At 45.9% G+C, this 144,179-nt stretch overlaps 3 protein-coding genes across 4 annotated transcripts; 2 read left to right on the top strand and 1 right to left on the bottom strand.

Annotated features, from left to right (window-relative positions):
* Window positions 1-31,579: 31,579 nt before the first annotated feature.
* Window positions 31,580-66,285, top strand: NRDE2 (NRDE-2, necessary for RNA interference, domain containing). The gene is made up of 14 exons (XM_040412122.1): window positions 31,580-31,687; window positions 33,335-33,443; window positions 43,896-44,087; window positions 44,513-44,656; window positions 45,451-45,898; window positions 46,049-46,454; window positions 54,380-54,513; window positions 61,536-61,659; window positions 62,605-62,780; window positions 63,017-63,403; window positions 63,709-64,589; window positions 64,681-64,819; window positions 65,428-65,499; window positions 66,049-66,285. The coding sequence occupies exons 1-14, from the start codon at window positions 31,627-31,629 to the stop codon at window positions 66,172-66,174; spliced, it is 3,399 nt and encodes a 1,132-aa protein (XP_040268056.1). The 5' UTR covers window positions 31,580-31,626; the 3' UTR covers window positions 66,175-66,285.
* A 2,920-nt stretch (window positions 66,286-69,205) lies between these two features.
* On the top strand, window positions 69,206-90,657 carry LOC120982158 (epithelial cell adhesion molecule-like). 2 transcript variants are annotated; one of them, XM_040412134.1, is made up of 9 exons: window positions 69,206-69,355; window positions 73,698-73,868; window positions 74,422-74,668; window positions 76,360-76,431; window positions 78,050-78,110; window positions 79,044-79,145; window positions 80,340-80,522; window positions 81,469-81,522; window positions 90,457-90,657. In XM_040412134.1, exons 1-9 carry the CDS (start codon window positions 69,277-69,279, stop codon window positions 90,517-90,519), a joined length of 1,032 nt encoding a protein of 343 aa, XP_040268068.1. In that variant the 5' UTR covers window positions 69,206-69,276; the 3' UTR covers window positions 90,520-90,657. The 2 variants fall into 2 exon arrangements, with proteins under 2 accessions (XP_040268068.1, XP_040268069.1); XM_040412135.1 differs by having other exon boundaries at window positions 78,050-78,104.
* A 654-nt stretch (window positions 90,658-91,311) lies between these two features.
* On the bottom strand, window positions 91,312-111,943 carry PSMC1 (proteasome 26S subunit, ATPase 1). Its single transcript, XM_040412132.1, has 11 exons — window positions 111,868-111,943; window positions 109,245-109,298; window positions 105,737-105,833; window positions 104,677-104,801; window positions 104,399-104,584; window positions 102,247-102,375; window positions 98,160-98,256; window positions 97,887-98,076; window positions 95,495-95,646; window positions 94,701-94,855; window positions 91,312-91,717 (listed from the first exon to the last, which is right to left on the bottom strand). Exons 1-11 carry the CDS (start codon window positions 111,868-111,870, stop codon window positions 91,583-91,585), a joined length of 1,323 nt encoding a protein of 440 aa, XP_040268066.1. The 5' UTR covers window positions 111,871-111,943; the 3' UTR covers window positions 91,312-91,582.
* Between the last annotated feature and the right edge of the window lie 32,236 nt (window positions 111,944-144,179).

Here is a 144,179-nt window from a genome sequence, read left to right on the forward strand (position 1 = left end):
ACTAGTTACTGATACAACAAAGTGCAGACTAGTTACTGATACAACAAAGTGCAGACTAGTTACTGATACAACAAAGTACAGACTAGTTACTGATACATCAAAGTGCAGACTAGTTACTGATACAACAAAGTACAGACTAGTTACTGATACAACAAAGTGCAGACTAGTTACTGATACAACAAAGTGCAGACTAGTTACTGATACAACAAAGTGCAGACTAGTTACTGATACAGCAAAGTGCAGACTAGTTACTGATACAGCAAAGTACAGACTAGTTACTGATACAGCAAAGTACAGACTAGTTACTGATACAACAAAGTGCAGACTAGTTACTGATACAGAAAAGTGCAGACTAGTTACTGATACAGCAAAGTACAGACTAGTTACTGATACAGCAAAGTACAGACTAGTTACTGATACAGCAAAGTACAGACTAGTTACTGATACAGCAAAGTGCAGACTAGTTACTGATACAGCAAAGTGCAGACTAGTTACTGATACAACAAAGTACAGACTAGTTACTGATACAACAAAGTGCAGACTAGTTACTGATACAACAAAGTGCAGACTAGTTACTGATACAACAAAGTGCAGACTAGTTACTGATACAGCAAAGTGCAGACTAGTTACTGATACAGCAAAGTACAGACTAGTTACTGATACAACAAAGTACAGACTAGTTACTGATACAACAAAGTGCAGACTAGTTACTGATACAACAAAGTGCACACTAGTTACTGATACAACAAAGTGCAGACTAGTTACTGATACAGCAATGTACAGACTAGTTACTGATACAGCAATGTACAGACTAGTTACTGATACAGCAAAGTACAGACTAGTTACTGATACAACAAAGTACAGACTAGTTACTGATACAACAAAGTGCAGACTAGTTACTGATACAACAAAGTGCAGACTAGTTACTGATACAACAGAGGAATTTACAGACTAGTTACTGATACAATAGAGGAAAGTACAGACTAGTTACTGATACAGCAAAGTACAGACTAGTTACTGATACAGCAAAGTACAGACTAGTTACTGATACAATAGAGGAAAGTACAGACTAGTTACGTATACAGCAGAGGAAAGTTCAGACCAGTTACTGATACAACAGAGGAAAGTACAGACTAGTTACTGCTACAGCAGAGTAAAGTACAGACTAGTTATTGATACAACTGAAGAATGTACAGGCTAGTTACTAGTTTTTGATACAATAGAGGAAAGTACAGAATAGTTACTGAAGCAACTGAGGAAGTGAAATCTAGTTATTGATACAACCAAGGAAAGTACTACCTTGTTAGTGATGCAACTGGGGAAAGTGCTAACTAGTTAAGCTACTTTCACACTTGCGTTAGGTGCGGATCCGTCTGGTATCTGCACAGACGGATCCGCACCTATAATGCAAACACTGGTATCCGTTCAGAACGGATCTGTCTGCATAACAGCTTTTTCAGATCTGAGTTTTCACAATTGTGAAAACTCAGATCTGACAGTATATTCTAACACAGGCGTTCCCATGGTGATGGGGACGCTTCAAGTTAGAATATACTAAGAAGTTGAACTGTGTACATAACTGCCCCCTGCTGCCTGGCAGCACCCGATCTCTTACAGGGGGCTGTGATCCGCACAATTAACCCCTCAGGTGCCGCACCTGAGGGGTTAATTGTGCGGATCTCAGCCCCCTGATCGGGTGCTGCCAGGCAGCAGGGCCCAGATCCCCCTCCCTCCCCAGTATTAAAGCATTGGTGGCCAGTGCGGCCCCCCCTCCCTCCCTCCCTCCCCAGTATTAAAAGCATTGGTGGCCAGTGCGGCCCCCCCCCTCCCTCCCTTCCCAGTATTAAAAGCATTGGTGGCCAGTGCGGCCCCCCCCCTCCCTCCCCAGTATTAAAAGCATTGGTGGCCAGTGCGGCCCCCCCCCTCCCTCCCCAGTATTAAAAGCATTGGTGGCAGTGGCCACAGGTTAACAACCCCCCTCCCCCCCATCATTGGTGGCGGCATTTCCGATCGGAGTCCCAGTTTAATCGCTGGGGCTCCGATCGGTTACCATGGCAGCCAGGACGCTACTGCAGTCCTGGCTGCCATGGTTACTTAGCTTATACTTACCTGCGCTGTCTGTGGCCGGCCGGTGCTCCTCCTACTGGTAAGTGACAGGTCTGTGCGGCGCATCGAGGGGTTAATTGTGCGGATCACAGCCCCCTGTAAGAGATCGGGTGCTGCCAGGCAGCAGGGGGCAGTCATGTACACAGTTCTTAGTATATTCTAACTTGAAGCGTCCCCATCACTATGGGAACGCCTCTGTGTTAGAATATACTGTCGGATATGAGTTTTCACGATCTACCTAAAATCCGATGGTATATTCTAACATAGAGGCGTTCCCATGGTGATGGGGGCGCTTCAAGTTAAAATATACCATCGGATTGGAGAAAACTCTGATCCGATGGTATATTAATAGGGACTCCTGACTTTACATTAAAAGTCAATGGGGGACGGATCCGGTGTCAACGTCAAACGGATCCGTCCCCATTGACTTGCATTGTAAGTCAGGACAGATCCGTTTGGCTCCGCATGGCCAGGCGGACACCAAAACGCTGCAAGCAGCGTTTGGTGTCCGCCTCCAGAGCGGAATGGAGGCGGAACGGAGCCAAACTGATGCATTCTGAACGGATCCTTATCTATTCAGAATGCATTGGGGCTAAACTGATCAGTTCGGGGCAGCTTGTGAGAGCCCTCAAACGGATCTCACAAGCGGAACCCCAAATGCAAGTGTGAAAGTAGCTTTACTGATACAACCAAGGAAAGTGTTAGCTAGTTAGTGATGCAACTGAGAAAAGTGTAAGGGTCAGGCCTCATGCAAACGACCGTTATTTTATTCTGTGTCCGTTCTGTTTTTCGTGATTTTCTGCGGACCCATTGACTTTCAATGGGCCCGTTGAAAACTCGGCTAATGCACCGTTTGCCATCCGCGTCCGTAATCCGTGGTTCCAGTCCGTCAAAAAAATATAACCTGTCCTATTTTTTTCACGGAAAACGGTTTGCGGACCCATTCAAGTCAATGGGACCATGAAAAAACGCGGAGGCACACAAGATTGTCGCCCGCGTACGTTTTTTTTCCTATCATTTGCATTTTTTTACTTTCCTTTGTCTGGTGGTCCTCCAAAAATAAAGGAAGACACACGGAAACGGATCACGGAACAACGGAACCCCATTTTGCGGAACAGAACACAACAACGGTCGTGTGCATGAGGCCTCATTCAGACAAACTAAACTTTGTCCGTGTTCTGTCTACTAGAAGTTGGCGATTTTCCTTCCATATTGATTCCATTTTGGCGCAGACTGCGTTTCAGAGTTTCCTAGCAATCATCCATGAAAAACGGACCGCACACGCATGGTGTCCATGTGCTGTTTTTTTTTTTCCACATACCTATTGACCTGAATGGGCGAGCATACCGAGATTAACTTTACTACCACAACTGAAAAGTGCAAACCGGTTACTGTCCTAACTGAGGAAAGTGTAAATTAGTTACCAATGTAACTGAGTAAAGTGCCTTCTACTCACTAATGCAACTGAGGGGGGAGGTGCAAACTTGTTGCTGACATAACTGATCAGTGTAAAGCAGTTATTGCTACAATTAAGGAACATGCAAATTAGTAACTAATATAAACTGAATATAGAGTGTAGTGACTGGCAATCAACCTTTGACACCATGCGTTAGTGTATATAGAGAATTCAATTTATTTGCAGAGTAAGACCTCATGCACACGACCATTTTTTTTGCGGTCCGCAAAACGGATTTCCGTTGTTCCGTGATCTGTGACCGTTTTTTCTTCCGTGGGTCTTCCTTGATTTTTGGAGGATCCACAGACATGAAAAGTGAAAAAAAAAACTAAGTCAAGTTTGCATTGAAAATGATAGGAAAAACGGACACGGACGCGGATGACTATCTTGTGTGCATCCGTGATGTTTCACGGACCCATTGACTTGAATGGGTCCGTGAACCGTTGTCCGTGAAAAAAATAGGACAGGTCATATTTTTTTCACGGACTGGAAAAACGGATCACGGACGCGGAAGCCAAACAGTGCATTTTCAGATTTTTCCACGGACCCATTGAAAGTCAATGGGTCCGCGAAAAAAAACGGAACAACGGCCGCGGATGCACACAACGGTCGTGTGAATGAGGCCTAAATAGGTAAAAAATTGGTATTGCATAAGTGATGGTTCATACAATAATACCATGTACAAAATCGCATTGGTAAAATCGTATGAATATAATCGCAATTAAAAACGCACACCAACATGAATTGTAGTCCCAATTCCTGAGGCCTATGGATGGGAATTGAATGGGCCTCTCACTCGATATTTAGCAGACACATTCACAGTTCATATAGCTATAGTAGACAGTATTGATTCGAATAAGCAGTTGTTCGAGTCAGTTGTTCGAGTCACGGAATATGACCGCTCCGTGGGACGCCACCTAGTAGCGGAGGTATAGACTGACAACCAGTCACTATCGATTTTTATCATCCGAAAAAAAGTGACTTTCTAGCACCTCAGTATCTATTTATCAACTCAAGGAATTCTCTCAAAGTATCTTATACTGACTCGAACAACTGCTTATTCGAATCAATACTGTCTACTATAGCTATATGAACTGTGAATGTGTCCGCTAAATATCGAGTGAGAGGCCCATTCAATTCCCATCCATAGGCCTCAGGAATTGGGACTACAATTCATGTTGGTGTGCGTTTTTAATTGCGATTTTATTCATACGATTTTACCAATGCGATTTTATACATGGTATTATTGTATGAACCATCACTTATGCAATACCAATTTTTTACCTATTTACTCTGCAAATAAATTGATTTCTCTATATACACTAACGCATGGTGTCAAAGGTTGAGTGCCAGTCACTACACTCTACAGGGTGGGCCATTTATATGGATACACCTTAATGAGTTTTTTCATGAGTTATTTACAAGTTTCTGACCACTTATAAAATGTGTTCAATGTGCTGCCCATTGTGTTGGATTGTCAATGCAACCCTCTTCTCCCACTCTTCACACACTGATAGCAACACCGCAGGAGAATTGCTAGCACAGGCTTCCAGTATCCGTAGTTTCAGGTGCTGCACATCTCGTATCTTCACAGCATAGACGATTGCCTTCAGATTATACGAGATGTGCAGCACCTGAAACTACGGATACTGGAAGCCTGTGCTAGCAATTCTCCTGCGGTGTTGCTATCAGTGCGTGAAGAGTGGGAGAAGAGGGTTGCATTGACAATCCAACACAATGGACAGCACATTGAACACATTTTATAAGTGGTCAGAAACTTGTAAATAACTCATGAAAAAATAAAGTTATGTTAAAACCAAGCGCACCATTGTTTTTCTTGTGAAATTCCCAATAAGTTTGATGTGCCACATGACCCTCTTCCTATTGAAAAAACAAAAGTTGGATTCAAAATGGCCGACTTCAAAATGGCCGCCATGGTCACCACCCATCTTGAAAAGTTTCCCCCCTCACATATACTAATGTGCCACAAACAGGAAGTTAAAATCACCAACCATTCCAATTTTATTAAGGTGTATCCATATAAATGGCCCACCCTGTATATTCAGTTTATGCTCTTTCTTTTGACTGGGTGGGTCAATACGTGACTAGAGCACCTATCCATACCTTCAGTTGGGTGTGCCTCTATTCCTTCTTTCTATAGTTACTAATATAACTGAGCAAAGTGCTAACCAGTAACTACCCCACTGAGAAAAGGGCATACTAGTTACTACTGCAACTGATGAAACTGTAAACTAGGTATTTCTACAATTGAGGAAGGTGCAAATAAGTTACTAGTATAATTGAGGAAAATGCTAACTAGTTGCTAGTACAACATAGCAATGTGGAGAATAGTGACTAATATAACTGAGCAACATGCCAGCTAGTTAGTGATATAACTGAGGGAAGTTTTAACTAGTTGCCAATAGAACTGTATAAAGTGTAAACTAGTTTATAATTAAACTAGTTTAAAATATAACTAAGAAAAGTGTAAACTGGTTAGTAATACAACGGAGAAATGTGCATGCTAGTTACTAATGTATCTGAGGAAAGTGTTAACTGGTTGTCTATGAAGGTTCTCGTTCATCCAGGTCATGGTATATCAGTAGTAATAAGTCAGAGCAACTGGATTTTTTTCTCTTCAATACATTTGGCTAGTTATCCCACTGGCTTTCTCATTTAGAATGACTTGTACAAGAAATCTCTGGCATTAAATACTGGAGACTCATACTTAAGTCAGCATAATCTGTTTGTCATAATCAAGACGCGGTCAAAGACCTCATTCAGACTCTGGAGATGTTGATTGCAGTTTGCATGACTGAAGCTGTTCGGTGATCAGCTGAAGCCAGCGATGCCCCTGCGAGCGCCATGGCTTTCTCTCTGCTTTTCATAGGCCAGTGACATCATGTTCATTGTTCACGTGGCCTAGGGGCTGAGCTGCGATACCAAGCACAGCCGATATACTATGTACTTTGCTGATCGGCCCGGGGGGGGGGGGGCGGTACCTGTTGCCGGACCCCTATTGAACAGATACAATAAAATATATTTTTTTTTAACTGCTTTGGGAGAGGTGTTAGAACAGCATTGTAAGTAGCAGACAATAGAAGTCACTCCCCTCCCCTCCTATTCAAGCTCGATTTCTCCAATTTGACATAAAAAGCTTCTTAAAACCTCTTTTGAACCGGTCCTTTTGAAGACTCTTTCTTCCATGATTGTCTGAAGAGCAGGTGGGTGCAGATACAACGAAAAACTGTTTTGGATAAGATTATCCGTTGGGTTTACGTCTATTGTTAGGACCTATAGGGGAAGAGCTGAGACAACCTCTCTCCAGTGATATACCAGATGGCAGCCAAACAGCGTAAGTTATATTTATTATCTTTAATTATTAAGTTGCGTTAGATTATATATTTTTTTCAGCCCATTGACAGATACCGACAACACATTGCGCATATTTGATGATTTACCAGTGCTAGGTAATACATTAAAGGGGTTCTGCACTTTCATTTAACTGATGATCTATCCTTCTGATCGGCGGGGGTCCGACACCTGGGACACCCGCCGATCAGCTGTTTGAGAAGGCAGCGGCGCTCCAGCAGCGCCACGACCTTCTCACTGTTAACCGCCGGGCCGCCGGCCTACTGACGTCACGACTAGTATCAACTAGTGTGGGCGGGGCTAATCTCCATTCAAGTGAACAGAGCTTAGCCGCGCCCACGCTAGTTGATACTAGTCGTGACGTCAGTGGGCAGGCGGCCCGGCGGTAAACAGTGAGAAGGCCGTGGTGCTGCTGGAGCGCTGCTGCCTTCTCAAACAGCTGATCGGCGGGGGTCCCGGATGTCGGACCCCCGCCGATCAGAAGCTGATGATCTATCCAGAGGATAGATCATCAGTTAAATGAAAGTGCAGAACCCCTTTAAAACAAAGGAAACCTGACATCAACAGTTTCATCCTCAAATACATTAACTGTAGACACAAGCAGCACCTCCACCATCGTCACTGCGTTATATTGTAGACACACGTGACCTCTTTCGCTGTCAAAGGTTTTATAAAGAATTTCTTTAAAAATGGAATAAATGTATTTTTCACTTTATAATATGCATCTGATGATAAGACGCACCTAGGTTTTGGAGGAGGAAAGTAAGAATAAAAAATATTTTTCATCAGAACAGACCCCCAATCTTCATCAGAGCTCAGATCAGATCTCATCAGAGATAAAATAAATTAACTTGCCTCTACTGCTCCGTCACCACTCTGCAGATCCGGCAGTCTCTCCTACTCCGTCACCACTCTGCAGATCCGGCAGTCTCTCCTACTCCGTCACCACTCTGCAGATCCGGCAGTCTCTCCTACTCCGTCACCACTCTGCAGATCCGGCAGTCTCTCCTACTCCGTCACCACTCTGCAGATCCGGCAGTCTCTCCTACTCCGTCACCACTCCGCAGATCCGGCAGTCTCTCCTACTCCGTCACCACTCTGCAGATCCGGCAGTCTCTCCTACTCCGTCACCACTCTGCAGATCCGGCAGTCTCTCCTACTCCGTCACCACTCTGCAGATCCGGCAGTCTCTCCTACTCCGTCACCACTCTGCAGATCCGGCAGTCTCTCCTACTCCGTCACCACTCTGCAGATCCGGCAGTCTCTCCTACTCCGTCACCACTCTGCAGATCCGGCAGTCTCTCCTACTCCGTCACCACTCTGCAGATCCGGCAGTCTCTCCTACTCCGTCACCACTCTGCAGATCCGGCAGTCTCTCCTACTCCGTCACCACTCTGCAGATCCGGCAGTCTCTCCTACTCCGTCACCACTCTGCAGATCCGGCAGTCTCTCCTACTCCGTCACCACTCTGCAGATCCGGCAGTCTCTCCTACTCCGTCACCACTCTGCAGATCCGGCAGTCTCTCCTACTCCGTCACCACTCTGCAGATCCGGCAGTCTCTCCTACTCCGTCACCACTCTGCAGATCCGGCAGTCTCTCCTACTCCGTCACCACTCTGCAGATCCGGCAGTCTCTCCTGCTCCGTCACCACTCTGCAGATCCGGCAGTCTCTCCTGCTCCGTCACCACTCTGCAGATCCGGCAGTCTCTCCTGCTCCGTCACCACTCTGCAGATCCGGCAGTCTCTCCTGCTCCGTCACCACTCTGCAGATCCGGCAGTCTCTCCTGCTCCGTCACCACTCTGCAGATCCGGCAGTCTCTCCTACTCCGTCACCACTCTGCAGATCCGGCAGTCTCTCCTACTCCGTCACCACTCTGCAGATCCAGCAGTCTCTCCTACTCCGTCACCACTCTGCAGATCCAGCAGTCTCTCCTACTCCGTCACCACTCCGCAGATCCGGCAGTCTCTCCTACTCCGTCACCACTCCGCAGATCCGGCAGTCTCTCCTACTCCGTCACCACTCTGCAGATCCGGCAGTCTCTCCTGCTCCGTCACCACTCTGCAGATCCGGCAGTCTCTCCTACTCCGTCACCACTCTGCAGATCCGGCAGTCTCTCCTACTCCGTCACCACTCCGCAGATCCGGCAGTCTCTCCTGCACTAATCACTCCCTGGTATTCTCCAGGCCTGTCCTGCGCTGTGACCTGACTGCGGACAGTGTCAGGACATATGCAGCACAACACATGGAGGAAGACCAGGGAGCGATGAGTACAGAAAGTGCAATAGCTTCAGCACCAGAATTACACAACTTTGCACACTGTGTGGTGGGTGGATCTGATTAGACCATCAATATAAAAATCCCCCCAAAAAAAACACTTTAAATTTATTATCCTGCACTGATCCTGAGTTACATCTGGGATTATCTACCAGAGCTACACTCACTATTCTGCTGGTGGAGTCACTGTGTACATACATTACTTATCCTGTACTGATCCTGAGTTACATCCTGTATTCTACTCCAGAGCTGCACTCACTATTCTGCTGGTGCAGTCACTGTGTGCATACATTACATTACTTATCCTGTACTGATCCTGAGTTACATCCTGTATTCTACTCCAGAGCTGCACTCACTATTCTGCTGGTGCAGTCACTGTGTGCATACATTACTTATCCTGTACTGATCCTGAGTTACATCCTGTATTATACTCCAGAGCTGCACTCACTATTCTGCTGGTGCAGTCACTGTGTGCATACATTACTTATCCTGTACTGATCCTGAGTTACATCCTATATTATACTCCAGAGCTGCACTCACTATTCTGCTGGTGCAGTCACTGTGTACATACATTACTTATCCTGTACTGATCCTGAGTTACATCCCATATTATACTCCAGAGCTGCACTCACTATTCTGCTGGTGCAGTCACTGTGTACATACATTACATTACTTATCCTGTACTGATCCTGAGTTACATCCTGTATTATACTCCAGAGCTGCACTCACATTTCTGCTGGTGCAGTCACTGTGTACACACATTACTTATCCTGTACTGATCCTGAGTTACATCTTGTATTATACTTCAGAGCTGCACTCACTATTCTGCTGGAGGAGTCACTGTGTACACACATTGCATTCACTGTTTCTGAAACATGGTGTGACATTTAATAATTTTGGCGCAAATTACACCAACGCACAAACTGAAGAACTGACTTTAAAAGTTTCCCTTATAATAAATCTGTCCGATGCATTTCTTCACATATCATTTTTTTTCCACTGACTGTTCCAGGAAAATCACAGCATACTCTATCTTCATTAGTTTTTCACGCCGAACTGACCCATTCAAGTCAGTAGTTCAGTGGGGGAAAAAATTACATTGAGGAGCAGTCCATTTTTCACTGCCAGGTGCTAGGTAGGAGATGCTTAGTTTTTCAACACGCATGTGGGAAACATATAAAAACTGATGACATGGACTGAAAAAAAAGCAAGAACAGTTTCACAAAAAAACACTGAAGTGAAACTGAGGGATAAATGTCAGTTTTTCGCTGACAGAACTGGAGCGAGTTCCGTGTGGAGCGTTAGACAGGGATGCTCAACCTGCAGCCCTCCAGCTGTTGTAAAACTACAACTCCCATCATGCTCGGCTGTAGGCTTTCCGGGAATGCTGGGAGTTGTAGTTTTGCAACAGCTGGAGGGCAGCAGGTTGAGCGTCCCTGCTCCAGAGCATGCACCTCCCTCTAGTGGTAGACAGCTGGAATTGCAGAGAGTTCAACCATGAAACTGAAGTCACCTGCCTCCTATTTTTTTCTGCTTCACATTTCATGCTGTGGGTTGTAAGTTTGTAATAATACAATGATATAAGACAGGGAATTATCTGGCGGCGGGGCCCATTGTGCCCGGGTGATCACGGGAAGTGTAGACACAAGTGTGGGATTGTAGCTGATGGGACTTTCTGTTCCTGAAGAATGCAGGGTGCAAGCTCCTGGGTAAGAATGACAGCATTGTTACCCGCACACCACACAATACACACTCTGTTTTTCATGGCTTAATGTTTTGCAATAACCACTGAAATAACCTTTATAACAAATTCTGTGATTACACAGCAATATCCAGAGAGATCCCCCCCCCCCACATCGACGGACCAGAGCAAGTTCACCCATCATCCAGGGCTGAGGAGATCACCATTTAAAGCTTCCCTTCTGAGCGTCATTTTACAGATTAACCTCCTAACAGTCCCATTAAAATTTGAAAAACCCTCCCAAAAAATTTAACTTTTTTAATATGTGTCTGCAGTAAATGTGGGGACACAATTGCATATTTAACGTCTTAGTGACATAATTCATTTTAGCCTTAAAGGGGTTGTCTCATCTGAGACAATGGGGGCATATCCTAGCGATATGTCTGATAGATGCTTGTCCCACCGCTAGGAGCGTCCCAAAGTGGTGGCTGGAGGATTCCGGTCTTGCCACCACCAAGCACTCTCCCCATAGAAGTGATTGGGAACGCACTGCACATGACCGACCACCGCTCCATTTCACTTCTAAGGGCCTGACAGTAATAGCCAAGCCAGTGCTCGGCTATTTTCGGCGGCTACGCATACGCAGTGCACCCTCCACCACTTTCGGGCTCCATTTAAGTGTGGGACCAGCACCTATCAGACAATGGGGGCATATCCTAGCAATATGCTCCCATTGTCTCAGATGAGACAACCCCTTTAAAGGGGTATTCCCATCATAATGATCACTGTTAAATCTGTTAATGATTTGACAGTGATCATTTTTGAAAATATATTTGATTAACCAATTCCCACCGTTTAGGAGAAAATTAATCTCCACTTACCTCATTGTTGTCATTCGGTCTCCCATGGTTACGGCCACCGCTCTTCTCCGGAATCCGGGTGGCCGTGCTTGCGCAGAAGACTCCTTCTTTTCTCCTGGCCGGGCCGCTCACTGTCCTGAACGCGCACGCCGCCGCGCATTTGCCGTGACGACTTATTCCTGGCCAGTATAGTACAGAGCCGGTGTGCGCGTTCGCGGCTCTGTACTATTCTGGCCAGGAAGAAGTCACCATGGCGCTGCTTGCGGACAAGAATAGGCATTTCTATAGGGGTGCCGGGCGGGTGTGTTGCGGATTCGCAATTTGCGGGTCTGCAAAACACACCACGGACGTGTGAATGGAGCCTTATTGCCCGCAAATCACGTTCCGTGGCTACATTCAAGTCAATGGGTCCGCAAAAAAACGGAACACATATGGAAATGCAGCCGTATGTCTTCCGTATCCGTTCCGTTTTTGCGGAACCATCTATTGAAAATGTTATTCCCAGCCCAATTTTTTCTATGTAATTACTGTATACTGTATATGCCATACGGAAAAACGGAAACCAAAAACCGTAACAATGGATCCGTGAAAAACGGACCGCAAAACACTGAAATAGCTCATACGGTAGTGTGAAAGAGGCCTTAGAAACTCCTCTCCTTGGAGCATGGAAACTGTCCTCTTCCAGGAGCAATGGAATATTAGCACATGGTGGACAAAGTGTCTAGTGCAGGGATCAGCAACCTTCGGCACTCCAGCTGTTGTGAAACTACAACTCCCAGCATACATACTCGGCTATTCTTGTAACTCCCATAGAAGTGAAAGGAGGATTCTGGGAGTTGTAGTTTCAGTACAGCTGGAGTGCCGGAGGTTGCTGATCCCTGGTCTAGAGTGGTAAGGGAGTGCGGAGCACACAAGTGGCGGGTTGTTGGTGCCATGAATGATGGGGCATTTTGTTACCTATGGCAATGGAAATACAAAGCTACAAATGCACCCGAGTATAAACCTGCTTCAACATCAGAGAGCCACGTATGTAGAAAATGCTGTGCTCGCCCCAAGAAACAATGCTGTGCCGCCATCTCCCGGGCTTTAACTTTGTCTAGAAGGAGTGTGAGTCTCAGGGGCGAATTCCTTCGCCATGTGAAAACCCCAGATAATCTGTGATTCTGAAGCAGAACCCGAGGCCATGGCAAATTGCAGAGACACTTTGTTTGTTGAGCACCGTGGCGACAGGACACATTAGAGATAGCGTGCCTCATACCATTAGGGTAATGATTAACCCCCGACATGCCGGAAACACCAAAGTACAATGTAATGAGATAAAGGCGACCCATGAACCTGTATGCACAAGGATCACCGCAGCGAAGATGTATGACTGAGACCACATGGGTGCAGTCCACGCTGCGTCTCCCAGAACGTCTCACTGCATCATAGTGATTGACCATGCAGTGAGTTCCTGCCTGACAGCGGGTCTATTGTACTGTACTCACATCATCATGTTCTAGATTCCCTTTAAAGGGGTACTCGGGGCTATGGATATTGATGACCTATCCTCGGGTGGGGATAGGTCATCGATATGAGATTGTGGGGACTCGACAACCCCACCAATCATTTGTTTTAGGCTGATGTGTTACCAGAAACTAGCAATGCATGGAGTGGGCTCCGTAATCTGCGTAGTTTCCAGTGCCAACGTACTGAACCTCACATGAATGGAAGCTGAGCTGCAGTACCCCAGCATGGCCACTACACAGTGAATGGCGCCGTTTCCCTTAAAGGGAACCTGTCACCAGTTTTATGGTGTCCTAACTAAGGGCAAAATAAATAAGTGACTGATTCTCTTAGCACAATGCTGGGTCACTTAATTTAATTGACCCAGTCAATCTGCCAACATCTTGTATTGAAAAGCTCCAGCTGATAATGATGAGTCATGAATATTCATGAGCTCCTGACTCTCCCCGCCCACCTGCTGCTAAATGACAGTTTGTTTCCATAGGAATCAGCAGCAGGTGGGCAGGGGAGTGGCTATAGCTCTGAATTAAATATACGCTGGACTCAATGACATCACGCTGGACTCCAATCAGCTCATTAGCAAGCGGCATCTTTGTGTGTATATTATGAGGTAACCATCTGTCACACCAGTAAGTGAATACATCTAAGGTACTTTTTAGTAGTTAATGATTGTATATAATTAGTTAGATTATAATCAAATATCCACATGACAGGTTCCCTTTAAGCTCCATACACTGTATAGTTTCTGGCCCCGCGGCCGCCCAAAGCAGCTGATCGGTGGTGTGCGAGGATAGGTCATCTATACACTCATACACTCTGTATTTTGGAGTTGAGTCTGTTACAATTGCATCCAGTCTAATCAATCCTCTGCAAGATAAACAGCCTAAGGCCCAAGATGGTGCGTTACAATGTATCGGTGCAGGGCAGGTACAATCTATCAGTCTGGAGTCCACTCTGTTTAGCTCACAGAAGATCTTCTACACTGGATACGGTTCTTAGGACTTGATGGACAGAAAGCAGGAAAATTGAAAATGTCTTGGTCTCACAAGCAGGTAACAGATATCCAATTAAAGGGCATTCCTAGAATTGGCATCACCTATCCACGGGATAGGTGATAACGTCTGATCACTGGTAGCAGGGCTGGGACAAGGCCATTTGGTGCCCAGGGCGAAGATGGCAAACTGCGCCCCCCCCCCCCCCCCCCCCCCCGTTTTTAAGAAAGAATCAATGTTGTTTCAAAACAAGAATATACTTAAAGCAATAGAACAAAGGACTGTGGGACTTTGAAAGTCACAGACACTATAAAGTTCCCCCCCATCATCATGTGCCAGTATAAAGTCCCCCCCATCATCATGTGCCAGTTTTGTAATAAGCCCCCCCAATGTGCCAGTAACACTATTGTAAAAAAAAACACTTATACTTACCTAAGTGTCAGCGATGCGATGCAGCCTCTTCCTGTGTCCCACGCTGTAATGTAAGGCTCAGGCGGCACGATGACGTCATTGCGCCGGCCTCTGATAGGCTGCCGGCCTAGTGCCTGCAGCCAGGGGCGTACATAAAAATCACTGGGCCCCATAGCAGGAATCTAAATTGGGCCCCCATTCCCCTTTTATAGCCCCTCCCTTTGTTCCATGAACTATTCTTGCTGCTGCGTTTTATAATTTATGCCATCAGGGCCGGAATGGGATTACAAAACAGCCCTGGCACACAAAAGAGGTATAATAGATGCAGATGTATATTATATACAGCAGTGTACAGTTATGTGAGGTACGCGGTATAATAGATGCAGTGTGTACAGGTATATAGTATATTCCCTAGTGTTCTGATATGTGAGGTACAGGGTATAATAGATGCAGTGTGTACAGGTATATAGTATATACAGCAGTGTACTGATATGTGAGGTACGGGGTATAATATATGCAGTGTATACAGTATATACAGTAGTGTAATATGTGAGGTACGAGGTATAATAGATGCAGTGTGTACAGGTATATAGTAAATACAGCAGTGTATTGACACCTCGTACCTCACATATCAGTACACTGCTGTATATACTATATATCTGTACACACTGCATCTATTATACCTCGTACCTCACATATATAGTATATACAGAAGTGTACTGATATCTGTACACACAGCATCTATTATACCTCATACCTCACATATCAGTGCACTGCGGTATATACTATATATCTGTACATATTGCATGTATAATACTGTGTAATATATGCAGTGTGTGTGCATGTATGTGTGTGTGTATATATATATATATATATATATATATACACAGAGCAGTGTATTGATGTGACACATAGAAGGTATAATACTGTAGATGCAGTGTTTATAGAAATATGTGGTCAGTTATGCATTATAGTCACTGTGAGATACATGAGGTAGTGGTAACTGTCTGAAGTAGTATACATGAGTGAGCAATGAGTAAAAACAGGGCATGGAGGGGGGGGGGGGGGTAAATGATGAAAAGTGGAGGACCTCCTCTTACCTCTCCATTCCAGTCTGTATGGATCAATACAGAGCTGCTTGTGAACTTTTAATACTTGCTGTTAGGGGTTGAAGGACCTGTGATGATGTCATCACAGGTCCTGGCAGATGTACCTTTGAAACCTAGGAACTACACCATTTTTGGTGCAGTTACTTTGCTAGATTCTGCAGGACCTGTGATGTTGAAGATGATGTCATCACAGGTCCTGGCAGATGCACTGTTCTAACCTGGGAACTACACTTTACACTGTGCAGTTCCCTTACAGGACCTGTGATGACATCATCAAAGGTCCTTTAGCTTTAGAAAGGTAAACAGGAGTAATTAGGGGGCGGGGCCTCTCCTCCACTTCGGTGCCTGCCTGCAGCCTATCAGAGGAAAGGGAAGGGACACGCCTCTCCCTCCCCTGCACCTCCGCTGGCACAGACAGTTTACAATGGAGATGAGCGCAATGGAAGCGCTCATCTCCCTGTGCCCGGCGGCGGCTGCTCACTTGGGGGGGGGGGGGGGGGTCATTTTAGTTGGGGGGACACATGGGGGGGCACAGCATGATGTAGGGGGGGCCGTGGCTGGCACTTCACCTGCGCCCCCCTCCTGTCCGCAAATGGTAGCGCCCAGGGCACCCGCTCCTTCGGCCCCTGCCTTGTACCGGCCCTGACTGGTAGTCCCAACTCTGTGGATCTGACGGAGAAAGTCGAGCGCTGTAATGTGCTTCTCTTTGTCAGATCCGTAGAAAATGAATGGAGCAGCAGCAACAATGCCTGGCCATTGCTTAATTTAAAGGGATTGTCCGGGTGTCATCAATATGACGGGAGTTGGCCACTGACATAACGTATATCGGTCACATAGCCTTGGCGCAGCTCAATCCCATTGAAGTGAATGGGGCTGAGCTGCAATACTGAACGCAGCCACTATACAATGTACGGCGCTGTACTTGGTAAGCGGCAAGGAAGCTGTGGCCTCTTCAAACAGCTGACTGGTTCCGGGTGTTGGACCCCACAGACCAGGTATTGATGACATATCTTGAGGATAGGTCACCAATATTAAACACCTGGAAAACCCCTTTAAACTTCCCACGGAAGTGAGGAGGAAAAGGGGACACGGGACCCCCTACTCCTGTGGATTGGTGATAAATGTTGATTCTGGGAATACCCCTTTAACAGGCTGTGTAAGGATGTGTAATATATTCATCAAACTGTAGATCAGGGATCAGCAACCTCCGGCACTCCAGCTGTTCAGAAACTACAACTCCCAGAATGCTTCATTGACTTCTGTAAAGGGAAATATTAATTATTGATATTTTGGGTAATCTCAATAATTAATATTCATAAATAGGCGGGAGTCGTCTCTTGATGACTCTGCCTATTTATACAATAAATAAAAACTGCCTCTATTGCCTTACTCTACGCTGAACTAAACTACGACTTAGGCCTCGTGCACACGACCGTTGTGTGCATCCGCGTCCGTTCCGTCATTTTTCACAGTTTAGCGGAGGTCCCATTCATTTCTATGGAGCTGTGAAAAAAAAACTAATAATCCTAAATTTTTTCTCCGCGTCCGTGATCCGTGATTCCAGTCCGTCAAAAAAATATAACCTGTCCTATTCTTGTCAGTGAAAAACGGAGGACGGACCCATTCAAGTCAATGGGTCCATCAAAAAAAACGGATGCACAACTGATATGTCATCCGTGTCCGCATCCGTGTCCGTTTTTTTCTACAAGACCTTGGTGCAATAAAATTACACTTTTCATTAACCTTCCTTTTTTTCCCCCTGTCAGACAAAAAAAAAAAGGAAGTCACAAGGAAACACAACTGAAGCAAAATCGGACACGGACCACTGAAGCCAAATCACTGACAGTGAAAAAACACTGTCGTGTGCATGAGGCCTTACTGCTACAACAAAAGACTATAAACAGTGTATTACGAATAATAAAGGAATATTTATTACACAATATAAATACAGTATATTACGCTATATCTATATATATATATTTATATATCAATGTTTATAAATATATATACATATAGACGCACACCACAGTACAGGCATACAACACAGCAAGATAATATTACAACTAACTACACAGTATAATAATTTACACAATTCCACCCCACAAATCTACCTATATAACACACTTACATACACACATAAATATCAGCAGCAGCCCACCCACCTGGCTAACACTGTCCCAACAGGATAACAAGGGGTAAACAACACAATATCAGGGGTAATGCAGGGTAAGGGAAATATCAGGGGTTCATGCAGGGGTAGAAAGGGATTGGTGGCAGTGGGTCAGTGGAATAACAAGGGTTAATGCAGGGGTATATGGAATTGATGGCAGTGGGTCAGGGGAATGATAGGGAATGCAGGGATCGTTAGTGGTATAGGGAATGCAGGGGTTCAGCGTTGGTGGTATAGGGAATGCAGGGGTTAATGCAGCGTTGGTGGTATAGGGTTAAAATACTGGTGAGCCTCGGCTACAGCCTTTTTTAGGGTTAAAATACTCAGCCACCCAGGGGTTGCATTGCTCGTTGTAGGGGATGATTCTCGCAATGATGCTCGTTGTCCTGGGGATGATTCTTGCTTGGATCGGGCTGCACGGCTCAACTTTGGTGCACCGGTTGCGCTCTCTTCTGGGACACGCCGGGCTAACCTCTCTAGCGCAGCGCCGCCGGGGTATTTAAAACCAGCGGCGCTCACTTCCACGCTGCAGGCATGCGCATGCACGCCTGCAGCCAGGTCCACGTGGGCTGGCGCGGTGATATGATGTCACCGCACCAGCCCACGTTTCCCGGCGGGGGGGGGGGGGGGGGGGAGATTTGAATCTCCCGCATGAAGCGCCCGCGCATACCTCTGGTGCTGTAATTACCGCACCGGAGGTATGCCACAAACAGAGGAAGGGGAACTTTTGTTCCCCCTATCTCTGTTATGCTAAACATGTCTACAGCCCTGCTGGAGATGTTTGACAAAAGACAGCGGATCTTATCGACCCCCTGTCTTTTGATGTGGCCGCACCTGGACATGATTGTCCAGCCATGCAGGCGGCATTTTCCTTCTGCAGGCACGTTGGATTGTGCCTGCAGGAGGATTTGGCTAGGGAGGGGGCACCCGAGAAGGGGGTATTATTGGGCCACATTTAGATATAAGTATATACATGTACACTGCTCAAAAAAATAAAGGGAACACTTAAACAACACAATGTAACTCCAAGTCAATCACACTTCTGTGAAATCAAACTGTCCACTTAGGAAACAACACTGAGTGACAATCAATTTCACATGCTGTTGTGCAAATGGGATAGACAACAGGTGGAAATTATAGGCAATTAGCAAGACACCCCCAATAAAGGAGTGGTTCTGCAGGTGGTGACCACAGACCACTTCTCAGTTCCTATGCTTCCTGGATGATGTTTTGGTCACTTTTGAATGCTGGCGGTGCTTTCACTCTAGTGGTAGCATGAGACGGAGTCTACAACCCACACAAGTGGCTCAGGTAGTGCAGCTTATCCAGGATGGCACATCAATGCAAGCTGTGGCAAGAAGGTTTGCTGTGTCTGTCAGCGGAGTGTCCAGAGCATGGAGGCACTACCAGGAGACAGGCCAGTACATCAGGAGACGTGGAGGAGGCCGTAGGAGGGCAACAACCCAGCAGCAGGAGCGCTACCTCCGCCTTTGTGCAAGGAGGAACAGGAGGAGCACTGCCAGAGCCCTGCAAAATGACCTCCAGCAGGCCACAAATGTGCATGTGTCTGCTCAAACGGTCAGAAACAGACTCCATGAGGGTGATATGAGGGCCCGACGTCCACAGGTGGGGGTTGTGCTTACAGCCCAACACCGTGCAGGACGTTTGGCATTTGCCAGAGAACACCAAGATTGACAAATTCGCCACTGGCGCCCTGTGCTCTTCACAGATGAAAGCAGGTTCACACTGAGCACATGTGACAGACGTGACAGAGTCTGGAGACGCCGTGGAGAACGTTCTGCTGCCTGCAACATCCTCCAGCATGACCGGTTTGGCATTGGGTCAGTAATGGTGTGGGGTGGCATTTCTTTGGAGGGTCGCACAGCCCTCCATGTGCTCGCCAGAGGTAGCCTGACTGCCATTAGGTACCGAGATGAGATCCTCAGACCCCTTGTGAGACCATATCCTGGTGCGGTTGGCCCTGGGTTCCTCCTAATGCAAGACAATGCTAGACCTCATGTGGCTGGAGTGTGTCAGCAGTTCCTGCGAGACGAAGGCATTGATGCTATGGACTGGTCCGCCCGTTCCCCAGACCTGAATCCAATTGAGCACATCTGGGACATCATGTCTCGCTCTATCCACCAACGTCACGTTGCACCACAGACTGTCCAGGAGTTGGCAGATGCTTTAGTCCAGGTCTGGGAGGAGATCCCTCAGGAGACCGTCCGCCACCTCATCAGGAGCATGCACAGGCATTGTAGGGAGGTCATACAGGCACATGGAGGCCACACACACTACTGAGCCTCATTTTGACTTGTTTTAAGGACATTACATCAAAGTTGGATCAGCCTGTAGTGTGTTTTTCCACTTTAATTTTGAGTGTGACTCCAAATCCAGACCTCCATGGGTTGAAAAATTTGATTTCCATTTTTTAATTTTTGTGTGATTTTGTTGTCAGCACATTCAACTATGTAAAGAACAAAGTATTTCAGAAGAATATTCAATTAACTCAGATCTAGGATGTGTTATTTTTGTGTTCCCTTTATTTTTTTGAGCAGTGTATATATGTATACACTCACCTAAAGAATTATTAGGAACACCTGTTCTATTTCTCATTAATGCAATTATCTAGTCAACCAATCACATGGCAGTTGCTTCAATGCATTTAGGGGGGTGCTCCTGGTCAAGACAATCTCCTGAACTCCAAACTGAATGTCAGAATGGGAAAGAAAGGTGATTTAAGCAATTTTGAGCGTGGCATGGTTGTTGGTGCCAGACGGGCCGGTCTGAGTATTTTACAATCTGCTCAGTTACTGGGATTTTCACGCACAACCATTTCTAGGGTTTACAAAGAATGGTGTGAAAAGGGAAAAACATCCAGTATGCGGCAGTCCTGTGGGCAAAAATGCCTTGTGGATGCTAGAGGTCGGAGGAGAATGGGCCGACTGATTCAAGCTGATAGAAGAGCAACGTTGACTGAAATAACCACTCGTTACAACCGAGGTATGCAGCAAAGCATTTGTGAAGCCACAACACGCACAACCTTGAGGCGGATGGGCTACAACAGCAGAAGACCCCACCGGGTACCATTCATCTCCACTACAAATAGGTAAAGGAGGCTACAATTTGCACGAGCTCACCAAAATTGGACTGTTGAAGACTGGAAAAATGTTGCCTGGTCTGATGAGTCTCGATTTCTGTTGAGACATTTGGTGTAAACAGAATGAGAACATGTATCCATCCTCTAATGGCTACTTCCAGCAGGATAATGCCCCATGTCACAAAGCTCGAATCATTTCACATTGGTTTCTTGAACATGACAATGAGTTCACTGTACTAAAATGGCCCCCACAGTCACCAGATCTCAACCCAATAGAGCATCTTTGGGATGTGGTGGAACGGGAGCTTCGTGCCCGGGATGTGCATCCCTCAAATCTCCATCAACTGCAAGATGCTATCCTATCAATATGGGCCAACATTTCTAAAGAATGCTATCAGCACCTTGTGGAATCAATGCCACGTAGAATTAAGGCAGTTCTGAAGGCAAAGGGGGGTCCAACACCGTATTAGTATGGGGGCACTAATAATTCTTTAGGTGAGTGTATATTAAAAGACATATATACATATATTTGCATAATACTCCTTCCCTCTACAACTTCTGTGGGAGTTAGAAGAACAGCCGAGCATGTTTGCATGCTGGGAGTGGTAGTTTCACAACAGCTGGAATGCCGAAGGTGGCCGATCCCTGCTGTAGATAATTAAACTGCACATCAACATACTCCATGGGATTTAGTCTCTCTGCATGTCAGTCTTCACTGTTCTGTTAGCATTTTATTCTCAAACCAGGAAGCCCTGGATAAACAGGCCTATATCCGATTCACACTACTACTTGGCTACGGAAAGCATCATGTGCAGCACCCATGCCTGTGCAAACTCCGCTCTACAGTAATGACACAACACGTGATGATTTACGAAACTGTCAAATATTTCCCTTCTCATTTCAAGAACAATGGCCACTTTGTATGACTCCAGACAAAATCTGAGCGTCGGATCCCCCCCCCCCCCCCCCCCCCTTCCGCTGCTAAAAATGTCACACTTACCACCGAAAAGCCTATAAAAGGCCCAAGGCTTCACCTCGCCACAAAGCAATCAATATAGTTACTGCAGAGCGGCAGGATGAGGAGAGTGGGCCGATTCCAGCTCTGAAGTCACTCAATTAACCTTTTCTTGCTGGAATTCTGATTTATGACTCTCTGATATGAAAACTTGAAACTCCCTGTGAAGAGACAGATGAAAATCCCAATACTGTACTCAGCTTCTACATTTCTGGGAAAGTTGGGTGACAACAATTTGCCCAGTGTTACAGCTCTTCAGGTTGTCAGTGTTACAGCTCTTCAGGTTGTCAGTGTTACAGCTCTTCTGGTTGTCAGTGTTACAGCTCTTCTGGTTGTCAGTGTTACAGCTCTTCTGGTTGTCAGTGTTACAGCTCTTCAGGTAGTCAGTGTTACAGCTCTTCTGGTTGTCAGTGTTACAGCTCTTCTGGTTGTCAGTGTTACAGCTCTTCAGGTAGTCAGTGTTACAGCTCTTCTGGTTGTCAGTGTTACAGCTCTTCAGGTTGTCAGTGTTACAGCTCTTCAGGTTGTCAGTGTTACAGCTTTTCTGGTTGTCAGTGTTACAGCTCTTCTGGTTGTCAGTGTTACAGCTCTTCTGGTTGTCAGTGTTACAGCTCTTCTGGTTGTCAGTGTTACAGCTCTTCTGGTTGTCAGTGTTACAGCTCTTCAGGTTGTCAGTGTTACAGCTTTTCTGGTTGTCAGTGTTACAGCTCTTCTGGTTGTCAGTGTTACAGCTCTTCTGGTTGTCAGTGTTACAGCTCTTCTGGTTGTCAGTGTTACAGCTCTTCTGGTTGTCAGTGTTACAGCTCTTCAGGTTGTCAGTGTTACAGCTCTTCTGGTGGTCAGTGTTACAGCTCTTCTGGTTGTCAGTGTTACAGCTCTTCTGGTGGTCAGTGTTACAGCTCTTCTGGTGGTCAGTGTTACAGCTCTTCTGGTTGTCAGTGTTACAGCTCTTCTGGTTGTCAGTGTTACAGCTCTTTTGGTTGTCAGTGTTACAGCTCTTTTGGTTGTCAGTGTTACAGCTCTTTTGGTTGTCAGTGTTACAGCTCTTCAGGTTGTCAGTGTTACAGCTCTTCTGGTTGTCAGTGTTACAGCTCTTCTGGTTGTCAGTGTTACAGCTCTTCTGGTTGTCAGTGTTACAGCTCTTCTGGTTGTCAGTGTTACAGCTCTTCTGGTTGTCAGTGTTACAGCTCTTCTGGTTGTCAGTGTTACAGCTCTTCTGGTTGTCAGTGTTACAGCTCTTCTGGTTGTCAGTGTTACAGCTCTTCTGGTTGTCAGTGTTACAGCTCTTCTGGTTGTCAGTGTTACAGCTCTTCTGGTTGTCAGTGTTACAGCTCTTCTGGTTGTCAGTGTTACAGCTCTTCTGGTTGTCAGTGTTACAGCTCTTCTGGTTGTCAGTGTTACAGCTCTTCTGGTTGTCAGTGTTACAGCTCTTCTGGTTGTCAGTGTTACAGCTCTTCAGGTTGTCAGTGTTACAGCTCTTCTGGTTGTCAGTGTTACAGCTCTTCAGGTTGTCAGTGTTACAGCTCTTCAGGTTGTCAGTGTTACAGCTCTTCTGGTTGTCAGTGTTACAGCTCTTCTGGTTGTCAGTGTTACAGCTCTTCTGGTTGTCAGTGTTACAGCTCTTCAGGTAGTCAGTGTTACAGCTCTTCTGGTTGTCAGTGTTACAGCTCTTCTGGTTGTCAGTGTTACAGCTCTTCAGGTAGTCAGTGTTACAGCTCTTCTGGTTGTCAGTGTTACAGCTCTTCAGGTTGTCAGTGTTACAGCTCTTCAGGTTGTCAGTGTTACAGCTTTTCTGGTTGTCAGTGTTACAGCTCTTCTGGTTGTCAGTGTTACAGCTCTTCTGGTTGTCAGTGTTACAGCTCTTCTGGTTGTCAGTGTTACAGCTCTTCTGGTTGTCAGTGTTACAGCTCTTCAGGTTGTCAGTGTTACAGCTTTTCTGGTTGTCAGTGTTACAGCTCTTCTGGTTGTCAGTGTTACAGCTCTTCTGGTTGTCAGTGTTACAGCTCTTCTGGTTGTCAGTGTTACAGCTCTTCTGGTTGTCAGTGTTACAGCTCTTCAGGTTGTCAGTGTTACAGCTCTTCTGGTGGTCAGTGTTACAGCTCTTCTGGTGGTCAGTGTTACAGCTCTTCTGGTTGTCAGTGTTACAGCTCTTCAGGTTGTCAGTGTTACAGCTCTTCAGGTTGTCAGTGTTACAGCTCTTCTGGTGGTCAGTGTTACAGCTCTTCTGGTTGTCAGTGTTACAGCTCTTCTGGTGGTCAGTGTTACAGCTCTTCTGGTGGTCAGTGTTACAGCTCTTCTGGTTGTCAGTGTTACAGCTCTTCTGGTTGTCAGTGTTACAGCTCTTCTGGTTGTCAGTGTTACAGCTCTTTTGGTTGTCAGTGTTACAGCTCTTTTGGTTGTCAGTGTTACAGCTCTTCAGGTTGTCAGTGTTACAGCTCTTCTGGTTGTCACTGTTACAGCTCTTCTGGTTGTCAGTGTTACAGCTCTTCTGGTTGTCAGTGTTACAGCTCTTCTGGTTGTCAGTGTTACAGCTCTTCTGGTTGTCAGTGTTACAGCTCTTCTGGTTGTCAGTGTTACAGCTCTTCTGGTTGTCAGTGTTACAGCTCTTCTGGTTGTCAGTGTTACAGCTCTTCTGGTTGTCAGTGTTACAGCTCTTCTGGTTGTCAGTGTTACAGCTCTTCTGGTTGTCAGTGTTACAGCTCTTCTGGTTGTCAGTGTTACAGCTCTTCTGGTTGTCAGTGTTACAGCTCTTCTGGTTGTCAGTGTTACAGCTCTTCAGGTTGTCAGTGTTACAGCTCTTCTGGTTGTCAGTGTTACAGCTCTTCTGGTTGTCAGTGTTACAGCTCTTCAGGTTGTCAGTGTTACAGCTCTTCAGGTTGTCGCCCAATTTACGGGGCTCTTAAACGCTAGACTTTCTGTCATCCGGGGCAAAGATTCCGTTTGCTATCCTAGCTCTCTGACCAAGGCAAAATGACTTTGTGTTGCCCAGGGCACATACATGGCTCCCGACTCTTTTGGTTTCAGTGGGACAGTCCTGGATTTTGGGCACTGTCCCGATTTTAATTGTATCTGTGAACTTAGGACACAGATTCAGTCAAATACAGTGGTGACGCAGGGAGCCCTCGGGTCTCTGCTTCACCATTCACCCTGTGACCTCTGGCGTTGGCAGCTTGGCACGTGCAGTTGACGTCACCTGTCTGCTGCGCCGAGCTGCGGGGAGGACGGTCATCGTGGGAATGGGGGCTATTTCAGTATTCATTTTGGAAGCACTAAGGGGGCATCATTTGCTGCACGATTTCTGTGTGTGTAGGGGGGGCTCAAAGTGGGCACCCTTACTGTGTGGGTGGAACTAATGGAACAACTTTACTGTCACAGATGCACATGAGGGCATCATTATTGTCTGGGGGGGCACTAAGGGACAATAAAAGCATCCTTTGGAAACTAATGAGACATGCTTATTGTGTGAGGAGGCGCTAAGGAGGCACATTTTTACTTAGGGCTCTTTCACATGAGTGGATGCGGTGCGGGTAATCCGCTGCGTGAAAGAGAGCCAAGCCCCGCTCCGGACAGCAGACACGGAGCATTAATATGATTGATAACGCTTCGTGCCTCTCTGGGACCTTTTTACTACAAAATCACGGTGACAACTTTATCTCACTGTGAGGCCTCATGCACACGACCGTATGTATTTTGCAGTCCTCAAAAAACACGGATGACGTCCGTGTGCATTCCGTATTTTGTAGAACGGAACAGCCGGCCCCTAATAGAACAGGACTATCCTTGTCCGTAATGCGGACAATAATAGGACATGTTCTTTTTTTTTTTTGCGGAACGGACATACGGAAACGGAATGCACACGGAGTAATTACCGTTTAGTTTTTTTTGCGGACCCATTGAAATAAATAGTTCCGTATATGGTCCGCCAAAAAAACGGAACGGACACGGAAAGAAAATACGTTTGTGTGCATGAGGCCTGATTTTGTAGTAAAAAGGTCACAGAGAGGCAAAGAGCATTATCAATCGTGTTAATGCTCCGTGTCTCTGCTGTCCAGAACGGAGCTTGGCTCTCTTTCACGCAGCGGATTACCCGCACCGCATCCGCTCGTGTGAAAGAGCCCTTAGGGGCATCCTTTCTGTGAGGGGCACTAAGGGGGCATCCTTACTGTGAAGGAGCACTGAGGTGGCCTCCTTACTGTGAAGGGGCACTGAGGGGACATCCTTACTGTGAAGGAGCACTGAGGGGGCATCCCTACTGTGAAGGGGGCACTGAGAGGGCATCCTTACTGTGAAGGGGCACTGAGGGGACATCCTTACTGTGAAGGAGCACTGAGGGGGCATCCTTACTGTGAAGGGGCACTGAGGGGGCATCCTTACTGTGAAGGGGGCACTGAGAGGGCATCCTTACTGTGAAGGGGCACTGAGGGGACATCCTTACTGTGAAGGGGCACTGAGGGGACATCCTTACTGTGAAGGGGCACTGAGGGGGCATCCTTAGGGTCCATTCACACGTCCGTTTTTTCTTTCCTGATCTGTTCCGTTTTTTCAGGAACAGATCTGGACCAGATCTGGACCCATTCATTTTCAATGGGTCCAGGAAAAATTCAGACATTGAGCTGTCCGTTTTTTTCCAGGACCCATTGAAAATGAATGGGTCCAGATCTGGTCCAGATCTGTTCCTGAAAAAACGGAACAGATCAGGAAAGAAAAAACGGACGTGTGAATAGACCCTTACTGTGAAGGGGCACTGAGGGAGCATCCTTACTGTGAAGGGGCACTGAGGGAGCATCCTTACTGTGAAGGGGCACTGAGGGGGCATCCTTACTGTGAAGGGGCACTGAGGGAGCATCCTTACTGTGAAGGGGCACTGAGAGGGCATCCTTACTGTGAAGGGGCACTGAGGGAGCATCCTTACTGTGAAGGGGCACTGAGGGGGCATCCTTACTGTGAAGGGGCACTGAGGGGACATCCTTACTGTGAAGGAGCACTGAGGGGGCATCCTTACTGTGAAGGGGGCACTGAGAGGGCATCCTTACTGTGAAGGGGCACTGAGGGGACATCCTTACTGTGAAGGGGCACTGAGGGGGGCATCCCTACTGTGAAGGGGCACTGAGGGGGGCATCCCTACTGTGAAGGGGCATTGAGGGGGGCATCCCTACTGTGAAGGGGCACTGAGGGGACATCCTTACTGTGAAGGGGCACTGAGGGGGCATCCTTACTGTGAAGGGGCACTGAGGGGACATCCTTACTGTGAAGGAGCACTGAGGGGGCATCCTTACTGTGAAGGAGCACTGAGGGGGCATCCTTACTGTGAAGAGGCACTGAGGGGACATCCTTACTGTGAAGAGGCACTGAGGGGACATCCTTACTGTGAAGGAGCACTGAGGGGGCATCCTTACTGTGAAGGAGCACTGAGGGGGCATCCTTACTGTGAAGAGGCACTGAGGGGACATCCTTACTGTGAAGAGGCACTGAGGGGACATCCTTACTGTGAAGGAGCACTGAGGGGGCATCCTTACTGTGAAGAGGCACTGAGGGGACATCCTTACTGTGAAGAGGCACTGAGGGGACATCCTTACTGTGAAGGAGCACTGAGGGGACATCCTTACTGTGAAGGAGCACTGAGGGGGCATCCTTACTGTGAAGGAGCACTGAGGGGGCATCCTTACTGTGAAGGGGCACTGAGGGGACATCCTTACTGTGAAGGGGCACTGAGGGGACATCCTTACTGTGAAGGAGCACTGAGGGGGCATCCTTACTGTGAAGGGGCACTGAGGGGACACCCTTACTGTGAATGAGCACTGAGGGGGCATCCTTACTGTAAAGGGGCACTAAGAGGAAATCCTCACTGTGAGGGGGCATCCTTTTTGTGAAGAGGCACAAAGTGGGCATCATGACTGTGTGGTGACACCTTTATTGTATGCCACACACAGGACATTATGAAAGTGCTGGGCATGGGGGGGACTAGGGATTGTGTCTGTACAGGCACTGAGTGGGGATAGAGGTACGCACCATAGGTGTTGTCCCTCTTTACATTGGAAGTTCTGCCCATGTCACGACAGCCCCCATCCCAGCTACACCCTGCCTTGATGGGAAATCTTAATTCGGTAGTGTTACGGGAGCAGGAGACCTATCACTACATAATGGCAGATTTGCCTTTCAGAGGTCTGGGAAAGCTGAGTGCTTATGACAAGGATCATTCTCAGCCAGAATACCTAGTAACACAATCCAAAAATGCAAGACCTCCCTGCAAAGTCGCCTTACCCTCCTGACCGCCCTGGCACGGGTGTGAACAGCTGCTGCCATAAAAGAGAGCGGACCAGGGCGTTAATAATTAACGAGCTGCTTTACACTGCGGCGCTGTGAATTATTTATATTGTAGCATTTGCCCTTTTTGTTATATATCGACACCTTGATACTTTGATCTGCAGCGTGAACCTGCGGTGTTAACAGCCGCCATAAACCGCAGTGTAGGGCGCAGGCCCAAAACTGGAACAGATGTCTATGAGACGTATCATCGAGGACGGTGTGGGCTCTGACCTGGGGCTTTCTAGCTGTTGCGAAACTACAATAATGAAAAATGAAGTCGGCACCCAAAAAATAGTGTTGAAAAGAAGTGTTCAGTTAATCCATATGTGGCAGTCCAATTACATACGACGTTTCGGCTTTACCTTAGCCTTCATCAAACTAGGTATAGCCGAAACGTAGCATGTACTTGGATTGCCACATATGGATTAACGGAACACATTATCTTTTTGGGTGCTGCCTTCATTTTTCACTTTTGATCTCTGAAGGAGCATTTGATATTGGGGCGCGCACCTATTCCTCTCTTAGGACCATATTTATGTGTCCGCATCGGAACAGATGCGGACCCATTCATTTCAATGGGGCCGCAAAAGATGCAGACAGCACATTGTGTGCTGTCCTCATCCGCACTTCCGTTCCACGGCCCCGCAGAAAAGATAGAACATGTCCTATTCTTGTCCGTAACTGTGGACAAGATTAGGCATTTCTATCAAAGAGCTGGCCGCGTGCGATCTGCAAAATGCGTAACGCACGCGGCCGGTATCTATGTTTTGCGGATCCACACTTTGGGGACAGCAAAACACACACGGTTGTCTGAATGAGCCCTAAGTGGGTGCTGTATTTATCCTTTTTTTTCGTTTCATATTGTAAAACTACAACTCCCAGCTGTCATGGCACACAGAGAGTTGTAGTTTGGCTACTGCTGGACAATCACAGGTTGGTCACCGCTGCTGTAGGGTTGTGTGTGGTACTGTGAGAAACTAGGGTTGGCACTAACACAACACCACCTCCTGAGAGCGGCACCAGCCCAGTAAAACAGATGCCAGTGAGAAGGAATAATAGAGGACAAGCATAGGCATTTTCTATGAGAGTGGCCGCCATGTGCGGTCCGCAAAAACACGGGCAATTTGCGGACCACAAATCACATACGGCCGTCTGAATGAGCCCTTAGCAAATGGTTAGTACAACTTTTCATTTATTGGTATAAAGTATCCTTGTCCTCTATTATTTCTTCTCACTGGCATCTGTTTTACTGGGCTGGTGCCCCTCTCAGGAGGTGGTGTTGTGTTAGTGCCAACCCTAGTTTCTCACAGTACCACACACAACCCTACAGCGGCGGTGGCCAACCTGTGAGTGTCCAGCAGTAGCCAAACTACAACTCTCTGCATGCCCTGACAGCTGAGATGCTGGGAGTTTTAGTTTGTAATGTAGTCTAACGTGCAGCTCATTAAGAAAGCCACGTGTGCTGAGCTGGCTTGGTGGGTATATGAGGTGTGGTAAGCTGGCTTGGTGGGTATATGAGGTGTGGTAAGCTGGCTTGGTGGGTATATGAGGTGTGCTGAGCTGGCTTGGTGGGTATATGAGGTGTGGTGAGCTGGCTTGGTGGGTATATAAGGTGTGGTGAGCTGGCTTGATGGGTATATGAGGTGTGGTGAGCTGGCTTGGTGGGTATATGAGGTGTGGTGAGCTGGCTTGGTGGGTATATGAGGTGTAGTGAGCAGGCTTGGTGGGTATATAAGGTGTGGTGAGCTGGCTTGATGGGTATATAAGATGTGGTGAGCTGGCTTGGTGGGTATATAAGGTGCTGTGAGCTGGCTTGGTGGGTATATGAGGTGTGGTGAGCTGGCTTGTTGGGTATATGAGGCGTGGTGAGCTGGCTTGGTGGGTATATGAGGTGTGGTGAGCTGGCTTGTTGGGTATATGAGGCGTGGTGAGCTGGCTTGTTGGGTATATGAGGCGTGGTGAGCTGGCTTGGTGGGTATATGAGGTGTGGTGAGCTGGCTTGTTGGGTATATGAGGTGTGGTGAGCTGGCTTGTTGGGTATATGAGGTGTGGTGAGCTGGCTTGGTGGGTATATGAGGTGTGGTGAGCTGGCTTGGTGGGTATATGAGGTGTGGTGAGCTGGCTTGATGGGTATATGAGGTGTGTTGAGCTGGCTTGGTGGGTATATGAGGTGTGGTGAGCTGCATTGGTGGGTATATAAGGTGTGGTGAGCTGGCTCGGTGGGTATATAAGGGGTGAGATAGTCTGCACACATATCCCTCACTACTTTCATGGGTAAAACGGGGCAATTTATCAGAGTAGCAGAAAGGGATAATTATTAGCTTATGGAAGAGACTCTCCACCGATCTGGGTATGAATCCACCCTTGCAGATCACGCACACCCCTACATGCTGACTGTCTCCCCTGGGGTAGATGGGATCTTTCACCAAGACAATGAGACTTGTCACACGGCTAGAAATGTCTGACATTGGTTAGAAGACCATGACCAAGACTTCCAAGTACTACTCTGACCCCTGATTCCCCAGATCTGAACCCAATAATTGCACATCTGTAGGACCACCTCGATGGTTGTGTTCGCTCTATACAGTAGATCCCCCTCCAGTAGCTGTGGGAGCACTGCAGTCAGCATGGCTCCAGATACCTGTGACCACCTTATGGAGTCACTCCGGCCCGTCTAGCTGCTGTCCGGGCTGCACACTGGGATACTCTGGCTAATAGCTGCTGGTCAGAATACTGGGACTGTGTAGAACGCCATAATAAATCTGTGAGCAGTGAGCTCCACCTAGTGGTGGCTGAAAAGGAAAACTGGTTTAGTTGCCCATAGCAACCGGTCAGATTCCACCTTTTATTTTCCACAGCTCCTATGGAAAATTAAAGAATCAATCTGATTGGTTGCTATGGGCAAATAAACCAGTTTTCCTTTGCACCAGTTTTGAGAAATCCCCCAGTGCTCCTATATAATGCCCAATACAAGGCGGAATCCTGATCCACACTGTATCCTAAAGGTCATATGACTTTATTTTGTGATACTTTCACCTGTCTTGAGATTTTCATCTTTTTATATAAGTTTCTTACTGGACTTTTACTATACACCAGCACTTGTTGCACGCAGTAAGAGCTCAGACTACGTATCCCATGAGCCACCGCGGCGCATCGCTCGCCATGAGTAGTTGCTTTCAGCCGCAGTGCATTCTGGGAGCCGTAGTCCGGAGGGCGAACTCTCTGACGTAGATCGTGTGCGACGGGACTGTTGACAGAGACGCGAACATGGCTCTATTTCCAGCATTTGCTGGGTGTTCCAGTGCCAGTGCCGCCCCTGAGCAAACGGGTAATCTTGAGAGAGAGCCCGGCCCTGTCCACCTGCCCTAATGATTATCTGTGTCCCGGGCAAAGAGCCCTTTCCCTCGCCAGATACCTCCTGTACCTCTCCACCCCTGCCAGATACCTCCTGTGCCCCTCCACCCCTGCCAGATACCTCCCCTTCACCCACTGTACCCCTCTACACGCCACTGTGCCCAACCTCCTCTGTCCCTCACTTCTAATATAAGCAGGATTTGTTTACTGCCTTCAGGTGACTCTTGTTCCCAGTGCCCCTCCGCCCCTGCCAGATACCTCCAGTGCCCCTGCCAGATACCTCAAGTGCCCCTCCGCCCCTGCCAGATACCTCCAGTGCCCCTGCCAGATACCTCCAGTGCCCCTGCCAGATACCTCCAGTGCCCCTGCCAAATACCTCCAGTGCCCCTCCGCCCCTGCCAGATACCTCCAGTGCCCCTCCGCCCCTGCCAGATACCTCCAGTGCCCCTCCGCCCCTGCCAGATACCTCCAGTGCCCCTCCGCCCCTGCCAGATACCTCCAGTGCCCCTCCGCCCCTGCCAGATACCTCCAGTGCCCCTCCGCCCCTGCCAGATACCTCCAGTGCCCCTGCCAGATACCTCCAGTGCCCCTCCGCCCCTGCCAGATACCTCCAGTGCCCCTCCGCCCTTGCCAGATACCTCCAGTGCCCCTCCGCCCCTGCCAGATACCTCCAGTGCCCCTGCCAGATACCTCCAGTGCCCCTCCGCCCCTGCCAGATACCTCCAGTGCCCCTCCGCCCCTGCCAGATACCTCCAGTGCCCCTCCGCCCCTGCCAGATACCTCCAGTGCCCCTGCCAGATACCTCCAGTGCCCCTCTGCCCCTGCCAGATACATCCAGTGCCCCTCCGCCCCTGCCAGATACATCCAGTGCCCCTCCGCCCCTGCCAGATACCTCCAGTGCCCCTCCGCCCCTGCCAGATACCTCCAGTGCCCCTGCCAGATACCTCCAGTGCCCCTCCGCCCCTGCCAGATACCTCCAGTGCCTCTCCGCCCCTGCCAGATACCTCCATTGCCTCTCCGCCCCTGCCAGATACCTCCATTGCCTCTCCGCCCCTGCCAGATACCTCCAGTGCCCCTCCGCCCCTGCCAGATACCTCCAGTGCCCCTGCTAGATACCTCCATTGCCCCTCCGCCCCTGCCAGATACCTCCAGTGCCCCTGCCAGATACCTCCAGTGCCCCTCCGCCCCTGCCAGATACCTCCAGTGCCCCTCCGCCCCTGCCAGATACCTCCAGTGCCCCTCCGCCCCTGCCAGATACCTTCAGTGCCCCTGCCAGAGACCTCCAGTGCCCCTCCTCCCCTGCCAGAGACCTCCAGTGCCCCTCCGCCCCTGCCAGAGACCTCCAGTGCCCCTCCGCCCCTGCCAGAGACCTCCAGTGCCCCTCCGCCCCTGCCAGAGACCTCCAGTGCCCCGCCGCCCCTGCCAGAGACCTCCAGTGCCCCTCCGCCCCTGCCAGAGACCTCCAGTGCCCCTCCGCCCCTGCCAGAGACCTCCAGTGCCCCTCCGCCCCTGCCAGAGACCTCCAGTGCCCCTCCGCCCCTTGGGAGGCACTAGAGATTTGGGGGTCTCTATAACTTGTGGGGGAGCTGCAGTGTTGTCTCTATTGATGTCTCATCCGCAGGACTGGACTGGTTGAATAATCGGAGCTTCTGTACAGAAGACGCCCTGTCCCTGCACCAGCGCACCCAGCTCGCCCCGCCGCCCGCCCACCCTGTTTCTCCACTGTCCAGGTAGATCACATAGGTCACAGCATGTCGCTGAGTCAGGGCATGATGAGAACATTGTTTATAAAACAAAATTGGAAACATACATTCTAAACAAAAAAATCTCAAAATGAAATTTTTATTGTTATAGTTATAGTTCAACAACCCAGATGGGTGCACTGCAAACACCTTCTGTGTGTGAACTAGTATATCTGCTACTTGGAAAGTTGGATGATAATTAGTATGACCCAGAGGCTGTGATCTCAATAGCTGTCAAAGAGATGTCCTGATAGTTTGTTACACTGTATCAGTGCAGATAAAATGTATCAGTCTGGAGTCCAGGGGATTGTCTACAATGGATACCTTTGTAACAAAGTCTCAGCTATGAGACTGCTCTACTTTGTCTGGTAAAATGCTCGGCTCCCTTGGGTGCTGTTGGTATCCAGCATGTGACAGACCTGACAAACCCACATTTGTTTTAAAGCCCATCTGTCAGCAGTTTTGTACCTATGACACTGGCTGACCTGTTACATGTCCACTTGGCAGCTGAAGGCATCTGAGAAAAATTATGTTTTATTATATGCAAATGAGCCTCTAGGAGCAACGGGGGCGTTGCAGTTACTCCTAGAGGCTCTGCTCTCTCTGCAACTACTGCGCCTTCTCCACTATGATTGATAGGTCCAGGCAGTGAAAACATCATCAGTCACCTCTGGCTCTGTCAATCCAAATGGAGAAGGTGCAGCAGTTGCAGAGAGAGCAGAGCCTCTAGGTCAGTGGTGGTGAACCGTTTAGTGACAGAGTGCCCAAACTGCAACCCAAAACTTATTTATCGCAAAGTGCCAACACGGCAATTTAACCTGAATACTACCAAATATAGTATATCTTCCATGTACTTTATCATTTAGCTATAACAGCCTGTCTACATTAAGTGCGCTGCTTGTGCTGTTCATAGCGTACCCTGCGCTGATGAATGTCAGAAAAGGTCTAAGGCATATTGGTACACCTTAGACTTTTTCCAGGGTGCAGGTGCCCACAGAGGGGGCTCGGCGTGCCCCCTTTGGCACCCGTGCCATAGGTTCGCCACCACTGCTCTAGGTGTAACAGCAACGCCTCCGTTGCTCCTAAATACTCATTTGCATATATGTAAACATACTTCTTCTCAGCAATAAGGGCAGATATGAACATGGGATCAACACAGATGCCTTCAGCTGCCAAGTGCACATATAATAGGTCAGCCAGTGTCATAGGTACAAAACTGCTGACAGATGCCCTTTAAAAGGGTCACTGTACTGTGAAAAAAAAACTTTTGGTATGTCAGAGCGACATATCAAAACTTTTGATGGGTGGGGGGGGGGGGGGGTGTCAGAGTTCTAAGGAGAGAGAAGTGTTCACATAGCGCGCTCTCTCTCCTCGCTGCAGGAGAGGAGCTCAGCATTCTATGAGCCCGTCTCCGATCGGCAGGGGTCTTGCCATGACATGTCTATGGCCAAGCTTTCTGTGTTGGTCCCATGTACATATGTGCCCGCATTGCTGAGAAAAATGATGTTTTATTACATGCAAATGAGCCTCTAGGAGCAACGGGGGCGTTGCTGTTACACCTAGAGGCTCTGCTCTCTCTGCAACTGCCGCACCCTCTGCACTTTGATTGACAGGACCAGTTGTGATGAAATTTACACTACCTGGCCCTGTCAAAGTGAAGAGGGTGCGGCAGTTGCGGAAATAGCAGAGCCTCTAGGTGTAACAGCAACGCCCCCGTTGCTCTGAGGGGCTCATTTGCATATATTAATACATCATCTTTCTCAGCAATGCGGGCACATATGAACATGGGACCAACACAGATGTCTTCAGCTGGCAAGGGCACATGTAACATGTCAGCCAGTGTCCTAGGGACAAATCTGCTGTCCTTGAATGTGTATGGCTGCCCCTAGACAAGAGTCTCAAGACACCAATTTTCTCATCCAACCTGAGCCACCATGATACATCTGACCTCTCTTTAGAGTGTTTGACCAGGTTTGCACGATCTAAGGCCCCATGCATACAACCGTATTTTTTTTTTATAGTCCGCAGATCCGCAAAATAAAGATCCCGGCCATGTTCATGACGCCATAGTTTTTTTTTGTTGTTGTTTTTTTTACACCCCCATAGAAATGTCCTATAGTTGTATGCAAAACCGTCAATAATCAGACCTGTTCCATCTTTTTTGCGGGCCGTCGGAATGGACATACAGATGCAAAGAGCACACTGTGTCCTGTCGCCATCTTGAAATTAATGAGTCCGCACCCCATCCGTGAAAAATGTGGACCAAAAATATGGTCATGTGCATGGGCCCTACATATTCAGTAGTCACAGGCTACCACCCTTAAAACATAGCCTTTATTATGTACAATTAAATCCCCAAATAACCCAAATAGTGATATATAAAAAGGTGAAAAAAATCATAAATTTGAATGAGAAGATACTCAGTACTTTGGGCCATAGGTAGGCAGGTATGAGCCAAATATCTTATACTATGGTCTCTGGCCCTATAGCTGGCCCTATATCTTTCATGACCTGCCTATAAACGGAATAGCCGCCCCGATAGGGGCAATCCCTTATCAGGAACCTCCTGAACGCCCTGGGATGGCCCTGAATAAGGGATAAAGCTACCAGCTAATATATGCTGACCAAAAGAACCGTCACTACAATGATGAGTAGCAGAAAATAATCACAAGAAAAATCAAAACTTACACAAAAATAATAAAGTAAATAAGAATCCAAATTAATGAACCGCTCCTATAAACCAATCCTGATTAAAAATAGGTAAGAACTTGTCCCAACGCGTTTCACCCATGCTATAACTGGGCTCATCAGGGGACACATTAGGCTTAGTATCGGACCAGGATCAGATCAAAACTTAGATCTGAAGATATAGTAAATCAACCCAAAGGAGTTTCCAACTTAAACAGCTAAAATAAAGGATATCAACATCGGCTCGTTGGTATAGTGCAGACTCCCTATATCGGGGAGGACTGCTAGAGAGAAACCAGTCGTCTAATTGCACGTCAGCAAGATACGAACAAAGATGCTATAATTCAGGAGCCAAATCCCCCGAAATATCAATCAGAGGATGAACAGCAGTAGACGTGTGTCACGGCCACCTATTAAATAATATGCGGAAAGCCATCAGCCCAGATCTAATAACAGCTCCACATATATGGCAATCGTCACCAATTAAATGACCTATATATAGATGGAGCGCTGTATATTGTAGTATAGGGGAAGGCTGTTTTATAACAGACCAGTCGTCTACTTGTGTGTCAGCCAAAAACAGATGATGCTATGGTGCAAAAGCCCAGTATATCAGAGGATGAACAGCAGTAGACGTATGACACGGCCACCTATAAAATAATATGTATGCAGAAAGCCATCAGCCCAGATCTAATAAAAGCTCCACATGCATGGCAATAATTGCCACTTAAGGAACCTGTATATAGATGAAAACGCTGTATACTGTAGCGCTGCGTCACCGTCAGGGGTTGAAAAAGGTCTGCCGGCGTCCGTGGTGCAGTGCGCAGCCCTACTTAGGCGAACGCGCTTTTTATCTCTCCCACCGGCGCTTGTGGTGTATCACGTGAATAATCACGTGGTCCGTCTCCGGTCTCGTGATCAATCACATGATCGGAAGACAAATCCCGTACTAGGAGCGCATTCGCTGGTGTTTACAATGGGGCCGAGTTAGGTAAGATGACAGAGCCACGTCAATGAATATAGTCACATGACCACATACTGGCTATGGATATAGTCACATGACCACATACTGGCTATGGATATAGTCACATGACCACATACTGACTATGGATATAGTCACGTGACCACATACTGACTATGTAATGACAGAGATCAATCTTATTATTTAAAGAAGAAAAGGGGGAGGTGACATTATTAACCAAGATGAGTGGATGGTCATGAATAAGTTATGGAGGTAATCAAGGGATATCGCCATTATATAGAGAAATGGGGTCGGCTACAAGTCCCAGTAACATTTGATACTCTTCTACGTAATATAAATCATGCGCTAATCCCTATCTAGATAATGGACGTAGGCTTTATAGAAAACACGTAAAATCGATCTCTTCATTAATACCACAAGGATTTGTGGTCTTAAGGGTGTAGATCCACCTGGACTCTTTCTGTTTCAGAATTTTGTCCAGGTCCCCCCCCCCCCCCCCCCCCCTCGTATTGATGACTTGATAGTTTCAATCATTGAAAAGTGTATAGATTTATAAAATATGTCTTGCTAGTGGTTTGTCACATCTATTCCGTATGTCTCCTATATGTTCTAAAAGACGTTTTTTGAAAGCTCTACACGTTTTGCCTACATACTTCAATCTACAATCACTTTGCGCCAAACAGACTACTCCCATAGTGTTACAGTTTGCAAAACTGCGTACTGTATAGGTCTTTGCCTCCGAGCTCTTCATGAATGTGTTACCCATGGAGATAAAGGGGCACGCTTTGCACTTCCCACACCTGAAGGGGCCTGTACTCCTGTTCTGTAGCCAGGTGTTGACTTCGGGGGTCTCTAGATGGCTATGAACGAGTGTGTCCCCTATACTCCGACCACGTCTAAAGGTGATGGCTGGACTGTTAGGGAGAAATTTGACCAAATCGGGGTCCGTTTTTAATAATGATCAGTATCGGCTTAAAACGTCACATATTTGTTTGGATTCAATGTCCTATGTAGTTTGTACTAATGACCCTAATCGTTTCTTGTGAATGTTCCTTCTTTTTAGGTTGAAATAGAGGGAACTGATCAAGTGAGTTGGCATTACTCCATGCCTCATAGAGACCTGAGTCAGGATAGCCTCTCTGTTTAAAAACGGTCAAATAGTTCGGATGCCTCCAGTGTGAAGTCCTCTTGCTCTGAGCAGTTTCTGCGGATTCTCAAGAACTGCCCCTTTGGTACGCCTCTTTTTAATGGGTTTGGGTGGAAGCTGTCCCATCTCAGTAAGCAGTTAGTTGACGTCTTTTTACTATATAGACGGTGGAGGTGCAGTAGACATCGCATATCTAGATTTTAGTAAGGCTTTTGATACTGTCCCACATAGAAGACTTATCAATAAACTGCAGTCATTGAGCATGGACTCCCATATTGTTGAGTGGATTAGGCAGTGGCTGAGTGACAGACAACAGAGGGTTGTAGTCAATGGAGAACATTCAAAACAAGGTCATGTTACCAGTGGGGTTCCACAGGGATCTGTACTGGGACCGATTTTGTTTAATATCTTCATAAGTGATATTGCAAAAGGCCTCGATGGTAAGGTTTGTCTTTTTGCTGATGACACAAAGATATGTAACAGGGTTGATGTTCCTGGAGGGAAACGCCAAATGGAAAAGGATTTAGGAAAACTAGAAGAATGGTCAGAACTCTGGCAACTGAAATTTAATGTGGATAAGTGCAAGATAATGCACCTGGGGCGTAAAAACCCAAGGGCAGAATATAGAATATTTGACACCGTCCTGACCTCAGTATCTGAGGAAAGGGATTTAGGAGTAATTATTTCAGAAGACTTAAAGGTGGGAAGACAATGTAATAGGGCAGCACAAAATACCAGCAGAATGCTTGGATGTATAGGGAGAGGTATAAGCAGTAGAAAGAGTGAAGTGCTTATGCCGCTGTACAGAACACTGGTGAGACCTCACTTGGAGTATTGTGCGCAGTACTGGAGGCCATATCTCCAGAAGGATATAGATACTCTAGAGAGAGTTCAGAGAAGAGCTACTAAACTGGTACATGGATTGCAGGATAAAACTTACCAGGAAAGGTTAAAGGACCTTAACATGTATAGCTTGGAAGAAAGAAGAGACAGAGGGGATATGAGAGAAACTGCTAAATACATAAAGGGAATCAACTCGGTAAAAGAGGAGAGAATATTTAAAAGAAGAAAAACTACCACAAGAGGACACAGTTTTAAATTAGAGGGGCAAAGGTTTAAAAGTAATATAAGGAAGTATTACTTTACTGAGAGAGTAGTGGATGCATGGAATAGCCTTCCTGCAGAAGTGGTAGCTGCAAATACAGTGAAGGAGTTTTTAAGCATGCATGGGATAGGCATAAGGCCATCCTTCATATAACATAGGGCCGGGGGCTATTCATAGTATTCAGTATATTGGGCAGACTAGATGGGCCAAATGGTTCTTATCTGCCGACACATTCTATGTTTCTATTTCTTAATAGAGTTCTTCTCTCCCCGTTCAATCTGGGTGTCCAGAAAAGTTATGCGGTCACGTTGGAGCTCGGATGTAAAGTACAGACCAATGTGATTGGGGTTTAGTTCATTCATGAAGAGTTTAAAGTCCACTTCAGTGCTTGACCATAAAAGTAGAATGTCCTCAATAAATCGGGACCAAAGTATGATATACTTGGTCCAGTGAGCTAGGGAATCGGCAAAGACGATGGCATCCTACCACCAGCCCAGGAGTAGGCTAGCGTAAGTGGGCGCACAGGGGCTACCCATCGCGGTACCCCTGAGCTGGTGGTAGAAGTGGCCCTCAAAGACAAAATAGTTATGGGTGAGAAATGAATAAAATTCAACAATTAAATCGCAAAGTGATTATTTTCATAAAGATCTTTGGACCTTGTGTCTAAAAAATATTAGACAGCCGCCAGACCTTTGTTATGTAGGATCGATGTGTATAGGGCCTCTACGTCAATCGAGGCCAACCATACGTCCGGTTCAATGATGATCCCCTCCAATCGCTGGAGGAGATCAGTAGTATCCCTTAAATACGATGGTAAGGCCACAACTAATTCTGAAACAGAAAGAGTCCAGGTGGATCTACATCCTTAAGGCTCCATTTAGACGTCCGTGTATGTTTTGCGGATCCGCAAAACACGGACACTGGCAATGTGCGTTCCGCATTTTGCGGACCTCACATCGCCAAAATGCCTATTCTTGTCCGCAATTGCGGACAAGAATAGGACATGTTTTATTTTTTTCGGGATCGGAATTGCGGACCCGGTCCGCATTTCCGGATCCAGGCCGCACATCGTGTGGCCCCATGTAAATAAATGCGGACGTGTGAATGGAGCCTTAGACTACAAATCCTTGTGGTATTAATGAAGAGATCGATTTTACGTGTTTTCTATAAAGCCTACGTCCATTATCTAGATAGGGATTAGCGCATGATTTATATAGGGGTACTGTCACACTTGCGCCAGAGTATTCCAGCAGGCAGTCCTGATCCGTCTTACAAATGCATTGAAATGCCGGATCCGTCTTTCCAGTGTCATCTGGAAAAACGGATCCAGCATTTATTTTTTTCACATTTTTTTTTTGGTCTGTGCATGCGCAGACCGGAAGGACAGATCCGGCATTGCAGTATTTTGAATGTCGGCACTAATACATTGGATTCCGGCAAGTGTCCTGGATTTTCGGCCGGAGATAAAACCGTAGGAAGCTGAGGTATTATCTCCGTCCTGAACAGTCAAAAAGACTGAACTGAAGACGTCCTGATGGATCCTGATCGGATTGCTCTCCATTCAGAATGCATTAGGATAAAACTGATCAGTTCTTTTCCGGTATAGAGCCCCTAGGATGGAACTCAATACCGGAAAAGAAAAACGCTAGTGTGAAAGTACCCTAACATAGAGTATCAAATGTTACTGGGACTTGTAGCCGACCCCATTTCTCTATATAATGGCGATATCCCTTGATTACCTCCATAACTTATTCATGACCAATCTAGTGCAACCTTAATTGTCTTTATATCTCTCATGTTCCTTTTTATTTATATTTTATTTTTTACAACATCCGCTCATCTTGTTTAATAATGTCACCTCCTTTTTATACCTTTTTTTTCTTTAAATAATAAGATTGATCTCCGTCATTACATCGCCAGTATGTGGTCATGTGACTATATCCATAGCCAGTATGTGGTCATGTGACTATATCCATAGCCAGTATGTGGTCATGGGACTATATCCATCGCCAGTATGTGGTCATGGGACTATATTCATTGACGTGGCTCTGTCATCTAACCTAACTCGGCCCCATTGTAAACACCAGCGAATGCGCTCCTAGTACGGGATTGGTCTTCTGATCACGTGATTGATCACGTGACCGGAGCTGGACCACGTGATTATTCACGTGATACACCACAAGCGCCGGTGGGAGAGATAAAAAGCGTGTTCGCGTAAGTAGGGCTGCGCACTGCACCACGGACGCCGGCAGACCTTTTTCTACCCCTGGCGGTGACGCAGCGCTACAGTATACAGCGTTTTCATCTATATACAGGTTCCTTAAGTGGCAATTACTGCCATGCATGTGGAGCTGTTATTAGATCTGGGCTGATGGCTTTCTGCATATTATTTTATAGGTGGCCGTGACACACGTCTACTGCTGTTCATCCTCTGATTGATATATCGGGGGATTTGGCTCCTGAATTATAGCATCTTTGTTCGTATCTTGCTGACGCGCAAGTAGACGACTGGTTTCTCTCTAGCAGTCCTCCCCGATATAGGGAGTCTGCACTATACCAACGAGCCGATGTTGATATCCTTTATTTTAGCTGTTTAAGTTGGAAACTCCTTTGGGTTGATTTACTATATCTTCAGATCTAAGTTTTGATCTGATCCTGGTCAAGTACTAAGCCTAATGTGTCCCCTGATGAGCCCAGTTATAGCATGGGTGAAACGCGTTGGAACAACGACGACGTTGTGAAACAACACGGCGTCTTTCTGCTATAATATCAAGTTCTTACCGATCTTAAATCAGGATCGGTTTATAGGAGCGGTTCATTAATTTGGATTCTTATTTTACTTTATTATTTTTGTGTAAGTTTAGTTTTTTCTTGTGATTATTTTCTGCTACTCATCATTGTAGTGACGGTTCTGTTGGTCAGCATATATTAGCTGGTAGCTTTATCCCTTATTCAGGGCCATCTCAGGGCGTTCAGGAGGTTCCTGATACGGGATCGCCCTGATATTCCGTTTATAGGCAGGGCATGAAAGATATAGGGCCAGAGCCCATAGTATAACATATTTGAACCATACCTGCTTACCTTTGGCCCAAAGTATCTACTCATTCAAATTTATGATTTTTTTTTTTCACCTTTTTATATATCACTATTTGGGTTATTTGGGGTTTTAATGGTACATAATATCATGTTTAGGAATTATTCTGTCCTTATTAACATGCCAAGACAATGTACCTTGTGATATGCATTCCTCCAAGAATTGTTAATGTTTCTGTACAACATATTCTTTTAAATGCTAATGTATATGCATACCTATCTATGCCAAAATCCAAGAAACGCTTTTTGAAACTTAATGGTACATAATAAAGGCTATGTTTAAGGATGGTAGCCTGTGACTAATTTTCCTATAGTGTAACACTATACCCACAGACGGGATTTTGTCTGAACTGTGAATTGCCCTAAATATTCAGCATTATTTGTAAATCCGCCAGAAAGTATTACAAGGTTGCAGAACTTTTCATTATACCAGTGATATTCCCTATGGCGAAATTACTACTCCCATCATGCTCCGAGCGCTCGGTTTGCTCCTTTGTTGGTTTTGCCGCTGGCAATATCTGCATGATTTTTGAGTTTGTTTAGAATGATCTTACGCCCGTCGCTGACACTTCTGAGAGACACTTTTCTTATCCAAACACCAGGTGCGGAGGAACCTGTAGCTGCAAAGGCGGCATTCAGCTTTCTATTGGCTTATGTCACAGTTTTTCACTTGGAGCGAAGCTTAAAGGGATTGTTCAGAATTTTACTGTTGATAGGCCATCAGTATCAGAATGCCACTCCACACCCCTGCCGATCAGCTTGTTTGTAGCTCTAGCACTTCACAGTGCCATCCACTGTGTAGCGGATGGAGCTTCTATTTGTAGTGAATAGGAGCAGCGCTGCAGTGACCAGCTCCATCCACTACACTATGGACAGAGCTGTGTAGTTAGGGCGCCTCCTTCTGGTGCCTGAGCTACCTCAAAACAGCCAGTCTTCGGGGTGTCGGTTAGGCCAGTGTTTCCCAACCAGTGTGCCTCCAGCTGTTGCAAAACTACAACTCCCAGCATGCCCGCACAGCCAAAGGCTGTCCGGGCATGCTGGGAGTTGTAGTTTTCAACTGCTGGAGGCACACTGGTTGGGAAACACTGGGTTAGGCTATTGCCGGTATTTGCATAACTTTTCATGATGCAAAAATCAAAGGGGGCGTCTAAAATTGGCAAAGGCAGAGAAGATGTAAAAATAATAAAATCCATTATAGTCACTGGTCTATGCTCACTAACCCCCTCTGCTCCAGCACCGCTGCTCCAATACTCCCCACTGCTGCAGCCATGATGTCATGTTCTTGGCTGCAACAATGACCTACCTGTATACCACACGTGACCGCTGCAGCCAATCGCTGGCCCCAGTGGAATAAGATGTGTTGGTATACGGGCGCGTCGCTGTGATACACTGGAGTGACTGAGTGGTATATTGTGTGATTTACAGCAATGACCCCAAAGGCCAGACCTCCGGGAGCGAGTCTTCCGATTCAGGGGCTGAAAGAAGGAAAAAAAAGAGGAAAAAGAAGAAAAAGAAACGCAAAAAGCATAAAAAGCAGAAGAGTAACAGCGAGGATGATGATAATGAGGAGGATGGTATGAGAGATTTAAAGAACCCTCAGTCAGTGGGGGCTGCAAGGTGGGTAAAAGCACATAACCCCCTCACCCTTATTAACATGCAGTCTATAGTCGGGGGGGGGGGGGGCAGAGATATATTAGAAAATCGCTATAAAGGCAATTTCCTAATATTCAATGAAAAGTGTATCCACAGGTGATCAGTGGTATGAAATATTCAGTTCTTCGGTCCTGCATCTAAGCTTCCTAGGTTTTCCATTATAACACGTTGATGTGCGTTTGGGGGAGGTTTGACCCCCCTGGACCCCCATCGATGAGCTGCGACACTCCAGTGAGTACCACGGCCCCTGTCCTTGGTCCTGCGACTCCTCCGTAGAAAAGCCATATGATAGCCTATCCTAATGTTATCCCAGTGTCGATGAGCCCACATCCTACTGCTCTGTAAATGGTTAACCCCTCCTATATCTGTCTTCATGTTCCTGGCTGCAGGGAGGACGCTCGGGGGTCAGCCGCCTCCCGCTCTATCTGGATGGACGAAGCCCAGTCTGCACCAGAGGAGACGTTCAGAGTTGACAGGAAAGCCGACCCGGCAAACTGGGAGTATAAGTCGCTGTACCGGGGAGACATTGTACGGTGAGGATGAAGCAACATCTGCAATTTCATGCCTATCCCATAGATTATAGGGTGCATAACACGTGTGATCATTTAGTACATTTTTTGCAAAGTCTGGGTCTAAATGATAAAGCCTGAGCTCACCCCCCCCCCCCCCCCCCATGTCACACATAGAGGAGTTCAGTTTACTTGTCACTTTGCTCTTTATTATTGTCGTATGTTCAAGATATGGCTGGAATTTTATAAACTCGTAATGGTTTCAATAAGGGGTGCGAGCGGCGGTGACAATAGGTCATTTTAATTACCAGAGACTCTAATTCGCACCCAGATCTCTTCAGAGAGAGTTCTCTACTCCAGAGCTGTACTCACAATTCTGCTCTTTACCACAAGTCAGTTCATTGTAGGAAGTAACAGGTCAAGTCAGTCTTTACTGACCCTCCAGTAACATCCAAAGCTGCATTTGGAGATCCGCCTCTGACAGGCAAATCCCTAGCTACTTAGATCTCGTACTGGACTTTTTATGATGAATTGTAGTTGTAGTAAGCACAACATTTCATAACCCGTCCCAGCTGAGCGTGCTCTGGTGCTGAACAAGCAGGGGGCAATGGAGAGATGTGAGGTCCCACAGCCTAATAGTTAACAGGAGAGCAGCAGCATGTTGAATTCAGCTCTGGATGTGATTGTGGTATGACTCGCATCAAGTAAATCGTAAAGTGGGTTTTCCCTGCCACAATCTGCAGAAATACCATGCAGTATATGTCCTGTTCATTGTATGATGAGAGTAGTAGTTATCTGCCTTTGTTTCTTATGTGCAGGTATAAGAGGAGAGGTCATTCCTGCCTGGGGATTGATCCCAAGAAGCAGCAGATCATCTGGGAGGGCGCAAACAACAAGAAGACGTCTCAGAAAAGGGCAGACCGCTATTACAGCAAGGTGTCGGTGCAGACGTTGCGGGCCAAGGCGGAGTCTGTGTCCTGTGGTAAGGACGGTGCGGACTCCGCTTCCGGCGCCTTCATTCCAGTGAAGGACTGTGAACCACACACCACTGCCTCCTCTTCCGGTCCAGTCAGCTGGGTGAATCCGCTGGGTGTGTACGATAGCTCCACTGCCATGTGGCTGCAAGGTAAAGGTGGTCCCGAAAGCAAGACCCCAGCACCAGAGCCCCGAGACACCAGCGTCCTGGAAAAGGTGGAGGATCACAACAGGAGAGTCCGAGAGAATCCTACAGACATCAAGACGTGGATGGAGTTTGTCTCATTTCAGGTGCCATGTTCATAACGCTGCAGTGATATATGACCTTGAGTTATCTGGTTCTGGAAAAGCTGGGTGGCAGCATATACAATGCAACCACAGGGATTGTCACTCAGCTTTCCTGGAACCTAGATCTGACTCTTACATTCTGTCTGTCCGCAGGATGAGTTGATCCATCAGCCCAGCATGTACTCCACGAGTGAGAACGAGATGGACAGCCACCGCATGTCTCTAAAGATGGTCCTGGAGAAGAAGCTGTCCATTCTGGAGAGAGCCATCGAGAGTAACCCGGCCAGTACAGAGCTGAAGTTGGCGCGGCTGCGGCTGTGCACAGAGTTCTGGGAGAGCGCCGCGCTGCTGAAAGAGTGGCAGAAGTTGGTTTTTCTGCACCCCAATGAGCCACAGCTCTGGCAGAAATATCTGCAGTTTTGTCAGGGCCAGTTCAGCACCTTCTCTGTGTCCAAAGTGAATGCCATCTACGGAAAGTGTCTGAGCACCCTGTCTGCGGTGCATGACGGGAGCATGCTCTCTCATCCGGCCATGCCAGGCACCGAGCGCAGCTTGTATGGTGAGTGGAGTCTTTACTCTCTTTATATCATGTCCTGTATTTTTTTTTTAAGTCCGTTTTGCTGGATGTTACCATTATTTGTGCCTAAATCCTGGCCAAGCAGCAAGCCACGCTCATGTAACCCACTTTTACAACGTGACATGCGTGGCGCAGTTGGTTAATAAATTTGTCCCACGGTGCACACAACACAATGTTGGATTAAAATGGTTAAAAACACAGAAGGGGAATTTTTTAAGCCAGTCTGCATTGTCGTCATCTATGGCAAATTTAGCCGCCATTGCCTGCTGTTTGATAAATTAGTTGCATCTTCACAAATGCACTTTTGGTACTTTAGTTTTAGTTTTTGTCACCAGCCTCTACTGGAGGGAAATAGCATTTTTTTGTTGCTTTTTGAAAAGTTGCTAAGTTGGGTGTTTGCTGAATTAACCCACCTTAATTACACATAACACCCCTGTAGGAGAAAGTTTGTAACAAACTTAACCCCTTAAGGACCTAGGACGTACCGGTACGCCCTATTTCCCGAGTCCTTAAGGACCCAGGACGTACCGGTACGTCCTGACTTAAAATCTGTATTCCGGCGCCCCAGGGGTTAATTGGAACGGGATTTCGGCTGAAATCATTCAGCCGGCATCCCGTAACAATGCAGGGGGGGGTCATTTGACCCCCCCGTATCGGCGATCGCAGCAAACCGCAGGTCAATTCAGACCTGCGGTTTGCTGCGCTTTTTGCAGTTTCTGATCGCCGCGGTCCCTGACCGCGGGGATCAGAAACTTTAGAGTGGCTAAAATAAATATTTTTCACCCCCCCTGCACCCCTGCACGATTTTATGCCGGAGGGTGGTGCGGGGGGGGTGTCGCAGGCGGTGGGGGCGTTGCGGGAGGCGGGCGGTGCGGCAGGCGGGATCGCGATCCCCCGCCCGCCTCCCCATGAACGATCGTTGGCTTCTAGTGGTTATACCAGGGTGCCAGCACATTGCTGGCACCCTGGTATAAACGGCTGACATCTGTGAAGATGTCAGCCGTTTAACCCTTTCCATACCGCGGTCCGTACGGACCGCTGTATGGAAAAAGTTAACTGTCATCGGTCAGGGAGCTCCCTCCCTCTCCATCGGGGGGCTGCTGTGCCTTTGCAGCCCCCCGATGGAGAGGGAGAGAGCCCCCAGAGAGCCCCCTCAGCCCTGTGCTTACCCTTCCCCGTCTGCGAAGTTCTGAGCAGACGGGGAGGGTTCCCATGGCAACAGGACGCCTGCTCAGGCGTCCTGCTGTCCATGGTGCTGAACAGATCTGTGCTAAAAGCACAGATCTGTTCAGTGTAAGTAAAATACAGTACAGAACAATATATATTGTTCTGTACTGTATTATACAGACACCAGACCCACTGGATCTTCAAGAACCAAGTGGGTCTGGGTCAAAAAAATGTAAAAAAAAGTGAAAAAAGTTAAGATAAAAAAAAAAACATTTATCACTGAATAAAAATAAAAAAAAATAAAATAAACTACACATATTAGGTATCGCCGCGTCCGTAACGACCTGATCTATAAAATGGTCATGTTACTTTCCCCGCACGGTGAACGCCATAAAAATAAAAAAATAAAAACTGAGAAAATTGAAATTTTGCCCACCTTACTTCCCAAAAAAGGTAATAAAAGTGATCAAAAAAGTCGCATGTACGCCAAAATAGTACCAATCAAACCGTCATCTCATCCCGCAAAAAATGAGACCCTACTCAAGATAATCGCCCAAAAGCTGAAAAAACTATGGCTCTTAGACTATGGAGACACTAAAACATGATTTTTTTTTTTTCAAAAATGAACTCATTCTGTAAAACTTACATAAATAAAAAAAAAGTATACATATTAGGTATCGCCGCGTCCGTATCGACCGGCTCTATAAAAATATCACATGACCTAACCCCTCAGATGACCACCGTAAAAAAATAAAAATAAAAACAGTGTAAAAAAAAGCCATTTTTTGCCATCTTACGTCACAAAAAGTGTAATAGCAAGCGATCAAAAAGTCATATGCACCCCAAAATAGTGCCAATCAAACCGTCATCTCATCCCGCAAAAAATGAGACCCTACTCAAGATAATCGCCCAAAAACTGAAAAAACTATGGCTCTTAGACTATGGAGACACTAAAACATTTTTTTGGTTTTAAAAATGAAGTTATTGTATAAAACTTACATAAATAAAAAAAAATGTATACATATTAGGTATCGCCGCGTCCGCGACAACCTGCTCTATAAAAATACCACATGATCTAACCTGTCAGATGAATGTTGTAAATAACAAAAAAAAAAAAACGTGCCAAAAAAGCTATTTCTTGTTACCTTGCCGCACAAAAAGTGTAATATAGAGCAACCAAAAATCATATGTACCCTAAACTAGTACCAACAAAACTGCCACCCTATCCCGTAGTTTCTAAAATGGAGTCACTTTTTTGGAGTTTTTACTCTAGGGGTGCATCAGGGGGGCTTCAAATGGGACATGGTGTCAAAAAAAAACAGTCCAGCAAAACCTGCCTTCCAAAAACCGTATGGAATTCCTTTCCTTCTGCGCCCTGCCGTGTGCCCATATAGCAGTTTACGACCACATATGGGGTGTTTCTGTAAACTACAGAATCAGGGCCATAAATAATGAGTTTTGTTTGGCTGTTAACCCTTGCTTTGTAACTGGAAAAAAAATATTAAAATGGAAAATCTGCCAAAAATGTGAAATTTTGAAATTGTGTCTCTATTTTCCATTAAATCTTGTGCAACACCTAAAGGGTTAACAAAGTTTGTAAAATCAGTTTTGAATAGCTTGAGGGGTGTAGTTTCTTAGATGGGGTCACTTTTATGGAATTTCTAATCTAGGGGTGCATCAGGGGGGCTTCAAATGGGACATGGTGTCAAAAAACCAGTCCAGCAAAATCTGGCTTCCAAAAACCAAACCGCGCACCTTTCACTCTACGCCCTACTGTGTGCCCGTACAGTAGTTTACGGCCACATATGGGGTGTTTCTGTAAACGGCAGAGTCAGGGCAATAAAGATACAATCTTGTTTGGCTGTTAACCCTTGCTTTGTTAGTGGAAAAAATGGGTTAAAATTGAAAATTAGGCAAAAAAATGAAATTCTCAAATTTCATCCCCATTTGCCAATAACTCTTGTGCAACACCTAAAGGGTTAACGACGTATGTAAAATCAGTTTTGAATACCTTGAGGGGTGTAGTTTCTTAGATGGGGTCACTTTTAGGGAGTTTCTCCTCTAGGGGTGCATCAGGGGGCTTCAAATGGGACATGGTGTCAAAAAACCAGTCCATAAAAATCAGCCTTCCAAAAACCAAACGGCGCACCTTTCACTCTACGCCCCGCTGTGTGGCCGTACAGTAGTTTACGGTCACATATTGGGTGTTTCTGTAAACGGCAGAGTCAGGGCAATAAAGATACAATCTTGTTTGGCTGTTAACCCTTGCTTTGTTAGTGGAAAAAATGGGTTAAAATGAAAAATTTGACAAAAATATGAAATTCTCAAATTTCCTCCCCATTTGCCAATAACTCTTGTGCAACACCTAAAGGGTTAACAATGTATGCAAAATCAGTTTTGAATACCTTGAGGGGTGTAGTTTCTTAGATGGGGTCATTTTTGGGTGGTTTCTATTATGTAAGCCTCGCAAAGTGACTTCAGACCTGAACTGGTCGCTAAAAATTGAGTTTTTGTAAATTTCTGAAAAATTTCAAGATTTGCTTCTAAACTTCTAAGCCTTATAACATCCCCAAAAAATAAAATATCATTCCCAAAACAATTCAAACATAAAGTAGACATATGGGGAATGTAAAGTCATCACAATTTTTTGGGGTATTACTATGTATTACAGAAGTAGAGAAACTGAAACTTTGAAATTTGCTAATTTTTTTCAAATTTTTGGTAAATTAGGTATTTTTTTGTGCAAAAAAAAAAATTTTTTTGACTTCATTTTACCAGTGTCATGAAGTACAATATGTGACGAAAAAACAATCTCAGAATGGCGTGGATAAGTCAAAGCGTTTTAAAGTTATGAGCACTTAAAGTGACACTGGTCACATTTGCAAAAAATGGCCTGGTCCTTAAGGTGAAAATGAGCCCGGTCCTTAAGGGGTTAAAGCAGTTGTCCCAAGAAAAATATTCTACAGTTTTCAAACCAGCACCTGGATCCTAATTCTTTTGTAATTGCATGTAATATTTAGCATATTCACTGAAATATGTCTTTTATAGCGCCACCTGCTGTATATTTATTTTTTCTTATTTCTTTGTCCGGCTCACTGAGATGGTCGCACATGCTCAGTTTCATCCTTCAACTCCTGAGCTGTGATAGGGAGAGCATGGACAGGACCCCTTAGCTCACCACAAAACACACTTTAGGATCCACGCTAACAAACCCCCTTAGCTGCAGCAGAAAGGACACTCCCCTCGAGCTGTCAGCTTGATATAAATCTAGCAGAGCAATGAATGGGGAGATCTCTGGATCCATGTGAGGTGCAGGGTTGGTTCTAGCTTTGTAAGGGTACTTTCACACTAGTGGCAGGACGGATCCGACAGGCTGTTCACCCTGTTGGATCCGTCCTGCCGCTATTTCGCGTGCCGCCGCTCCGTCCCCATTGACTATAATTGGATGGGGGCGGAGCTCCGGTGCAGCACAGCGAAAGGCGCCGGACTAAAAGTACTGCATGTCCGACTTTTTAGTCCGGCGGCCTCATGTACTAGATGATGTCTGATTTTCATTTCTTACATTAGTCGTGGGATATCCCCTTTTAACTGTTACAAAGCTGTGGCTTTGCCTTCCGATAACCCGCTCAGGTGATGCTCCTTTTGTGAATATCCAGCCTTCGCCAACATACCACCCATTACCAGGTTTCCAGCCTGGTCTATGGACACTTAAATAGACTTTAAAGTGGTGTCCTTATCTTGTGAAATGCTCACGTATCACTTAGGGTATGCCATCCCTTTATGGGCAGTGGTGCTTAGACCACCCGCTGTGCATTCACATGACTGGGGTCACACTGCAGTTCACTGCATGGCTGGGTGGTTGGGAGCGCTGCTGTGCAGGGAAAGAGTAGAAGTGCTGCAGTCCTTTCATGCTTGCGCTGCAGCCCCCTAAATCTCAGGATAGTTGGGGTCCCAGAGGTCGCACCTCCACCGCTCATAAAGTGCTGGTATATCCTAGTATATCCTACTTATCCTTAGTCTACTGAGGTCTCATTCAGGTTTGCGCTTTCCAGAGAAATGAGGGTCGGGGGTCTTGGACCCCCATTGATATCGCCTTCTGACAAGTCCCCATATGAGATATCAAGATATGTTTCAAAGATACAAATTCCTGTTTGATGTGAGGGTGCAACACAATGGCATCAGCTGGCACAATACAGGCATGTGCAGTTTACTGCCAGTTCTCATGCCCAGAATGGCTTTGTGCCAACCTTAGTTTATCTGCCAATATATATATATATATATTTTTTTTTTTATTAGATAATTTTTATTAACTACTTTTTCCCAATGTACATAAACAAAAGAAAAGACAAAACATCCGATCAAAGAATACATGAATGGGTACATAAATTTCTATTGGACGTTTAGAAAATTTTCGAGACATGATACAGGAGAATACCCCTTCATCTGCAGTATATAATAACATTGCATAAACCACCCCCCAACCAGCGATGAGACGGTATAAGGTATAATACAACAGAGCACCAAGAAGAATATTGCCAACTCTCTACCCATAAATTCCACACCCGTCCTGTCTAAGATAAGCCATTCATTAAGCACCCTTTCTCCGGATCGCCTACCCCACTTCTCCATCCCTGTTCCGGTCTCGTAAATGCCTGTTCCAAAATCACACATATCTCTGAGGTCACTCCTCCCACCACATCCAAAAGATCCATATATCAGGCTATATTACCATGGTCCTAGACGCTACCCATTTGTCCCAAATTTTGGTAAACTAGGCCAGCCATTGGCTTTTAGTGTATACACTTTTTTCCAGGCAAAGGATTTTGGCCATTCTGTTCAAAAATTCTGTCCCAGATGGGGGCTGGGGTCTAAGCCAGTATTTAGCAATTAGTTTCCTGGCCTGGAAGAGGGCAAGTGATAGGTAACAATTTTTCAATATACTTTATTTTGCCAAAACGTTTATTTTTGGTAGAAAACTGGGGATGAAAATGGCCCTTAGCAGCACTCTTCAAAAGAGCGTTGCTAAGGGCCATCCGTCTCCGATAAGACAAGGGGAGACTGGCTGTGCAGAGACGCTGTGCTTCTGCCTCGTGCTTCCCTGGGAGACAGAAGGTTGGGCACAGGAGTCTTAGGAGTTAAAATTACATTTATATTCCCCCTTTCTATGCAATCTAATGCTCCGTTACATTCACTGACCTGCGATCCCTGTGATAATAATTCATGAAGCACCCGCCGGAAGTAGAAGCACTGTGCGCAGTGAGCCGGCGGCTGCTTCATGAATTATTATCACAGGTCAGTGAATGTAACGGAGCATTAGATTGCATAGAAAGGGGGAATATAAATGTAATTTTAACTCCTAAGACTCCTGTGCCCAGCCTTCTGTCTCCCCGGGAAGCACGAGGCAGAAGCACAGCGTCTGCACAGCCAGTCTCCCCTTGTCTAATCGGGGACGGATGGCCCTTAGCAACGCTCTTTTGAAGAGTGCTGCTAAGGGCCATTTCAGCCCCAGTTTTCTACCAAAAATAAACGTTTTGGCTAAATAAAGTCTATTGCAAAATTGTTACCTATCACTTGCCCTACACTTTAACAAAAAATAAATAAATATGACAGTTATCCTTTAAGTGTAGGATGTCCCATCAACTTGTCGAAGAGACCGCTATGTTCCAATAGGACTACAGGGCAGTCATGTTCTGCCCCAACCCCTCAGCTGTGGCATCTGTGAGGAAATACAATATAGCCAGGGATTAGGAATAGCGAGACCCCCTGCATCTTTCTCTCCCTGTACAGTTTCCAACCGGATCCTGGCCCGTTTTTTACGCCATATCAGACTTCTAAACAGCCTTTGTATTCTAAAAAAGATCCGTTGTGCAATCCGCCAATATTTCTTACTGTTTTACCATATTTTGTGTGTCATTTCCTCACCATTCTCTGCTTGCTGTCAGGGAACAGATGTTGTTGTGTGTTTTTTTTTGTTTTGTTTTTTTTTTACATTTATAAGAAGATAATTGATCTGAACCTAGTACTGCTCACATAACATAGGAATCATTGAATGCATTCCAGACAGTCATCTGTCAACTGCAGAGCCTGAATACCATTTACCTGCACTGATACATTGTACCAAACTATCAGGACAGGAGAGAGATTAGTGCTTGTCTACACTGGATATAATTCTAACCAATTATGGGATGTGTGAAAATGACTGACAAGGTCAGGGAGGGTTTTCAGCATCTGACCGCAAGCAGAGATCTTGAGAATGGTGAGGAAGTGAAGCACAAGATCTATTTAAAGGGGTTTTCCGGCAGCAACCTATTGATGACCTATCCTCCAGGTAGATCATCCGTATCGTATCGTGGTGGTCTGATTCCTGGCACCCCTGCTAATCAGCTCTTTGAAGAAGGCGAGGCCTCTTCCTAGGCCAGTGACGTCACCTTCATCAGTCGTATGGCCTAGGTGCAGCTCAGTCCCATTCAAGTCAATGGGCTTGGGCTGCAATACCAAGCGTGACCACTATACAATATATAGCGCTTTGCTTGGTAAGCTGTGAGGAGGCTGCGGCCTCTTCAAACAGCTGATGGGCGGCGATGCCGGGAGTAGGACCCCCACCAATTAGATATTGATGACCTATTCTGAGGATAGGTGATAAATGTCTTTCTCCCTAAAAACCTTCTTTATTATGCAAATGCTACATGGACGAGAGCTTTCGTTTTTCCGTATCTTGTGTAACTTTTCTCCCTCTGCAGATATTTTCCTTCAGCAGTGTCACTTCCTGCGCCAGGCCGGTCACTGCGAGAAAGTCGTGTCCGTGTTCCAAGCTCTTCTCGACTTCACTTTCTTTAAGCCGGACAGTGTGAAGAACATGACTACGAAAGAGCAGGTAAATCCCCACTGACATAAGCGCTGAGCACCGCCGCCATTTACGCTTTACGTTTTATCGTATCCTTCCTGTGTATCCTAGTCGGTCTGAGGTAGAAATGTAGGAATATAACTTGTGTGCACACACCAACGCCAAACTTTCAAATGTTATTTTACAGCAGGGGTTTCCAACCTGTGGCTCTCTGCCCATTGCAGAACTACAACTCTGCTGTCAGGGCACGCTAGGAGTTGTAGTCTTTCAACAGCTAGAGAGACACATTTTTGAAGGCCTCTGTTTCACAGTATATAAAGCTGAATGCCTCCTCAGTTATATCATGTCTTGGACTTCAGTCACATCCAGAGCTGCACTCCCAATTCTCATGGTTACTACTTGGAATCGGCACTTTGCTTCCATCATTATTACGAAGGGGCAGAAGGTCTGCTCTGAGCGCGCTGCACCATTGGCTTCCATTGGCTTTGCTCTTCTGTCCGAGCATACGATGTATGGATCCATAGAAAGTATATGACATCTGTACTCTGTACGCTCAGACCAATGGGAAAAGCCAGTCAAAGCTGAAGGTGCCGAGCGCTCTGAGCAGCTCTTCTGCCCCTTTTGTGTATGTTTTACAAAGCTTTAGGTGCCCTTTAACAACAGGGGGCAGCAGTGAGGCGGGAAGTCCTGCAGCCTGAGCGCTAACAGGAAAGCAGAAAAAGTCTGAACAAATCTATATTATTTAGGCTCCATTCACATGTCCGCAAATGGGTCCGCATCCGTTCCGCAATTTTGCGGAACGGGTGCGGACCCATTTATTTTCTATGGGGACGGAATGGATACAGTGTGCTGTCCGCATTTGCGGAGCGCGGCCCCGATCTTCAGGTCCGCAGCTCCGCAAAAACTAGAACATGTCCTATTCTTGTCTGCAGCTTGCGGACAAGAATAGGCATTTCTATAGGGGGTGCCGGGCGGGTGTGTTGCGGATCCGCAATTTGCGGGTCCGCAACACACCATGGACGTGTGAATGGAGCCTAAAGACATGCCTCAGTGGTATTGATCACGTTGGGTCTGTATACCATGCCATTTCTGCCTTCCTTAGGGGATCATGCTAGGGAAGGGAAGGACAGTAGTAGAGATGTAAATGGGCAAGTATCCTGCTATAGAGTGCATGGATCATATGCCCTTCTATGGTTTAACCATTGCCCATTCCCCTGTTACCCTATGGACTGTGCAGCGAGTATAGATTGCATGGATCATGTGCCCCTCTACGGTTTAACCATTGCCCATTCCCCCCTGTTGTCCTATGGACTGTGCAGCGTGGAAGAACTAGATGTGTATTACACTATTGCACCCCAACCCTATGGCTGCCTGAAAATCAAAATCCATCAGGAATGCAAATAAAATGTAGCACCCCTTTAAATTATCATATTATGTCTGAATAGTATAACACCCCACTCCCCTGTTTCTGCTGAAGGGTAACTGACCCATCCAGGAATAGCGATGAGGTGCAGGGTGGCTGCAGCTGCACGATTACAAAGTAACATAGTTTATAAGGCCGAAAAAAGCCCTCCGTCCATCCAGTTCGGCCTGTCATCCTGCAAGGCATCAGAATAACTCCCTGGATCACCGACCCCTCTCTAGTAGCTATAGCCTGTAATATTATTACACTCCAGAAATACGTCCAGGCCCCTCTTGAACTCTTTTAGTGAACTCCCCATCACCACCTCCTCAGGCAGAGAGCTCCATAGTCTCACTGCTCTTACCGTAAAGAATCCTCTTCTCTGTTTGTGTACAAACCTTCTTTCCTCCAGACGCAGAGGATGTCCCCTCGTCACAGTCCTGGGGATAAATATATGATGGGAGAGATCTCTGTACTGACCCCTGATATATTTATACATAGTTATTAGAGATTCCCATAGTCGCTTTTTTTCTAAAGTGAATAACCCTAATTTCTTGCCCGTATCATTGGGGGACACAGGACCATGAGTATAGCTGTTTGCTGCCACTAGGAGGCGACACTAGGCTGAAAACTGTTAGCTCCTCCTCTGCCAGCAATACCCCCTCCAGCCTGGAGAGAGCATGTCAGTTTACTTTAGCTTAGTGTCGTAGGACGCAGACCCCCCTACTTTGCAGGGTGGCGGCTTCTTTTTGATTTTTTCTTTTTTTTTTTTCTTTTTCTCCAATTTAACATCTGGATGGGGAACAGAGTCGCATTGCCTCTCTGTATACCCGGGGAGGCTGGCCGGTGTCGGTTGTCCCACCGCCCTGCCTCCCCCAAGAAGAAAAGGTGGACCAGGGCAGCCTCGCTCCCCTGCTTCCCGCCAGCGCAAGGGCCACCTGTTCTCCAAGCCCTTCACTCACCAGTCCCCTGCCACTTGTGTCCCAGCGACTGTAGAGGTGGCCCTGCTGGTTTATGATGGAAGGGCGAAGAACACAGATGAAGGCAGGTGAGTATCTCTCCCGTTCCCCACCTCCCTCTCTACTCTCAACCCTCTGACTGGTCCCAGATTTGGACAGCAGGCATTGCGGGGGGTCATCGGAAGGGGGTAGTGATTCCACTACTTCAGGCGGACGTCATTACGCCGCCGCTGGCATGCGGGGGTTAACTCGCGGGTCCGATTTTCCCTGCGCATCGTTATCTGCCCCACCTCCACCGGGCCCTGGTGCATGCATTATTCTGGGAGTCCCGACTGTCTTGTCGAGGTCCCTATGTGCCTCAGAGTGCGAAACATGGCAGGGGGGCGCTTTGCTCGTTGTTTTCGCGCCAGTCATGCTCCTCAGCATCCTTGGGGGGGGGGGGGGGGGGTGAGAGCTAGTTTTCCCGCCGCGACAGGACGTTCTCTCCTTCTTCCTTCCGCGGATCTCTGCACCTCTTGGTCGGGGAACACAGGACCTAATATTGCTACCCCCTCCAGCATTGAGCGCTATCGCACCACACATGTCTGACCCAATCAGTACTTCCTCTCAGGCCACCCGCAGGGCCACCTACTATGCATGCACTGCTTGCAAGGTAAAATTCCCTCGTGGACAGGCAGACTCTGTGCTTGGCATGGCATGCGCCCATGCAGGTCCACCCCCCCCCCCCCTCTCCTGCCCACAGAAGTGCAGGGCCAATCTGTCAGTGTGGAACCAGACTGGGCGCGGGCCCTGTCCCGGGCAGTGGAGGACTTATCTAAGATATCCCAATCCACCCTTTCTCTCATGGGTCGTTTGGTTAATAAATCGCCACCTGCGCAGTCCGCACCGTCTCAGGGCGTCCACTCCAGGGGCAGGCCTCCTAACAAGCGTCCCAGACCAGGACACCATTCCTCCTCTGAGACCTCAACATCCCCTCCCCCAAACGGTTCCCAATCACAAGCATCCTCCCTTCTGGGAGACGCAATGTCGGAGGGGGAGATTGCGGATTTGGACTCGGAAGTGGATCCGGAACAGTCTCCCCAAATTGCGTCCATGGTGGATAGCCTGGTATCTGCCGTCTGTGACACTTTCTAGGTGCAGGACGACCTCCCCTCCACCAGCCACCAGGGGGTGTCTTTTTTGTGCTCAAAGCATGCCCCCCAAGACTTTCCCCATGCACGAGGACTTCTCTGTGGTTGTTGCCAAGGACTTCTCTGTGGTTGTTGCCATGGCATCCGGGCGATTCTGATCGCCCCGGACTGGCCTCGCCGAGTGTGGTACTCTGACCTCATTCTTCTTCTAGGGGACACACCGTGGCGCCTTGCGCTCAGGGCCGATCTTCTTTCACAGGGTCCGGTCTTCCACCAGAGTTTAGATACCCTACGTTTGACTTTGTGGCTATTGAAACCTTCCTTCTAAGGCCTCATGCACACGACTGTATGTGTTTTGCGGTCTGCAAATAAAAAACGGATGATGTCCGTATGGCATCCGTTTATTTTAATTTTTTTGCGGATCTATTGTAATAATGCCTATCCTTGTTAGCAAACTAGAAAAAAACAGGACATGCACTATTTTTTTGCAGGGGCTACGGAACGGACATACTGATGCGGACAGCACATGGTGTGCTGTCCGCATTTTTTGTGGACCCGTTGAAATGAATCCGCATCCTATCAGCAAAAAAACCTGGAACGGACAAGGAAGCAAAATACGGTCGTGTGCATGAGGCCTAAGGCGGAGAGGTTTCTCTGATACGGTCATTCGAACGATGATTAAGGCCAGAAAACCCACGTTGTCCAAAATCTATTACAGGACTTGGAAGTCCTTCCTGCGTTTCTGTGAGGAACGCGGTCTCCCTCCCAGACGGTTCTCCCTTCCTCCTATTCTAACATTTCTTCAGTCTGGATTAGAACTTAGACTCGCGCTTAGTTCCTTGAAGGGACAGGTCTCAGCCCTGTCCATATTTTTCCAGCGTTCCCTGGTTGGGTTAGGCCCTGTGAAGACAATTCTGCAGGGGTGGCTCACACAGTGCCTCCTTATCATCCCCCATTGCATTCTTGGGACTTGAACCTGGTCCTAGGCTCTCTCTAGGCTGCTCCGTTCGAGCCTTTGAGTGCGGTCTCTCTTCGCTTGCTCTCTTGGAAGGTGGCCTTTTTAGTGGCCATCACGTCTATCAGGAGAGTTTTGGAATTGGCAGCCCTTTCTTGCAAGGAGCCCTTTCTGGTGTTTCACCAAGATAAAGTGGTGCTCCGCCCAGTGCCTTCTTTCCAGCCGAAAGTGGTGTCAGCCTTTCATGTCAACGAGGACATTGTTCTCCCCTCAGCCTTCTCATCCGAGAGAGCGCATGCGCTTTTTTTTTGGGGTGGCGACTTTATTATTTTTTTGGACAGGCAGTGTATATTGAAGAAAATAGGGCCAAGTACTGACCCCTGAGGTACCCCACTAGTGACAGTGACCCAATCTGAGTATGTACCGTTAATAACCACCCTCTGTTTTCTATCACTCAGCCAGTTACTTACCCACATACAGACGTTTTCTCCCAGTCCGAGCATTCTCATTTTATATACTAACCTTTTATGTGGTACAGTGTCAAATGGTTTGGAGAAGTCCAGATATACGACATCCATTGATTCGCCGCTGTCAAGTCTAGAACTTACCTCCTCATAGAAACTGATTAAATTAGTCTGACATGACCGATCCCTCATGAAGCCATGCTGATATGGCATTATTTGCTTATTTTCATTGAGGTACTCTGAGATAGCATCTCTTAGAAAACCTTCAAACAGTTTACCCACGACAGATGTTAAACTTACCGGCCTATAGTTTCCGGGCTCTGTTTTTGGACCCTTTTTGAACATTGGCACCAAATTTGCTATGTGCCAATCCTGTGGAACATTCCCTGTCAGTATAGAGTCCTTAAATATCAGAAATAAGGGGCTGGCTATGACATTACTTAATTCTCTTAGAATACGGGGGTGTATGCCATCTGGTCCTGGCGATTTGTCTATTTTTATCTTTTTAAGACGCCGCTGTACTTCTTCCTGGGTCAGACAGGGCACTTTTTTTTTTTTTTTAACTCATTTTATTAAAAGAGAATAAGACAAGTATGGCACACACATGACATCACAATGACCCACGCAGGGGCCAGTTAGAAATGCAGATACAGTACTTATATGAGGCTATAGTAACATGTAGCAGGAATCATATATGTAAGAATTACATGACAATGGCTCAGGTGATGCAGTTGTAAAACAAAACAGTACAGGCTCATTACATACTCAAATGGTCCACCAGTAGTAGACGCTGCTAAACCAGCCGGATAACTCCTCTTGTGAGACAGGGCACTTTTAATGGGGAATTTATTTTTACATTCTGCTGCATTTCATCTGACAGTTTATTTTCCTCTGTGAATTCAGTGGAGAAAAAGAGATTTAACAGCTTTTCTTTTTTCCTCGTCGCTCTCTGCGACTCCCCCCTCATTACTCTGTAGAGGGCCGACACCTTCAGATTTATACTTTTTATCATTTATATAATTGAAGAACATTTTAGGGTTAGTTTTACTCTCTTTGGCAATTAATCTCTCAGTCTCTAGTTTAGCTGCTTTTATTTGTTTTTTACATATTTTATTTTTTTCCTTATTTTTCATTGCTTCCTCGCTACCCTCCTGTTTTAGCGATTTTTAAATGCTTTCTTTTTGTCATTTATTGCTTTCTTTACATTTCTATTTATCCACATTGTTTTTTTTCTTGTTCCTTAACCTTTTATTCCCATAAGGTGTGTACCTCTCACACTTAGATTTTAGGATGCTTTTAAAAATATCCCATTTTGTGGCTGTATTTTTATTTTTGAGGACTTTGTCCCAGTTAGTTAGCCCTATGGCCTCTCTTAGTTGGCTAGATTAAAAGTTTTTGAAGTTTGGTATTTTAGTTCCACTTATTGCTGATATTTCACTGTAGAGCCGGCTATAAACGGCGACGATAGTGTGCTCGGCAGCCAGCGACTCCTTCTTGCTGATTAATTAGAAATGTTGTAGTGAGAGATTCTTCTCTGCCAGGACAAACCCCACAAGGACCGGACTGTGGATTATTAAGTCGGAAGCGTTCAGCACGGATCTGTTGACAACAAATCCATACTGAATCCAAAGCCAACTGCAGCCAACCATGCCAGGGATGTTTAATTAGTTTATGGCAATGCGGTGTATGTAGAAACAGCAGAGAATATGAGGGTTGGGAGATGATGTCAGGAAGAAAACGTGTCCTTCAGGAATTAGTTTTCTGTATTGCTTGTATTATACTCCAGAGCTGCACTCACTATCCTGCTGACGGAGTCACTGTGTACATACATTACTTATCCTGCACTGATCCTGAGTTACATCCTGTATTATACCCCAGAGCTGCACTCACTATTCTGCTGGTGCAGTCACTGTGTACATACATTACATCACTTATCCTGTACTGATCCTGAGTTACATCCTGTATTATACTCCAGAGCTGCACTCACTATTCTGCTGGTGGGGTCACTGTGTACATACGTTACATTACTTATCCTGTACTGATCTTGAGTTATTTTGTGTATTATGTTTCAGAGCTGCACTCACTGTTCTCCTGGTGAATGCAGCTCTAGAGTGTAATAGAAATTTTTTTGGGTCATTTCAGGTGGAATTCTTTGAGCCTTTTTGGGATAGCGGGGAGCCTCGATTTGGAGAAAAGGGAGCCAAAGGCTGGAGCTCATGGATGAGGCAACAGGAGAGGGGAGGCTGGGTCATCATCAATAACCTGGGTAATACTCATGTATATCAGGAGAAATCACAATAGTTACATCATCTGTGTTGCAAAATTTAAAGTACAGGTTCGGTCTCTCTGACATTAAAGGGCATCTGTCAGCAGTTTTGTACCTATGACACTGGCTGACCTGTTACATGTGCGCTTGGCAGCTGAAGGCATCTGTGTTGGTCCCATGTTCCTATGTGCCTGCATTGCTGAGAAAAAACATGTTTTAATATATGCAAATGAGGCTCTAGGAGAAAAGGGGGCGTTACCATTACACCTAAAGGCTCCGCTCTCTCTACAACTGCTGCTTCCTCCACTTTGACAGGGCCAGGTGTGATGACTTCTTCACTCTTTGGCCCTGTCAATCAAAGTGCAGAGGGCGCAGTAATTGCAAAGAGAGAAAAACCTTTATGTGTAACGGCAACGCCCTCGTTGCTCCTAGAGACTCATTTGCATACATTAAAACTTCATTTTTCTCAGCAATGCGGGCACATATGAACGTGGGACCAACACAGATTTTCAGCTGCCAAGCGCACATGCAACAGGTCAGCCAGTGTCATAGGTACAAAGCTGCTGACAGATGCCCTTTAAATTAGTCCTCGCTTGATCCTTAGCAGCAGAACACAGTGAATACTTCTCACAGCTGAAGGTTTGCTACAATTGTTTAGGAAAGTTTCTGTAGAGTAAGTACGCCGACCCCAGACGGATACATTTACCTGCACTGATACTTTGTAGCAGGCGATTTATTCTGAAGTCTGGGCTGCTCGTGTAGCAGAGGATTGACTAGAATGGATGCTTAACTTTTAGTGTCTGGATGTCAACAAGTATTATCCCACTCACTGCCAGCAAGCAGAGATCTTCAAATGCTGGATTCTCGAAATACAGTTAAATTCTATTAAAAGTAGCGGCTACACCGATTTTGCAGTCCGGTATAATTGTCTCATCTCTACCCCAGATGAAGAGGAAGATGATGGATCAGTTGAAGAGATCGACATCAAAGATAAAAGCCGCCCCCGACCTGAAATCTGGCTGGACGTGGAGTGCGCTCGGGAAGCCCAACACTGGATACCGTGGAGGCCGGACGCTGCCAAAAAACAAACCGAGGAGGATTGTGAGGACCCCGAGAGACAGGTGAGAACACAGAGCTGGTCTTGTACTCCAGTCACATCCAAAGCTGCATTCACGACTCTTCAGTTGTCCTGATAGACACAGATTTGGCATGAAAAGAGTGTAGAAAGGTGAAAATTGATGTCAGCTATTTTATGCATGTAAATTGTCTGATAATTCGGCCCGTTGATTCTGGATGTTAATGTCCATCAGTTTGTGGCTCTGTCTGCTACCCCCCTCATGTCCACGTCTTCTTTCAGATCTTCTTTGATGACATTGGACCATCCATGATCAAGATTTCCAGCGCAGAGTTGCAGTTCCAGCTCGTCCTATCCTTCCTTCAGCTCCTGGGAGTTCCCTGTGACTCTAGACCGCCCCCTACATCCTTGTATCTCTCCTTGGACGATTCCTCCATCTTTGACTACACCCTTTCTTACCAGTGGCTGCTGACATCTTATGAACTCCCCCTGTCCGGCGTCAGTGCCGTTGGCCATCTTGATACTATGAGCAGGGGCAGAGGGCAGATCGGACAGTGTAAGGAAGGTGAACGCTTCATACAAGACGTCTTCCAGGCTGCCATGTCCTGCGTCACTGCGGAGCAGAAGATAAAGCTTTCTGTCTTGTGGCTTCAGTATGAAATAACCAAGGTACTAGAGGTTATTTTGGAAAGTAAGGCTTGCTGTCAGTGAATGAAAACATCCTTGTGTCCTCCCGGTCATGTCTAACTGGAACAGCTGCAGAGCTTGTTTAGAAGAAAGTGCTCTGACACACTGTAACATGCCCTGCAGCTGTGTTAGTAGGATGGGATCAGGACGAGTTTTGTGCATCCGTATGTAAGCAATAATATAATCATGGGTCTACTGTGGCCTACTTGCGCCATTTTTTTAAAAGCAAGGACAGGAAGAGAATTGAATTTTATAGGGCAGTGACGTCTTTGGTTTTTAATTTTTAGGTAGTTCGGTGCCTGGAGGAGAAAAACAAGAAAAAGCTGAAATCGCAAGGGAAAAGGAGCAAGAGGCTGGCAAAAGGACTTCTTAAAGAGACAGTGAACCGGAACAGCCTGGCACTGTGGAAGCAGTACGCTCTGCTGGAGTGGCTGCTGGGGAGCACAGAGGAGGCCAGGAAGGTGTTTGATGCCGCCATTGGACTTGCAGGCAGCCAAGGGTTAAAGGACCAGGCTTTACGAAGCCTGTCGTTACTGTATGCAGAGCTGGAAGCCGAGGTGGGGGCCCAGCCAGGGCATGAAGCCGGCTCCCGTGCCCTCCACGTCCTTACCAGCCTTGCTGACAGCTCCATTTATGTGCCGTTTAAAGGGCCAGTTCCTGCTGTCAGTATATTAAAAGCAAGGAAAGCGTATGAGCGGGCGCTGGAAGACTCCCTGAAGCTCCCTGTAGACTCTGCTTTGGTCACTGTAACCGGCTGCCTCGCTCTGTTTCAGTATCTCACCGCAGGAATAGACTCTGCTGTTGCAGTGTTTCGTCAGGTCTCTGACTCGCTGGCGCCCCCTGCTGGGGCATGTGATGAGGCACCAGGCTCCTGGAGCCCTCTGCAAGCAGTCACCGTAATGCACACTAACTTACTGAAGTACCACGCGAAGGTCTGTGTTTACCCACGCGCTCCGCTCAGGGAAGCCCTAATGGACGCTTTGCGCTTGTACCCCCATAACGTGACCCTGTGGAAGTCGTACATCCAGTCCGAGGGCAAATCTCACAACGCCAACAAGACCCGGAGGTTCGTAGACGGCATCAGGAGGGCGACCGACGCCCTGGAGCCGTATCTGTTTGCTATCCAGGCAGAAGAGGGAAGGAAAAAGCTTTTGGAATCGGTGCAGAGGTGATATAGAAATCCTGCCCCTTACTGACCGCTATCTGGTGATGTGTAATGAAAAGTTCTGCAACTTTCTAACATACTCTGTGATTTCCAGGGGGGGGACAGGACACATAGACGTCGTCATGCCGGAGACAGGCCTGTCCAATCGCATCAAGGTTCTGTATGAGCGTGGACTGGCCACGGACCAAGGATCGCGCTGTCTTCTGCTCTGGAGGATGTACTTACGTTTTATGGTAAGGGAATCATTACAGTGTTCATACAGCAGTGACATGTAATGAAGGGGGCAGCACACATCCGATGACTGATTACTGTCACTAGTCATCCTCCATTATACTCATATTTATCCTGTACTGATCCTCAAGGCTCATGCACGTGGTCGCGGCTGTAGCCGATTTTCCGGTCCGTAAAGCCCTCATCCTGTATTATACTCCAGAGCTGCACTCACTATTCTGCTGGTGCAGTCACTGTGTACATACATTACTTATCCTGTACTGATCCTGAGTTACATCCTGTATTATACTCCAGAGCTGCACTCACTATTCTGCTGGCGCAGTCACTGTGTACATACATTACTTATCCTGTACTGATCCTGAGTTACATCCTGTATTATAATCCAGAGCTGCACTCACTATTCTGCTGGTGCAGTCACTGTGTACATACATTACTTATCCTGTACTGATCCCAAGTTACATCCTGTATTATTCTCCAGAGCTGCACTCACTATTCTGCTGGTGCAGTCACTGTGTACATACATTACTTATCCTGTACTGATCCTGAGTTACATCCTGTATTATACTCCAGAGCTGCAATCATTTCTTGATGACCTTTTGTTGTATTTTAGGTCTCTCAGGGGCATCAGGACAGGAGCCGTGGGCTGTTCTACAAGGCCATACAAAGCTGTCCCTGGGCAAAGGTGAGCTATAGTTGATTCCTTGAACCCAACAGCTGAATGGGGAGTTCCACCAAAAATCACAGCAGATGTGGATCCAGTACCCAAGTTACACGAGTGAAGATTCTCCCCCAGCCCACTGAGCAATCTAAATTCTCAGTGACTTGTATTACCAAGGACGGAGGGGCAGGGGATGGTGGAGGGCTAGTGACCTCTGCGGTATTTCCCCAGTAACCCTCTACTCCTCTCTGGCGGAAGCGCTTGTCTGTGGGGGTGGCCTTTCTGCAGTATTTCCCCAGTAACCCTCTCCTCCTCTCTCACCAGCAGGTTTTATATTTAGGGTCCTGTGGGGTAGGGTTACCTCTCTGCAGTATTTCCCCAGTAACCCTCTCCTCCTCTCTCACCAGCAGGTCTTATATTTGGGGTCCTGTGGGGGGTTACCTCTCTGCAGTATTTCCCCAGTAACCCTCTCCTCCTCTCTCGCTGGCAGGTCTTATATTTGGGGTCCTGTGGGGCGTGACCTCTCTGCAGTATTTCCCCAGTAACCCTCTCCTCCTCCTCTCTCGCTGGCAGGTATTATATTTGGACGCTGTTGAATATTTCCCGGATCAGCTGCAAGAAATCGTTGATTTAATGACGGAGAAGGAACTGAGAGTGCGAGTTCCCCTGGAGGAGCTGGACCTGTTACTGGAGGACTAGTCCCCGCCTGTCTGTACAGTCACCTCTGTATATAGTATTCAATAAATCCCTTGTGGGGGAGGGGGTTGCAGGTTTGCAGCTCTCTAATTTGTAAAAAAAAAAAAGAAAAATCTCAGTTTTATCCTAATTTTGCTTTGGAGGGGGGATTTTTTTTTATCTATCCTAACCTGGTCCTGCTCACAGCTGAGCGTTTGTTACAATGTATCTATGAGGTAAAGAGAGCATCACAAATTGCTTTCTTGTTTGTGACTCTGCACTGATACACTGTAGCAACCCAGCAGCTGAGTGGTTGGAAAGGAGGCATTTTTGCAAGACATAAACTACAAAAATTTCTCTCATTTAAATGTACCACATGACGCCAGATCCCTTTCCCCACGGGAGACAAATTGCAAAAATCGTGTAGTGGCGGCCATGTTTATTGGTGCTGGTGGTGCCTGTCATGTGCTGCCAGTCCTTTACCAGCACTTTGATTGACACCCCTGGGTCTATACAAACATCCGTAGATCTGGTCACACCGGGTGCAGCATCGCCTCGGGGATTTGTGTGTTTATAGGAGTTAAATTAGATAGCAAGCTTCACTGGTCAGGAATGCATGTGTCTGCATAATGCCCTGTTGACTCCTTTGTAGGTCTGCACTGGGCCATATTCTATGATCACGGTGGTATTGTCATGTTGTTTGGGCGCATTGTCAGTTTGGTGTGTGATTAAAGTTTTTAGCAAAGGTTAAAAAAAAAAAAAAAAACAACCTACCTGGTGTTCACCTGTGGCCTGATTGCTGTTTGAGCTTAAGCCACAGAAGCTGCTGGCGAGGTTTTGCTGCAAAATGACAGAAAAATGACAATTTACAGGAAAGTGCACAGTTTAACACAAGGAGCAAGAAACTAAGGTTTGATAGATTTTCCTTCTGCCTTGTTTGCTTGATTCTAGGAATTTCAATCGCACAGAGGGCATGAATATTTAGAACTTAAAGGGGTTTTCCCATCACATACAATGGGTGCCTATCGCTAAGATATGCCCCCATTGTCTGATAGGTGCGGGTCCCGCCTCTGGGACCCCTCACCTACAAGGAGAACGGAGTGGGCAGAGTGGTGGCTGGAGGACCCCGGGGTCCGGCCACCACCAAGCGCTGCTCCCGTACAAGTGAATGGGAGCGCTCGGCTATTTTTGGCAACGCCATTGAAATGAATGGAGGGCGGCTGCTAATGCGCAGTGCCCCCTCTATTAATTTCACCGCTCCGTTGTCGTCGTAGCTCTGGGACCCCGCAACTATCAGACAATGGGGGCATATCCTAGTAATATGCCCCCCATTGTATGTAATGGTAAAACCCCTTTAACTTTTATTAAGTAATTATTAATATGCTCAACTATAGGTGCTATACTCCATCTAAGTGTACACCAAAACAAAAATGCAATGCGGAGTGCTTTCGTGGCATTTCGGCCCGTGCTTCCACACCGAATCACGGACCCATTCAAGTTGAAAGAGTCTGCATCCATCTGCACCAGTCACACGAACGGTGCCCATGCATTGGGGGACCGCAATTTGCGGTCCCCAATGCACGGAACGGGCGGCACTTTTTTGCTTTTTTCCGTACTGTTCATACTGTTCATCCCCATTTAAAGATGCTCCATGGACAGAGCTACTAAGTGTAATGTATGTATGACTTGGAATGCTGGGTGAAAACCTTTGCACTGGATACAAGCATGTTGCATATTTGGAAGCCCAGATTCTGGATCTAAATGTGCAGCTGGCATCACGCAGAAGTACAGCAAACCTGGGGAGAGGCTAAGGCTGCGTGCACACGGCCGTGAAAAAACTACCTTTAAAAATGGACACACTTTCAGTTTTTCATGCCCATTTTTTAACCTCTTGTGCATCCATTTTCTGGACGTTTTGCATCCGTTTTTCATGGCTGTTGAAAATGGTGTTAAAATTGGATGAATTTCATTCACCTGAAACAGGCAGGATCTCAGGGCATAGACTGGGAGCAGCTACTGCCACATAATAATACTGAGGATAAATGGGAGAGCTTCAAATCCACATTGAGTAATTTATTCCTGTAGGTAACAAGTATAAACGGCTAAAATCCCCCCCCCCCCCCCTTCTCCCCCATGGCTACTGTAAAAAGGATCAGTACAGGATAAGTAATGTATGTACACAGTGACTCCACCAGCAGAATAGTGAGTACAGCTCTGGAGTATAATACAGGATGTAACTCAGGATCAGTACAGGATAAGTAATGTATGTACACAGTGACTGCACCAGCAGAATAGTGAGTGCAGCTCTGGAGTATAATACAGGATGTAATTCAGGATCAGTACAGGATAAGTAATGTAATGTATGTACACAGTGACTGCACCAGCAGAATAGTGAGTGCAGCTCTGGAGTATAATACAGGATGTAACTCAGGATCAGTACAGGATAAGTAATGTATGTACACAGTGACTGCACCAGCAGAATAGTGAGTGCAGCTCTGGAGTATAATACAGGATGTAACTCAGGATCAGTACAGGATAAGTAATGTATGTACACAGTGACTGCACCAGCAGAATAGTGAGTGCAGCTCTGGAGTATAATACAGGATGTAACAGGATCAGTACAGGATAAGTAATGTAATGTATGTACACAGTGACTGCACCAGCAGAATAGTGAGTGCAGCTCTGGAGTATAATACAGGATATAACTCAGGATAAGTAATGTAATGTATGTACACAGTGACTGCACCAGCAGAATAGTGAGTACAGCTCTGGAGTATAATACAGGATATAACTCAGGATAAGTAATGTATGTATACAGTGACTGCACCAGCAGAACAGTGAGTGCAGCTCTGGAGAATAACAATGTTTAGAGGTTGATGTAGTATAAGTTATATATAGTAGTGGATATAATGTTTCCTACTTTATTATTATGTTGCTTGTTGCTGCCCCAGTGATTTCAATGTCACCGGTAGCCATATTTCCACAGTATAATATATGTGTCCTCACAATCATTCCCTGGAGGAGGGGGTAATGCTTAAACCTGTTTCCAGCCAAGTGGAACCCTCTGTAGGTGAGACGCTCCCAGCAGAGGGCTGGACGGGGGCTCTGTGCTTCTGATGAATTTCCATGGACACAAGAAGGTACTACTGCTTTGGGTTTTGTCTGCTGCTCCTGGGGTCTCTGCCGGGGGTCTCCACAGTACCAGGTAGGTAGATTTGTACACTGGTTCCAGTTAGTGGATTGCTTTTATATGTTGCGGTCTCACATTGTACACTGCACCAGGCATTTGATAACACAGGCTGACCTGATTGCTGATGTAACGCTGCAGTTTAAAACACTCCAAGCAGTTAAGGCTACTTTCACACTTGCATTTTTGCTGGATCGGGCAGGGTTCAGCAAAAACGCTTCCGTTACTGATAATACAACCTTCTGCATCTATTATGAACAGATCCGGTTGTATTATCTTTAACATAGCCAAGATGGATCCGTCATGAACACCATTGAAAGTCAATGGGGGAAGGATCCGTTTTCTATTGTGTCTTGCTCCACATCCCATGACGGAAAGAAAACCGCACTCCGGTATGAGAACGGAACGGAATGCATGTTGAAGCATTCCGTTCAGTTACGTTTATTGACGATGAATGGGGACAAAACTGAAGCGTTTTTTTTCCGGTATTGAGACCCTATGACGGATCTCAATACTGTAAAATAGAAACGCTAGTGTGAAAGTAGCCTTAGATGTATTTTATATAAAGAATTCACAGACGTTGGGCCATGTAGTTTTATCCTCATCCTGACATTTGATGTTACATTGTTTATACTGTCCTCTTATATTATATACTGTTTCCTGATGCTCGATAGTACAGGCGGACTACATGCCATTGCATACCATAGGCCAAACATCTATATGTACACCTGATATTGTACTGTACGCCCTGAGTCCTTATATACAGCAGTCTGACATTGTATCATGTACTTGATGGCGTGGGCCGTGGATCCATAATGCTTCCTGACTATTTGATAGTATGCAATCCAAATTCCCAAAAAGTTGGGGCGCTGTGTAAAATGTAAGTATAAACGGAATGCAATCATCTGGAAATCTCATAAACCTGTATTTTATTCACATTAGATCACAGAGCACATATCAGATGATGAAAGTGAAAAAAATAAAAAAATGAGGCTACTTTTACACGTGCGTTGTTAATTCTGGTATTTAGATCCGGCAGAGGATATCAATACCAGAAATAAATGGATCCGTTTTGATTTTGCACATCAGGACGCGGTTGTGTGAAATAAAAAAATGGATCTGTCACTAGATACATTGAAAGTCGATGGGTGATGGATCCGGTTTTTTAGGCTCCGTTACTGTTGACTTGCATTGTTTACAGTGACTGATCCGTTGTTGTTGTCCGATCACAAAACGTAATGCTGCCTGATGTGTCCTGAGCGGATCTCTTTCCATTCAGAATGCATGAGGAAACGTTTTTTTTTTCTGGTATTGAGATCCTCCGCCTGATCTCAATACGGGGAAAATAGCGCAAGTGTGAAAGTAGCCCAATTCCTTTAGAATTTGGCAACAGCGTATCTCAAATAAGTTGGGACGGGGGCAAAAAAAATGGCTGGAAAAGTAACTGTGAAAGTAAGTTGCAATTTGCACCTAAGTTGCATAGTCATGGGTATAAAAGCGTGTTAGAGAGGCAGAGGTTCACCAGTCTGCAAAAAAACCTGCATCTAAAAATTATGGGACAATTTCAGGAAAATGTTGCTCAACATAAAATTGTGAAGACATTGGATATCCCACCATCTAATACAGTACATAATAGAAAAGATACAGAGAATCTGGGGACGGTCAGTACTATGTTTGTGATCTAGGGGTCCTCAGGCGGCACAGGTGGGATTCTGTGCTGGAAATTACTGCATGGGCTCAGGAACAGTTCTGGAAATCATTGTCTGTGAACACAGTTCCACAAATGCAAGTTAAAGCTTATTGCAAAGAAGAAGCCATATGTCAACACGATCCAGAAACGTCTCCGTACTCTCTAGGAATGAACTGAGACAACATGAAAAACTGTTCTGTGATCAGATGAATCAAAATTTTAAATTCCTTTTGGAAACCACGGACGCTGTGTCATGCGGACTTAGGAGGAGAGGGACCATCCAGCTTATCTGCACGTCTGTGATGGTATGGGGCAGCATGCATTAGTGCCTAGGGCGTGGACGGCTTACACACTCTCATTGCTGAACAGTGTATAGAGGTTCTAGAACAACATGTGCTCCAGACACCCTCTCTTTCAAGGAAGGCCTTGTATATTTCAGCAAGACAATGCTGAAACCCCCCACACCATACTGCACCCTCCACAACAGCATGGCTTCACAGCAGAAGAGTCCGGGTGCTGAACAGGCCGCCTGTAGTCCAGACCTTTCACCAATAGAAAAGATTTGGCACATTACGAAACGAAAAAACTGGCAAAGAAGACCCAGGACCGTGGAGCAGCCAGAATCCTACATCAGACAAGAATGGGACAACAATCCTCTCCCAAAACTCCTGCAATTGGTCTCCTCATTATTTATATACCTACAATGTTGTTTACAAACAAACAACGACAAAATGATCATAAATATAGTTCACTTTATTACAACAAATTCATGACCTATCATAATGTACACAATAAAATTAAAATAACGGGGAACACCAGCAGAAAGGCAATGCCAAAATCCACTGGCCTATGCCGCTATCACCCACCAATAGTTGTTAAAGATGTCAAGCACAACTAAGTTATGAGTGCATGCATGATCAAATCAAAAAAAGTAATATCAATAATTGTTTGGCCCAATATAGGAAGAAGCTAAAAATGTAGCATATAAGAATATCACACTAAACGTAAAAGAACAAAACTCTAAGGTGAAACCTATCACTCAATAGCCAAAGACAGAGGTACAGCAAAGGCTAAATATAAGAGCAGGAGAAAAAGTACCCCCCCCCCCCCCCCCCAAAAAAAAAAAAAAAAGTGAAAGACCCTATAGTAAAAGGGTGAAATGAGCCAAGAAAATAGTTGTAATCTGAGGCGAAACGCGTGTCAAGGTTCCTATCCTGACCTGCGCTGCTTTTCTCACCCCCCCCCCCCCCCCCCCCCTCCCCATCATGTCCTGCGGTATACATTGATCTGATTACAACTATTTTCTTGGCCCATTTCACCCTTTTACTATAGGGTCTTTCACTTTTATTTTTTGGGGGATTTACTTTTTCTCCTGCTCTTATATTTAGCCTTTGCTGTACCTCGGTCTTTGGCTATTGGCTCTATTGAGTGATAGGTTTCACCTTAGAGTTTTGTTCTTTTTAGGGATTTGTACACGTTTAGTGTGATATTCTTATATGCTACATTTTTAGCTTCTTCTTATATTGGGCCAAACCTATTACTTTTTTGATTTGATCATGCATGCACTCATAACTTAGTTGTGCTTCACATCTTTAACAACTATTGGTGGGTGATAGCGGCATAGGCCAGTGGATTTTGGCATTGCCTTTCTGCTGGTGTTCCCTGCTATTTTTTTTTCATTGTGTACATTATATGTCATGAATTTGTTGTAATAAAATGAACTATATTTATGATCATTTTGGGCCTTTTGTCGTTGTTTGTTTGTAAACAACATTGTAGGTATATATTTTTGCCCAGATTTAGGGTACTTTCACACTTGCGGCAGGACGGATCCGACATGCTGTTCACCATGTCGGATCCGTCCTGCGGCTATTTCGCCGTGCCCCCGGGCCGCCGCTCCGTTCCCATTGACTATAATGGGGACGGGGGCGGAGCTCCGGCGGTGCACGGCTTAAGGCCGCCGGACTAAAATTACTGCATGTCAGGTTTTTTAGTCCGGCGGCTTCCGCCGTGCTGCGCCGGAGCTCCGCCCCCGCCCCTATTATAGTCAATGGGGACGGAGCGGGGGCACGGCGAAATAGCCGCAGGACGGATCCGACATGGTGAACAGCATGTCGGATCCGTCCTGCCGCAAGTGTGAAACTAGCCTTACTGTTTAACATATTGAGGCTTGTTTTGGTCTCCTCACTTGCCAGACTGGAGGAGATGCTACACAATGGTAGACCTGACCCAGTTCCAACTTTTTTGTAGATGCATTGCTGCCATCAAGCTCCAAATGAGTTAATTTTCTCATGAAATGGTAAAATGTTTAAGCATCTATGTGCTCCGCGATCTCTTGGGAATAAAATCATTGCATTCCATTTTAGCATTTTACACAGCGCCCCATCTTTTTTGGAATTAGGGCTATAGTTGGACATTTGGGATTCCCCATAGCAGATATGCTGACATATCACTGATATTGTATTCTGCTCCCTGACATTTCACAGAGCTTTCTCATTTTTTATGTTGCAGCCTGATATTTGATATTACGAGGCATGTAATATTAGTCTGGTATTGTATACGTCACCCTAGTTATTGGATAATATACGCTGGACCTGCACGAATATCACACCGGACATTTCATATTACAGGGGATAGTGTATAATGCAGCCCTTAACTTTCCCTTCACAGATGACGAATGCCCAGACGCTCTTCCTGCTCATGAGAACTGTGACTATGATGAGGTCTGTGAGGATTCTTCATGTGAGTACAATGAGTATGTCACCTGTCACCTGAACCGCTGCGGGACGTGCGAGGCCGTGTTCAGAGGATATGACAACCTGACGGTCAACTGCAAGCAATGTAAGTCCACTGTAATATATATATCCACTGCCCGCGGCTCTCTAGTGAATGGATAGGCGGCATTCTCACTGATGTCACCGCTGATCTCTAGTGAATGGATAGGCTGCATTCTCAGTGATTTCACCGCTGATCTCTAGTGAATGGATAGGCTGCATTCTTAGTGATGTCACCGCTGCTCTCTAGTGAATGGATAGGCTGCATTCTCAGTGATGTCACCGCTACTCTCTAGTGAATGGATAGGCTGCATTCTCAGTGATTTCACCGCTGATCTCTACTGAATGGATAGGCTGCATTCTCAGTGATGTCACCGCTGATCTCTAGTGAATGGATAGGCTGCATTCTCAGTGATGTCACCGCTACTCTCTAGTGAATGGATAGGCTGCATTCTCTCAGTGATGTCACCGCTGCTGTATTAAAAATGTGTAACACAAACATCTTTGTAGGATGGGTGTAGTAATACTGAGGGCCCAGTGTGATATCATTTTAACTTGCTACATCAGAAATAATTGTTTCTCCACAATGATTTTTTTTTACATTCATTTGCTTCTTCAAGTGACACCCAAGTGTCGTCTGATGCATCTCGAGATGCTGCACAAGAGCCGCAGTGGACGGAGTCATCCAGGACGGAGCAAGGTGGAGATTGACAATGTCTACGATCCAGAGTGCGAGAAAAGCGGAGATTTCAAAGCAAAGCAATGCGACGAGGATTCCAACCTGTGCTGGTGCGTGGACAGCGCAGGGGTCAGGGTGACGGACAAGACCAGCGATGACCCCAAGTGCGAAAAACTTGTCAGTGTTCAGTAAGTGAGATGACTCTTACACACTGGATTATTTTTTACATTACGGATGTTCAGGTCTCCTGTATTAGAGGCTGTAAATACATTTATTATGCCTTCTCACCCATCGGGTCCCCGCCACTGCAGCGCAGGGACCCGATAAAGACCCTTACCCACCGCAAACACCTTCTATGTCGCAGTCAGGGCTAGAAGGGGTTAATCCGCCGGCATTGATGATACAGCGAGGGCCCGGCTGTTGGTTACTGCACTGATCGGGCGCGCACCTGCCCGATCAGCATGACATACTAATACGTCAAATTGCGGGAAGTCACAGTGCACAGGAGTGGCAAGAAAACTCTGTAAAGAGATTGATGGTGGTTGGCACCGTAAGGTGGGGCATTGGCTGGAATACATTCGGGGGGGAACTCTATCTGGCATTTTAAGGTATTTGGGGACTGGCTAACATTGTCAAACGGTCACTGGCTGGTATTTTCTATGAGAAGGGACTGGTTCTCATTATCTGGTTCGCATTGTGGGGCGGGGGCTTGGTGTGAACGGCATTGTTCAGGGTCAGTGCAGGGGGTGTTGTGACTAGCATAGGATATACCTTCTTTCCCAGCCATGAGCACAGCAGCTGACCTTCTTTCCACCCCCTCCATAAACTTTTTTTAAGAGGATTTCTCTACTTTTGCAATCAATTTTTTTTTATTGCTTTATTCTAAAATATAAAAAAATGCAACAACTTTCCTTATAGTCTTGACACACAGGTAAAGATAGGAAAGATAGGAGCTGTATACTTAAAATACGAGGAGAATTTAAAGGGTTTGTCCATGTGTTCTATACTGATAACCTATTCTCAGAACGTCCATCGATCACACGTTAATGAACCATTATATTAAATGCATTAAAGGGCATCTGTCAGCAGTTTTGTACCTATGACACTGGCTGACCTGTTACATGTGCACTTGGCAGCTGAAGGCATCTGTGTTGGTCCCATGTTCATATGTGCCTGCATTGCTGAGAAATATGATGTTTTCATATATACAAATGAGCCTCTAGGAGCAATGGGGGCGTTGCCATTACACCTAGCGCCTTTGTTCTTTCTGAAACTGCCACGCTGTCTGCACTTTCAATTACACGACCAGGCAGTAAAAACATCATAATGCCTGCCTGGACCTGTCAATCAAAGTGCAGAGGGCGTTGCAGAGAGAGCAGAGCCTCTAAGTGTAATCGCAATGCCCCTGTTTCTCCTAGAGTGTCCAGGAGGCGGGGCCACCACGAAGTACTCTTTGTATTGAGCTGTTCAGAGCCCCTCCCCTTTGCTCTGAGTGACATCTATAGTAGACATCTGATTGGGTGCTACAGCTGTCACACAGAGCATGGAGGAGGGCTGTCAACAGCTCAACGAGAGAGCACGTCTCAGTGAAGCTTCTCCTCCTGGGCAATCAAAGACCAGAACCTGGTTGAAGAAAACTTAATATTCACACTACTCCTGATGATAACAGCTCTACACAAAAGTATGTTTGTACTGCTGTCCCCAGCCCCTGTCTAGTGCTGTTTTCAGTTTAGTGTGCTCAAAACTGCTGACAGATTCCCTTTAAGGGAGCAACAGATAGCATTTGAATAGTAGTATTATTCCGCCAGGTGTAAGGTCAGACGATGTCAGAGCAGCGGTGTCTGTGTATTGTGCTGATTGCCGCATTCTTGTCTTTCAGGCTCATTCAGATTAATTTCGCCTTCAAAGTGGATATGGCGCAGCTGAAAGGGAAAGAGGAGGAGCTCCGCAGGTCAGTGTTGCATCCCCTCCATGAATAATTACACGCACACAGCAGCGTATAGGACGCTCCCCTCCTCTTATAAAATAAGAGCCTAAAGTCTGAGCGTTGCCATAAGAAACAGAATGAAACCTCCATTCTTTACACTGCAGGCTGCAGCATTACACAATTCTTAGGCCCCTTTCACACGGGCGAGTATTCCGCACGGATGCGATGCGTGAGTTGAACGCATTGCACCCGCACTGAATACCGACCCATTCATTTCTATGGGGCTGTTCACATGAGCAGTGATTTTCACGCATCACTTGTGCGTTGCGTGAAAATCGCAGCATGCTCTATATTCAGCGTTTTTCACGCATCACTTGTGCGTTGCGTGAAAATCGCAGCATGCTCTATATTCAGCGTTTTTCACGCAACGCAGGCCCTATAGAAGTGAATGGGGTTGTGTGAAAATCGCAAGCATCCGCATTTTCACGCACGGTTGCTAGGAGACGATCGGGATGGAGACCCGATCATTATTATTTTCCCTTATAACATGGTTATAAGGGAAAATAATAGCATTCTGAATACAGAATGCATAGTAAAATAGCGCTGGAGGGGTTAAAAAAATAATAATAATAATTTAACTCACCTTAGTCCACATGATCGCGGCCCGGCATCTCCTTCTGTCTCCTTTACTGAACAGGACCTGTGGTGAGCATTCATTACAGGTCAAGGACCTGTGGTGACGTCACTCCAGTCATCACATGATCTTTTACCATGGTGATGGATCATGTGATGACCGGAGTGACATCACCACAGGTCCTTGACCTGTAATGAATGCTCACCACAGGTCCTGCTCAGTAAAGGAGACAGAAGGAGATGCCGAGCATCGCGATCAAGTGGACTAAGGTGAGTTAAATTATTTTATTTTTTTTTCTTAACCCCTCCAGCGCTATTTTACTATCCATTCTGTATTCAGAATGCTATTATTTTCCCTTATAACTATGTTATAAGGGGAAATAATACAATCTACAGAACACCTAACCCAAGCCCGAACTTCTGTGAAGAAGTTCGGGTACCAAACATGCGCGATTTTTCTCACGCGAGTGCAAAACGCAATACAATGTTTTGCACTCGCGCGGAAAAATTGCGGGTGTTCCCGTAACGCACCCGCACATTTTCCCGCAACGCCCGTGTGAAAGAGGCCTTATTGTTCCTCAGTTGCACCGACTTTTGCAACCATTCCAACCAACAGCAACTTTTGCATTAACAGAATTGGTTAATATTGTGCAACCCCAACAGTGGTGCAAAATTCATCAATCCCTGCTCCAGGCCTAAGGGGATGTGGAAGGAGAATGGCTCTAATTGCAGGTGCCGACAAGGCAAATTTGATAGAAAACACAATATTTCATTTTTTTTCAATTTACATAGTAGATTCCCAGGATTTGAGTCGTGTGTCTCGCAGCTCAGACAGTGATTTAGCCGCGGTGAGGAGCCCGGCGGCGTCTGTGTAATTTAAGCAGTAAATATTTCAGCGCCTGCCGTTTCTTTCGACGTTCTCCACTTTCGGTGTAATTGAATTATTATTTTTTTATGGCCTCTTCTGACAAATGTCTGGGGCTGAAGCCATTTCACCTTGTGTCTACAGGAAGCTGATTGCTAAAGTGTCACAGTTCCTTCTCAAAGCTCCGCAGATCTTACAGGTGATGGTGAGGACGCAATGTGTTATTTTTATTTGTTATTTTATGTTTTTTATGTGTTATTTTTTTTATTTACTACCAGTATACGATCAACAAGAAACTTTTTGTTTCCCTCATTGACTTCAGCTGTTCCTTGGTTGGATCTGGTTCTCGGAAACCTGGGTGACAACTAGTATGTCAATCACAGTCCCCACAGGGGTTGTCACCCAGCTCTCCTTGATTGCTGAACTGCAGAATAGTGTTGAGCGAACTTCTGTTTTAAGTTCGGCGTCTAAAGTTCGGCTTCCGGTTAGCGAAGAATCCCGATATGGATTCCGAATTCCGTTGGGGTCTGTGGTAGCGGAATCAATAATGGCCGATTAGTGATTCCGCTACCACGGACCACAACGGAATTCGGAATCCATATCGGGATTCTTCGCTAACCGGAAGCCGAACTTTAGACGCCGAACTTAAAACAGAAGTTCGCTCAACACTACTGCAGAACTTTCTCTGCCCCCTATATAGCTGCCAGTTAGCCATTCAGTTGAAAATACAGAAACGGAATGCATACGGAGTACATTCCGTTTTTTTTTTGCGGACCCATTGAAATGAATGGTTCCGTATACGGAACGCAAAAAATGGAAAAAACAAAACCTTCGTATGCATGAGGCGTAAGAAAGCTGAGTGACAACAGTTTCCATAAGTATGGGAAGAGCAAACTGAACTACCTAGATATACTGTATATGTAGGTGCTATACTAAGGCAGGTGATATCTATTCAGTTCAGTAGGAAAGCTGGGTGATAATCAAGATGGTAGCCATTACAGCTCTCCTGAGTAGCAAATATTCTATATTCAGCCTCGTACAAGTGCGGGATTGTATTGCTGCCTACATGAGTAGATTTTGCCATTCATTACACTAGGAAAGCAATGTATAACCACGCTGCTACTCCTGTCCGTTGCAGGTTCACGAGTTGAATCACGAGGTCACTATGAAGTTCTTTTCTACCAATGGAACGAAGGATCCTGTGGACATTGCGACAGTGGCGTATTACATCGAGCGGGGGGTAAATTATGGCCTTGACTGTGGAGATTTTGTATCTGGTGCTTGAAGGGGTAGGAAGCTGCAGCCTCTGTGCCTGGTGGCCCAGGTCAGGATTTCCCTGCACAGTCATGTTCTGGCAACTTGGGAGTTAGATACTGACAGCCTATCCTTTAGGCTCTTTTACATTGGCCGAGGGGCAGGTACAAACACTTGTTCCCAATTATTAGCCATCAGTGACCCATCAAACCAAACACTCGTTTTCCGGGTGATCACACCTGTCCTGTGGCATATAAAATCCTCATTTTTGGCTGCACATTGCTCCGTGTAAGCGGGATGTGTTGCCAATGGTCTGCAAAGTGAAAGAGGGACAAACAACCTTGATAACGATCATTGATCCCCCCTATCACATGACCCAATGCAATCGACTTTGAAACTGTCAGCGTTGATTTATTGCCCATTGTTGTCATGTGTAAGAGGACCCTAAGTCATCAAGTATCATTTGGACAGCCCATTCGATTGTACTAATCGTAGTGGTCTAGGCTGGTGAAAAAGTTCAAGGTGATATCCTTGGGGTCCGAGAATAAGACTTGCTCTACCTTCTTTGCAGGGCCACGAAACCGAACTGCGGCTGTGGACCGCACACCGTGTGCTGTCCGCACCCGTTCCACAAAATTGCGGAACGGATGCAGACCCAGAACTACGGACGTGTGAATGCACCCTTATGATGTAACCTCAAATAAAAAAATACAGCACCAAAATAGAATGATTGGGTGGCAACACTGAAACACCATGCTAGTGATCGGCAGAGGTCACACGATATCCTAGTGATATGACACCAGTGTTTTTAATCCTACTACCTCTGGTGGTCTAAGGGGAGTGAATGGGTTAATGATAATACCTTTGAAATCAATGTTTTTTTTTTTCCCATTTCTGCTATAGTTTCTGTTAGTGTAATGGCTTCCCTCGGATCTGTTTTCAAATGGATAACGGCACCAATAAAAATACTGGAAAGCCCAACAGACCCCATTTATAATAATGTGAACAGACCCTATTGCTCTGTCTGCTCAACGGTTATCACAGGGACCCTTTGCATTTGCTGCAAAAATCTGCATAACAAGTGAGCCACCTGCTGGCCATTTCTAGTTACTACCCACAAACTGGAACTAAATAATCCACAATACATTTTTGTAACTGGATGATATTTTGTCCCCCACAGTTAAAACACAGCAAGTTCAGCGTTCCTCTGGATGGAAGGAGCCTCGAGGTTGACACAGAATCTATCCGGGTTTTGTTTTTTGATAATGAACCTCCTCGAATTAACATGAAAAGCATCTCTCCCGGCGTTGCCGCCATCATTATCATCATCGCCCTGGTTATTCTCACTGGGATTGCAGTGTTTGTAAGTATAAGGCTACTTTCACACTAGCGTTCGGGTGTCCGCTCGTGAGCTCCGTTTGAAGGGGCTCACGAGCGGCCCCGAACGCAGCCGTCCAGCCCTAATGCATTCTTAGTGGAGGCGGATCCGCTCAGAATGCATCCACCTGCCAGCGCTCAGCCTCCACTCCGCTCAGTGAGCGGACACCTGAACGCTGCTTACAGCGTTCGGGTGTCCGCCTGGCCGTGCAGAGGCGAGCGGATCCGTCCAGACTTATAATGGAAGTCAATGGGGACGGATCCGCTTGAAGATGACACTATATGGCTCAATCTTCAAGCGGATCCGTCCCCCATTGACTTTCAATGTAAAGTCTGAACGGATCCGCTCAGGCTACTTTCAGACTTAGAAATTTTTCTAAGTTATAATGCAGACGGATCCGTTCTGAACGGATGCAAACGTCTGCATTATAGGAGCGGATCCGTCTGATGAAACATCAGACGGACCCGCTCCGAACGCTAGTGTGAAAGTAGCCTAAACTGGTATGGCACCCTGGGTGAATATATACGCACACAATGCACATGCAGCCAGGCTGTTAAAGTGCATTCACGCGTCCGTAAGTGTTCTGCAGATCTGCAAAACACGGACACCAGCAATGTGCATTCCGCAATTTGCGGACCGCACATCGCCGGCACTATAATAGAAAATGCCTAATCTTGTCCGCAATTGCTGACAAGAATAGGATATGTTCTATTTTTTTGCGGAAGTGCGGATGCGGACAGCACATTCCGGCCCCATTGAAAATGAATGGGTCTGCACCCGTTCCGCAAAATTGCGGAACAGGTGCAGACCCATTTTGCAGACGTGTGAATGGACCCTTATAGTCAACAATTGGATGGCGGTACCCCTTTCTTGTTCCAAACTCATTATCGGATGGGGCACTGCGTATATAATTCATTCTGGTATTTTGCAGGTGGTGCTGCAGAGGAGAGCGGAGCAGGAGCGCATCCAGTTTGAAGTCATTGAGGTAAGAGATTTATTCTGTTAATAGCACTTTGGAAGATGGGGTACACCTCTCACAATTTGGGGACCCCACCATTTTTTTTTTCCGTTTAAGAAAATAAGTGCAGCCATAATTGTTTAAATATGATTCTTAGCCACTACTTGGGAGTAATAGTTTGTGGTCAGCTGCTTGTTACAAGTGATAACCAATATGGTGGATGATCCGGTCGTCACCTTTTGCAAGAATGGCTGCCATGTGGAATAGAAAAAAGCTGATCTATCCATAAAAACAGAACTGATAGTAACCAGCTGTGCCTGCTGCTCCTAACTGATGTAGGCCCCGTGTGTATTGTACCTGGGTTTATTTGCATTCTGGATGTCACCTGGACCCACGGTGGTTCTACTGAGCCAAACTTTCAACACTATGGGGGGGGGGGGGAGATTTATTTTTTTTAAATCAAATATTTTTTTATTGATTTTATAACATTTTATAGTGAACAGTACAACAAAATAGGAAAAACCCCTCCCCGTCCCTCCCACAATCCCCTCCCATATCCACCCTCCCCAGCCCATTCTTGCAGCCAATATAATAAACAATATAGATTAAAGTTCAAAGGTCCATTTTTTTTAATGTCTTCTTATTGGTCACAGAACGTCCATGAAAGCAGGGTAAAGTCCTTCACTAGGTTCCCCACATCTCACCATCACAGCATTCATTACTCTCACATACATTTACTACAGCTTACTATAGCAATACTATGCAGGGTAATATTCAATTTTCAAAGATCCACTTTCCCGCTACATTGTAACATTTAGGACACTAGACTAAAACATTGTAATGATCTATCCACAAAGACCATATTTTATTAAATTTTTTATTGTTCCCTCTTTTCTGGTACACATAACTTTCTAGTTTGACTAGTATATGTATTTTGTTTATCAGTTGCGATAAGAGTGGAGGATCAGGAGCAATCCAATAGAAAGCTATCAGCTTCCTGGCTTGGTATAATATTCTCAGGATAGCCAGTTTCAATTCACTAGAGACTGGGATATCTCCCATATGACCTAGTAAATATACCAAAGGGGATAAATCAATCTGCACATGATATACAGTGTTAATTAATTCCCGAACATCTATCCAGTAGCGCCGAAGTCTCGGGCAATTCCATATCATGTGAACCAGGTCTCCGTTATGAGCTCCACATCGCTGACAGGTATCATCTGACCGATAACCCATTCTAAACAGCAAAGCCGGTGTCCTATACACCCTATGTAATAGAAAGAGTTGAGAGACTCTATGAGCCTCACTTACTGCCACATTTGGAAAGCTTTCTACTACCTCTTCCCACTGCTCTACTGACAAACCGGGAATATCTTGCTTCCATTTGTCATATAATTTTAACGGTTGAGATTTCTGAATTGCTTCCAAGAGGGTCAGATAATGAAGTGAGATGACTCCTTTTGTCGCCCCTCTAGTAGAAGCAAGGTCTAGTATGACATGCTTTCCAGCGGGAATTATTTCCTCCTGCTTCCCCTGCGCCTGAATAGCATGTCTAACTTGCAGGTAAACGTAAAAGAGAGATTTAGGTAACTCATATTCCTGTTGTAGTACTGCAAAACTCTTAAGGGACCTTTCTGTGTATAGCTTATACATTCGGTCAAGACCATATCGTTCCCAGGTCTTGGCAGACGGGATCTTATCCAGTTCCTTATAGGTAAAATTCGGCCATATCGGAGTAAAGTTCGTGTATCCACAAATTCCTGCTATATTCCTAGCTTTCCACCATACCTTATGTATAACACGCAGAAGGCTATATTGTCCTCCCATTTTGTCAAAAGTACCGTCTTCTAGGGCTGCCATTATACATCTACCACCAATAAGATGTTGCACAATCCTTCCTACTGTGTTAACAGTGTCATTTTCTCCCCAACCTCTGATATGTTGTAATTGGGCCGCTAAGTAATACACCCAAGGGTCTGGGACACCCAACCCTCCCTGGGTCTTGGATCTACATAAAGTCGCAAGCTTTATACGTGGAATCCCTTTCTTCCAAATAAGGTCACGGAATATCGCATTAACAGTGTGGAAGATTTTAAGTGGTATCCAAGTCGGTGCATTATGAAGGATATACAAAAGTTGCGGCATAAGTATCATTTTTAAAAGATTAGTGCGACCAATTAATGTCAAGGGTAATTTAGACCACACCTGAACCTTTTTCCTAAACTTATCTAGGAGTGGCAGTATATTAAGGTTAGCAAACTCGTTAATTTGTGCTGACACTTGAATGCCTAAGTATTTAAATGCTGATACTACCTGCAAACCTGCTGTATGACAGGGGTCAATCTCTAGATTTGGAGACAGTGCCATAATCACCGACTTGGACCAATTAATGGATAAGCCTGATAATTTCCCAAAATCGTTAATGATCGACATGGCCTTAGGAAGGGATGAACGCCAGCTCTCCAGAAACAATAATAAATCGTCGGCATATAGAGCGACCTTTTCAGTCAGTGTGCCATACACCATACCTTTCACCTCACTTGCCTTTCTCAGGGCAGCAGCTAACGGTTCCACCGCCACTGCAAATAGCAATGGTGATAGGGGACATCCCTGCCTAGTCCCTCTATATAATCTAAAGGAGGCCGATAGTTTTCCATTCACCTGAATCCTGGCAGTAGGACAAGCGTACAGTAGCCTAATCCATTGTATGAATCCTGCCCCTACCCCCATAGCCTTAAGCACCGATATTAAGTAGAGCCATTCCACACTGTCAAATGCCTTGGCCGCATCCAGAGATGCGACCACTGCATCCGAGGTGCGGACCTGGCCTGCCTGAATATTAAGGTATAACCTTCTAATATTCACTGCTGTCGACATATTGGGCATAAATCCAGCCTGATCAGTATGTATCAATGAAGTAATTACTGAGTTGAGGCGTTTGGCCAGGACTTTTGCCAAAATTTTTACGTCAACCTGCAATAGGGAAATAGGACGGTAAGACTCTGCTTCTAGAACATCTTTTCCCGGTTTTGGGATCACCGCTATGATCGCTTCGTTCATAGTTGCTGGGAGTTCGCCTAGTTGTTGGGCATCTTTCAGCACCTCTAGTAGCTGAGGTAATAGCACAGATGAGAAAGTTCTATAAACCTCAACAGGTAGACCATCACCCCCTGGTGATTTATTATTAGTCATATCACCCACAGCCATTTCTAATTCCCGCAGGGAAACAGGAGCATCCAATATGGCTTGTTGCTCAGTTGTGAGAGTGGGAAGGCCCAGTGGGTGCAGGAAACCTTCTATCTCCGATTCAATGGCTGTAGATTTGGATGTATACAGGGAGGCATAGAACGTATACATGATCTGTGCTACCTGCTCAGGTGAAGTATGTAACACTCCATTAGAATCTCGCAATGCTGCTATAAAGTTAGTCTGTTGTTGAGCCTTGGTCAGCAGGGCAAGTAATCTCCCTGCTCTTTCTCCTTCCTCATAATATTTCTGTTTCTGAAAGAATCTCCTGTTCTGTGCATTTAATAATAGTCTTTCATTTAACTTTTGCTGAGCCTCTTTCCATTGGCCTTCATGTTCTACAGAGGGGGTCATTACGTAATTAGTCTCAGCATTTTTAACCCTTAGAAGCAATTCCTGTACTTTAGCCCTACTTTCACTTCTCCTCCCATTAACTTTGGCAATCAATATGCCCCTTAAAAAAGCCTTCATGGCATCCCATACAACAAGTCGGGAGGAAGTATGTGTGTTGAATATGAAAAACTCATCCAACTCCTCCTTAATCTGAGATGTGTCAGCCAGGACAGTTAACCAGTATGGGTTAAATTTCCAGCACCTATCTCCCCGAATTAAAGGGGATACTAAACAGACAGTAAGTAGGATAGGGGAGTGATCGGATAGTCGCCTAGGGAGATATATGATATCTTGGAGTAGCTGGCCCATTTCCTCATTACCAAGGATCATATCTATCCTAGACAATGATTTATATGCACTTGAGTAACACGAATATACTCTAGCTTCCGGGTTCCTAAGTCTCCAGAAGTCAAGCAGGGAAGCTTCCTGTAACATCCGTCCAAAGGGGGTTATTTCCCTATTAACTGTTAGTGTGTTATCATTAAATTTATCTAGTACAGGGTTAATCATATTGTTGAAATCACCCAATAAGACCACAGGAATACTCGGGAGGTCTATAATAAGTGATATCAACTTTTTAAGGACTATTGGTGAATAGGGTGGGGGTATATACACACCAATAATAATGCATTCAGTGTTATATAATTTACCATGTAAAAATATAAAACGCCCTTCTGTATCCACACGTTTTGTCTTGCATTCAAATGGGATGGCTCTGTGTATAAGAATGCTCACACCCCTGGCATACGTAGAATACGTGGCATGAAAACATTGCCCGGCCCAATGAGGAGTAAGCAAACGTGTTTGATCTGACGTTAAGTGAGTTTCTTGAAGGCAACATATTAATGGCTGGTATTGCTTCAGACTATCTATAACCGCCCTTCTTTTAATTGCGTCTTTGATGCCCCTAACGTTCCAACTTAGGAGTTTAACTGAGTTAGCCATATTCGATATTTACATATGGTGAATATTTCGCCAGCTCAGTCAAGGACCTCTCCCTCACAGTGTTTTTTTTAGAAGACAATATAAAATTTCTAATAGGATACCTCTTAAATAACATTCTCATGGCTGCAAAAATTAAACAAATTCCCCAAAACCTTACAAGCTCAACATAAACCCTCGTAGGCGGGTTACTGAGTTCGCCAACTAGTTCCCTCCTGGGATTCCCATAGCGGGACTGGAGGCGTAAAGAACAACAGAACCCATCGGCGTCATCAGGCCCATGGGTAACAAATATTACCCAGTGGAGGGGTGACAAGTACATAGTTAACTGCACTACCGTGCTCAATAAAGCTGTATATAACCAAGCTTAAACAGTTAAACCATTAGTATCCGAGCTCCCGCCCGATTCCCGGACAGTATGCATTTAGAACCTTTTGTCATGGACATCAAAGACTGGATTAGATCATAGCAGAGAAATAAACTGATATTACTTATGATTACATTGCAATAAGACTCTCTAGGTATATCGCAAACACACATTCAGTCATACACCCTGCCCAGAAATACTTATACAGCCGGGGACTTTAAGGATCACAGCAGCTCAGACTCCATCCACATTCTGTCTTGCTTCTCTTAACTGGCGTTCATGACGGTCCAACCACCGCAGAGCTTCCTTGGGGTCTTCAAAGAAGGATGTATTTCCCAACGCCGCAACTCTCAGCTTTGCTGGATAGATCATGGAGTAGGAGACGTCCAGTCCTCTCAGCCGTCTTTTAATATCAAGGAATCTCGCCCTTTTCTTTTGGACCTCCATAGAATAATCAGGAAAGAAGGATATCTTGTGCCCATCAATAGATATTTCTGGAAGCTCTCTAGCTTTTCTGAGGATGATGTCACGATCCCTGTAGTGGAGAACTTTCATGAGTACAGGCCTTGGCGGAGCACCTGGGGGTAAAGGGCGGGTAGGGACCCTGTGGGCTCTCTCTATCGCAAATAAAGGAGTCAGAGTTTCGGGTCCAAACTGATCCTTCACCCATTTCTCAAAGAATTCCGTAGGATTCGCCCCTTCCACTTTTTCCGGAACCCCCACCAGTCTGACATTATTTCTGCGCAGACGATTTTCAAGGTCGTCTTGCTTAGCCATAAGGGAATCCAACTGGCGTGCTTGGTTAGCTGACTCTCTCTTAATGGGTGTTATGGCATCTTCCACATCCCCCATACGATCTTCCAGGGCAGTGGTACGTTCCGCCAATCGTTTCAGATCGTGCCGCACAATGGAGATATCTTCTTTTATAGTCCCCACCTGCATATTGAGAGCATTTAATGATTTACCACATTTTGCAATGGCTCTCATAACATCCTTAAGTGTGGGCTCTTCAGTGTCAGAATCAGGAGCATCCGCCCCAGTGTCTGCATCGCAGGCCAGCAGAGGATCATATCTATTTGGGCTGCAGACTTCACTTATGTCTGCTCCAGCCTCTTCCTCCTCGATGAATTGCCTACTGGCAGATGAAGCCCGTTTATTTCTGTCCCTTGTAGCCTGTGAGAGAGCGGCGTCGCGTGCAAACTTGCCGAGTCTCACTGCAGCCTCTTTCTGTATTGTGCCTGCACGCTCTCGGCGGCTCGGCGTGTCGGGCCCGGCGCCATCTTGGATCTCCCTGGCTGCGCCCCGTCCGCCCTTTCTGGACATAGCGGCAGGATCGGTGATTCTAAGGAGCAGGATTTCACTCCTCAGCTGACGGGCGATATCAGCGGCTCAGGAGGGTGCAGTCTGTGCAGGTACAGATGTGTCCACAGGATAAATTGCCGGTTTCAGTGCGGGAGCTCAGCGAACTTGCTGGCGCTCACATGCCTGGCTAGCCACGCCCCCGGGGGGGGGGAGATTTAAAAGGAAAAGTGGCGTAGTTGCCCCTAGCAACCAGATTCTCCTATTCGTTTTACAAAGAAGCTCTGAAAAATGTAAGGTGGGATCTGATTGGTTGCTATGGTTTTCCTTTATACATACCTAATATATGTGTCTACCGGGCTGGAACCTGTAGTGCAGCGATTCCCAACCAGCGTGCCTCCAGCTGTTGCAAAACTACAACTCCCAGCATGCGCTGTGCGGGCATGCTGGGAGTTGTAGTTTTGCAACAGCTGGAGGCACACTGGTTGGGAAACAATGCTGTAGTGGGTCCAGGTGTTACACGGAGAATATGTATAGGAAAACAGAAAGTAAAGATAAGGGCAGGTAAATGTTACCAGTGCTTGTTATGGGGCAGATCATCTGTGTGAAAGGACTAATAACGGGCACGTATTAGTGACATTTCAAAGCGCTGTGGGTGTCGAGACCCCCCTCAATGAATCACTGACAGATTCTCTTTGCACAGGTTGGTTTAGCAGTGTATGGGCTCATCGAAACGCCATACACCGCAGCCAATCAGAGCCAACAAGCTACACATGTCCCTCTGTTTCAGTGATCAATGAGGTGGGGTCTCAAAACCCAGAACCACCTTACTTGTCACAATGAAACTAGAGCTACACTTTACAAAACTGCTGACAGATGCTCTTTAAAGTGTAGCTCTAGTTTCATTGTGACAAGTAAGGTGGTTCTGGGTTTTGAGACCCCACCTCATTGATCACTGAAACAGGGGGACATGTGTAGCTTGTTGGCTCTGATTGGCTGCGGTGTATGGCGTTTCGATGAGCCCATACACTGCTAAACCAACCTGTGCAAAGAGAATCTGTCAGCAGTTTTGTACCTATGACACTGGCTGACCTGTTCCATGTGCACTTGGCAGCTGAAGGCATCTGTGTTGGTCCCATGTTCATATGTGCCCGCATTGCTGAGAAAAAGGATGTTTTATTATATGCAAATGAGCCTCTAGGTGTGACGGCACTAAGCTAAACACCACCCTTCACCCTCACACCTTGCCCATGTCTATATGCTTGCTTCCCTGTGGGTTGAAGGCTGTCCCCAGAATACCACAGGCTATACAAAGCCAGATACAATACTCTATATCCTATGGGACCCCACCTTTATCTGCTGGGACTATGGTAGGACTATCCCACCTATTGCACAACTAAAGCCAACACACTGCTGTACACACAGTAGATTATACTACTACGTAGAACCGGGTTCCATCAACAGGACCACTCAGCAGCTATTAAAAAGGGGTTCTCTGGGCTTTTAATATTGATGACCTATCCTCAGATCGGCAGGGGTCCGACACCCAGCACCCCTGCCATCAGCTGGATGAGGAGACGGCGCACTAAGTGCGCATGTGCTGTCTCCCTTCTCTCTTCCTGCTGCTATGTCTATGGCAAAGCAGCTGTGAACAGGAAGAGAGACGGAATGGTTGACACTGAATGTTATCTGCTGTGTCCTGCCCTCCAGCCAATCCCTCGTCCTCATACAGTCAAGGTGATCACTGCATGTAAATGCAGCAGTCTCCTTCACAGAGCGAGCAGCAGTCTGTCGGGAAGGAACGTTTCCTTCCTTTCAATGGTTGGTCATGTCAAAGTGCAGAGCCTCTAGATGTAACAGCATCGCTCCCGTTGCTCCTAGAGGCTCATTTGCATATACTAAAACAACATATTTCTCAGCAATGCGGACACATATGAACATGGGACCAACACAGATGTCTTCAGCTGCCAAGTGCACATGTAACGGGTCAGCCAGTCTCATAGGTACAAAACTGCTGACAGATGTCCTTTAAAGGGAATCTGCCACCCTGATTTTGGACTATTATCTACAGCAGGGGTCAGCAACCTTTGACACGCCAGATATGGTGAAACTACAACTCCCAGCATGCTCCATTCACGTCTATGGGAGTTCTGAAAACAGCCAAGCACGTGTGCATGCTGGGAGTCGTAGTTTCACCACAGCTGGAGGTTGCTGATCCCTGATCTACAGTAATATGTGAGTAGTACAGCAGATAAGAAGTCCAGACTGTATTCCAGTGCAGCGGTGTAAGAGGGGGCAATAGGAAAATAAAAATAGTGATCTGGACTCCTTATCTGCAGTACTACTCATGTATTGCTGTATATAATAGTCCAAAATCAGGATGACAAATTTAAGAAAACTTCTATGTACTTTTGATCGTTAAAGGATTTGGAAGCACTTGACCTTTCAGCTTCTACCTCCATTGCTTTGACATATAAAAGATGTAATTAACCCAGATATTCCAGCATTTGCTCGCCAAGTCCACATCACTCTGGTCCCAGTTTTTTTTTTTTGCTGAAATGCTACAGCTCTTGCCCCACACAATTTCCAATAATTCACTCCTTAAGCTATCCAGAGGCTGACTGCTCATCGGAATTTTATTTTTTTTTTTCTATTTTTTTGTGTTCCAAATATAGTTTGGTGCATCTGCTGATTTTCTGTTCATTCTGCAGGGACACGAGCTGGAAGATTACCAGATGGCGCAGAGGGACGGGCTCAGATATTATTACTCCTAATCTAATAAAGAGGAAGCTTTTCAGAAAAGGTCTATATGTAGCCTGGGTCCACTATAGACAGGAGAATGCAGCACTACAACCTCCCCGGTATTTTGTTGAATTGTTACCTTTTGTTAATTAAAAATCTTATAAATTCTAGTCAGCCATCTCTTTCGTATGTCTGGTACTGGGAAAGCTGTGTGACAGCGAATATGTCCGCCATCATATACCCCCAGAGATAGATATCACCAAGAAATGGCTTAGGCTACTTTCACACTGGCGTTTTGGCTTTCAGTTTGTGAGATCCGTTCAGGGCTCTGACAAGCGGTCCAAAACGGATCAGTTTTGCCCTAATGCATTCTGAATGTAAAAGGATCCGCTCAGAATGCATCAGTTTGCCTCCGATCAGTCTCCATTCTGCTCTGGAGGCGGACACCAAAACGCTGCCTGCAGCGTTTTTCTGTCCGTTATGTGGTACAGAGCGAGACGGATCCGTCCTGGCACACAATGTAAGTCAATGGGGACGGATCAGTTTTCTCTGACACAATAGAAAATGGACCCGTCCCCCCTTGACTTTCAATGGTGTTCAAGACGGATCCGTCATGGCTATAGAAGACATAATACAACCGGATCCGTTCATGACGGATGCATGCGGTTGTATTATTGTAACAGAAGCATTTTTGCAGATCCATAAAAACCGCTAATGTGAAAGTAGCCTTATGTGAATACCTTGACAATAGAACAAAGTTTTCCATTTACTAAAATTTACCAAACAGTCTATTTTTTCCCAGCATTTACAAAAGAAAAACTCAATGTTTTTTAGTGATTTTATTTCACACGACCTCCAGCAGCCGCCATAGGCCACCTGTCTGTATACATGGGTAGCAGACGCTGCATACACTTGGTAATAGAACAGCAAGTTTGATGACTGGTACCAAGGACACCCATCATATTCTAACGAGATTCTCTGGAGCTAATGGGACTCAGTCTAATGTTGCAGCAGACACCCCTGTACACATACGGTGTTACACCCCTTCCCCAGCCAGTGAGTGATAGCAGAATAGAAAATATACAGAAGTTAACATTACAGATACAACCCCTCCGGCGTGCCTTCTTGTTTCTTGTACAAGACGTTCTCTTTAGATTTCTTAAAATCTTCATTGGTGACTTTCATCCTCCTCTCTCGGAGCGCCATCAGCCCGGCCTCTGTACATATGGCCTGCAGAAGGAGACAAGGTGAGTTTTACTGCTCAATTTGCTGATTAAATCTTTGTATAATGTTGAGGAACTTATAGTCTACTAATGTACACATCAAGCCTCCAGTCACTACCAGAGCTGTACGCAGCTGACTGACACATTGCTAATACAGCAATATTTCACGATATGGCATCCTCTGCTGTTTTGCTCTGCGAGAGATGCATTTTTTCCCCCACATTGGCCCATTGCCCAATGATACGGAACATGGTATTCCCTGCAATGCAGAACCCAGGAAATTGTCACCGTCTATTCTTGTAAGTTGTGCTGCATTGTGACTGCAACTCTGAGATCAGTACAAGATAAAGTCAATATTACACGCGGTACAACTGCATTTATTTCCTGACTCAACAACTCCAACCAATATGATATGCCAGGAGCAGAACAGTGACATGACATCTATGCACAATGCGTAAAAAAAAACAAAAACGTTGAACCTTACAGATTGCTGGTAAAGCAAATGTCAAATACTCGAAATGGGGAATCCCACTGAGGTAAGTCTTAAGACTCATTCACACGTCAGTGATTTTGAGACAAAACAAGGTGTGCGTCTAAACACAGAACAGGTGCAGTACTGGTTTTGGCTCACAATCACTGATGGAAATCACTGACCAAACACTGACGTGTGAATGAGGCATTAGAGTACACCTGCAGATGAAGCAGGAGATTCTCATGAATCGCCTTCCCCGTCAGTGGAGGAGACCACTGCTATCACATGCAACTATCTCCTCCACAGTATGGGGACAAGTGATCACCAATACCATCACTCGTCCCCATACTGATTCATTGTTTGCTGGCAGCAGATTGTGATGACACGGCACGATCTGCTGCCAACAAACATGGATTTTTAAATCTGCTAAACGTTTCCGATTACCCGATGAACCCGTTTGCCCATTCATCGGATAAGCAGCGGCAGTATTACACTGCCAGATCATCACTAACAAGCAATCATATGAACGCTCGTCAGCGATGATCTTCAGGTGTAATAGAGCCTTTAGGCCTAGTTCACACTTCAGTGATATGGTCAGGGATTGTGAGCCAAAACCAGGTGTGGAGCCTATATAGATATAAGGTATATGGTTTTGGCTCACAATCACTGATGGAAAACCACTAAGGTCTTCAGGGATTTCCATGTCAAGGCCGAATGCACACGGCCATGTTCCGTGTCCGTTAGCGGTCCGTGGTATGCCGGCCTGGATTCCTGCTGACAGCAGGAGCGCACGGCGTCATTGGTTGCTATGATCTATACGAGTGTATTACTGTAGTACAGCGGCGGCATGAAGCGCACGGCGTCATAGCAACCAATGACGCCGTGTGCTCCTGCTGTCAGCAGGAATCCAGGCCGGCATACCACGGACCGCCCACGAACACGGCCGTGTGCATTCAGCCTAAGGATAATGATGGGCCACTCTGAGAATAGGCTATCGATATCATATCAGTTGAAAAGAAAGTTAGACCAGCACCTCCAAACTATATATAAAGGAAATTCAGGTGCATGATACCATGGCTGCAATGGAAAAGAACAAGCAGCACACTGCCTTATGTACAAAGACACATGCAAACATTGAACATATGAATGTAAATTGCGTTACTGCTACACCTACTATATGAAAATTAGAAGCATATTTTTGATCAGGAAAATGTCCGTCCTATCTACCGGCAACAAAGTGGCTTCTACTAGTCGGGACCTACACTAACAGTCTTGCCTGCTGGGCTTTTGGCCTACAACTTTCAGGGCGATGTAGAATCCTGCTCTCTTTTGCACTGTATATTTGGGGAGAGTGTACTGTCGCCCATCTGCCTGGTGCTTTTATTCAGAATAGCCCATAGCTGGATTCAACATCTCCCTGAAATTTGTAAGTCAAAAGCCCAGAAGAGACATGCGTTAGTGTAGGTCTGATAGAAGCCACCTTGTTGCTGGTAGACAGCCCCCAACATATTCTTGATCAAAAAATATGCACAAAGAGCTTCTTCTTTTCATATAGTAAATTTAGCAGTATTGCAATTTACATTTATTGATATCTTCAATATTTGCATGTGCCTTTGTACATAAAGCAGTGTGCTGCTACTTGTAGTCCTTATCAGATCAGTGGAGGCCCTGACTCACAGTACCTCTGCTGATCACGCTATGGCACTTATGCGAGTGCTGCTACCTCTTCATTGCTTACATGGGGTTGTCTACCTGCAAGCTGCCTTCTTGGCAATATACTCAAGCTTTGCCCTATTCAAGTGAATAGGATGAGGCTCTAATGTCTCGTACAGGCGACAATTCCATGTAAAGAATGAAGAGGCTGCAGAGCTTCCAAATAGCTGATACGCGGTAATGCTGAGAGTTGGATCCCCATCAATCTGATATTGAGGATAGGCCATCAACATCCTGAACACAGAAAATCCATTTAAAGGGAGTCTGGCAGCAGTTTGGACCATGGAAATCGGATGACAACTGGTGAGAGCAGGACAAACAAGCCTTTTGTGTGCTTTATTGTCTTCCACAGTGTGAAGCAGTTTACATGGTCAAACCTGCTGATGGATTCCTTTTAATACATGTTCACACATGACAGTCATTGCAGAAATTTGTGCAACTTAAAAATCTGTTCTATACATTTAAATGGTATTTGTAAAAGCAGCTGCTGAAGAAACAACCTCATTCAAATGTATAGGACAGATTTTTTTTTGTTATAGAAATTTCTACAACAAATCTGACACATGAGTGTGGAGACAGCACCCCACACTAAGCAATTTACTTTTGCCTATAGTGGTTGCATTTCCTTATAATTGTACCAAACACGTCTACAGCTGTACAGGGCGCTTGTTTACAGCGCCGCATTCATGGTCCATGATGAGAAGAAAAACCACTGCTCGAATCTTACACAGAGGATGCTCGGACCAAACATACATCTATGTTAGCAATCCCCAATAGTCACAGCACCCTCAGTAAAGTGGCGTACCTTTATATCTGCTCCGGACAGGTCGTCTTTTGCCATGATTAATTCATCCAGTGTGACATCAGTAGCCAGAGTCATGCGGCTTGTGTGGATCTGGAAGATTCTCTTCTTGGTCTTTTCATCTGGTAGAGGGAATTCAATCTTTCTGTCGATACGACCTGAGTAAATAAATAAAAACAAGTTTATATCAAATGCATACAAGTTAGCAACCTAAAATAATGATATATTAAAAGGTGTTGGCCGGAAAATCCTGGGGATGAGCCTGCATTACCTTTCAGATCCCGCACCGCCACTCGGTCGGGTTCTGTTGACCCAGCAGCAGTGGTGACCATGTGTCGACAACACGTGACCGCTGCAGCCAGTCACTGGCCTCAGCAGTGCACTGAAGAGGCTAGTGATTCACTGCAGCGCGTTGTGATGTCATTACTGCAGCTGGGGGAAACGAAGCAGCGGCATTGAATCTGACAAATAAGTAGAGACTGTTTCTTTATTGCAGGCTCATCCCGAGGGTTTATCCAGTTACCTCCTGAAATTGGACAATCCCTTTCATAGCACACTTCCTCAAACAGTAATATAAGGAGTTCAAACATGTACGTCACACAGCAGCCCTACCTCCAGGCCCCTAGGACTCCTCAGTCATAACTTATGTCCTACAGGTGCTGCCCAATGCCTGGGAGACTTCAAGGGAAGCACCGTTTTACTCTATAGAACGAGTTACTATCACCAGTGTTCAGGGGACTAGGACTCTGTGTACCATCAAGGTTCTATCTCAAAGGAAGGAATGGGTTAATGCGCACCTGGTCTAATAAGTGCTGGATCCAGTGTTTCTATTCTGTTGGTGGCCATTATGACTTTCACATCACCCCGAGAATCAAAGCCATCCAGCTGGTTGAGCAGCTCCAACATGGTTCGCTGAATCTCTCGTTCACCACCCGAGTTTGAGTCGTATCTGTGGGAATAGAAGATTAGGCACGTGTCACATGTATGATATAACGCTTCTCATACAACTCACAATAAGGTATAATTGTCATTTATTTTTATTTTTTTGCTAGTTTAATAGAGCTAGGCATGTATACCTGAGTTAGTCTGTCAATGATTGTCTAATGAAAGCTGTTATTATAAGGTAATTACAGATCATTTATGTCCTCTGTCCCTTTCCACTGCTCCCTTAAAAGACAGTTGCTATGGCTCGTCTGTCTCTGAAGACAGGAAGACAGAGGGGCGGTCCTTCACACTGCATGCCTGCATTAGGCTTCAGAGTGAGGAGGCGTGTATCTCAGTAATCCAATCTGATTGGCTGGCAGGGAGCTGCTGGCTACAGCAAGTGTGTATGGGAAGTAAGGGAAAGTAGTTTTGGCCTCAGAGAACTGGCAGAGGAGCCATCTTGAGAAGGTCCTCATATTGTAGCATTAACGAAGGGAAAAACTCAAGGAAAACGGCGGTATGTGAAGAAACTAAAGATTGCTTTATGCACAATGCTGCTGCGGCAGTAACATGCTAAAATCGATTTTTTGATAAAAACATGACAGTTACCCTTTAACCTCATTTGGGGGGGTCAAACACAGTTTCACAGACTACAGGATGGAAACAATTCCCTTATGTCTGACTCTTAAAGGGGTTGTACCACAATAACTTATCGATTAAGTATCTGATAAGTGGTATTCCGACTGCTGGACCCCCACCAATCACAACAATGAGGCTTCAGAGAGAATGGAGCAGCAGGAGCACATATGCACTGCTGCTCCATTCAATTCTAAGGGACTGCTGAACAGAAGCAGAGTATAGCACTTGGCAGTGCCATAGGCCTATGAGATACTTATCCTGTAACCTGTGGAATATGAATGTTGCCTCTCCTGACAGGTCTGTTTCAGTAACTACCTGCGTTCTCCACGCAATCACAATTCTTTAGACTATGTTGTGCCATTTCTGCATTGTTCCTACTAGAAGTTTATGAATAAAGATACAACTGGGTGTTACCAGTTGGGGATGTGTCCCTCCACAGCCGGACACTATCCAATCAGTGCTCTCTGTGCAGAAGCACGCCACAACTGGTAACACGCAGTTGTAACTTTCCTCTGGTAGAAATAACAGAGTAATGGCACAACATAGAGCCAAAAGAATAGATGCTTCAAAATTTTTATTACATAGGGAATGCAAGTCGTTACTAAAACAGACATGTCAGGAGAGAGGACAGGTCCTCTTTAAACAGATATCCCATCTTAGAGATTAATGGCATATCCACAGAACAGGTGAGAGTCCAAGAAGAAGGACCTGCACCTATCAATACCGAAATACCCCTTTATGGGGAATCTGTCAGCAGTTTTGACCCCTCAAAACTACTGCCAGCACACTGAAGGTTATAGAGAGCGGCACAGCCATACCTAGGGAGATGGTCACACAGGTTGCATGACCCAGAAATTGATATTTTCACCCCCGATGCCGCAAGTGCCCAGGAGGTGGTACCGTCATGTTCAGTGCCCAGGCTCTCTGGACTGAACAGCTTCCTAGCCCCTTAACCCGCTATCATTCTCGGCTCTAGGGGTCTCCAAATTGGAACGGTACAGCAGTCGTTCAGAGCGGAGAGATGATTACTAGAACCATTCAGTGCACAGAGCGGGTAACTGTGACTCTAGGGCGATGAAAACATTGATTTCTGAGTCATGCATCCTGCATGACCATCTTTCTAGGTATGGCTGTGCCACTCTACCCGTCACCTATAGAGTGTCGTCAGCAGTTTTGAGGGGTAAAAAACACCTGTCAACAGGATCAATCCCATGAAACCAGGCAAACTACTTGGTAGGGTTGATCTTGCTAATTAAAATGATACCCGTCTTGTGAAAATCAGTTGTGGCATTCCAGAGGCATAATTTTACAGGGGTTGTCCACGATTAGAGAAACATGGCTGCTTTCTTCCAGAAACAGCACCACATCTGTCCATGGGTTCTGTCTGGTATCAACTCCATGGAAGTGAATAGGGCCGAAGTGCAGTACCACACACAACCTGTGAACGGGTGTGGGTGATGTTTTTGTATCCTGGAGAACCCCTTTAACTTAGAAAGCTCAACCTGACCAGGCAGTATTCCTGGTTTAATAGCATTGATCCTGCTGACAGGTGATAGACATCCAGCATGTCCTTCCAGTCACAGACATCACAACTGATCCAGTGATAGTGGAAACCTCTGTTCTTACCTCTTTGTGCCAATGGCATCAATCTCATCAATAAACACTATAGATGGTGCATGTTCTTCTGCCACTCTAAACAGCTCACGGACCAGCTTAGGACCATCACCCAGGTATTTCTGGATCAGCTCTGAGCCCACCACTCTCAGGAAGGTGGCAGACGTCTGGTTGGCTACAGCTTTGGCCAGAAGGGTTTTACCTGCGAAAATTGATCAGTCAGACAATGTAGGAACTCGCACAAGAGCACACATAAAATGAGAACAGGGACCATGGGTACTTTACCTGTGCCGGGCTGGCCGTAGAGGATGACACCTTTGGGTGGTTTAATGCCCATCTCTTCGTAATACTCTGGATGGGTGAGGGGAAGCTCCACAGATTCCTACGGGGCAGAAATCATACAAACACTCAATGTTGGTCTCAATATTATAGAGTGCAGCAAATAGTTTTCTGATCTGTGTCATTGGGGGACACAGGGTACACATGGGTATAGCAGCTGTCACTAAGGATAAAAGTGTTCAATGCCCTCGCCTGCTATACCCTTTCCACAGGGACCAAGCTAAATCAGTTTTAGCCAGTGTCTGTAGGAGGCAGAAATGGCTGCTATCAATTTTTTTCCTACTATTTTTAAGGGCCCGCAGGCATCATAGCTCTCTGCCCCCCCACCTCCATGAGTGGTTAGACCATTCTGTCACCAAGCCGACGTCTCAAAGACAAAATAGCACAGCAGAACCCCAAATCGGTCTCAACTTCCCAGCCCGAGGTCGACCCTCGTTTTCTGCCCTGCCCCAAAGAGTGATCATTACAATTCCTCACCCGAAGGCACTTGCAGTTTCTATTCAAACTTGCGGTCCACAAAAAGGAAGGCACTGTCCATCCAGTCCTGGATCTGAAGATTTTTTGCATGGAGTCCCTGCAGTTGGTGGTTGGTGATCACCTCTGTGGGGGAATTTCTGTCCTCAACAGACATCAAGGACCTCCATATCCCCATCTGTATCTGCCATCAGTGTAACAGATCTACTGCAAAGAATAGGTACTGCTACCAGTTTGTGACCCCCCCCCCCCCCCCCCCCTTCGGTGTAGCATCAGCTCTAAGAGTCTTCACCAAGATTTTTTTCCCTCATTCATAGTTTTTTTCTCCCCACTCCAGAGGGCATGTGCGGATGTCCTACTTAGACGACGTCCTAATGAAAGCTCCTTCTCGTCCATCTATTCTGGATAGTCTGGTCACGGTCATGTACACCATGCATTGCTTCAGTGGCTATAAAACCTTCATATCCAACCTGATTCCTTCACAGCATTTTATCTTTTAGTGGAATCGCTTTGACACCTGTCAGGCCAGGTTCCTCCACCTTCTAGAGCAGTGTTTCCCAACCAGTGTGCCTCCAGCTGTTGCAAAACTACAACTCCCAGCATGCCCGCCCAGCCAAGGGCTGTCCGTGCATGCTGGGAGTTGTAGTTTTGCAACAGCTGGAGGCACACTGGTTGGGAAACACTGTTCTAGAGAAGCAAGTCCTGTTAGCAACAGTGTCCACCTGCTTCATTTTCCATGGCCGTTTCCAATTTTCCTCTGTATGGGACTCATGGTGGCCGCCGTAGTAGCTGTGCCCTAAGCCCAGTTTCACACATATCTGCTTCAGAACGCCATTCTGACTAGATGGAACTAGTACCCATTCTCCCTGGATCATCTGATTCACCTTTCCAGCTCTCTCCAGTGGTGGTTAACGCCTCCAACGCTGGCCAGGGGCCATTCCTTCATTCCCCTCTTTTGGGTGGTCATTAGGGATGAGCGAACTTATGTTTCAAGTTTGGCGTACAAGGTTTGGGTTATCTAAGAATTCTGTTATGAATTCCGCAACCACAGACCATAAGTTATGGTCCGTGGTAGCGGAATCCATAACAGAATTCTTAGATAACTCAAACTTTGTACGCCAAACTTGAAACATAAGTTCGCTCAACACTAGTGGTCATCACAATAGACAGCACCCTCCTACCCGGTCATCCTGTCAGAGTCTAGGCCGACACCACAATGGTCGCCTGTCTCAAATCACAAGGGCAGAACTTGGAGTCCGGTGGCCATGGTGGAGACATCACTCATCTTCAGGTAGGTGGAAACTCATGTCCCAGCATTATCAGCCATTCAAAACCAAAGGTGTGGATAACTGGATAATAGATTTCCTAAGCAGAGAATGCATAGAGCCTGGCGAGTGGACTCTTCATTTAAGTCTTCCAGGTTAGCTGCGGCTGTTGGGGCTGATGGGACGTGGAATGGAAGGCCTTGCTCTGTAATCACTAGCCATGGCAATGAACACTCTGGGCATCCTGTGGAGTCATTTAATGTTTCTGTACATGTTCCCTCTTCTCAAAAGACTAAGATCTGAGGGGCTTTTAGTCATCCTCATCACCCCACACTGGCCATGACGAGTATGGAACACCTCTGTGGTGTCCCTTCTGGCAGATGAGCCCAGCCTCTTACTCTTGAGGAGGATCTTCTCTTTCAGAAACCCCTACTCCACCCAAATTTAGGCTCCATTCACACGTCCGCAATTTCGTTCCGCATTTTGCGGAACGGAATTGCGGACCCATTCATTTCTATGGGGCAGCACGATGCGCTACCCGGACACGGAATTGCGAATCCGCACCTCCATTCCGCAAGAAAATAGAACATGTCCTATTCTTGTCCGCAATTTCGGACAAGAAAAGGCATATTCTATTAGTGCCGGATCCGCAAAACACGCTGCGGACGTGTGAATGGAGCCTTTCAGTCGCTTTGTTTAATGGCATGGCTTTTTAAAGGGTTTCTGTCACCTGAAAAATGGGTATTAAGCTGGCTGACATTAGCGATGTGCTAATGTCAGCTGAGCATGACTACAGGGCCAGGGCAGCGCTGCTCTCCTCCCACTGGCCGTGTCTGCAGTGTAAATCTCGCGCCGTTCAGTATTCGGCGGCGCAGTGAGGGAAGGCCGCTCGGCGGCTGCTGGCTTCCTCACTGCTAATTGCTAATGTCAGCCAGCTTAACTCCTTAAGGACACAGTTTTTATTTTTTACGGTATTCATCTGAGGGGTGAGGTCATGTGATATGTTTATAGAGCCGGTCGATACGGACGCGGCGATACCTAATATGTCAACTTTTTTTTTCCCCCTATTTTTTAGCTGCCTTCCATGCCATCGGGTCCCCCCTACAGCCGCATGGGGACGCGATGGCACCGCCGATGGCCGCATAAGGACGCCCTGTGTCCTTAAGTACCAGGACATCAGGGCGTACCTGTACGCCCTGTGTCCGTAACTGGTTAATACCCATTTTTCAGGTGATAGAAACCCTTTAAAAGGGAACCAGTCACGTTTTCTGATCTGCAGGAGAAGCTGAGCAGATTGCTATACACTGTCGTGGGAAAATATTCAGTATAACTTGTATTTCATTTAGAGATCGACTGATTATCGGAAGTACCGATATTATCGGCCGATATTAAGGATTTTGCACATTATCGGTATCGGCATCTAACCTTGCCGATATGCAGATAATGCGTATAAAGCGAATATTAGTGAGCGCTTATGGAAGCGCTCACTAGTATGCATCGGGTGCCGGGAGCAGGGAAGAAGCGCAGCAAGCACTTCCGATATTCACCCTCACTGGTCTTCTTTGATGGGGGCAACGCTGCATTGTACTGACCCTGTACAGCGTCAGGACGTAGTGCGCGCACTATGACCTGACGCTGCATGCTGTCGGGTGACAGTGCAGCGCGGGCCGGAGAACACAGGGGAGCGTGACACCGGACCAGGAGATGAAGAGGAGCCGCGGCGCAGGAGAGGTGAGGAGTTTTGAGGTCTGATAGGGGTTAAATAAAGTCTGATCTGAGGTCTGATAGGGGTTAAATAAAGTCTGATCTGAGGTCTGATAAGGGCTAAAGTCTGATCTGAGGTCTGATAGGGGATAAATAAAGTCTGATCTGAGGTCTGATAGGGGTTAATGAAGTCAGTGAGAAGGGGGGGGGGGGGGAATTGGCATTTGGCACTAGCATATTTACTCATGTAAATTATAAATTGACTACCAACTAAGGGCTTTATTAATTTATAATTTACCATACATTTATAATATACTGGAGCCAAATGCAAATTTCCACCAGCTCAGTGACTACCAACTAATATAATAAATATTATAATATATAAAATAATCAGTATAAATTATCGGCTATCGGTCTGAAAGTTCACCGATTATCGGTATCGACTGATTAGACCACCCACTGATCAGGGTCTGTAGTCACTGTCCATTATAATATATGGAGGAGAGGAACAGCTAAGCGCAGCAGATTCATATACATGAAGAATATTGAGGATATGGAAGAACGACATGTAATGCGAGTCAATGACGCACCTTAATTTCCTGGATCTGGTTATCCAGTCCTCCAATATCAGCATATGTCTCCTGAGGAGCCTTCTCCACCTTCATCACAGTCACCAGAGGGTCTGTGTCATCCATGAGGACCCCGATCACAGCATGAACCTGAGCAAAGAACAAACCAAGATGATGAGCGATAGAGCATGGAGTATATACAGCTTGACCAAGTGGAATTACACATTACCTGAATATATCAAACCCATGCAACTAATCCTCCAAGGACATCTCATCTGGGGGTCTCAAGATGTAAGGGATCAGGCCCCTTACACCACCACCACACATTGGTAATTTTATTCTCTATTTCACCCAGGTTCCTGTAACTGTCCCTAGACTATATCTACACTGGTGGAGAGCTGCCATATGACCCCGCTGATTATTGGTAAAGCAAAGGGGCCTCCATGGACGTCTTTTCTCTGCATAGCAACAGGCGCTGTGCAGACCAGAAACTCTCTAGGAAATGGAGCAGTGACAGGTCTGTGGCAGCACTCCGCGGGAAATAGCCTGATCCGTTTTACCAGACTTGCAGTTTTCTTATTCTAATGACTGACCTCGGACAGATGCCCCTCACATACACCACACCACATTTGATAAATGCCGCAAACACAGGATGAATTCAGTCTGACTATTCTGGAAAAATATCCTTTACTCTTCAAGAGATCAAGAACCTCTGCAACTTTCTAATAAACTTATTTGCATCAATTCATAAAAAAAAATATAATAATCTTTGCTTGGTATCAGCGAAAGGGAACATTCTTACTTATATCCAGAGACTGAAGGCCATCCGAATAATTGTACACAGTCTGATTAACCCTCTGCAAGATTAGGAGTCTGAACTTTTCTACACGTTGTACCAAACTATCATGACTGGGTCAGGATGGTGGTTTAAAGGGGTTGTCCGCTTTTTACTATTGATGACCTAAACTTAAGATAGGTCATCAATATCAGATCGGTGGGGGGAGGGGGGCAACTCCTGGTACCCCTGCTGGTCAGCTGTTTAAACAGAAGGCAACGCTCGTACACGTGCTGCTTTCTCTGTCCTGTTTACCTGCTCAACACAGCAAATGTGCAGTGTAATTACGGTGTCCCCATTAACTTCTATGGGACGGCTCTGTAGTAATCACTTGTACAGACGGAGCCGTCCCACAGAAGTGAATAAAGATGCCATACTTATAATCACACCTGCTCACCATTGCAATGTCGATGGCAAGCAGGTAAACAGAGCAGAGAAGACTCTTTAAACAGCTGATCGTCAGGGGAGTCGGGAGTTGGACCCCCACTGATCTGATATTGATTATATTCATCAATAGAAAAAGCGGACAAACCCTTTAAGTCTATTTTCACAGACAGCAAGCACAGGTCTTGAAAATACAGTTAAATTTATACAAAAAAATAAACCTGCAACCTAGCATTATGCAATGATTTAGCTTTCTATACATTAGACTGGAGAAGCCCTGGAAACAAGTTACTCCTCATACATATCATGTACTGCTCTTGAGCTCTGCTCTTGTATATGCAAATTATGTACTGTTCCTGCGCTCTGCTCCTCCATAAACACTGTGTATTGTTCCTGAATTCCACTCCTCCATATACGTCCTGTAATGCTCCTGCGTTCCGCTCTTCCATATACACATCATGTACTGCTCCTGCACTCCGCTCCTCCATATACATGTCGTGTACTGCTCCTGTGCTCTGCTCCTCCATATACACATCATGTACTGCTCCTGTGCTCTGCTCCTCCATATACACATCATGTACTGCTCCTGTGCTCTGCTCCTCCATATACACATCATGTACTGCTCCTGTGTGTTACTCCTCCATATACGCATCATGTACTGCTCCTGCGCTCTGCTCCTCCATATACATGTACTGTACTGCTCCTCCATATATACGTCCTGTACTGCCCCTGCACTCCACTCCTCCATACACACATCATGTACTGATCCTGCACTCCGCTCCTCCATATACACATCATCATGTACTGCTCCTGCGCTCTGCTCCTCCATATACAAGTCCCGTACTGCTCCTGCGCTCTGCTCCTCCATATACACATCACATAAAATTCCCATGCACTGCTCCTCCTTATACATTTCATATACTGCCCCCACACTCCACAACGCCATCTACTCACTTTGTGGTTCAGTAAGACAGAGCACCCCGGCTCCAGCAGATCTTTGTCCACGAATGAAAGGATGCTGACGTAATGCTCTGATCCCACTGATGTAGAGACAATGGCATGGTTATCATCGATGATTTCCTCCAAGGTTCCCACTGACATGGGTGTCCCTCGCAGGTCGTCCACCTTAGATCTCTCTTCCTATTGGCACAAAATCACACACAATGATGTCACCAGGGGCGCCCAACGTCACATGGCCTACGTATCCCTCTCCACCACATTGTCTCGAGTACCTCCTGCTTCTCCTCCAGTGGCTTCATCTGCTCCTGGTTCCTGATGAACTCTTCCTCCATGAGAAGATAATCCTTTATCCTCTCCAGCTTCAGCAGCTTCAATCTGCACTGTGTATGGGGAGTGACTAAAGGGGAAGGGGGTAATAAAAGAGGATGTTACATACATATATTGCTGGTGAAGCTGGATAATAACCTCTGTGGGGGCTGCACTGACAGTAAAATGCTTGCTACAACATATATAACAAAGAAAACCCCACAGTTCTAATAACTTGGGTGAGAAAGACAATTCAAGGATTTACTCTATGATCTAAAACCTGACTAATATCAGATTGTGGGGCTCTGACTATTGATTTTGATAAGGGGACATACAAAATACAATACCTTTCGAGTTGTGATGGTAGTAGGGGGTGCATCATGCGATCCCCAGGCGTATGTGTGGCCATGAGAAGCAGGAGGTAGAGGCAGAGAAGAGGGACCTTGGCACGGTGCAACCTCTAGACTCGAATAGTGTTGGAACTTCAGTACTCCATTGGTGCAATATATACGCGTTTCAGGGCCGTAATGGTCATTCTGTCAGGCAGATACCAATCAAGGTGCCAGCATGATGAAGAGACCATTACAGCCCCAAAACGCGTAGCTTTTATACCAATAAAGTATTTAAAGCCCAACACTATCTGAGCCTGGAGGTTGGGCCACGCCAAAGTCCCTCTTTCTGCCTCTACCGCCTGGTTCGGATAAGGGGGCACCTGTTCCGCTAGTCCCATAAGAAGACTATAGGAGCTGAGGTGAGCTGAACGAGTGTGCGCCGTACTTTCTATAGGTTATAACGGTGAGTGAATGCACACATGGACATGTCATTACCAGGAATGGGGGTATGTATGCTTTCAGCCCTGTGGGGGTCTTAGCAGTAAAACCTCTACTGATCAGGCACTGATAGCATATATAAATGAATATTCCAGAGGTTATTTTCCGGGGCACGCCTCTGATGACCATCACTGTGGAGGGTTCCTCTGGACTGGAAGGAGGAGAGGTAGGGAAGTAAGAGAACAACAGATCTTACCCAGTGGAAGTTTACTGGCGGCATCGGGACCCTTCGTCTTCTTTTTCTTCTTGCCAACCCTGGTGGGGACGGGCGGCTCGTACTTCTTCTTCTTGTCCTTGGATGTTGCAGATGAACACAAGGGTCACTTCACAGTAAGAACAGAAGGAGCTGCACATGTAGTTTTTCAATACACAGGAAAGCTGGCCATGCCAATCCACAAAAAATTTGGATTGGATGTGGACCAAAAATAAGGCTGTGTGAATGGGACCCTTAGATCAATGTCAGCAAAACCTGCCAACCATTGTGGCAATGTGTATGAGGTGTAAAGAATCTTCCTCAATGGCAGATATTGAAGGAAAGAGGGGGTGGGCATGCTGGATTTCAACACATCAGCAAAGGGGGCTGGAGGAGGGAGGGGGGGGGGGCTGCAGCAGAGGGGTCTGGGATGTTTGAAGAGGACCTATCCCCTCTCCTGACATGTCTGTTTTAGCAACTATTTGCATTCCCCAGGAAACAATTCTGTAGCATCTGTTCTTACAAATCTACGTTTGATCACTCCTTTATTATTGCTACTAGAAGTTTATGAATGAACTGCCACCAGACTGCAATAAAGGTCCATAAGGGTGTTACAAGTTGAGGGTGCGTCCCTACACAGTCTGAGACTGGCTGCACTGATTGGATCGTGTCAGACCGGGCAGGACGTCCTCGCCAACTGACTTTATACGTTGCGGCGGTAGGCTCTTATCTGTAACCTGACGTATAAAAGTGTCAGGTTACATCACGATCTGCCGGCGGCCAGTGCCACCGCAGATCGCTGTGACCGCGCTGACATTGGACAGCTGTGGTCACAGGGAGGTGTGCAGTGGCCAGCGGGAGCGGGCAGGCAATAATAGATGCTTGTAGCATCCAGCTACAAGCGCCTATTACATTGTAAAATCTAAAAAGCCAGCAGAGAGCGCTTTTTGTTAGGTAAGAACGCCACCTGCTGGCTTTAAAATGAAATGTCAGCCTGCAGGCTGGGAATTAACCAATTCCTGCCTGTGGCAGAAAGGTGTTAATTCACTTTAAAAAAAAAAAGTTTATAAAAAATGTATAAAATTAAAAAAATTAAAGTGTCCAAATTTCCCCAAGATGAATAACATAAAAAAAGTCACTTCGAAGGGGCTTGTTGCTTTTTGGCGCTGTACAAGATTCTACTTGCAGTATAGTGCTATAGAACCAGCAATGGAAAAATAGGCCGCCAAAATCCAAAATGTGCTCCAGTCTTAAGCTACTTTCAGACCTGCGTTAGGTGCGGATCCGTCTGGTATCTGCACAGACGGATCCGTACCTATAATGCAAACGCTTGTATCCGTTCAGAACAGATCCGTTCGCATTACCATAAACAAAAAAAATATATCATTTTTTTTTTTGTTCATGATAATGCAAACGGATCCGTTTTGACTTACACTGAAAGTCAATGGGAGGCGGATCCGTTTTCAATTGCACCATATTGTGTCAGTGAAAACGGATCCGTCCCCATTGACTTACATTGTAAGTCAGGACGGATCCGTTTGGCTCCGCATCGTCAGGCGGACATCAAAACGCAGCAAGCGGAATGGAGGCAAACGGATGCATTCTGAACGGATCCTTATCCATTCAGAATGCATTGGGGCTGAACTGATCCGTTTGGGGCCGCTTGTGAGAGCCCTGAAACGGATCTCACAGGCGGACCCAGAAACGCCAGTGTGAAAGTAGCCTTATGAAGTCTTGCGGCGGGCCCAGCCAGTAGCTAAATTACATAAATGGCGTCCATTTTCAGGGTACAAGCGTACAGGAATGGTTTTAGAAATGTTTTGTCTTGAAACCTTTTGTAATAGTTAGAAAAAAAATGGAGAAGAAAGGGAAAAAAAAAATTCATCATTTTCACAGTTTTTCCTTGAATATATATTTTTTAATATTATATCCATCATCTAATGGCACAAAAGAAAGGTCTAAGGTGTCCCGAGAAAAACAATATCAAATACATGTAAGGCTGGCTCAGAAATTAACCAGTAAGGCCTTCTATTTTTTTGCGGTGCGGGCAGATCACGGACCCATTCAAGTTGAATCGGTCTCGATACGTCCCGGCCGCCGCACGGATGCACGTTTGTGTGCAAGAGGCCTTATTTGCAGTTAGATAGACACATTGCTACTACTGAAAAACTGGCCTGGTAAGGAAGGGGGGGGGGGGGATAAACACTTCGGTAATGAAGTGGTTAAGATCCCTTCTTTTAATGGGAACATACAGACACCGAAAAACCTGCGTAGACATACTTCTAACACTGAGGGTTTGTTACACATCAGCAGTACAAGTCTCTCTCCTGTCCTGTTACAATGTATCGGTGCTTGGTAAAATGTATCAGTCTGGAGTCCAAGCTGTTTCACTCACACTGGGTTGTATAGATTGGATACAATTGTAACAAACCCTCAGGACAAATGAAAACAAGATTAGTGATTTATCAAGACTGGCATGTGCTAAGCTGGTTTTGATAGATCCTGCGCCGCCGGCCTCGTCATAAATGAACGGGCTTATTAGACTGTTGGTCTCTCTTCAGCTTAGGTAATTAAGGTCATCAATATCAGATCGGCGGGGGTTTGACTCCTGACACCCCTGCCGATCGGCTGTTTGAAGACGACACTGCACTCACCAGAACTCCTCACTGCACAGCGCTGTCCATTGTATAGTGGCTGTCCTTGGTATTGCAGCTCAGCCCCATTCACTCGAATGGGACTGAGCAGCACCTAGGCCACGTGCAATCACATAGCCTAGGAAGAGGCCCATGCGCTCACGTAGTGCCGGGGCCCCTTTGAACAGCTGATCAGTGAGAGTGCCAGGAGTCAGACCCCCACCGCTTCGATACTGATAACCTATCCTCAGGATAGGCCATCAATACAAAATTTCCAACTGCTTTACATGCCTCCTCTGGCAGTTCGTGAGATCTACCTCAGTTCGGAGCTGTCATAGATTTCAGTCATTATTTATGCCAATTTCTGGTATAAATCAGTATAAATGTGCCAGGGCTGACAGCCCTGCCACCCCCCTTTTTCAGGCACTGGCGAGGGTGGTGTAAAAAGTCACAATGGCATTTAAAAAGATGCTAAACTGGGTTGAGACTTTTTAACGCCATAAAACTGCCATAGAGAGGATAATAAATCCTCCTCAAAGTCTATAAAAAAAATTCTAATTCTGAATATTATTTACAAAGACTGGACACTGGCCCTTTAATATCCAAGCTACATGGTGACGGGAGCCATTCACTGACATTGAGGTGACGGCCCTGTGACCAGGCTGTCATGTTGTGGCCGCACAGCCTGATCCACCCTCCTATTTGACTAGAGATAGCCGTGCAGTGGAGATTACAGGTCACAGTTTTGATACTTTGTTGGGACAATGTAACAATGAGAAGACTGGAGAACACAGAGGTCACGCCCAATGCGGCAGAAATGACAAGAGATGACCCAACGGCAGCCGATGTGGGGGTGATGATCTTCCAGGACGACTTACCTTGTCATCCTTCTTCCCTCCCCCGGGACCATGTCCACCGCTCTGACTTTGACCCTGGAAAATCACAGAACGAGATCAGTCAGTTCAGGGACAATTCAGCAGAGCTCAGAGATCGCCTCCTGTGCAAATCCCCCAAATGCCTCCGGAATCCTGCATAAGTGATGGTCCATGTGTTTCCCAGATACACGGCCATAGAGGGGATGGAGTGCAGTAATGGGACACCAAGATGTCCAGTGGCTGATATTTTAAGTGGTAGCCCCATGACTAATATGGGAGAGGGGCACTATCAGAGATACGATACAGACAGTGATTGTTATAGTGGCACTGTACCTGGCACTATATGGGGGGCATTTTATACAGCACAGTGTTTGTTATGGGGGCACTGTACCTGGCACTATATATAGAGGGCACATAATATAGGACAGCGATTGTTTTGGGGGCACTGTATAGGGGTTACATTATACAGCACAGTGTTTGTTATGGGGGCACTGTAACTAGCACTATATAGGGGGCATATTATATAGGACAGTGATTGTTATGGGGGGCACTGTAACTAGCACTATATAGGGGGCACATTATACAGGACAGTGATGGTTATGGTATCACTGTACCTGGCACTATATAGGGAGCATTTTATACAGTACTGTGATTGTTATGGGGGCACTGTAACTAGCACTGTATAGGGGTCACATTATACAGCACAGTGTTGGTTATGGGGGCACTGTACCTGAAACTATACAGGGGTCACATTATATAGGACAGAGATTGTTATGGGGGGCACTGTAACTAGCACTATATAGGGGGGCACATTATATAGGACAGTGATTGTTATGGGGGCACTGTAACTAGCACTATATAGTGGTCACATTATATAGGACAGTGATTGTTATGGGGGCACTGTACCTGGCACTATATAGGGGTCACATTATACAGCACAGTGTTGGTTATGGGGGCACTGTACCTGAAACTATACAGGGGTCACATTATATAGGACAGAGATTGTTATGGGGGGCACTGTAACTAGCACTATATAGGGGGGCACATTATATAGGACAGTGATTGTTATGGGGGCACTGTAACTAGCACTATATAGTGGTCACATTATATAGGACAGTGATTGTTATGGGGGCACTGTAACTAGCACTATATAGGACAGTGATTGTTATGGGGGCACTGTAACTAGCACTATATAGGGGGGGCACATTATATAGGTCAGTGATTGTTATGGGGACACTGTAACTAGCACTATATAGGGGGGCACATTATACAGGACAGTGTTGGTTATGGGGGCACTGTACCTGGCACTATATAGGGGTCACATTATACAGCACAGTGTTGGTTATGGGGGCACTGTACCTGAAACTATACAGGGGTCACATTATATAGGACAGAGATTGTTATGGGGGGCACTGTAACTAGCACTATATAGGGGGCACATTATACAGCACAGTGATTGTTATGGGGGTACTGTACCTGACACTATATAGTGGTCACATTATATAGGACAGTGATTGTTATGGGGGCACTGTAACTAGCACTATATAGGACAGTGATTGTTATGGGGGCACTGTAACTAGCACTATATAGGGGGGCACATTATATAGGTCAGTGATTGTTATGGGGACACTGTAACTAGCACTATATAGGGGGGCACATTATATAGGACAGTGATTGTTATGGGGACACTGTAACTAGCACTATATAGGGGGGCACATTATATAGGACAGTGATTGTTATGGGGACACTGTAACTAGCACTATATAGGGGGGTATATTATACAGGACAGTGATTGTTATGGGGACACTAACTAGCACTATATAGGGGGGCACATTATACAGGACAGTGATTGTTATGGGGGCACTGTAACTAGCACTATATAGGGGGGTATATTATACAGGACAGTGATTGTTATGGGGGCACTGTACCTAGCACTACATAGGGGGGTATATTATACAGGACAGTGATTGTTATGGGGACACTGTAACTAGCACTATATAGGGGGGCACATTATATAGGACAGTGATTGTTATGGGGGGCACTGTAACTAGCACTATATAGGGGGGCACATTATATAGGACAGTGATTGTTATGGGGGGCACTGTAACTAGCACTATATAGGGGGGCACATTATATAGGACAGTGATTGTTATGGGGGGCACTGTAACTAGCACTATATAGGGGGGCACATTATATAGGACAGTGATTGTTATGGGGGCACTGTAACTAGCACTATATAGTGGTCACATTATATAGGACAGTGATTGTTATGGGGGCACTGTAACTAGCACTATATAGGGGGGTATATTATACAGGACAGTGATTGTTATGGGGACACTGTACCTGGCACTATATAGGAGGGCACATTATACAGTACAGTGATTGGCATGAGATGGGTACTCTGACATATATGTGCCCCCATTTATAGGGGCGGCATACGGAAAAATATCTGCGACAAAGCCAGTGGTGTCACTATATACATAACTCCCGGCTCTAGTATACGGGGTGTCCCTTCCCGGTGGGGCGGACAGCACACACAGGGTCTATCACCGGCCCCCGACCTGTAACCTTGGCTACACGGAGTCGGTAAATCACCCGGTTGTCGGAGGAAAAGATGCTCACTCACCATGTCTGCCGCTGCCTATCCGGAAACACGTCACTGTACGGCGACTGCACTGCCTCACAAAAGAAGGCGGAGCTGAAAATGGCCGTCGTCACCAGAGCAACCGGGAGTTGGTCACAGTCACCAGCATGAGTCCGCGGCCGGCTGAGGAGAATGTGCGACAGACAGCCCATAGAAACTAATAAAGTGACAAAACTCACCAAAAACACATGAGCTGCCCCATAGTTGTACATCAGGGGGATTCTGCCTCTGGAATGCTGGTTACATAAAGGGCATCTGTCAGCAGTTTTGTTACATGCCCACTTGGCAGGAGAAGACATCTGTGTTGGTCCCATGTTCATATGTGCCGCATTGCTGAGAAAAATAATGTTTTAATATATGCAAATGAGCCTCTAGGAGCAACGGGGGCGTTATCATTACACCTAGAGGCTCCGGTCTCTGCACTTTGATTGACAGGGCCAATGATGTTTACACTACCTGGTTCTGTCAATCAAAGTGCAGAGGACGCAGCAGTTGCAGAGAGAGCAGAGCCACTATTTGTAACATCAACGCCCCTGTTGCTCCTAGAGGCTCATTTGCATATAATAAAACCTTATTTTTCTCAGCAATGCGGGCACATTGGACCAACACAGATGCCTTCAGCTGCCAAGCCCACATGTAACGGGTCAGCCAGTGTCCTAGGTACAAAGCTGCTGACAGATGCCCTTTATGGCGGTAGCCTGTGCCCACAGCTGGTTCACTACCCTTGGTGGGCAAGGGCACTGCTCCTGGGATCCAGTCACGGGTGTCTCTCTCCTCCTGCCCCGTGGGCCTGCTCTAGGGTGGCCAGATGTCCGGTTTTAGGCCGGACAGTCCGGTTTTCTGGCTCCCTGTCCTCTGGACGGACACAGGGATGTCCACCCTTTCAGTAGATCACGCTCAGACAGCAGCATTGTGCTCTCTGAGTGTGAGCTGCAGCCACGGACTAGTGACTGAGGCTTCCCTCACTTCCAGTCAGTCACTAGAGCCGCAGACATGGCTCCCTGTGGCTGACTGGGGGAGAGAGAAGCACCCCGGCTGCCACCAGCTCACCTTCCATTCAGAAAGTTCTTCCTTCTTCTCCTCCATTTTTTTCTTGGCCGGCGATGGGGGGGCTTCACGAAGATGGGCGTGGTTTGTCGGTTTGGGGGCGTGGCCAGTGAGGTCCAGCTTTCTGGGGTGAAGCCAGTGGCCACCCTAGCCTGCTCTGTCCACTCCACACGGGCTTATGCCTACTTCCTAGTGCAGCGCTTTCTTCTGCCCGTAGCGTACATGCGCTCTCTTTCTGTCAGGCTTCTAAAGGGCCAGCATGCACACAAGGTAAGGCTCACCTGTCCGTGGTTCCACCGCTGCTCTGTTCTTCCTGTCCCTGTAAGTGGCTGGGTCCTGTGACAGCTGCCGCCAACCACAGGCTTCAGCAGTCACAGCCGCTTTAACAATACGTCAATGCAGTGATGTACAGTTGAAGCCACTGAGGCCTGTGATTGACGGCAGCGGTCACAGGACCCAGCTACTTTCTGTCCCCACAGGAATGGCGCAGCAGAGGGACCACAGACAGGGGAGTCTTAGGGGAAGATTTATCAAAACTGGTGTAAAGGAAAACCGCTTTAAAATATCGTCGCACGGAAGTTACAAAAAGTGGCAAAAAGGGTCTTGCGGCTATTTTTACGCTGAAAAACCCGCATCAAATTGATAGTACATCACCCCCAATAATTTAGAATTAACAGAATACATTTTTTTTTTTTTTAAACTTTCAATTTTTATTGATTTTTCAACATAAGAAAATCAAACAGTAAATATGTCATTTGCATAAGCCAGAACAATGTTAAGATTTGCAAGTACAACTTTGACATTTATATTGTGATGTTACATATTTAAGCCAACAAAAGAATACCAGCTAATAAATGTCACTTGTATAATCCAGCAACTATCACTTAATATATGTTAAGCATATTGATGACATATACAACAAATTGTAACATAGTCAATTCAAGAACAAGACTAATAGATTGAATCCAGAACTTGTGATCCATTTCTAAGATATATTTTATTCTATACTTTAGTGTACCGCTATATATGCTTACCCTATACCGTAATCCATCCACCGTCCTCCATCCACCGCTCTCTCCCGCTATGTATGTATACCACAGTATCAGTCTCTACAGAGCTACAGAGTGAATCTTAACTGCAAACGGGCATGAGCTCCACAATTCCCATCTTTTGTGAGCCCTTAAGCGTTCAGAGTAAGAATCTGCATATATATATTCATGTTGCATATACTGGTTAACTAGTGAGATCACATCAGGCACCTGAGGAGTAATGGGCAGCTTCCATGAGGTTGCAATAAGCTTCCTTGCAGCTGAGAGAATGCCCATCATAACCGGTCTATGGGAGTGAGGTAAATCTCCTATTCCGATGGATAACACAGCTAATGGAGGGTCGAGGGGGATCTGGAAGCCCGCCACTGTCGAGATAAGGTCAAAAATCTTCCTCCAAAAAGGGAGAATAATAGGGCATGACCACCACATATGTGATAAGCTTCCCTTTTCCCCACAATTCCTCCAGCAGTTTGCACTATATTCAGGATCCATGTGTGCTATGCGGGCCGGCGTCAAGTACCATCTAAGTTGTATTTTCCTATTTTGTTCAATGTGATTAATACATTTGGCAGTAGCTATCGTCCAGTGGAAAGCATCCCTCCACTCCCCGACCGACCAAGAGCTTTCAAATTCTTCTTCCCATTTCACCATAAAGTTAAGCTTTGTTTCTAAAGTAGGGTCAAGTGCATGATATGCAGTAGCAAGGTCTTTCCCCTGACCTGTCGTACCAGTAAAGTATTTACCAAAAGGGGTCGTTTCATTCATTGAAATAGTGGGAAGTCTCGTTCTGTGCAGCATATGCCTAACTTGTAGGTACTGATAAAAACAAGTGTTAGGTATACCATAATTCTGATGTAAGGTCTCAAATGTTTTCATAGTATCACCTTCATACAACTGATCCAGACGTGTGATACCTGCCTTCTCCCATTTATCTAAGGAGAGATCAGGGACCCCATATGTAAGCGCAACCAGTAGGATCTCAGATCTCTTAGGTGTGAAAAGCAACCCTTTCTCTATATAATTGGACCAGGTCCAAACTGCCGCTTGCATAGTCAAGAGAGGGGGTGTAGATTTAGGCGCTTCTAGGGAAAGGGCGGCAAGAAAGCCTGGGAGAGAACCCAGTTTTGTGTAGGTGGATTCTAATTCATGCCATCTCTGTAGCGAGGAAGGCGCCCACCACTCTTTAGTCTGCTCAATGAGGTTCGCCTTATAATAACGAATGAGGTCTGGGACTCCAAGGCCCCCTTCTCTCAGTTTTGGGTATAGGGCTCGACGGTCCACCCTAGGTGCTTTGTTACCCCATATAAATTTTATAAGGTCCGACTGCAATATTTTTAATATTTTTTGTGGAATGATAAGAGGAATACATCTAAGTTTATAGAGGATCTTAGGAAGAATCATCATTTTGACCGCATTAATTCTGGCCAGCCATGACATAAACAGTTTAGAATACTCGGCATAGTCTGTTAGTAATTCTTTTCTCAGGGAGTCGAGATTGCTTCTCACCAAATTTTGTATACGAGGTGTTAATAGTATGCCCAGGTAAACTATGCCATCCTCTGCCCACTGAAATGGAGCCCTCGCCAGAATTTCCCTTTTGAGAGGTTCTTGGATCGCAAATGGGAGAATATGCGATTTTGTAACATTAAGTTTATAGAAGGAGGCTTGAGCATATTCATTTAAGACTTCCATAACGTTTGGGAGAGATATCTCTGGGTTCATAAGTGATAACAGGACATCATCTGCGTATAATCCTATTTTGTGTGATGTATTACCCACATGTATACCTAAAATACCTGGGTCCAAGCGGATTCTTTCTGCCAGGGGCTCCATCACTAGCGCAAAAACCAACGGTGACAACGGGCAGCCTTGTCTGGTACCGTTCGTTATATCAAAGCTTTTGGAATAAAAGCCAGATGCTAAAACTCGAGCTGATGGCAGAGAATATAGATTTAAGATAGCCGATAGAATAGGTCCCCGGAACCCAAAATGATTTAACACCTCCGTCAGAAACCCCCAGTGCACCCTATCGAAAGCTTTTTCAGCGTCAAGCGATATAAATATTGTGGGTGCACTGGAGGAATCCGCTATTTGGAGCAGATCAATTACTCTACGAGTTCCATCCCTACATTGGCGGCCAGGGATGAAACCAACTTGGTCAGTGGACACTAATTTAGGAAGAAGGGGCTGTAACCTTAGGGCCAGTAGTTTAGAGAATAATTTTAAGTCATTATTTAATAAAGATATGGGTCGGAAATTTGCTGGAGTATCATGAGGTTTCCCTGGTTTAGGGATTGTTGTGATAATAGCACACAACATCTCTTTGGGTATAGCACCCGGAAGCAGAAATGTATTAAAAAGCCGCGTAATGTATGGTAACAGGTTTACTTTAAAGGATTTATAATAGTCCCCCGAAAAGCCATCTGGGCCTGGAGCTTTGTGCAGTTTTAATGATTTAATAGCTATATCTACTTCTCGTTCTGAAAAGGGGGCATTGAGTAATTCCAAATCTTGGGAGGCAATACTTGGGAGAGATACTGATTTTAAGAAATTCTGTATGGTATGTGAGGTAGGTTGTGGGGTGCCATCGTCATTTTTCAAATTATAAAGGGAACTATAGTAATCCGCAAACGCATCCGCAATATCAATCGGGTGTGTAGTCATCTTTCCATTATTTTGCTTCATTGAGTCTATACGGGAGGCTACTTCCCTTTTTTTCAGCCTGCGGGCTAGCATAGCTCCGGCTCTATCTCCTAAGTGATACCATTTTGCCTTTGACCTGGTTAGGGCCTTTTCAAATTTGCAAAGCAAGAGAGAGCGTAATTGAAAGCGCAAGTCTGTGATTTGGGCTGATAGTGTATCTGTAGGTGTCTCCTTAAATCGCATTTCTGCCTCCACTATTTGAGCTAAAATATCTTGCATCCGTTTATCTCTTTGCTTTTTAAGTTTGGACGCAGTCTGAATGAAAAGGCCTCTCATGAAACTTTTATGGGCGCACCATAATGTGGAGACACTAATATCTGGCGTGTCATTAAGAACAAAATATTCGTCCAAAGCTTTAGAGAATATTTGGTGCCGATTCTCATCCCTCAGCAAAAATGAGTTAAGGCGCCAAAGCGGTGGGTTAGGATTAGGATAATTATCTGAGATGTGTAGGTGGATTGGAGCGTGATCAGACCATGTGATATTACCTATTGCTGTGTGAGTGGTTTTATGAAGAAGGTCTTTGGAAATAAGGAAATAGTCGATTCTAGATTGGGAGATATGAACCTGGGACATAAAGGTATAATCCCTTTCTGTCGCATGTTGGTACCTCCATATATCATGTAGGGGAGTAGTTTTGAGAAGCTTACCCAACGCAGGCCGATGACCCCCCCGTTTTCTTGGAACAATCCATCAAAGGATCAATGGGCAGGTTAAAATCCCCTCCTAGAATGATGGAACCCCTGGCAAAATTCAGCAACTTCTTAAAGAACCTCGTAAGGAAAGAAATTTGGTGAGAATTAGGTACATAGACATTAGCTATGGTGTATTCAGCATGATTGATAGAGCAAAGGAGAATAATATATCGTCCCGCCTGATCAATAATAGTTTGATGTGCTTTAAATTGGACCGAACGCCTAACTCCTATAAGAACCCCAGCTTTTTTAGCTTCTGCTGATGCAAAATAAAGATGCGGGTAGTGCCTATTTGAACACTTACCAACATCTTTGGTCAGCAAATGAGTTTCTTGAGCTAGCACTATATCACACTTAGTCTTATTCGCATCATTCCACAGTGCAGAGCGCTTGTAGGGGGAATTTAGCCCCTTTACATTTATAGACATTAGGTGTAGTACCATTGTGGGTTTGTGGGGACAAGTGAGTACTTAGCGTTAAACTGGAGAGAACGGCGGATTTCAGACGGCGAGACGGACACAGCAGATTCGGGATCACATTGATTCTGGAAGAAACAACAGAAGTTAACGAGATCACAAAGTGAAACTAGGCAAACATGCCTATATTGGTACAAAAACCAAAGGAAAGCGCCCATGAGTTTTCAGGAGCGCAACAGAATACATTTTTAAAACCTAATATTCAATACCAAATTCAAAATGACGCCATGTGCTGCCAAATAGGAAGCGGTGCTGCAAATAACATTGTATTCTGTGTCACAAAATGTTATTGGGGGTCATTTACGAATATTTTTACTCCAGCTTTTAGAGTAAAAAATAGTCGCAAGACCCTTTTTTTTAACGCCCTACAACAATATTTTGTTGCACGGGTGTTTTTATGCCTTAGGAGTGGTGAGGGAGAGACGGGGCAGTGGCGGGGGCCAGGTCAGGGCGCCAACACATTTACTACCTAGAGTACTTTTTACTCCAGGCGGACAGACTGCCGGCAGTGCCTGAACTTCATCATAGGAGCTTTCTTCGCAGGGGGGGAAACAAAGACCAGCATAAGTAGCGAGGAAGGTGTAAAAACGCAGCGTGCAAAAAAAATATTGCCAAATGGGCATTAAAAAGTCACAAAAGATACCTTTCACCAGTTTTGCGTTAGTAAATGTCCCCTATTGTATTCTGTGCCACAAACTGTTACTGTGGTTGTATTAGGGGTACCCCGAAATGATGTATATGACCTGGGCTAGAGGTTATTCAGCTTCAGCAGGCATGCTGGGGGTTGTAGTGCCTAATAGCTACTTGAATAGAGGAGTATTACACTGAGTATCTGTGCCGGTATTATACTGCCAGCATCTGACAGCACTGACAGAAGGTTTGTATTAAACAGCGGCTGCTCCGGGGTTTCTTCCCACCCAGGATGACTAAAACTATAATCATTTTTGCTTGTCAGACGTGACGTCTCCTTTTTTATTTTTTATTTAGTCTTTATTGGTTTTAATAAATACAAGTATATCAAAGAATAACAATCTTTTTCCCTTATTCTTATTCATTAACAATATAGATAATAATATACAGTTGCAAAACCCCTTATACCTTCCCTGTTGCTTTCTCTTGTTCTGGAGGGGGTAGGAAAAAAAAAAAATTATATGAGCGTCCCCGCCTCACTCGCCACCCCCATCTCCTGCACCCGCCACCCCCCTGACCCCCCCACCCCCCGAGCCCACCGCCAGCCAAGCCCGCTATCTCAACCATTTCTGCCATTTTTTGGCAAATATATGTTTTTTCTTGATTGATACCAAGTGAAATTCCTCTCTAACAAGCGAGAGTCTAGTCAAATTCTCCCACTCGTTGACTGTTGGTATTGTCCTGGCTCCCCAGTGTGCTACAAAGTTTTTTCTTGCAAAGAATAAGAGTTTGGCTGCTACTTCTCGATCTTGAGGAACGTCTACTTTATCCATCACTCCCAGAACACAAACCTCAAAGCAAGTCGGGATTTTAAACGTGTGGTACCTCTTTTTATACATGTCCAAAGTATATGGACATCATCTACTCCCTATTCTCCACATTTTTTACAGTTAAGTTGTTTAGTTTTATAACATTTCATTAATATCTTGGGAGAGTAGTATAGGCGATATAATATGTTAAATTGCATGATTCTATAAGAGAAATTACCTGACACACTATATTTAGACCGTATAGCCTTTTCCCAAAATTCGTCCTGTTGCAGGTTAAGTACCTCTTGCCATCAATGATTTAGAGTAATAACGGCTCTTTTTTTTTTGTCTTCTGGTGGAGTAGGCATCCATATATCCTGGAAACCAATTTCGTCCCTGCAACTAGCTTAGTAATATTGGCTAAGGGTAATGGGAGGGGGACAATTTGCGTTCCCTTTCTTATCTCTGCTCGTACCGCTTGTTTTAATTGATAATAAAAGAAGCTCAAATCTCTATTTCCAAATAAGTATTCGTTTTTAAGATCTTGATTAAGTAATTATATCTCCCTCTTTCCATATCTGGCCCAGTTTAAAAATTCCATATTTCCACCAAACTTTTTGTTCTATTGATTTAAATTCCCTTAGATGGATATTATGCCATAGCAGCGTATCTGAATGTAGACCCATCTGGGACCACAATTCCTTTACCCTATTCCAGGATTTAATCCACAGCTCAAATAAGGGTAGTTTGTTAACTTGTTGTTGTGAAAAAATATCTGCTACTAATAGTTGAGAAATACTAGAATTTTCCAAGTTTTTATTAAACCCCGCTATCATACTCTTGCAGCTAAGTGATTTACTCCACGTTATCATATTTTTAATCTGACCAGCCATAAAGTAAATGTCCAAATCAGGAACCGATAATCCACCCTCTTTCTTGTGAATATACAATATCTGTGTTCTTATTCTCGTTTTTTTCCCTCTCCATATCAGATCAGTTATTAAGGTGACTATTGTTTTAAAAATTCTCTTAGGGCTCTTTCACACTTGCGTTGTCCGGATCCGTCGTGTACTCCATTTGCCGGAGGTGCCCGCCGGATCCGGAAAAACGCAAGTGAACTGAAAGCATTTGAAGACGGATCCGTCTTCAAAATGCGTTCAGTGTTACTATGGCACCCAGGACGCTATTAAAGTCCTGGTTGCCATAGTAGTAGTGGGGAGCGGGGGAGCAGTATACTTACAGTCCGTGCCGGTCCCGGGGCGCTCCAGAATGACGTCAGAGCGCCCCATGCGCATGGATGACGTGATCCATGTGATCACGTCATCCATGCGCGTGGGGTGCCCTGACGTCACTCTGGAGCGCCCCGGGAGCCGCACGGACGGTAAGTATACTGCTCCCCCGCTCCCCACTACACTTTACCATGGCAAACAGGACTTTAGCGTCTTGGCAGCCATGGTAACCATTCAGAAAAAGCTAAACGTCAGATCCGGTAATGCGCCGAAACAACGTTTAGCTTAAGGTCGGATCCGGATTAATGCCTTTCAATGGGCATTAATTCCGGATCCGGCCTTGCGGCAAGTGTTCAGGATTTTTGGCCGGAGCAAAAAGCGCAGCATGCTGCGGTATTTTCTCCGGCCAAAAAACGTTCCGGTCCGGAACTGAAGACATCCTGATGCATCCTGAACGGATTTCTCTCCATTCAGAATGCATGGGGATAATCCTGATCAGGATTCTTCCGGCATAGAGCCCCGACGACGGAACTCTATGCCGGAAGAAAAGAACGCAAGTGTGAAAGAGATCTTAGGGATTATTATCGGTGCATTCCAAAATATGTAGTTCAAGGAAGGCAACATACACATTTTCACAAGCGCAATACGACCCGCCATCGAAATGTGTATACCTCTATCCTTTTACGCATCTCGTGTATTTTTGGGAGTACATTCAACTGTACGTAATCCCTAGGATTAGATGTTATCTGAATGCCTAGATACTTAACCGGTTCCTGCCTCTCTTTAATTTCAAGTGGACCCGGTAAAAAACCATTCAAAGGATCAATTGGGATACAAGCTGATTTCGACCAATTTATATTCAGTCCTGCATAATTGCTATAGTCTTTAAATACTTGAAAGATCCTCCCAAGTGAACCATGCGATCCCACAAACAGCATGATGTCATCTGCGTATAGGGAAATTTTTTCCTCATGGGCCCCAAACCTGAAACCCACAATTTCTTTATCTTGTCTAATCAAGTCAGCTAAGGGTTCCATAGCTATAGCGAATAGCAAAGGGGATAGGGGGCAACCCTGCCTAACCCCCTTGCCAATGCTTATTTTATCCGAGTAGTCACTATTCAATATTACTCTTGCAGAGGCCTCGGTATACAACAGCCTGACCCAGTCTATACAATTATCTCCAAATCCCATTCTCATCAGTGTAGCAAATAGAAAGGGCCACTCTATCGTATCGAAGGCCTTAGATGCGTCTATAGTTACAATCATACCTTCTCCAACATTTGTGAGCTCCAGTTGGGTACCCATAAAGTATCTCATTATGTTATCAGTTGTAGTTTTACCTGGCATAAAGCCCGATTGATCCTCATGAATAATCCCCGGAACCACTCTTCCAAGTCTATTGGCGACGTCTCCTCCTTGGTATCAGGCTCTGCATCACCTGGTGCCAGTCTCCCTTGATCGCTAGATATAATTAAAACAGGACCCATCAGAGCCAGGCATACTGCCTCCTAGGGTTGATCCTGCTGATTAAAACGATATATAGTGTATATGGATGGCACAAATCTGCTGTGCCATTCCAGGGAAAACAAAGTTTAATTCCATAGGCAAATTACATCTTCAGTGCACCTCAGCTCTCCTGCATTGGCCACACACCCTTCTCCACCCCCTATTTTTCATATGGCAGTAAACTCTGCTTTCTCTGTAACAGATTTTCGACATTGTGTTAATCAGCAGGATCAGCCCTAACAGGCAATAGGCTGGTTTAATAGGGTTGATCCTACCAGTGCCGGCTCCCGGCACAGGCACAGGCAAGGGCTTACCTGTGCATCGCTGGACGGGTGAGTCTACCTTACTAAAGATGGCAGCCCGCATGTGTTCGCTGGCGAACACTGCGAACTGACCATCACTGATTACTACTAAGTGTACTCTGGCAGAGAATTATTTCTATTGGTGGGATTTTGGGGGGCACTGTTACTTTGGGGGGCACCCTGGCACAGTATCAGCTTAGCACAATTATTTTTGGGGGACATTATCTTTATACTATTAGTGTCTGGGCGCAGTTATTTTTTAGAGCACTGTGTGCCAATAATTGTTGAAGGGGGCACTATCTGTGTGGCAGTAGTATTTCCAGGGGGACTGAATCTGCAGTATAGTCTTGGGGGTGGCAGGATGGGGTGTTCAGAAGATGATGGAAATGTGGGAAACTAATGTCTGTTTGTCAATCTCTGCAGAGACGGGAGATGGCTGAAAAATCATCATGGCAGTCTGGTCTGAATGGAGAAGATACGCGCACCGCATTTTTAAATATGAAAGGGGGCTTTGAAAAATGGGAGGGGGCAAAAGAATTGGCACAGCGCGCTACACGTGCCACATTTTTTGCCTTTCGGACCCCCCCTAGACAAAATTCCTGGGTGTTCCCCTGGATCCTACTGACAGGTCCCCTTTAGAGCGTTCCCTAATACACTCCTCAACACTGAAATTGCAACACCAAGAAGAAAAAGTGGTGGAATTATGGAAATCACAGGATCGGTAGACATGTTAATGATATGCAAATGATTAAAAATGGGAAACAAAATATTCAAAACATCTACATTTTTTTTTCAGTGTGGAGTATGAGCTTTACATGTACAAATACACGGACTTACATGTCTTAGCATGCTATCAGGGAGGTTATGTGATGAATGTTCTGCCACTCTGATTGCACTTGGGCACGCAAATCATCAAGATCCGCTGCTGGCAGCTCCCTTTGCAATTACCAACCAATGATACCCTAGATGTGCCCGATGGTAGACTAGTCCGGAGACGCTGCAGGGTATGGTAGCACGTTTAGGCCACACAGACTGCGCACAGTAGCGCGAGCCACATGCTGCCTGGCGCTGTCTGATTGGAAAAAGACTCCTGGGTCACTTTGGAGAAATGGCCATACCACTGGTGTCACGACCAAATCAATGTAACGCCAAGCAGCTGAACAGGAATAGGAGCGGCCACAACCGGTTGGTCCCTGGCGGAAGAGCCCAGAGCCTGCGTGAGTGGAGCGGAGATGGTGGCATCGGCAGAGAGGTAAATACTATGTAGAAGAGCTTCTGTAATACAGTTTATTAGGGGAAGCGAGATCTGCCTCGTCTTCCAGCCGCCTGCAGTTCCCGTACCATGCTCGCAGACTTGTCCGGCTCAGTCCTTAAATGGGTTGTCTCACTTCACTATATTGCATTTATCATATAGAGAAAGTTAATAGCAGGCACTTACTAATGTATTGTGATTCTCCATATTGCCTCTTAGCTGGCAACATTAGTTGTTCTATTCCATGGTTATGACCACCCAGTTGTGATTATCTTAGGCTCAGGTTACTCACTATTCAGGCATACTACAAAGTGGCCACTAGGTGGCAACATGACACCAATGTATTCACACGACCATATTTTTTTTATCTACTTGCAATCCGCAATTTTTTGCAGATCACACGCCGACCCATTCATTTCTATGGGACCGCAAAAAATTGGGGACAGCACGTGGTTGTCATCCGTGTGCTGTCCCCATCCGTGCGGTCGAGCCAAAAATGATAGAACATGTCCTATGCTTGTCTATTTGTGCACAAGAACAGGCAATGGGGCCCGCGCAAAGTGCAAGATGCACACGGACTGCATCAGTATTTTTGCAGATCCACAATTTGCGGACCGCAAAACGAATACGGTCGTGTGAATGGGCCCTAAAGCAAAGGCGGTCGTGTGAATGACCCTCGAATCTGAGGCTATAGGGGCTCTTACACAAAGCAGACCCCTGTGCATGCAGCTGGAGCCCCCCCATCAGTCACACAGGCTCTCACCATGGTTTATGTACGGGGTCTGGTGGAGCATTTGTTTTCCATATCGAATCCAACAGAAAAATCTCTGCTGCTTATAAAATTGGAGGTAGATGGAGGTACAGTAGAGAACTCACGGACCGGGCAACTCTATTACGTGGCAGCCCTGTTATAAATCCATATCAAAATCTATAACTTTTCAGTGTTTCGACGCTTCACCATTTTTAAGTGAGGACAGGTCGTCAATAACGTTGCACTGCACAATCCCTTTAAGTGTCCCCACTACAGAATAATGCCCCCTTAAGTGGCTCCCCCATATTACATGCAGCTTAAGTACTCACCTAGCCCATGTTCCTCTGATAAATAGAGCAGTGTAAGTCTGCCCCACACCATGCTCTACTGTCTGTGGCTCAGGGGCACGATGACATCACTGCACCGCCCCTGCCTGCGCTGAATTTCCGATGACTGACGGCTCCCTGCGTCACCATTCTATTCAACTTTATCTGCGTCCTCAGGACGTAGATATACTGTAGTTAAAAGCAGGACATGCAGGGGTCCAGACCACTGGCAACCACTGACCGGATTCAGACCACAGTCCACCAGTCGAGCACCCCTGGGCCAGATCAATGGGGAATCAACCATTCTTCAGAATTGGCGCCCCATGTCCCCCCGACCCCTCAGCTGCAAGACCACCAGTGGGGGGGAGATGAATGGAGGTAAAGCGCGTGCACTACTGCTCCATTCATCTCTATGGGACTGCCGAAGAAAGTGAATGGAGCAACAGCGCGCACGCTCAACAGCTCCTGGCTATGTTCTATCCAGAGGAATGAGAACGGGGGTCATTTATTAAGGGACTTGTGATTATTTTAGTGTTAAAAATAGTCCCAAGTCCCTTTTTTACGCCTTAATCGGCAGCTGGGCAGAACGGAGTCAGAGCAAGACTAATTTTTCTCTCCAGACATACGTGTATTTGCCTAATTTGTGCCTTGTCATAAATGAGCCGAATCGTACAGCAGCATAAGAGGGAATCTAAGACCCAGTAAATGACCCCCAATAACCAAGCCTAATATTGAAAATGACACCATGTGCCACCAAATAGGAAGCGGTGCTTCAAATAACATTGTATTCTGTACCACAAAATGTTACTGGGGGTCATTTGCAAAGACCGGCGTTCCCGCCTGCGCTGCCGGAGGATGTGCATGATTTATGACAAGGCATGCATCTCGTCGTAAATTAGGAGTGAAAAATCTACTTCACTAGAGTAGATTAGATTGGAGTAGATTTTCTGCATCTTTTATAAGCGAATATACTGGGGCCAATTTATTTTACACCAGTTTTGCGTTAGTAAATGACCCCCATTGTATTCCGTGCCACAAACTGTTACTGTGTTTCACAGGATTGCATTAGGGGTACCCCAAAATGATGTATATATCTGGGATAGAGATTCATCGGCTTCAGCGGGCATGCTGGGGGTTGTAGTGCCTAATAGCTACTTGAATAGAGGAGTATTACACTGAGTATCTGTGCTGGTATTATACTGCCAGCATCTGACAGCACTGACAGAAGGTTTGTATTAAACAGCGGCTGCTCCGGGGTATCTTCCCACCCGGGATGACTAAAACTATAATCATTTTTGCTTGTCAGACGTGACGTCTCCTCCTTGGTATCAGGCTCCGCATCATCTGGTGCTAGTCTTCCTCAGTCACTGCATATTTAAAGGGGACCCATCAGAACTAGGCAGTCTGCCTCTTAGGGTTGAGCCTTCTGATTACAACAATATACAGTATATGGACGGTGGAAATCCGCTGTACTGTCCCAAAGAAAAGAGTTTAATTCCATAGGCATATTACATCTTCAGTGCACCGCAGCTCCCATGCATTGGCCACACCCCCTGCCACGCCCCTTGCTCCAACGAAGCCCTAATTTGCATATCACCATTGTTTTGCATATCACCATTGTTTTAATTGGCAGGATCAGCCCTAACAGACAATAGGCTGATTCAATAGAGTTGATCCTGCTGACAGTTCCCTTTTAAGGTGTTCTCTTAATACACTCCTCAACACTGAAATTGCAACACCAAGAAGGAAACGTGGTGGAATTATGGAAATCACATGATATGCAAATTATAAAAAAGTAGAAACCAAATATTCAAAACATCTCGATTTATGGAGCATGCGCGCCACGCCCAGAAATATAGGCACTTACATGCATTGGCATGTTATCAGTGAGGTTAATAATAGTTGTCTGAGGAATGTTTTGCCACTTGGGCACGCAAATCATCAAGATCCGCTATTGGCAGCTCCCTTTGCAATTGCCGATCAATGACATCCCAGATGTGCTCGATGGGAGACAAGCCTGGAGAAGCTGCAGTCCATGGTAACACGTTTAGACCATCCAGGAGGCTCACACTAGAACGAACAACATGCGGCCGGGTGTTGTCCTGTTGAAAAATGGTTCCTGAGTGACTTTGGAGAAATGGCCATATCACTGGACCAAATTAATGTATTGCTGAGCTGTTAGTACCTGAGATGAAGACTACTGTACATAATGCCACCCCACACCATAATCCTGGGGTTAGGAGTGGTGTAATCTTCCCTTGTGAAGTCCTCTTCATGGCATTGTCCATGTTGTCTCCAGAGCAATCTCTGGCTATCTGGAGACAAATGCGGAACTTATTACTGAAGAGAACAGACCTCCATTGCCCTCTTGTGGTGGCTTGGGGTCAATGAAACACCTGTAGCTGGACATCAGTGCCATGTAGACGCCTTCTGATGGTTTGTGTAGGCGCTGTTTGCCACCATAGGCTTGGTATGTGATGTCCAATTTCACTTGCAGTACAGAATGGATCACAGGGCACCATTCATCTAAGAAGACGATCCGTCCGTGCAGACTGCAGAGGTTCGCCTCTATGCACCTCTTGCTCTCATTCCAGTCCGTCGTTGTTCTTCCAACCACCAGGACACACGTCATTGACCAGGGCTGACATCTCGGCCTAGGCGTGTAGCCATCTGCCGGAGTGATGAACCAAGGCCTCTCAGCTCAAGGATTCTGTCCCTCTCAGTTTGTGACAAGTGGCAAGTCGATGGACACGAGGCATCATCCTACATGACTTGATCTAATTTTTGAGGTTTCATGTGGCTAAAAAACTTTGCTTTTAATCTGGCTTTTATGCCCCTTCCACATGTCACAGATTGGAGCTAGGTGCTTGAAAATGTGATCATCTACAGATCTTAGTGACACCTGCATAACTTTACGGCTTGTCCTTCTTGGTGCTGCAGTTTCAATGTTGAGTGAATAACAGAGACATGATTACATATGGATTCAACTACTGCATGTGAAACGTAGTTCTGGCCCCGGGCTGGCATCTGGGCACTTGAAATGAACTGACGAGCGTGCCAATGTCTGCCAAAAAAGCACTTTGTTCAGTGATGCCAGCTTTTCAAGACTGAGCAGCACAAATACTATACAACACAGTGCAGTCCAGCTGAGCACACTGGTTGCCACTTCTAAAAGTAACATAGCTACAGGGGGGGTCATTCACCGCCAGGCCTTAATAAGGCTCTTTTATCATGGCATCTTAAGTGTCCGTTTACCGTAGGCGCCTCCGCAAACAGACCCATAGGCTCCCATTACACCAATGGACACCAAAGGGGTGTTCTTGTAGTCTCCGTCCAGCGGTATTTGTAAGGCCCCTTTCACACGGGCGAGATTTCTGCGCGGGTGCGATGCGTGAGGTGAACACATTGAACCCGCACTGAATCCGGACCCATTAATTTCTATGAGGCTGTGCACATGAGCGGGGATTTTCACGCATCACTTGGGCGTTGCGTGAAAATCGCAGCATGCTTCTATTTGTGCGTTTTCCACGCAACGCAGGCCCCATAGAAGTGAATGGGGCTGCGTGAAAATTGCAAGCATCCGCAAGCAAGTGCGGATGCGGTGCGATTTTCACGCACGGTTGCTAGGAGCCGATCGGGATGGAGACCCGATCATTATTATTTTCCCTTATAACATGGTTTTAAGGGAAAATAATAGCATTCTTAATACAGAATGCATAGTACAATAGGGCTGGAGGGGTTAAAAAATAAAATAATTTTTTTTAACTCACCTTAATCCACTTGTTCGCGCAGCCCGGCTTCTCTTCTGTCTTCATCTTTGCTGTGCACAGGAAAAGGACCTGTGGTGACGTCACTACGCTCATCACATGGTCCGTCACATGATCCATCACCATGTCAAAAGATCATGTGATGGACCATGTGATGAGCGCAGTGAGGTCCTATTCCTCAAAGAAGAAGGCACAAGAGAAGCCGGCTGCGCGAACAAGTGGATTAAGGTGAGTTAAATTATTTTTTTAACCCCTCCAGCCCTATTGTACTATGCATTCTGTATTAAGAATGCTATTATTTTCCCTTATAACCATGTTATAAGGGAAAATAATACAATCTACACAGCATCTAACCCAAACCCGAACTTCTGTGAAGTTCGGGTTTGGGTACCAAACATGCCGATTTTTCTCACGTATTACAATGTTTTGCACTCGCGCGGAAAAATTGTGCATTTTCCTGCAACGCACCCGCATCTTATCCGGGCCAAAAACATGACGCCCGTGTGAAAGAGGCCTAGGGGTTTCAGTTTTTTAGCAGACTGCACTATTCCAGGCAACGGCATCCAGTAAAAAAGAAAAAAATGTATTGCACTGTTTTCATTTTGCATGTAACATCTACATCAATTGGAGTCGGAAGCCCCTCCGTGTTATCAATTTTATGGGTCCATTCAATGGACGCGCTGGGAGCTTTCCCAGCACATACAATAAATGTACACTCAATTTTTTTTTTACTTCCTTAACCTTTTTTAAGATCTCTGCTTCCTGTCAAGGTATGAAAAAGCTCCTGTTCTTGAAAACTGTCCCTGGCCATGACTTGTTCTCATAGACATTAGGCTTGTTACAATGTATCCATGTAGGTAAAAGGCTTAGGATCCAGGACAAGAGAAGAATTGGTCATTTTGACTTGATTAGGTCAATGTGTTGATTACGCCAACACACTGAAACAAGCCCCTCAGCTCTGTGAGCAGGACTAGGAAAAAAGGTTTTAGGCTACTTTCACACTGGCGTTTTGAATTCCGTTTGTGAGATCCGTTTCAGGGATCTCACAAACGGTTCAAAACGGATCAGTTCAGCCCCAATGCATTCTGAATGGATGCGGATCTGTTCAGAATGCATCAGTTTGGCTCCGTTCAGCCTCCATTCCGCTCTGGAGGCGGACACCAAAACGCTGCTTGCAGCGTTTTGGTGTCCGCCTGGCGATGCAGAGCCAAACGGATCCGTCCTGACTTACAATGTAAGACAATGGGGACGGATCCGTTTTCACTGACACAATATGGTGCAATTGAAAACGGATCCGTCCCCCATTGATTTTCCATGTAAGTCAGGACGGATCCGTTTTGACTTAGACTTTTTTTAAAAGAATAATGCAAACGGATTCGTTCTGAACAGATACAAGCGTTTGCATTATAGGTGCGGATCCGTCTGTGCAGATCCGCACCTAACGCAGGTGTGAAAGTAGCCTTACCTAGACTTAAGAATCGTATCCATTTCTTGCCGAAACGTATTTGAACCCACTTGGTTTTCAAGCTGTGGACATGAAGAAGAATGTTTCCATTCACCAATGACAAATGGAGATCTTGAAAGTGGCAAGAAATTGGAAAGCAAAGAAAGTAGAAAAAGTTTTCATTATGCAATGATTACGACGACTTTATTCACATTGCACTTGGACTAGGTGCTATACAATGTGATGTCATCAGATTCAGTAGCTTGTGATGTCATTAATAGTTGGTGCAGGGGGGGTGGGTTTGAGTCTCTAGGTGGTTCAGTCTATGGCTCTGACGGTCAGCCTAGGGGGGACACGTCCATCCTGAGCCAGGACTAGCACACCCTGTGCTGTGATGTCACTTTTTGGGGGTCCCGGACTGAGTCCTTGTAGCACCTGAGATGCTGAGCTCAGTCTTCCCTCGCTGTCAGCACACTGCAAGGATGCATAATTTGGATGGGGCATTCCCTTTACCTGGTTTTGATCTGTCACAGAGCACAAAGTCTGTTACCGATGAAGACAATGATATTTTATTTGGAAAGTTATGGCCGCATCTTGAAATAAACAACTTGTGAGACTTTCTGCTCATTGCAGAGGCCTCTCCGCACTCGTATTCCATCTGTCTGCCGCACAGAACACTTCAGTTGTGAAAATGAGAGATAATTACCTCTTCACAGCACGAAGACAATTCTTACGTCAAAGCCCAGCCACTTAATCAGCCAAGCAGCAACCACAGCAGCCCTGGTAACCCCACAGCACACACTCTAGGTATAACATAACAGGATGATGGCTGCGGGATACAAATTGTTAAACCATTATAATCACCAACGGTCAAATAACAAGGAAATATTACAATCTGTATTACAAGCAGAGTAAAAATGCCTAATAAAACCATTATAATACTGTTATCTATGTACAAAAATGTCACTACTATAGTGCTGGCCCACATACGAGAATATAACTACTATAATACTGCTCCTATGTACAAGAATATAACTACTATAATACTGCTCCTATATACAAGAATATAGCTACTATAATACTGCTTCTATGTACAAGAATATAACTACTATAATACTGCTCCTATGTACAAGAATATAACTACTATAATACTGCTCCTATGTACAAGAATATAACTACTATAATACTGCCTCCTATATACAAGAATATAACTACTATAATACTGCTTCTATGTACAAGAATACAACTACTATAATACTTCTCCTATGTACAAGAATATAACTACTATAATACTGCTCCTATATACAAGAATATAACTACTATAATACTGCTTCTATGTACAAGAATACAACTACTATAATACTTATCCTATGTACAAGAATATAACTACTATAATACTGCCTCCTATGTACAAGAATATAACTACTATAATACTGCTCCTATGTACAAGAATATAACTACTATAATACTACCTCCTATGTACAAGAATATAACTACTATAATACTGCTCCTATGTACAAGAATATAACTACTATAATACTGCCTCCTATGTACAAGAATATAACTACTATAATACTGCTCCTATGTACAGGAATATAACTACTATAATACTGCTCCTATGTACAAGAATATAACTACTATAATACTGCCTCCTATGTACAAGAATATAACTACTATAATACTGCTCCTATGTACAAGAATATAACTACTATAATACTAGTCAGCTTTCCAAAATGGGGTCACATGTGGGGTATTTATACTGCCCTGGCATTCTAGGGGCCCCAAAGCGTGAGAAGAAGTCTGGTATCCAAATGTCTAAAAATGCCCTCCTAAAAGGAATTTGGGCACCTTTGCGCATCTAGGCTGCAAAAAAAGTGTCACACATCTGGTATCGCCGTACTCAGGAGAAGTTGGGGAATGTGTTTTGGGGTGTCATTTTACATATACCCATGCTGGGTGAGAGAAATATCTTGGTCAAATGCCAACTTTGTATAAAAAAATGGGAAAAGTTGTCTTTTGCCAAGATATTTCTCTCACCCAGCATGGGTATATGTAAAATGACACCCCAAAACACATTCCCCAACTTCTCCTGAATACGGCGATACCACATGTGTGACACTTTTTTGCAGCCTAGGTGGGCAAAGGGGCCCATATTCCAAAGAGCACCTTTAGGATTTCACAGGTCATTTACCTACTTACCACACATTAGGGCCCCTGGAAAATGCCAGGGCAGTATAACTACCCCACAAGTGACCCCATTTTGGAAAGAAGACACCCCAAGGTATTCCGTGAGGGGCATGGCGAGTTCCTAGAATTTTTTATTTTTTGTCACAAGTTAGTGGAAAATGATGATTTTTTATTTTTATTTTTTTTCTTACAAAGTCTCATATTCCACTAACTTGTGACAAAAAATAAAAACTTCCACGAACTCACTATGCCCATCAGCGAATACCTTGGGGTGTCTTCTTTCCAAAATGGGGTCACTTGTGGGGTAGTTATACTGCCCTGGCATTCTAGGGGCCCAAATGTGTGGTAAGGAGTTTGAAATCAAATTCTGTAAAAAATGACCAGTGAAATCCGAAAGGTGCTCTTTGGAATATGGGCCCCTTTGCCCACCTAGGCTGCAAAAAAGTGTCACACATGTGGTATCTCCGTATTCAGGAGAAGTTGGGGAATGTGTTTTGGGGTGTCATTTTACATATTCCCATGCTGGGTGAGAGAAATATCTTGGCAAAAGACAACTTTTACCATTTTTTTATACAAAGTTGTTTTTTGCCAAGATATTTCTCTCACCCAGCATGGGTATATGTAAAATGACACCCCAAAACACATTCCCCAACTTCTCCTGAATACGGAGATACCACATGTGTGACACTTTTTTGCAGCCTAGGTGGGCAAAGGGGCCCACATTCCAAAGAGCACCTTTCGGATTTCACCAGCCATTTTTTACAGAATTTGATTTCAAACTCCTTACCACACATTTGGGCCCCTAGAATGCCAGGGCAGTATAACTACCCCACAAGTGACCCCATTTTGGAAAGAAGAGACCCCAAGGTATTTCGTGATGGGCATAGTGAGTTCATGGAAGCTTTTATTTTTTGTCAGAAGTTAGTGGAATATGAGACTTTGTAAGAAAAAAAAAAAAAAAAATCATCATTTTCCGCTAACTTGTGACAAAAAATAAAAAGTTCGATGAACTCACTATGCCCATCAGCGAATACCTTAGGGTGTCTACTTTCCGAAATGGGGTCATTTGTGGGGTGTTTGTACTGTCTGGGCATTGTAGAACCTCAGGAAACATGACAGGTGCTCAGAAAGTCAGAGCTGCTTCAAAAAGCGGAAATTCACATTTTTGTACCATAGTTTGTAAACGCTATAACTTTTACCCAAACCATTTTTTTTTTACCCAAACATTTTTTTTTTATCAAAGACATGTAGAACAATAAATTTAGAGCAAAATTTATATATGGATCTCGTTTTTTTTGCAAAATTTTACAACTGAAAGTGAAAAATGTCATTTTTTTGCAAAAAAATCGTTAAATTTCGATTAATAACAAAAAAAGTAAAATGTCAGCAGCAATGAAATACCACCAAATGAAAGCTCTATTAGTGAGAAGAAAAGGAGGTAAAATTCATTTGGGTGGTAAGTTGCATGACCGAGCAATAAACCGCTAAAGTTGTGGAGTGCCGATTTGTAAAAAAGGGCCTGGTCTTTAGGGGGGTATAAACCTGTGGTCCTTAAGTGGTTAATTTGGCTAATTTTATCCCTTTCGCCAGCTCATATCCTTTTAACTGACCTTCGGTGTTGTTAGCTAATATACCTGTGATAAGGTCCTGTACAGTACGGTTGTTACAGGGTAGGTCTTTCCCATTCATGGCATCTACACCAATACACTGCATGTGGCTGTCTGTTTTTGAGTCATTGCAACCTGAGTGTATGTGTGGACTAAATGTCATACCTTTGGTTTGTGCTTGGAGACAATATCAGTGTGTCCAGCTAGGAAAACATGTGACATTAGCCCAGTGTCCCTCTTGCCAGGGGGTAGAGCTATAATCTATCGAGGGTCCTGATCTGTTTATCATGAGCCATGGGGCATCTGCCCACCCTGCGACAGGTAAGGCCACTTCCCTGTCCTTATCTTTTTTGGATTTAACTCGGTATATGCTAGTGATATAGATAGAAAATTTAGACAGGTCAATCAGTTCAGAAAGGTCCAGGGGTATTGCAACATAAGGCATACTGGCTGAGCTCATGGGACTGTGGGTACAGATCCAACAATCTCAGTCTCATTCAACCCCTGGACTAGAATAAAAACATATTTTGCAACAGATTCATAATGCATTTGCAATTGCTGTGGGAAGTACTGCCCCATCCTAGGCCCTGTCCCAAACAAAATTTCGTATGGGGGCCTAGGGGTGTGTCTAACTGAAAATAGTGCTATTGGCAGGCATTGTACCCAACTGAGCCCTGTCTCCCTAGTCATTTTCAGCATCTTGGACTTCAGTACCCTGTTCAGTCGTTCGTACGGCGTATGATAGGCTAAGTGTGACCCTACCATCTACCTGATTTTGGACGGGGTAGGCTTCTGGCCACCCAGAGAACAAGTCTACCACTACTAGCACATATTGAAACCCTTGGCACATTGGCATCTGGATGTGGTCAATTTGAATCCGTTGGAACGGGTACTGGGCTTTGGGGAGACATTTTGTTGGTGTAGGCTCAGTTCTTCCCGGGTAGCACTGCGCACAGACTGAGTATGCCTCACCAGGACAGGGGTTATCCCTGGGGCCTCCCATGTTTTGTCAATTAGTTCTTTTATGATGGTCTTAGATTGATGGGTGGGCCCATGAGCTATTGAAGCTATCAGAGGATACAGAGCTTTGGGCAGACACATACTCTCTTTTCTTGGGTCCACAGTCCAGATTCTTTCAGTCAATCCAATTTTTCTTGTGGCGTGGCCTGCTTCTGTAACTGGACTAGCAGGTCCCAGGAGACCTCTTTTGGTTTCTGTGTTGGGTCTGTTGTGGACTCTGTTGCCATCAAGACTTGTGAGGTCTGTTCTTCTTCCTCTTTCACTGCTGCTTGCTTTGCTGCTTGATCAGCTAGGGCATTTCCTCTGGCTTCAGGGGTGTCAGCTCGAGTATGAGCCTTTACCTTAATCACTGCCACTTGAGTGGGCAGGAGTACTGCTGCCATTAGAGCCGCTACTGCTGAAGCATTCTTGATTGGGGTTCCTGCGGCCGTGTCGTAATCCCGGGACTTCCATATTACTCCAAAGTCATGAATTACTCCAAAGGCATATCTAGAGTCAGTGTAAATGTTGGCAGTTGAGTCTTTTGCCATGAGGCAGGGTTCAGTGAGGGCAATGAGTTCAGCCTCCTGTGCTGACTGGTCTGGGGGGCACAATTGTCTTGCACACAGCACCTCATGCTCACTAGTGACTGCCATGCCTGTATGGAACTTCCCCCTGTCATCGGCATACCTTGAGCCGTCCACAAAGAGAGTCCAGTGTGGATTCAGTAATGGAGTGTCCTGAATTGATGGTGGCGTTCCTACTTCAGCCTCCATCATTGTGAGGCAGTCATGTTCCGGTTCAGCATAAATTGAGTCAGAGGAACCCCATAGTTCTTATTCTTGAAGATCCTCTTCAGACTGTAGATCAATAAAATCTTTAGATTCTCCAGTATACTCCCCCCTTGGAAGAGGGAGAAGAGCAGCAGGATTGAGGATGTGACATCTTTGAATAGTGACATTATCAGGTAGGAGCAGGCTACCTTGCAACCGTAGGTGACGTTGATTAGTCAGATGCCTAGGTTGTGTTTGTTGGAGAATGGCAGAAATGTCATGTGGTGCTAGGATAGTGAGGGGGTAGTCTAGTACCATATCAGAAGTGGTGGCCAGCAGGGCACTGGCTGCATGTACAGCTCTGACACAGGAAGGGGCTGCCCTGGCTACTGGGTCCAGTCTCTTTGTATGGGGTCCTTCAGGGTCACAGTGACTGGTGGGACATTGAGGCGTCCGATATCCTGGGGTCCTTTGGCCCAGAGAGTATCGGGGATGAGGTGCAAAATAGTTTACAGCGAATCCCCTTGCTCATATGAATCAGTGCAGAATTTTATTGTCAGACATCCGGCAGCCGTGGGTGTCGCATAATTTGAGCGAAAACCACAAAGACCGAGAAGCGAGACAGTTTCTTATCAGAAAGAGGATCTTAAACTTAGAACAGAAGCTATCATTTCTGAGAAGAGAAAAGGTGACGGTCAACTGATCCCTCACAGCTGCACGTAGCTGTCCTGCAATGTGGTGGAATGATCTGCTAATTTTGCTCTTGCCCATTTCTGTAGTTGCTCTATAAAGTATTCCCCAGACTCATGATCCCAGGGGTCAAAGTTCTGACCCCTCAGCTCAGGGATGGGAATGTGGTCCATTTTCAGTGAGGAGTATTCACCGGTCTTATTCTCCACTATACTTTGCAAATCAGACCACGTACATCCATATGCTTGGTGCACTTGAGACAATTTTCTGTAAAATGGCATTGGGTGAGTATCAGGATCAGGCAGTAAGTTCACTATAGTGAACAACTGTTGTGGAGTAAAAGACACATATTTGGGCAGGCCCTGGGGACGTGTTAGTGCCAAGGCTTCCCTAAGGGTTTAGTAATTGCCCCTCTCTAGATCTTGCATGTTTCTTTGCAATGCAGTAATCTGAGACTGGAGGGCGGTGTTTGGGTTCTGTGCAGCAGGACTACCCTCCTTCCATGGTGCCAATTGGGGAAGGGTGGGAGTCTTTGTGCCCGACACAGATTCTACCACCTCGTCAGACGTTTGCGTTTGATCAGGCTCTTCTGTCTGACCTCCTACCATTATGGGTGTGGGTGTCATAATCTGACGGGGAGTCATAAAAGTGCCATCCGGGTTTATCATCGGGTACAGCGTAGAGATCACCGGGATACTAGGGGTGACGGGGGGATCCGGGCCAAAGGAGATTAAAAGGTCCAGCCATGGGCGTTGGCTGTGGGAAAAGATGGCGCTGTAGCTAACACGGGAAGTGATGGGACGTGCCGGGGAGTAGTTACCAAGGTGTGGTTTTGTGGGCGGGGAGCCCCACAGACTAGGCACGTATTACTGGAGGCGGAATTCTGTTGACCGCACACTTTACAAGTGCAGACTTTTTCCTGTCTGTAGGCGCCATTTTATAGGGTGGTGGCTGCTCTCGTCCAGCTAATATACCGGGTTTACAGTAGTATCTCCGGCTGCTTTCATCATAATTTAGTTCTCCCCCCCCCCCGTCTTTTCAAATTCCTTACTACAGTCCAACCACACACGGACGGTATCTTAACTTTTCATCCTCCAACTTCCCTCTTTTCTTATTCAACAACGTCTTCCACGTAACAGGGCAGTGTGCCACCTTTTGTTATGTTATACATTTTTTTCTAACTTGCTTAAACATTTAACATGGCGTTTGCGTTTGCTTCTCCGATCCGCCACGTACTGTTCGGGTGAACAGTAGCCCTTCGGGACACTTTCCTCATTTCCCATCTTCTGGATCCTTCACCTTGTTCTGGACAACACAGAAACCCAATATAACACATTGAGCCTAATGTCCCACACACTCTGGGTAGACACTGGTCGGTCTCCTCCCTTCTGTCGTCTCTCGGTCACAATTACCGGGGTGACCCATTAACACAGGCACTTTAGAAGACCTTTGGGTTTCTATCAGTCTGTGTTTCCGTTACAAAGGGTCGTACATTAAAAACAATAAACCACAATACATCAAGGAAGAACCCTTGCGTACTGTCCCATCGTCTCTCGCACCTACTGGAGCCATCTAAAGACCTCTGTATAGAGTAATCACTGGACGTGAAGACCTTTGAGTCCCGGTCAGCACACTCTGGGCTACCGCGGACCGCTTTCCCCCTTCTATGATCGTCCCCTTTTTGGAGATTTGAGTCAGACGCCGGGATGAACTCCGATACAGGCTAATAGGAAAACTCCATGTCTCAGTCAGTGATACTTATCAACAGGGTCTTCACAACTTATAGGCACAACACAGTACATCAAGACTTTAAAAAACATATGGGGTTCTTACTTTCATACCCTCGAGGACGTCCCTGACTGCTGCCGCACCCCTCCCTCAGACGAACACCAAGAGGCTACACCAGGGGACACGTTATAGGCAAGATGACTCAGTTTTCCTACCTCGTATTACGGGTAGCGATCCAGGTGTCCGTTAGTGCGCCTCTCCTCGTCTGGTCTCCAGGGGTACGGGGACAGAGGGTCCAATCCTCAAGCCCCACGTTGGGCGCCAAAATTGTTCTGGTTCTGGTCAAGCTGCCAGTTCGGTTGATGTACTGCTCCAAATTACTTAATGTTAAGTATACATATACTGAGAGATCAATACTGAGACAACACACAGCTGGGGGTCATAACAGGATCTCTGGTTTATTGCGGAACAGCAGACAGTATATAGGACAGGAAGGAGTGGGGGGGTGTACGGTGGCGTATATCTTTTCTATTGGCTATAAACCTGTATTTTCTGTCACATCTATGTGCAAGAGGAAGTTCCCCCCTCCCCCTTCCAGATGGGGGAAGCTGTTACTTTCTGTCTGTTTGAGGCTGCTTGCTTGAGCTGAACGGAAACCGTCTTGTGACACATGATAAAGCAAAGAGCAAGATTCTTGTTATAGGCGTTGGCTGGGTGCCTGGCCACCATTTTAACTACAGTATAGTTCTCAACAAGCAAGTATCCATTTTGCCAAAAACTACAACAACAACAAAAAAACAAATCCTGTATTTGAAGCATCCATCATGCTTATCAGTTTTAGCCATTTCAATCTGAGATCCGTTATTTTAGACGGAAAAAAAGGCTTCGTATAGGACTTATTTTTCCGCCTAAAATAACGGATGGCTAAAACTGATGAGCATAATGGATGCTTAAAATACAGGATTCGTTTTTTTGTTGTTTCCTGTTCTTCCGACGGATCAGAAGAACGGAATACAAATACTTTACCTTTGGCGCCCCCCGGAGTAGAGGGCTGTAACTACCTCCTCTGCATCAGCTACACCACTGCTCGACTTCTATCATCTCTGAATCATCTCTACATGGAATGCGCCTGTTTCTGCTGCAGGTTCATGGATTTCTGCGCAACCCATTCAGATGAAAATTCTGCAACAAATCTTGTGTGTGAATATAACCTTGTACTCTAATCACAGAGCTGCATTCAGAATCGGAAACTGTCAAAGTGACGCAGCACCTAACCAAGCTTTCAAAATACATCTCATTTTGCCATAGTGCATTGTGGAAGACAATGTGGGTCATTTATAAAAGACCTGCTTTGATTTCCCTTGTGCTGCCAGAGGAAGTGGCTAATTTATGACGATGCACAGGCCACATCATAAATTAGGTGGACCTTTAGCAGTCTGTGCCACCGGGGTGAAAACTGCTCCAAACCCTGACTGGAGTGGTTTTCACTTAAATATTAGTAAAATACCTGGCCCCAGCCTGCCCTTGGCCGCCACTCCCAAGTGGCGAAAACAGCATGCAAACTGCGTTTAGTTTTTTTTCACATGGGCACTTAAAAAGTCGTAAATCGCGGTCTTTCGACTTTTTATAAGCCCAAAATTGGAGGCTACTTTCACACCTGCATAATTGATTCCGGTATCGAGATTCGGCAGAGGATATCAATACCCGAATGAAACAGATCCGTTTTAATTTTGAACATCAGGATGCATCCGTTCCGTTAGAATGCGGTTGTGTGAAATCAAAACGGAAAAAAACGGATTAATCACTAAACACATTAAAAGTCAAAGGGGGACAGATCCGTTTTTTTAGGCTCCATTGTTTTCAGTACAGGATCAGTTTTTTTCCCCCCATTTTTATGACACAAAACCGCAGCTTGCGATCACAAAACGGAATGCTGACGGGAAGGAAGACATCCTGATGCATCCTGAATAGATCTCTTTCCATTGAGAATGCATGAGGACAAAATGGAAACGTTCTCTTCCTTGGATCTCAATACCGGAAAACAACAACACAAGTGTGACAGTAGCCTTAATAAATGACCCCCAATGTTTTTTTTCCCCTACATCAGTCTGCTGCAAGGTGCCTATGAATCTGACCCCCCAAGCCCCTAGAGTTACAACTGTGTTTAATGATCTCAAGATCTAACCTGTCTTATACTCTAGTCACATGCAGAGCTGCATTCAGAATTCTGCTGGCTGCTACTTTAAATCCACCAGCACCGATGTTAGATTGCACCGCCTTTTGTTGCATTGCATTAAGGGATTTAGTTTCACTCTTCTTTGGTTTGCATACAGTGCATGATGAGGATGCAATGCCATCATGCCCTGCGCAGGTGCACTGAGCCTGCAGTAGTAAGCAGAGAGATTAATCTAGTAGAATTGTTGCTGCAGCTCTGGATGTGGCTGGAGTAGAAGACATGATGTAACTCAGGATCAGTAGAAGGTATATAGAGTTTTATGGTTTTAAGTAAAAAGAGGGAGCGTCGCGTCCCTCCAACTGCACGGTGGGGAAAAGGGTCTTTCTGTCAGTAATCTCGCCGCCATTCACATCCACTAATTGCTCTAAGACGTAGAAAGAGCCTCTGATTTCGCTTCTCTTCGCCGCGTCGCTGGAATTAGCCGTATTCTTTGGTGATCTGTCTGTTTGTCTAGGGCAGCGTGGATGCACTGATTTGGTTGGGAATGAAGAGAACATCGCTCTCTGAAGAGGCTTATTCTCCAGCGAGGTCTGGAAGATGCCAACCATCAGCATTTGACATATCTGCTCCTGGGAAAGCTGGGTGACAACTGCTTGCCCACACTACGTCGCCCTCTGGTTAGCACTTCTGTCACCGAGTGATCAACCCGCACACTACAGACCTCATGCACACAACCGTATTTTACATCCGTATCTGATCCCTATTTTTTGCCATTTGCGCACAGACCTATTCACTTCTATGGATTCTCAAAAAAACGGATGGTATCCGTGTGCTCTCCACTTCCGTTATTGTGAACAAGAATTGCCATTCCTATTGATGGGAGTGAGAAAAATGAAAATAATCTCTGCTTGCTGTCAGTGAATTGAAACATCCATCCAGAGGTTGAAAAGCAGTGCATCTTTGCACAGCTGAGGGTTTGTTACCATTTATCATTGCTGGTAAAAGGTCTGGAATCCAGGCTGTTTGCCTCAAAGAGGATTGTTTAGACTGGCCGCAACTGTAACAAACACTCAGCTGCGTTGAGGACGGGCAGAGTCAAATACCAGTGGGATGCATCGGTGCAGGCTTAATTGAATATCTACAGATGACGGGAGATTTCTCTGCTGTGCTGCTGCCTATACAGTCTCTGAGGCTTGTCAGGAAGATGACATGTGACAGGAGACATTGGGGGCATTGGGAAGCCATACCCCGGGGGATCACATCATATTTTCTGCCCAAAGCAGAACGCGGCTAAAACTTACAAATGAGTAATAAGGAATCTGCTGTAATGGTGTGTAAACTGCATTAGTATATAGTTTGTATGAAGGTGCAGCAGGCGTGTAGGTAGGTGGCTCTGCCGTAGGTGCTTGGTGCCATGGGGGCATTAACAAGCCATTCTGCTAAGGTAAGATTATTTAGATATAGGTCGAGGGCAGCAATCTGGATATTTGCTCATGATGAAGGAAAGCCTAGCTATGACTCTGGACTGCAGATTGTATAATACACAGACTGAACGTCCTTAGGTCACCTGGCTGCGCAGTCTGTGTATTATACGCCCTGCGGTCACCTGGCTGCGCAGTCTGTGTATTATACGCCCTGCGGTCACCTGGCTGCGCAGTCTGTGTATTATACGTCCTGTGGTCACCTGGCTGCGCAGTCTGTGTATTATACGTCCTGCGATCACCTGGCTGCGCAGTCTGTGTATTATACGCCCTGCGGTCACCTGGCTGAGCAGTCTGTGTATTATACATCCTGCGGTCACCTGGCTGAGCAGTCTGTGTATTATACATCCTGCGGTCACCTGGCTGCGCAGTCTGTGTATTATACGTCCTGTGGTCACCTGGCTGAGCAGTCTGTGTATTATACGTCCTGCGGTCACCTGGCTGCGCAGTCTGTGTATTATACGTCCTGTGGTCACCTGGCTGAGCAGTCTGTGTATTATACGTCCTGCGGTCACCTGGCTGCGCAGTCTGTGTATTATACGTCCTGCGGTCACCTGGCTGAGCAGTCTGTGTATTATACGTCCTGCGGTCACCTGGCTGCGCAGTCTGTGTATTATACGCCCTGCGGTCACCTGGCTGAGCAGTCTGTGTATTATACGTCCTGTGGTCACCTGGCTGTGCAGTCTGTGTATTATACGTCCTGCGGTCACCTGGCTGCGCAGTCTGTGTATTATACGTCCTGCGGTCACCTGGCTGAGCAGTCTGTGTATTATACGTCCTGCGGTCACCTGGCTGCGCAGTCTGTGTATTATACGTCCTGCGGTCACCTGGCTGTGCAGTCTGTGTATTATACGTCCTGTGGTCACCTGGCTGTGCAGTCTGTGTATTATATGTCCTGTGGTCACCTGGCTGCACAGTCTGTGTATTATACGTCCTGTGGTCACCTGGCTGTGCAGTCTGTGTATTATACGTCCTGCGGTCACCTGGCTGCGCAGTCTGTGTATTATACGTCCTGCGGTCACCTGGCTGTGCAGTCTGTGTATTATACGTCCTGTGGTCACCTGGCTGCGCAGTCTGTGTATTATACGTCCTGCGGTCACCTGGCTGCGCAGTCTGTGTATTATACGTCCTGCGGTCACCTGGCTGTGCAGTCTGTGTATTATATGTCCTGTGGTCACCTGGCTGCACAGTCTGTGTATTATACGTCCTGTGGTCACCTGGCTGTGCAGTCTGTGTATTATACGTCCTGCGGTCACCTGGCTGCGCAGTCTGTGTATTATACGTCCTGCGGTCACCTGGCTGTGCAGTCTGTGTATTATACGTCCTGTGGTCACCTGGCTGAGCAGTCTGTGTATTATACGTCCTGCGGTCACCTGGCTGCGCAGTCTGTGTATTATACGTCCTGTGGTCACCTGGCTGAGCAGTCTGTGTATTATACGTCCTGCGGTCACCTGGCTGCGCAGTCTGTGTATTATACGTCCTGCGGTCACCTGGCTGAGCAGTCTGTGTATTATACGTCCTGCGGTCACCTGGCTGCGCAGTCTGTGTATTATACGCCCTGCGGTCACCTGGCTGAGCAGTCTGTGTATTATACGTCCTGTGGTCACCTGGCTGTGCAGTCTGTGTATTATACGTCCTGCGGTCACCTGGCTGCGCAGTCTGTGTATTATACGTCCTGCGGTCACCTGGCTGAGCAGTCTGTGTATTATACGTCCTGCGGTCACCTGGCTGCGCAGTCTGTGTATTATACGTCCTGCGGTCACCTGGCTGTGCAGTCTGTGTATTATACGTCCTGCGGTCACCTGGCTGCGCAGTCTGTGTATTATACGTCCTGCGGTCACCTGGCTGTGCAGTCTGTGTATTATATGTCCTGTGGTCACCTGGCTGCACAGTCTGTGTATTATACGTCCTGTGGTCACCTGGCTGTGCAGTCTGTGTATTATACGTCCTGCGGTCACCTGGCTGCGCAGTCTGTGTATTATACGTCCTGCGGTCACCTGGCTGTGCAGTCTGTGTATTATACGTCCTGTGGTCACCTGGCTGCGCAGTCTGTGTATTATACGTCCTGCGGTCACCTGGCTGCGCAGTCTGTGTATTATACGTCCTGCGGTCACCTGGCTGCGCAGTCTGTGTATTATACGTCCTGTGGTCACCTGGCTGTGCAGTCTGTGTATTATATGTCCTGTGGTCACCTGGCTGCACAGTCTGTGTATTATACGTCCTGTGGTCACCTGGCTGCGCAGTCTGTGTATTATACGTCCTGCGGTCACCTGGCTGCGCAGTCTGTGTATTATACGTCCTGCGGTCACCTGGCTGCGCAGTCTGTGTATTATACGTCCTGTGGTCACCTGGCTGCGCAGTCTGTGTATTATACGTCCTGTGGTCACCTGGCTGCGCAGTCTGTGTATTATACGTCCTGTGGTCACCTGGCTGCGCAGTCTGTGTATTATACGTCCTGTGGTCACCTGGCTGCACAGTCTGTATATTTTATGTCCTGTGGTCACCTGGCTGCGCAGTCTGTGTATTATATGTCCGGCGGTCACCTGGCTGCACAGTCTGTGTATTTTATGTCCTGTGGTCACCTGGCTGGCTAGGTGACGGCAGGACATATAATACACAGACTGCACAGCCAGGTGACAAACACTTTCTTCCCATTAGAAGAGAC

This window comes from Bufo bufo, chromosome 11 (genome assembly GCF_905171765.1).
Source record: "Bufo bufo chromosome 11, aBufBuf1.1, whole genome shotgun sequence".
Lineage (NCBI taxonomy): Eukaryota > Metazoa > Chordata > Amphibia > Anura > Bufonidae > Bufo > Bufo bufo.

What these genes read in the sequence shown, in the direction of transcription:
- NRDE2 (XM_040412122.1), top strand. Translation starts at nt 31,627, where the DNA reads ATGGCTCTATTTCCAGCATTTGCTGGGTGTTCCAGTGCCAGTGCCGCC. An exon ending in TGCCGCCCCTGAGCAAACGG is followed by an intron (nt 31,688 to 33,334) that starts GTAATCTTGAGA and finishes TCTCATCCGCAG; the next exon opens with GACTGGACTGGTTGAATAAT. An exon ending in GTGAGGACCCCGAGAGACAG is followed by an intron (nt 62,781 to 63,016) that starts GTGAGAACACAG and finishes GTCTTCTTTCAG; the next exon opens with ATCTTCTTTGATGACATTGG.
- LOC120982158 (XM_040412134.1), top strand. Translation starts at nt 69,277, where the DNA reads ATGGACACAAGAAGGTACTACTGCTTTGGGTTTTGTCTGCTGCTCCTG. An exon ending in GACGGTCAACTGCAAGCAAT is followed by an intron (nt 73,869 to 74,421) that starts GTAAGTCCACTG and finishes TGCTTCTTCAAG; the next exon opens with TGACACCCAAGTGTCGTCTG. An exon ending in TCACTGGGATTGCAGTGTTT is followed by an intron (nt 80,523 to 81,468) that starts GTAAGTATAAGG and finishes GGTATTTTGCAG; the next exon opens with GTGGTGCTGCAGAGGAGAGC.
- PSMC1 (XM_040412132.1), bottom strand. An exon ending in CGCCAGTAAACTTCCACTGG is followed by an intron (nt 104,802 to 105,736) that starts GTAAGATCTGTT and finishes CTTCCCCTTTAG; the next exon opens with TCACTCCCCATACACAGTGC. An exon ending in CTGTCTTACTGAACCACAAA is followed by an intron (nt 102,376 to 104,398) that starts GTGAGTAGATGG and finishes TTCTTTGCTCAG; the next exon opens with GTTCATGCTGTGATCGGGGT.